The sequence below is a fragment of the Myxocyprinus asiaticus genome, chromosome 9 (assembly GCF_019703515.2).
Source record: "Myxocyprinus asiaticus isolate MX2 ecotype Aquarium Trade chromosome 9, UBuf_Myxa_2, whole genome shotgun sequence".
Lineage (NCBI taxonomy): Eukaryota > Metazoa > Chordata > Actinopteri > Cypriniformes > Catostomidae > Myxocyprinus > Myxocyprinus asiaticus.
This window is the reverse complement of record NC_059352.1, coordinates 17,194,467-17,310,647: the sequence shown is the minus strand read 5'-3', so window position 1 is coordinate 17,310,647 and position 116,181 is coordinate 17,194,467. Positions and strand designations below refer to the sequence as shown.

At 37.6% G+C, this 116,181-nt stretch overlaps 4 protein-coding genes and 1 non-coding gene across 14 annotated transcripts; 1 reads left to right on the top strand and 4 right to left on the bottom strand.

Moving 5' to 3' along the window:
- Positions 1-13,775: 13,775 nt before the first annotated feature.
- Positions 13,776-43,992, bottom strand: vdrb (vitamin D receptor b). Of its 2 annotated transcripts, none has more exons than XM_051707474.1 (9): positions 42,208-43,992; positions 31,527-31,671; positions 31,232-31,362; positions 23,855-24,039; positions 23,496-23,595; positions 18,495-18,681; positions 17,530-17,681; positions 15,789-15,905; positions 13,776-15,680 (listed from the first exon to the last, which is right to left on the bottom strand). In XM_051707474.1, the coding sequence occupies exons 2-9, from the start codon at positions 31,667-31,669 to the stop codon at positions 15,427-15,429; spliced, it is 1,269 nt and encodes a 422-aa protein (XP_051563434.1). In that variant the 5' UTR covers positions 31,670-31,671; positions 42,208-43,992; the 3' UTR covers positions 13,776-15,426. The 2 variants fall into 2 exon arrangements, with proteins under 2 accessions (XP_051563434.1, XP_051563433.1); XM_051707473.1 differs by having other exon boundaries at positions 42,204-43,990.
- Positions 43,993-47,362: 3,370 nt separating this feature from the next.
- trnaq-uug (transfer RNA glutamine (anticodon UUG)) lies at positions 47,363-47,434 on the top strand. The gene has a single exon. It is a non-coding gene; the product is annotated as a tRNA-Gln (tRNA).
- A 1,433-nt stretch (positions 47,435-48,867) lies between these two features.
- tns2b (tensin 2b) lies at positions 48,868-77,573 on the bottom strand. 6 transcript variants are annotated; one of them, XM_051707615.1, is made up of 26 exons: positions 77,145-77,573; positions 70,718-70,823; positions 69,284-69,321; positions 66,113-66,145; positions 65,697-65,731; positions 65,384-65,567; positions 64,074-64,124; positions 63,823-63,945; positions 63,585-63,649; positions 63,239-63,322; positions 62,293-62,405; positions 62,121-62,217; positions 61,904-61,979; positions 61,211-61,340; positions 61,020-61,085; positions 60,262-60,378; positions 58,332-59,621; positions 55,555-55,624; positions 54,505-55,379; positions 52,117-52,341; positions 51,932-52,009; positions 51,763-51,840; positions 51,355-51,523; positions 50,415-50,483; positions 50,080-50,109; positions 48,868-49,673 (listed from the first exon to the last, which is right to left on the bottom strand). In XM_051707615.1, exons 1-26 carry the CDS (start codon positions 77,256-77,258, stop codon positions 49,529-49,531), a joined length of 4,461 nt encoding a protein of 1,486 aa, XP_051563575.1. In that variant the 5' UTR covers positions 77,259-77,573; the 3' UTR covers positions 48,868-49,528. The 6 variants fall into 6 exon arrangements, with proteins under 6 accessions (XP_051563575.1, XP_051563577.1, XP_051563576.1 ...); XM_051707617.1 differs by having other exon boundaries at positions 62,121-62,181; positions 77,145-77,572; XM_051707616.1 differs by lacking the exon at positions 50,080-50,109 and having other exon boundaries at positions 77,145-77,572.
- A 5,151-nt stretch (positions 77,574-82,724) lies between these two features.
- Positions 82,725-102,195, bottom strand: eif4bb (eukaryotic translation initiation factor 4Bb). Of its 4 annotated transcripts, none has more exons than XM_051707139.1 (15): positions 102,143-102,195; positions 100,829-100,969; positions 99,451-99,656; positions 91,721-91,837; positions 91,585-91,639; positions 91,323-91,475; positions 89,298-89,432; positions 88,794-88,931; positions 87,893-88,148; positions 87,402-87,475; positions 86,869-87,091; positions 86,322-86,350; positions 86,072-86,234; positions 85,848-85,920; positions 82,725-83,122 (listed from the first exon to the last, which is right to left on the bottom strand). In XM_051707139.1, exons 1-15 carry the CDS (start codon positions 102,153-102,155, stop codon positions 83,045-83,047), a joined length of 1,854 nt encoding a protein of 617 aa, XP_051563099.1. In that variant the 5' UTR covers positions 102,156-102,195; the 3' UTR covers positions 82,725-83,044. The 4 variants fall into 4 exon arrangements, with proteins under 4 accessions (XP_051563099.1, XP_051563100.1, XP_051563102.1 ...); XM_051707140.1 differs by having other exon boundaries at positions 85,848-85,917; XM_051707142.1 differs by lacking the exons at positions 86,072-86,234; positions 86,322-86,350.
- A 9,162-nt stretch (positions 102,196-111,357) lies between these two features.
- On the bottom strand, positions 111,358-114,215 carry LOC127445758 (trypsin-like). Its single transcript, XM_051706036.1, has 8 exons — positions 114,137-114,215; positions 113,440-113,460; positions 113,172-113,340; positions 112,789-113,057; positions 112,551-112,696; positions 112,059-112,350; positions 111,850-111,965; positions 111,358-111,678 (listed from the first exon to the last, which is right to left on the bottom strand). Exons 1-7 carry the CDS (start codon positions 114,183-114,185, stop codon positions 111,850-111,852), a joined length of 1,062 nt encoding a protein of 353 aa, XP_051561996.1. The 5' UTR covers positions 114,186-114,215; the 3' UTR covers positions 111,358-111,678.
- Between the last annotated feature and the right edge of the window lie 1,966 nt (positions 114,216-116,181).

Sequence of the window (116,181 nt, the reverse complement as noted above, 5' to 3'; positions counted from 1 at the left end):
ATTTATACCCTCATGTTTTCCATTGTCCTTTGTCAAGTATTGTAAATGTGTTGTGTAACGTCGTGTTATTGTTCAAGCCAAGCTAAGCCAAGCCAAGCCAAGCCAAGCCAAGCCAAGCCAAGCCAGAGTTTCACATCATGGCCGCCAAGCCAGAGTTTCACGTCATGGCCACCAAGCCAGAGTTTCACGTCATGGCCGCCAAGCCAGAGTTCCTCATCATGGTCGCTGAGCTAGCGCCATCTTTTGTCACAGCAACACCTCAGCCTGCTTCATGCCATGTCACAACAATGCCTCAGCCTGCTCCATGCCATGTCACAGCAACGCCTCTGCCTGCTCCATGCCATGTCACAGCAACGCCACAGCCTGCTCCATGCCATGTCACAGCAACGCCTCAGCCTGCTCCATGCCATGTCACAGCAACGCCTCAGCTTGCTCCATGCCATGTCTCAGCCATGCCTGAGCCTGCTCCATGCCACGTCACAGCCACATCTGAGCCTGCTCCATGCCACATCACAGCCACACCTGAGCCTGCTCCATGCCACATCACAGCCACATCTGAGCCTGCTCCATGCCACATCATAGCCACACATGAGCCTGCTCCATGCCACATCACAGCCACATCTGGGCCTGCTCCATGCCACGTCACAGCCATGCCTGAGTCTGTTCCACGCCATGTCATGGCCACATCTGAGCAGTTGGACCTGGAGATGGTTCCCGCCCTTGTACCCACCCTTAGTTCTCCCGAGCAGGCAAGGGGAACTTTCAACCCTCTGACCCCGCCTGGACCCTCTGAGCCCTGGACTCTGCCTTGGTCTGTCGGTCCCTCGACATATTCTCAGCTCTGCGTTCCCTCGGCTCCACTGCGGTCCTTCAGCCTGTCAGATTTGCCGTGGTCCCTCGTCCCTCCGGCTCCTCCATGGTCTGTCGGTCACCTGGCTCCGCCTTGGCTCTCCAATCCTCTGGCTACGCCTCGTCCCTCCGATCTGTTAGCTCCACTGAAACCTCTTTCCCTACGGCTCCACTTTGGTCCTCAGTCCCACCGGCTCCGCCTCAGTCTTCCGATCCCACAGCTCCGCCTTGCTCCTCCGAGCCTGTGGCGCCGCCTTGGTCCTCCCTGTCTCTGGCTCCACCCTGGCCCTTCAAGTCTTCGGCTACTCTCCGGCTCCGCCCCTCGAGCCTCTTACGGCTCCACCTTCCATGGCTCCACCCCTCAAGCCTCTCATGGCTCCAACCCCCACGGGCTCTGCCCTAATCCCATACTCCATGCCCTGCCAAGCCATGCCTCAAGACCACCCCCCAGCTCCCTATTGAACTTTGAATATTATGTCATGTTTTATGTGTTTTGTTCATGTGTTGGGGCATCGGGAGCCACCCCTTAGTGGGGGGGATATGCCATGTGTATTTTGTTGATTCTTGTATTTCATGTCTTATTTTGAAAATTCTAGTTCCTGTTTCATGTCATGTGGTTCCCTTGTCATGTGATTTCATGTTTTCCCTCCATGTTCATATGTCTTGTTTTCATTGGTTGATTGTCTTGTTATCTTGTTTAGAGTTCTGTTTGTTCATTGGTTTGTTCTCCCATATCCATGTTTTTATACCCTCATGTTTTCCATTGTCCTTTGTCAAGTATTGTAGATGTGTTGTGTAACGTCGTGTTATTGTTCAAGCAAAGCCAAGACAAGTCAATTTCATGTTTATGTTTTGTTTTATAGTCAAGTCGTTTATGTTGGTTTTGTTTTGTACTCACGTTTGGATGACTGGACTTTGTAAATAAACTGCACCTGGGTTCTCTTTACTTCATCGTCATTGCCAGCACCAGCAAACATCACAATATATATATATATATATATATATATATATATATATACACACACAGTATATATGCCAGACGGGCTGGTTTGAGTATTTCTGTAACTGCTGATCTCTTGGGATTTTCACGCACAACAGTCTAAAAAACCATCCAGTGAGCGTCAGTTCTGCGGATGGAAATGCCTTGTGATGAGAAAGGTCAACGGAGAATGGCCAGACTGGTTTGAGTTGACAGAAAGGCTACGGTAACTCAGATAACCACTCTATACAATTGTAGTGAGCAGAATGGTATATCAGAATACAGCACGTCGAACCTTGAGGTGGATGTACTACAACAGCAGAAGACCATGTCGGGTTCCACTTCTGTTAGCCAAGAACAGAAAGCTGAGGCTGCAGTGGGCAAAGGCTCACCAAAACTGGACAGTTGAAGACTGGATAAACGTAGCTGGTCTGATAAAGCTCGATTTCTGCTGAGGCACACAGATGTTAGGGTCAGAATTTGGCACCAACAGCATAAATCCATGGACCCAACCTGCCTTGTGTCAACAGTCCAGGTTGGTGGCAGTGGTGTAATGGTGTGGGGAATGTTTCCTTGTCACACTATCATCGCTTGAATGCCACAGCCTATTTGAGTACAGTTGCTGGCTATGTGCATCCCTTCATTGCCAAAATTGACTCAACTTCATATACACATTTGTCTGATTCAGATTCATGCTGCTAATCCCCTGTTCTACCACATCCCAAAGGTGTTCTATTTGAGACAATTTTTGCTTTGTGACATGGTGCATTATCATGCTAGAAGTAGCCATTAGAAGTTGAGTAAATTTTGGTTGCTAGTAGCAGGTCTGTATGTGCAATTCTTTATTAAGTACTTGATTTTTGTAATCTGATTATGTAATCCAGACTACATGCAATCAATTGCTACCCATTTCAATATATAAAGTAATATTATGTAAATTCTCTCAACCAAACTAAAAAAGGCGAAATCATCTCCTTTGTTCTTCAGGTTTTATGCATTCTTGATGTGCGTGAGATCTAATGCAGCTTCAAAGGTCAAATGCAAAGATTGCTCTCATGCAATCTGTTCATAGGATTGATGGAAGTGGAGACACCCAGTATTGGGTAGTGTTGGGCTATATGTATTCTGCATACACAATTGTGTTAGAAAAATCATGTACTTGTTATAAGATTACATTTTTAAATGTGCATAATCAGATTACTGTTACTTTTGTATGGATAACGTGATTATATATTGAGAAATTCGATTTCCATCAAAACATGCAATAAGTAGAACAAAAGTAATCGAAAAATAATCAGATTGGAATATGTAATTTATAAGATTTAAGATGTCAGTACCAGATTACATTTCAAAAGAAATCTACCCAACCTGGAGACATCAAACCAAAGCATCAAGCTCTGTTGTGTGAAGGCCTCACATGTGACAGCAAGGCCGCTACAGAGATAGAAAGGAACTCTTTCTGATGTATTAACTTCTTATGCCCCACCTTCACCTCCTGGATTTGGGGTAACGGCCGACCATCTTGTCTGTGGCACAGGGCACCTCTTATCTCCTCTCCCCTGCGTGACATTGAAAATCACCCTGCGCTCAGCTAACGATTGTCCTGTGTCTGTGCACCCTGATAAACTCTATTCTCTTCTTAGCCTTTCACACACGCACTCTCACCACAATGATGCAAAGGTACACAAAAAACTGGAAAACATGTCTGTTCTGTATTAGATATCTGAGAGGTGCTCAATATAGGAAGAGATCTACCACTCGGACAAATGAAAATGCATCAGGTTGTTCAGACCAAACATGTAAAATTAAAGGGATAGTTCACCCAATAATGAAAATCATCTCATGATTTACTCATCCTCATGCTAAATGTTTACGACTTACTTTCTTCTGCTGAACACAAATAAAGTAACATTTTAGAAGAACATTTCAGCTCTGTAGGTTCTCACAATGCAAGTGAATGGGTACTAACATTGTGAAGCTCCAAGAAGCACATAAAGGCAGCATAAAAGTCATCCTTAATACTCCAGTGTTTAAATCTATATCTTCAGAAGTGAAATGATAGGTGTGTGTGAGAAACGGATCAATATTTAAGTCCTTGTTTACTATAAATTCTCCTCCCTGCCCAGTAGGTGGCGATATGCACGAAGAATGCAAATTGCCAAAAACAAAAGAAAGTGAAAGTGGAGATTGATAGTAAAAAAAGGTCTTAAATATTGATATGTTTCTCAACCAAACCTATCATATAGCTTCTGAAGATATGGATTTAACCACTGGAGTCTTATGGCTTACTTTAATGCTGCATTTATGTCCTTTTGGAGCTTCAAACTTTTGGTCACTATTCACTTGCATTGTAAGGACCTACAGAGTTGAAATTTTCTTCTAAAAATCTTTGTTTGTGTTCAGCAGAAGAAAGAAAGTCAAACACATCTGGTGAGGGTGAACAAGTCCAGCACATACTGGTTGAGTAGCTACACATCATCTAACAGATCTCCTCTTTTCAAAACAAGGATGCTTTTTGCTGTTGTGAGAAGCAACAGCTTTAGCTTTTTAGACCACAATGCCTCAGTGTGCAGACTTATTGCCTCAGTGTGTAGAATATCGCCATCTATTGACCATAGGAAAAAAAGGGACAACCTTTATTTTCTACGAACATAAACTCAATGATCATCTCACATACTTATGCATATTAATGCATTTACACATAGGACATATATTTGATTGGTCAACCTTATGTACTATATAATTTATTCATCTAATCTCTGATGATTTGTTGTCAATGTCAGTCTCAAAAATACACTTTTTATATAGTAAGAGCAGACATACAACTTTGCCATTAATTTCAATTCAGATATTTAGGATACATTAATGCACGGTTTGATATATAACCAAAATAGATCACATGTTAACAGTAAGGTCAAACCTGTGTTCTATTAAATATGACCTGATTTTCTTAAAAACACAATGAACCTTGACATATAGTCAGGGTTGGGAGGGTTATTTTTAAAATGTATTCCACTACAGATTACAGAGTACATGCTGTAAAATGTAAATTGTGACATATTCTGTTAGATAACTCAAGGTCAGTAACGTATTCTAAATACTTTGGATTACTTCTTCAGCACTTTCAGTTTTTGACTATAAACATGTGAATATTGTTCTAAAAATCTGCCAGTAGCACTAAGATTAAAAATACATCCTCAGAAAAAGCATAAATATCTAATGCAGCGTAGCTTCTCAAGTAAATTATTAGATGTTTTTACAGGAAAACAATACAAAAATTCTTATTAAGAATTGCCCTAATATCAAAGGTCTTACTAGAGAATGTTTTTTTTAATTATCTAACAAGGATGTTCCTAACAGAAAAAAATACAATCATGCCTGGTATAATTGTGCATGTAAATGAGTTAGAAATGGCATTTTAGCTTAGCATAAAACTTAATGTTTACACGACAATTAACACAGGGTTAACTATTTCTGCTACTCCAATGTTGTACACATCTTTTTCTGATCGTATGTGGATCCTGTTCATGTAGTGAGGCAGAAAATTTGTTATTTGTAGCTTTCTACATGATGCTAAAGGCAAAATTGGTTAGCATTTCTCACATAAGCATCCTTTAGTCTTGCAAAAATACCTAAGCAGCATAACATTGACAGACCATATATCCTTGTAATTGTGTATTTATTAGATGCATGTTTCATTTTCTACTATAGAAAATGTTTTTATTATCTAACAAAGATGATCCTAAAAGAAAAAATACAATCATGCCTGGTATAATTGTGCACATAAAAGGGTTAGAAATAGCATTTTAGCTTAGCATAAAGCTAAATTTTACATGACATTTTACACAAGGTTAACTATTTCTGCTGCTCCAAACTTACTTCAAAACCCCACAGTGTACACAACCACATCTATTCTGATCATATGTGGATTCTGTTCATGAAGTGAAGTAGAAAATATATTATTTGTAGCTTTCTATACGATGCTAAAGGCTACATTGGTTAGCATTAATCATATAAACATCCTTTATTCTTGCAACAATACCCAACCCGCATAACACTGACAAACTATATGTACTTGTAATTGTGTATTTATTGGATTGATGATTTATCTGTCTGAGCGGTTTTATGGATAGGCCTAAATGTTTTTTCAACTGAACAGGCTCATTATTAAATTAAACAAATGACAATAAAAATGCACAGTAACCAACCCAGTCTCATGAAAATTCATACATATTGTACGAGGGCTATTTCGTATGATTTCGTAAGAGTTCGTTCATATAAATGTATACGATTTCATCATGTGCAAATGCCCGGATATCTAATGCGGAAGTAAGCGCGAGTTTCGTGGACGAGGCTTTAAGGACATACTTATTAATATTATGCCCTTACCCAAACCCCTTATCTAAACCTAGCCGATCAGTAGAGTGTGTAAACATCATAGGAAGCTGTTGTGTGTGACAGAAGCGAGTAATTGTCACGTATTAGAAGGAAACGAAGTCCAGCAACGTCATTGGCTGTAGTGAAAGTCGCACAAATTCATACGAATTAGCCAAATTTAGAAAAGTCGTATGAATTTCACCGTGAGAGTGTGTAGAAAGTAACCTAAATACTCCTTGAATGTAACTGGATTTTGATTACCAACAACTAAAATTGTAACTGTTGTGGAGTACAGTTACCAATATTCTGTATTTTAAATACATAATCCTGTTTCATTTGTTTTCCATTACTCCCCAACCCTGCATATAGTCATGCAGTAAGCATTATCCCACCTAATTCATGGCCACTTACAAAAAAAAAAAAAAAAGAAAAAAGAAGGGGGGTATTAAATAGCCTTTTGCTTGGAGTTATTTTTAAGTTATCATGTGAAAAGAGACCGTTGAGTGATACGAGAAATGACACTAGCACAGTTATGTAGTAAATAGATTACTGCTACTGACTGAGAATCAAGTATTCCAGAGAGCCGTACAATTAACAGTAGACCTATATTTCATAAAAACAAGGCCAAAATGTGCATTATTATAGTCTTTTATTGATTTGTAAAACATCTGACAAATATTACATGAAATCATGAACATGAATTTACAATACTTTATGATGAAAAAAAGAGAGAGAAAAAAAGGCAATTTTTAACCATTGAGTTTCATGAATGGTATTATTCAACTGGTTTTGTCCTGGTGAGCAGGCTTACTACTGTTAGCCTGTAAACAGCTAGCATTTGTTTGACAGTTTTCTTATGGTAGCCATTCACTCAGAGACAGAAGTGCTTCCATTTAGTGCCACAAACTTTCTAATAAACTCCTGTCCAATGGCGCTCAGACAGAAGAGGAGAGGTAAAGAGCATGTCTCTAAAGGTGAATCGGTCATCAATTTTCTCGTAAATCATCAACTCTACATTTTAGGATTGACCCAGCATGAGGTATTGATTGTAGAGCATATGTGTTTTTGTATGAGGTAATGTTCGAGCAAGTGTGATTTGTAGAGTAGATGACACTTAAGAATAGCGATTTGACACAATATCACCATTAACAAATGGGAAAAGAGAGAGAAGGTCATGCTCGGTCATGTTTCATTTGTGTAATTATTTTTGCGGAGCAGCAAAACCCAACTGAGCAGTCAGAATGAAGAGGGGGGAGGGGCCTGAGGAATGCCAACCAATCCCAGCAGCAACTGAACACCATCAATCATGGAAATGACCACGCCTTAAACAGCTCTCAGCTTTCTTTGTGAATGCATATGTGTGTTTGTCTGTCTGTCTGTTTGTTTGTGTGTATGTTTGAACATGTTGAAGAAAGCCAAGGATACAAATACTGTACACAGAGAAAATAATAGTTTAAAAAAACATAAACAAAATAATAATCAGATAAACTGCTAAGGCGTCTTTGTTGTTAAGTGTAATTCATATATGAGGTACTGGGTTGTCCATGTGAGCCACTGCACAGCAATAAATACAAACATGAATCCTAAAAAAATACAAATCAAATGTGTCTGTTCCCCAGAGAGGTAGTTTGTTATGGTTACATTTTGGACTCAAAAAAGAGACCAACATAATTTTCATCGTCGTCTTATCTGTCACCATCATCATGCATAATGTATTTCTTGCAACGGTTTACACATGACATGTTATCTTGGTTTGTTTGATCTATGTGTATGCTAAGTGCTGCAGGGATATCATTCTTAATATATCGTCACTAAATCAGACCAAAACAAACAAATATGTTGCGTATGATTACAAAAATGCAACTGGAAGATTTCTTTGTTTTCCAGTTTAAAATTGCGTTAACACCCTCAAAGTACTGAGCAGCTTAGTATAGACAGAAGGCATGAAGACAACAAAATAGGCAGTCAAAGAGAGCAACAAGAGAAAAGTGAAAGAAAAAATAAAGTATATATTCACCTGCACTGGGCAGGAGGTTAGCATTCAACTGTCCGTTCCTATCTTTTGCATGCCTACCCACATACACACAACTCTCTTCCCTGTCTCCACATGTACACTAATATCAGAACATTAAAACTAGTCTACAAGAAAATATTTAACCTTTTACAATTTTAAAGTAATACTCAAAGATATATATATATATATATATATATATATATATATATATATATATATATATATATATATATATTACACACACACACACCTGTCAGCCACAACATTAAAACCACCTGCCTAATTTTGTGTAGGTCCCCCTCGTGCCGCCAAAATAGCGCCAATCCGCAACTCAGAATAGCATCCTGAGATGCTATTCTTCGCACCACAATTGTACAGAACAGTTATCTGAGTTACCATAGAATTTGTCAGTTCGAACCAGTCTGGCCATTCTCTGTTGACCTCTCTCATCAACAAGGCGTTTCCATCCGCAGAACTGCCACTCACTTATGATTTTTGTTTTTGGCACCATTCTGAGTAAATTCTAGAAACTGTTGTATGTGAAAATCCCAGGAGATCAGCAGTTACAGAAATACTCAAACCAGCCCATCTGCACCAACAATCATTCATGCGATGTCTAATCAGCCAATCGCGTGGCAGCAGTGCAGTTCATGAAATCATGCAGACACGGCTCAGAAGCTTCAGGTAATGTTCATCAACCATCAGAATGGGAAAAAAATGTGATCTCAGTGATTTGGATCATGGTATGGTTGTTGGTGCCAGATGGGCTGGTTTGAGTATTTCTGTAACTGCTGATCTCCTGGGACTTTCACACACAACAGCCTCTAGAATTTACTCAGAATGGTGCCAAAAACAAAACAAAAAAACATCCAGTGAGGGGCAGTTCTGCGGATGGAAACGCCTCGTTGATGATAGAGGTCAACAGAGAATGGCCAGACTGGTTCGAACTGACAAAGTCTATGGTAACTCAGATAACTGCAGGTGGTTTTAATGTTGTGGCTGATTGGTATATATATATATATATATATATATATATATATATATATATATACATACACACACACACACAGTTGAAGTCAGAAGTTTAAATACACCTTAGCCAAATACAATTAAACTCAGTTTTTCACAATTCCTGACATTTAATTGTAGAAAACATTCCCTGTCTTAGGTCAGTTAGAATCACTACTTTATTTTAAGAATGTGAAATGTCAGAATAATAGTAGAGAAAATGATTTCTTTCAGCTTGTATTTCTTTCATCACATTCCCAATGGGTCAGAAGTTTACGTACTCTTTGTTAGTATTTGGTAGCATTGCCTTTAAAGTCCGCATGTAATCAAAATTGACTATTTACTTTGTTAGCGCACATTACTTGTCTTGTGGTGAACAATTCATCCGTGCAAGTTAATCCACAGAAAAAAAAATGTGTCTTCGTAATCTTCAATCAGAATCTGAAAATTAGCTTCGCCTCTGGAATAACATTCCTTCTCTGATGACGTCACTTTGACGGCTTGAGTAGAACATCCTTTAACCACTCCCCTCCAACCGCCAGTCTGTTATGAGCTTTGACAGTGAGTAAAAAAAGATGGAGACATTGGGAGACATTGAGATGCTCTCGAGGATGAACTTGCTCCTGAGCCTCCACGTCCAGGTCACCTTTAGTACTCTCAGAATGTAATGGTTCAAACATATAAGGCTTGATTCCAGCGATAAAATGATCCTCTGTGTGCTCCTGCTCCTCGTCCTCCTCCGCCTGCTGCAAACAAACTTCTTCCCCATCGAAAGCGATTGCTGGCGATGTCTCAGGCGGTAAGTAGTCCTCCATAACTGACTGTAAACTTGCGTTCAGATCTGCCTCCATTTCTGTATAGAATGCCTACTTTTCTAGATCCAATCAATTCTCAGTGGATAAAATCAAGCACCGCTCTATATTTTTTCTCATTCAGTATTCCGTTTCACTCGGAAATACGTCACGATAATGAAGTCAGTCACAACTTCTGTTACATGCGGACTTTAAATTGTTTAACTCGGGTCAAATGTTTCTGGTAACCTTCCACAAGGTTCTCACAATAAGTTGCTGGAATTATGGCCCATTCCTCCAGACAGAAATGGTGTAAGTGAGTGGTGAGTCAGGTTTGTAGGCCTCCTTGCTTGCACATGCTTTTTCAGTTCTGCCCACAAATTTTCTATCGGACTGAGGTCAGGGCTTTGTGATGGCCACTCCAGTACCTTGACTTTGTTGTCCTTAAGTCATTTTGCCACAACTTTGGAGGTATGCTTGGGGTCATTGTCCATTTGGAAGACCCATTTGCGACCGAGCTTGAACTTCCTGGCTGGTGTCTTGAGATGTTGCTTCAATATATCCACATAATTTTCCTTCCTTATGATGCCAACTATTTTGTGAAGTGCACCAGTCCCTCCTGCAGCAAAGAACCCCCACAACATGATGCTGCCACCCCCATGCTTCATGGTTGAGATGGTGTTCTTCGGCTTGCAAGCCTCACCCTTTTTCCTCCGAACATAACAATGGTCATTATGGACAAACAGTTACAAATTTGTTTCATTAGACAAGAGGACATTTCTCCAAAAAGTAAGATCTTTGTCCCCATGTGCACTTGCAAACTGTAGTCTGGCTTTTTTATGGCAGTTTTGGAGCAGTGGCTACTTCCTTGCTGAGCAGCCTTTCAGGTTATGTCGATATAAGACTCTTTTTACTGTGGATATAGATACTTGTCTACCTGTTTCCTCCAGCATCTTCACAAGGTCCTTTGCTGTTGTTCTGGGATTGATTTGCACTTTTCGCACCAAACTACATTAATCTCTAGGAGACAGAATGCGTCTCCTTCCTGAGCGGTATGATGGCTGTGTGGTCCCATGGTGTTTATACATGCTTACTATTGTTTGTACAGATGAATGTGGTACTTTCAGGTGTTTGGAAATTGCTCCCAAGGATGAACCAGACTTGTGGAGGTCCACAATGTTTTTTCTTAGGCCGCGGCTGATTTCTTTTGATTTTCCCACTAAGTTTGAAGGTAGGCCTTAAAATACATCTACAGGTACACCTCCAATTCAGTACACCTCCTGTCAGAAGCTAATTGGCTAATTGTCTAAAGGCTTGACATCATTTTCTGGAATTTTCCAAGCTGCTTAAAGGCACAGTTAACTTAGTGTATGTAAACTTCTGACCCACTGGAATTGTGATATAGCCAATTAAAAGTGAAACAATCTGTCTGTAAACAATTTTTGGAAAAATTACTAGTTTCATGCACAAAATAGATGTCCTAAACGACTTGCCAAAACTATAGTTTGCTAATATTAAAGCTGTGGAGTGGTTAAAAAATTCGTTTTAATGACTTCAACCTAAATGTATGTAAACTTCTTCAACTGTATATATATTTATAGCAAACCTTCCATATCATTAAATCTTAAGTGCCATGACTAAATTATTTATTAGTAATAACAACTATGTACTGAGGAAACGATAACTTTCCTTCTAACACATACGCACACTACTCATCTAGATTGGGCCAAATATGCAATGCCCAGAAATATTATAATATACTTGGTGTATAGATAAATGCTATACATCGCCTCCCTTGCTTCATAAACACACAACAACACACACACACACTGCGCTTGCCCTACCGAGCGTACACAGTTTCCAGGTAGTTAAATTCAGCTTACATGATCATTAAATCACCGACCCAGTTCTGACACCACACTCTCACCTAAAGACAATCTTCATTAGCTAGGATTAACTTTCATAGTCATACCACAGAAAAGTTTATCTAATGACCCTGAGCCCTGACAGAGGAGAATCTTCATACTGTACAAATCAGACATGATTAAAGTTGAGTTTCTTGGAGAAACAGAGCGAATGAGATATACAAAGTAGCAGATATGGCTCTGTCACTTTAGCTCTGTGATAGCCCTTGACGAAAGTCTCACAAATATCACAAACACAGTGGAGAAAAGGACTTTGGCTGTAACGCCCCCTAGAATGACCCAAACCCAAGAATTTAGGACATTTAAAAAGCATAAGTTAAAGATAAATTAACATGCATAACTACGAACAGCTGAGGTCAAGCGAAGGCAGTCGTGTTTGGTTTAATGGACACAACACAGGCAGTGGCTAATGTTATTTTAGTACTGTGTCCATAGGCATGCATAAAATTCTATACCATGCCCAACATGGTAATCAGTGTCCCTAATTACTGTGTTTAGATAATAACAACCAGCATATGAAAATATTGTTCTAAACTGTGTTACAGTACGTTGAACGTAGATTATGCTTTGAAGAAACTTCCTATGCCAACAAATGACGAAAATACCCAGGTACCATGTACTGGTAACACTGTAGTAGTTAATGGTAAAAACATTACGATTGTAAATTATCAAGCACACTGCTATTAGAGACACCATAAAAAAGTGAGAGAACAATATAGGGTATTTTTACCCCGTGTGTCAATCCTTGAGAATTTGGCAGACAAAACTATTAAATGTGTGTAAACAAACAGTTATTGGGTGAATCTCATGAAACTTGTCAAGAACATAACCGGGTCATATTTCGCCCTAAATTCAAAAGAAAATGTACTATATTTTGCATAAATAAGAAGAAAATGAAAGAAAATGAAGCCTAAATATTGGACCATGTTTTGCACTTTGAGAATTAAGCAAATTTCCTTGACAAATTATCATTACTGTAATGATAATAATAAAAAAAAGACAATACATTTTCATTACTGTACTGCCAAAATAATCATAATTATTTTTATCTTTTTTACATTTGTGATTTTAATTACTGTATTATATTTATTGCAGTAATGGAAATAATAAAAAAAATTCAATTACATTTTGGGAAATACATTTTTTTAGAGCTGTCGAATTTAAAGGGTTAGTTCACCCAAAAATGAAAATTCTCTCATTATTTACTCACCCTCACGCCATCCCAGATGTGTATGACTTTCTTTCTTCTGCTGAACACAAACACAGATTTTTAGAAGAATATTTCAGCTCTGTAGATTCTCACAATGCAAGTGAATGGTGGCCAGAACTTTGACGCTCCAAAAAGCATATAAAGGCAGCATAAAAATAATCCATACGTCTCCAGTGGTTAAATCCATATCTTCAGAAGTGATATGATAGGTGTGGGTGAGAAACAGATCATTATTTAAGTCCTTTTTTACTATAAATTCTCCTCCCTGCTAGTAGGTAGCGATATGCACAAAGAATGTGAATCGCCAAAAATAAAAGAAGAATGTGGAAGTGAAAGTGGAGATTTATAATGAAAAAAACTTAAATATTGATCTGTTTCTCACCCATACCTATCGTATAGCTTCTGAAGACATGGATTTAACCACTGTTGTCATATGGATTAATTTTTATGTCTTTATGTGATTTTTGGACCTTTAAGTTTCTGGCCACAATTCACTTGTAAGGACCTACAGAGCTGAGATATTTTTCTAAAAATCTTTGTTTGTATTCAGCAGAAGAAAGTCATACACATCTGGGATGGCATGAGGATGAGTAAATGATGAGAGAATTTTCATTTTTGGGTGTACTATCCCTTTAACCCATTAACACATGCGATTAAACAAATATGATTTTCAAAAAGTGAAATATCATCCAAGAGAGAAATGCCACCATACTTAGAAATACAAAACCCAGTTGAGACATCCATAAAGTGCAGGAAATTGTTGCCGTTTTATTATTGAATTATTGCAGGCTTAAGTTCCGTGTTTGCATTTCCTGTCATTTGATGCAGTTTGAGAAACATAAAATCTGTTTAGCCTACTTTGGCAAGATGAGTAGTCACACAAATAAACATTACAAGTGTCATCCATATAAATTGACGAACCTAATATTTACACATAGGCCTACTTTTTTGGTAATGCGTTAACAAATTTTTTATTTTTATTAATTATTTTAATAATCTGAGAGCCCTAACTTTTTTCTTTTGATTTTGGGGTGCAATATGACCCAAATGTTTTATGTTCACCCTGTTACAGCTTTATAACTCCTACCTGTGTGAAACTTGCTTTAAATAACAAAAATGTATGATAAACAGCATTAAGCATTTTCTCAGCTGTGTGAGAACAAATGTGTTGACTAACAAAGAAAAAAAATGGTTATAAAAGGATAACAGTCTGATTAATCAGAAAGTACAACGTCAAAAACAAAAAAAAAAAAGAGAGAAAATGAATGGAATGCAAGAGTTGAGTAACACAGTAAAGAGAGACTAAAGAGAAATAACAAGGAAAGAGACATATGGAACCTATAGGGAAATACTCCTAAAGGATTTACAAAGATGAACTCACAACAATGTAAAGAACGGAGGTAAAGCTCTCAGTTTTTAAAAACAAATAATGGTTTCAATTCCTATATTTCAATAATCGCACAGTTTATGTTTACATATTCATTGTAACCAGCCAGGGCTGCAGGGTCTCCCTCTGCTATATTCTACCATATGCATCGAGTGAGCTTATATCAAACTTTATTTACACTGATTTAGGAAGGTAAGAATATAGATACGGAGTCTTATTTACAGATTAGCTTTGCAGTGAGTGCTAATGCAGCACTGGCTACTTTAAACAGGCGTCAGTTCATTGCCCAATCACAGCACAGGCGAATAACAGTAGAAAAGACAGCTATTGGGGTTTAGCAACCTTTCAAAGCTTTAGAGGCAGAGGAGAGGGGGGCGGAGCTGCCGTTTGATTGGTTAAGTGGCAAGGCGAGGGGTGAGTTAGAGCTATGTGCTTGCATTAGTATGGTCAACCCTGTGCATTTAAAGGCAGGAGGTGAAGAGACAGGATATCAGCAGTAGTGGACAGCGCTTTGGGGACCATGCAGAGGTTTAGAACAGGACCATACACACAAACACATTCATTCTGTAAATGAACTACACATGCAGTGTAATACTGGTGACTACTGAGGATACAGTAAAATTTACTGTATTTAGTCACCACAGTGAAAAACACCGTGACCATACTACATTCCTGTAAGAATGTCCTTACATAAAACAAGAAAACGGAAATATCTATGGCACTCTCTAGCCGATCTGTAAGCGATAAGGGGATAGACTTACATACACACACACACACACACCCTCAAGCACTCATAAACTTCGTCCTGGAAACTCTGTATGGTTTTTCACTCCACCTGCACCGCACCATCTGAACCACGCGTCTTGTCTCGACTCATGTGCAATTGCTAGGTGACCTGCCCACCGAACACTTCCAGCACGAGAGGTGTCAGCTGCATGCTGTGTTCGGGTTGGAAAGAGAGCGAGCGGTACTGCTTGGAGTGTTCTTCATTCAGGCTGCGGAGGTCGGCCAGCTTCTGAATCATCTTTGCGTATAGCAGACGACCCCCTGGGTGATTCGTACGGATGTATGCCTGCAGAACCTCAGATAACCTGTCCTGCAACACCTCCACTCGCTCGTGGTCCTGCACGCCAGGCCGGTCTATGATCACACAAAGACAGGTGAAATGCGATTCCTGTTTGCAAGCACGGGCATGTTTGTAAAGTCAATGTGTCTGTAATTTTTGGTGTATAGAGGGCAGATGCTGACCTGGAGACAGCAGGCAGATGGCCATCAGCAGCACATGTTCTTCCTCATGAAGGCTGAGCTTCTTTAACCCCACCTGAAACTTTACTAGAGGCTCCAACAGCTCCAAAGTGTGTCCAGCTGCACCGCCACACATACAAAATCAAGATGATTTCATTAGGCGTATAATTAACAGAGAAGTTGTCCATTTAGTTGTCTTAAAGGTAAAGTGTGTAATTTCTGCACAACTTGCGTCACCAAACCATATTGCAAAAATAATTACTGTTTTCAAACAGGTCTCCTGCACACTCCTCTTGTCTGCAGTAGTGATATAAATTAGAAACACATAGTCCTGCCCCAAATTCACAGCACTGGTTGATTAAATAGCCACTTTTCCACTATGAGGCCAGTGCGAGCTAGGGCAATCAACTGGTCAGCCAGGGCCAATAGCCTCAAGCCTCGGGCCGCAAGACCAAAATCGATCTGCATTTCCACCATTGGGCCGATAGCCCTGCAGTGTCGCCCCACAGCACCCCTTAATATGCCACCCCGTTGCCAACGTCATACACCATGCCAGTTTCACAAGCAAGAGGGTAGCTCAAGCTGAGGTATCAGACTCTGGAGACCAGCTAGACCTCGAAATGAACATGGTGGAGACTGAAGCTGCCATTTGTTTGCTGATTTTGGTCTTTACTTGGTGGAAAGCGAGACCTGACATTGACACACTAGCATGCCTTCATTTGGCCAGATAGTGGAAACACGGGTATTGTTGCTATGTTGGGATGGATGCGATGTTCCAACAAAAGCCTTGTTTACAACTGGTATTAAGATGCATTTTGGGTGATGTGATCACAAGTGGACAAGCTAAACACCATTTACACCTGGTTATAATATGCGTCTCTTTCGACCACTTGCGTTTGAGAGGAGGGTCTCTGATTTCATTAAAAAATACATCAGTCGTTACGTCAGTGTATAACTGCATGAAAATAACATGCAAAAGAGGAAAAACAGAGTGCAAAACAGAGTACCATTTCTCTTAATTATATTTGCATTTAATCTATGTGCAAACATGACGTTGGAGTTATTTATTGGAGTACCTGTATTAATTGAACTTCAGATGTGCATGATTTTCATCTGTGTCAATGCATGTTGATATCAGGCATACTTAAGATGTTCCATGAATATCTTGAGCATGTACATGTATTCACCTTTTTAAATTTCGTACTGTCAGACACTTAATTGCTTTTAAAGTCGCACATAACTTGCAAAGTGTAAACTCTTGTTTTAGTGCATCGGGTAATTGACAGGCGAGTAGGCAGTACTTCGCTGCTGTTCAAACGCATTCTAACGTATGAGCATTTACATTACAAGCCCAGTATGTTCGCTTCCCTTTTGTTCACTATTGACTACCCTCGAATGTGGTTGAAGTGGACAAATCTCAAAACATTTTGGAGATTTTGGAGATCTTTAGTGTCCCCCGTTTCAAATGGATCACCCACAATGCATCTCTGGGCCAAAAAGAACAATGTTTTGATAGCGCCCAAAGCGGGTTTCCCAAACACTATTACCGCTCTACTAAGAAAGCTACACGCTTCACCTTTACCCTGCTGTTCAATCTCACAAAGTGTATATCATCAGACCCACTGCTGACATGATATAAATGCAGTAAAACTTCCCCTGCCAAATATGTATCACGTAGACATTGACATAGCTGTTGTAACTATCTGTTTTGGAAACAATGCATGCCTTGTCTGCTTATGTGTACCTTTTGTGACGTCGTTGACACAGTATTTAAACTCTGGTCCTCCGCAGCTCCAGCTCATGTCTTCTAGACTGAAAGACTGGTTGGACCTCAGCATGATCACTTCTATAGCACTAGACTTCAACAAAGCAATCTGATCTTCAGCTGTTAGCTCCCTGAAATGTACACACGCACGCACACACACACACACACACACACACACAAACACACATCAATATTGGCGCATGATGGATTCTGTGAATGGCAGATGTAGAGGGAGTGGGCGCATTCAGTTCTGATAACATGACACTCCTATGGTTGCCACAGCAACACACGGGCTGTGATGCATATGCATGTACACGCATTCTGAGAGAGCTGGTAAATACATAGAAGTACACACACAGAGGCAGGCTAGAAACATGTATTGCGTGTGACAGTGTATAATGTCAAAGCTATTTTTATGTGCCTAAGAAATGAAATATATGCTTTTAATATTGTTGGAAAAAAGGAGGAACTTTCCACAAACTGGTACCTATTTGCCACTAAATAGATGAAAAGAATGGATAGCACACTTGCTCAGGCACTCATTAAAACTTTGTCTCGGGCCCTATGAATTTAACAGGTTTCCCACACTTTCACAATTTTCATGAGCTTTCCAGCTCAAAAAAAAAAAAAGACTGATTCTCCAATGAATCATTCAGACCATTTTGTGGACCGGTTCATTGGAAAGAACACTAGAGAGAGAGTCCACAAATCGAGCATTACTGTGACTTGCAAGCAAATTTTACTCTATACAAGGCAAATATCTAGTGCATGATCTAAAACACAGCATAACTAGAAAAAAAGTATATTCAAATAGAAATTTCCATGATTTTTCTAAGTCTGGAAAACACCATTTTAAACTTCCTTGATATTTTCAAGTTATCCATGACCTTGGGAACTCTTATTTAAGCGACTTCCCTGCCCTTGCTACACACATTAAATACTACCTGAATCCAGGTATCATCTTGGCAAAACCGATGACTTTCTGAATGCTGTAGGAAACCAGGTCAGCCAGGTGAGGAAGCATGGAGAGACCAGAGCCCTCATCCTCCTTTGAGTCCGGACTGGAGCCCATACCCTGCTCCTGGTACATCATCAAGAGATTACTCAGATTCATCTTACGATCTCCTGACTCTACACATGTGGAGAAAGAGGGAGAGAGGAAAAGAAAAAATTGTTAATGCTTTGCTTCGTTCTCATCAACATAACAAATTACAATCCAGGTTCATTGGAGCTCGAGTATTATCTGAATGGTGACTGAAGGGGTTTACACTCTGAACAGATGCTAACAAATCATAGGAAATGTATTCATTCTTTGAATGTAGTCATTTTGCATGGAAAATTCTAGGGCTGAGTGGTATAATTGTTCGTATATACCATGCAATAAAAGAAATGAGTGATAGACCATTATACTGTAAGCCAGACCATAACGCTTTAGCAAATATTGTACAAGAAAAATATCAAATTACTGTAAATGTAGTTTTTTTTAATACATTTAATTTTTCAGTATAAATTACCCATAAATGTTATATACACAACATAAGTGGTATTTCCAGAAACTAGATGGATATTATAAATAATCAATATTTGAAAAATTATTTAATTTATATATATTTCATTACATTATCTTTCATTTTATGGACCATGGTGATAGAACACTTTTTCTTCAAAATGAAGGCAAACAACATGAAGCAGGCTTATATATGTACAAGAACACCTAATTTGGGGTTTTAAAAAACTTGTCTAATTTTTTGAGAAAAGAAAATTATATACTGTATCAGAGAATAAATTGCCATAATTAGTCAAAATGAAAGATTAAGCATTTACACACTGCCACAAAACATGTACTGGAATTAAATAATGAAATTCCTCTTATGTGACTGTGTTGAATTTAGTTTTTTATTTCCTGTTAATTCAATTAAACATCCTGTGGGGTGTAGTCAATAGTATTCAAAGGCCGAGACATAAAATAAAGGGAGCCAATTCTTTACTTCTGAATTATGCCCAACCCTCTATTTTGTATTTATTACCATTATATTGACCATTCTTCTCTCCAGATATTCGGTATTGGCATCAGCCTTTGAAAAAACCCATAACGATCAACCACTAGTAGAAATGTTTTAATAGGTACATTTTCTGTATACCATTTCCACCACGGTAGTAGATATAGTTTCATAGCTATCAGAGCGCCGGACTGCTTTACATTATTTACATAAATGACACATTAATGAAGAAAAAAGCAGCATAAATGACGTGTTCCAAACAAGTCAAGAGGAAGAACTAAAAAGGAACCCAGGAAGGATTGAGACTTCTTTCTGGACAGGGATGGACTGGCCATGATGAAGTACTGGGATTTTCCTGGTGGGCTGGTCGGTCGAGAAGTGGGCTGATGTGACTAAATGGTCACATTTTGCAACTGTATTTTCAACCGTTGCGACCACAAAATTGCCCCACTCTTATTTATTAAGCGCTGCGCATGGGATGCACCAAAAGCCAAATACTCCAAAAGTGTGATGCACAGCGCATCTGCCGGCCGCAGAGCGGAACCGGTTTCTCTCAGTGCTGAAGACTCTGATCTGTGCTTGTGCCATGCAGTTTAGTGGTGAACACAATATATGGAAACCTTAAAGGCTCTGTGCTGAAGCTCGTTGAACCCAGTTTACACAGCCCAGACATTCTAAACCGCAGTGACGAGCTAAAGAGGAAAACATTGCGCAATGCACAACGGTAATTACAATTCTTTTCAATCCACACATCACCAACCTTATAGAAATTTACATTGCAGTTACTGTCGTAACACCAACTGCAGAAATTGTGTTGTTTTGGCAGAATTATTGTATACATTTATAATACTGTATATGTTACTTATATTATAATTATATTAAATATTGTATATTAGGGGAATACAAGTCACTTTTATCACACTGTTTTTTTAATAGTTTGTATATTGATACTGTTTTTCATTACGAATTCCATAGTTTGTTATTAGAAACCATAATTACATATAACCATGGTAATGAGGAGCATGGTTTTACCTGTGATTACCATAATCTTACTAATACCACAGTTAAACTCTGGATACTATGCAAGAACTGTGATACATTTTTATAAGGGCAAGTACAAAGGAGAAGTTAACAAAAAGGTAGTCTCAGCCTCAGACGGCGCTAACCGTCTGACGCACATAGCACACAAAACTGGAAAACGCTTTCTCGATCAACTCAGCACAAATCTGATTGGCTGGCTTAATGGAACTTCCACGAGTAGAAGCACACAGGACTTTATATCAGTCCGTCTGGAAACAGAATCGTGTTCACAAGTTTCCGAGTTGATACAGTGAGCATTTTTGAGGGTGAAATAATCACCGTTTTCCAGATTAGTGACATAAAATCATTTAAATATATTAAGAGTTTCGTTTGAGGCACGTAGCAAAAAGTAAAGCAGATATCCATGAGCAGATTCTACTTAGTTTTGTCTGTGAAATACTCTGTGATGAGGTTTTTTGTGTTTTACTTAGACGCGATTTTCCCATGTGTTTTCTGTGCAATCGCTCGTGGAGACTCGCATGCCATTACATTAATTATATACTTCCCCATGATGGTCTTTTATTATGGAATGGTATATCTCTGATTACCCCGTGCCTAAATGACACGTTATGACTAAACCAACTGTGATTGATCACTTTATATATTTTCCTGTCTAACTGGGCGGTTCTTGGCCAATTGAAGCTGCTATAGATCCCAGACCTTTGCTGTTTTAGTCAAAGGTCTGGCTATGCGAGAATAACAGGGCTTTAAAGGGGCCATGACATGCATATTTTTTTTTATTTTGATGATATATATATATATTTTTTTTTTTTTTTTTTTTTTTTTTTTTTGTACAAAAAACAGTCATATATTTGTAAATTTTCCACACTCATTCTGACCCTCTGTCAGAAACACTCGATTTTGGTGCTGCTTCTCCTTTAAAACTTGACAGTAAACACCCACTGTTATGATTGGCTCTCTGCTCTTGACTGACCTGCTCTCTTTACTTGCCATCTCACTGCTCACCACTACTGGACAGCCTACGGAAGTGATAAGTTAAAGTAGGCGTTGATACGTTGTTGTGGAGGCAGTCAGATGCAAATATCTACCACAGTGTGACATCACAATGTGGAGAAAGTAGAGAACGAGTCATTTTGGCAGCTTGGTTTCAACAAACCAAGAAAAGTTAATTAAATAATTAAAAGCCTGATGCAAGAAAAATATCAGTTATGGAATCCTACTTGCAGTATGCTGAAACATAGCCGTACATAAATTGTGTTAATTAACTGTTTATAGATTTTATTGTTGTTAACATCAGTAAATTCACATCTGCATCCAAACTCAATGCTTTACTGTCAAATACGCATTTCTATGAAAAAAAATAAATAATAATATTTATATTGTTAAATGCATTTGCGTGGACCGGTTGGTCTGAATTTTTCCAGGGCAGATTTTTAGTCTCATTCCAGGGCTGGACTGTGGATATGGTTTGGATTTTAAAAATCTGACCCTCAAGCTGAACACTACACTCTTTAAACTCTATAGGCAAAAACAGACAATACCACATAGGTTTTTTATATAAAAACGATTTTTTGCATTGAATTTCCAATCGCTAGATGTTTTCATGAGCATAATCACAACATAAAACGGTTAACCTGTATTGGAATAAAAAAGGCAGAAAGTTCCAGAAGAGGAGGGAATGCAGAGAAAAATGACTTCAACGAGTTTATTGGATGTATTGCTTGAAGTTTATGTCTCCTTTAGGCCTTAATGAGGACTTTGACCTTTCCTCTTTCCTTTAAGCATTCTTGAATATGCTCTAGCCCATTCTCTGAGAGAAAATGAAATATGCTTATACTTTATATTGCTGTATAGTTATATTCATTTGCATTTCATTCTGCTATTGATTTAATTTTATACTTAATTTTGTGTTGTGATTTGGATTTATGAACAGCATTGGTTGCTTGATGTGTCATTTTACCATATCCATATGCCAAAATGTATCAGTAGAAATAGAAATGTGTAGTGTTTCTGAATATGCTGTGATCCATACATTTGTGGGAAAAATGAACTGTGGGTTTATGCCTTGTATGATTGCATTGACTTGTATTTAATCCTGTTTGTGTAACTTTTTATTTGATTGTACAAGGTGATACGGACTTATGAACGGCACTAGCTGCCTGATGTGTCAGATCACCCTATACTTCTGCTAAGATGTTCTGGTTGATTAATGAGCTTGTTAAGTGATTTAATATGATTGTGCTTGTTGTGTGTTCTATTTACTTGTAATTGGAAGTCAACGCCCACACCAGGGGCACTAGTAAATCAGAAACACACTGAGGAAGGCTGTGAGGCTGAAACATCGGTGTCCCCTTATTTGTGAGAAAAAAAAAAAAAAGAAAAAAACAGTGCAGATAAATTTTCTCTTTAGATTGTTAATGCCCATGAATCTTTGCACTCAAAACTGGTAGAGTGCACAGTGACTTTATCTTTTTCATTTAATTTCTAGAAGAAGAAAAAAAATAATTATGATACCATTATCGTGAAAGTACTCATACCACGCAATATAAAGTCAATAACTTGCTGCCTTCAGGATGAGTAATACGTGCGTGTTTACATGTATAAATTTGTGTGAATTTGAGTCTGATTGTCATTAGAATGGCTCTCCTGTGACGTCAGGCATGGTGAGATGGACGGAGCCTGCTGTGCAGATAAGACACACAACCCCCTAACACACAAACACACAAGCATGCCCGCCCCTGCCTCACACTGGGCTGAAAAACATTTCTCAGAATAAACTTTACAGGTGATTTAATAACAGATGAGGTTAAGTGTGTGTGTGTGTGTGTGTGTGTGTGTGTGTGTGTGTGTGTGTGTGTGCACTTGTTTAGTTTCTAAATGTATGTGTGTGGGTGGGTGTGTCACCTGGAGAGTGGCTAAAGGAGTCTGAGGAGGCATCTGACAGTGAATGAAGAGATGCAGCACGGCTGGCACTACGTGTAACTGGACCCTCTCTAACTGGAGGCTGCAACACAACCCACACACAAACACATGCACACACACATACGGTGCAAACATTAGCAATGTAACAATGTCTAAGAAAGACATCAAAGAACATCTTATAATGATATCAGGGTACAGGTGACTTAATTATAGTTGTCTCCGCATATTAAGCTGGGATAGGAAGTATTTTAACATCAATAAAAGTACACACTTTACCTTCAAAACTGAATATTTTTTTTTTTCAAATAATAGAATAGAGAAAAATCTGATTAGTTGCTTACTCTGAAGCGTGAGAAGTCTGAGTAGGAATCATCGTAGGTTTTATGATGCGCCTCCACCAGTTTGTCGATAATGTTGCGCTGCTCCTCTGTGAGGCGGGGCTTCTGCGCCTCCCGCTGTGCCTCCTCGTCCTTTCTCCTCTGGATCAGATCCTTCTTCCTCTGAACTTCCTCATCCGTCAGAATAACTGAAGGAAAGAGAGACAATGGATTGCAATTGAAAGAAATTTCACCCTTCTCACTCTGGAGGATGCACGACATTACCGTCTCATTCATGTCTGTTTGGTACACACCATACCAGGGATTTTAAAAGTCTTAGACCTACTTAACCCTTTAAGCTCTGAGGGTGTTTTTAAAGATTTCCTGTTTCAGTGGAATATCCAAAAATAAAGGTTTATAATTAAAAAAAATAAATAAATAAAATAAAAAAAAATAAAAAAGATTATGATAAATTCTGAGACTCTCAGCCTAAGAAACTGCTGACAAATCACAAAAACGGTGAGCCAAAAAATTTCTTTTTTTAAAAGACGCTCCAAAAAACTGCTTTTGTTTTGTTCCCAATCATGTCACCTGAAACTGAGTACAATTTTGTGTTGATACGACAAAGCAATCAAAAGTTATATCATTACAAATATTATTTATCATAGTGTCCAAAAATGTCTCCATGTGTTCAAAAGCCTCTCCAAACAAATAAAACATAATAAGACTAAGAACTAATTACACATGCAAATGACTACATGAAACAATGACTAAAGGTATGCTCTCTCCCCAAAGCATGCAGGCATGAGTAAAGAGATCTCATTCAGTTCCATTCTGTGTCATTTGTGCCATCATTGAGTCTGTGTTATGTGCTTGGCGCCATCTCCTGGTGGCCATGTGTAATTAAAGGGAACAATCCTCTCTGTCCATATTTTGGATGACTTCCACCTAGGGCTGAACGATAAAATGAGAAATAATAATTTTCGATATCGATGATAAACTTTGGAGTAATTTTCAAAATTAAGCATATGTTCTACATCTAGACGATCGAATCAGGTACGTTTCACTAAAAACCCAAGCAGTTCGGCAAAGTTATACACACAAATAGCTAACTGAATCCCTGTCATGAAATCAGCCAGTTAGAATGTATTAGCAGGCAGCCCTGCTGTCATGGAAACCAACAATGAGGCTCAGTAGCCACTAGCTAGCAGCTAGCTATCCGGCTAATTTGATATCATTGTGTACCATACAAGACAGCACTGACAATAACAACAACACAACAACAACTCCGACATCAACACCATTGCTGTTTATTTATGTACTATTTAGTTAAACGTTTTATAAGTGATCCATAGTGCTGTCACATGCAAGAAAGTGTTTCTTATGGTGCGTTATGGTGCATTACCGCCACCTACAGAGCTGTAGTGTGGAGTGTCACAAGAAAATCTTTCAGTGGAGTCAAACGTCAGCTGAAGAGGATGAAATTGGCAAAAATTGTAACAAAAAGAGGTCACACACCTTATGTTGGATTAAATCCTAAATGGATTACACTTTAAAGGTAGCTTACAATCTGGAGCATATTTGTAAACAAACATGTTATGTTTAATTCATTCTTGAGGTCAAACAAACATGTGGAATTCAGTTCTGCATGTGGGCTATCAGGGTCGTGATTTGTATTGTATGTTAATTGTATGTATGTACTGTTAGCACCTGGTGATCTTTTAAGAACTAATTGATTCTATCTTGTGACAAATCATGATTGAAAATGTAAAGTGACGTGATGTTTCAACAGAGTTGTTTATTTAAAAAGAGGGTAAATTTGATGATTGTTATCCCCCAAAGAAGTTATATAATAAAAATAACAGTAATTTATTATCGGAGGGCGGATCATCCCTTCAATGTATTATGAATGCCAAATGGATTGACGCACCCTAAAAAATATAAAAGCAATAAAAGAGCACGGTGTAAAAATAACATTGTTGGACTGATCTATCAAAAATCTAAAATCAAATCACTTTTATTGTCACACAACCATATACACAAGTGCAATGGTGTGTGAAATTCTTGGGTGCAGTTCCGAGCAACATAGCAGTCGTGACAGTGATGAGACATATAAGCACCTATTAAGCACCTGCTGCCATCGCCACAACAAAACAAGATGTCATTTGACGAGATAAGTAAACTAACAAATGAGAAAGCCAACATATTTACTTATACAATGGGGGATATAGAAAAGATATTACTCCCAGGCCAAGTCATTGCCTCCTCTATATCAATGAAAGACACTATTGAACAAATGGAACAGAAATTGTGGAATCTCCAACAAATGGAAATCCATATGGAGTTACATGCACAAACACTCAGTGAATAGTACAGAAGCGGAAGAATCCCTCGAGGACTATGCATCCAGAAAGAACCAACAATCGGTCGAGGTGATCCTTTATTTTGTAAAAAATGGTGTGAAATACTCAGTCACTGTTCGATGCTTTTAGATCTGAAAGAAAGAAATGACAACTTTCACCAGCAGAATAGAGGAATGTAAAATTGAACTTCAACAAACTTACGATAAAAAGCACATAGATGATCTCCATAGCAAATTTAAGAAAAACTCCACAAGTTCAGAAATGAATTACTTAACATCAAGATTCAGAAATTCAAAAGGGATACCAAGGACTGCAAAGACTACAAGGTACTATATATAACTGGATAACGGAAAGGTCTAAGCAACATCTATGAGAACTTAGTACAGTATGTTTCACCAGTGCTTCAGAATCGGATGATTCTTACACTACTTAATCATTTTCAACATCTTATCGACCCAGAAAACCTTTTTTGGGCCCACTTCGTCGCTCCAAACGGAACCAATACGAAAGAAACCGACAAGAAGAGGACACCGGGCAAAGGGGTCTCAGGAGGTAATTTCACCCAATAATTATCCTTCACAAGAACAAGAGTACATTGTGTTTAACTTGTCTGAACAAATTAAAGTATTGTGTAAAGGTTTATCTTTTGTACCACGTGCTGTTACTAATCCATCCAACTTTTCAGAAATGTTAAATTGAAGAGTTACTTTAACCCATTAGCAAATACAACACTAAATATGCAGCAATTTAAACCAAAAAGTACTTTTACAGCAGTTACCAACAATCATTCGGTGAGTACCTTTTGAAGATTAGTAGAAGTCGATGTAGACGAATTGTAGCAGGAGCCTCGTGTCATAACACACAGAAAAACAGAATTTAATGAAGACACAGAGGGAAGCCTTGAAAATACTCACTGATGATTCATCTCTTACAATCCAATGAGCTGATAAAGGAGATGGAATTGGTGTTATGAATTATAATACATAAACTCAGCAAAAAAGAAATGTCCCTTTTTCAGGACACTGTATTTTAAAGATAATTTTGTAAAAATCCAAATAACTTTACAGATCTTCATTGCAAAGGGTTTAAACAGTGTTTTCCATGCTTGTTCAAGGAACCGTAAACAATTAATGAACATGCACCTGCTGAACGGTCATTAAGACACTAACAGCTTACAGACGGTAGGCAATTAAGGTCACAGTTATAAAAACTTAGGACACTAAAGAGACCTTTCTACTGACTCTGAAGAACACCAAAAGAAAGATGCCCAGGGTCCCTGCTCATCTGCGTGAAGGTGCATTAGGCATGCTGCATGGAGGGATGAGGACTGCAGATGTGGCCAGGGCAATAAATTGCAATGTCCGTACTGTGGGACGCCTAAGACAGCGCTACAGGGAGACAGGAAGGACAGCTGATCGTCCTTGTAGTGGCAGACCACGTGTAACAACACCTGCACAGGATCGATACATCCGAATATCACACCTGCGGGACAGGTACAGGATGGCAACAGCAACTGCCCGAGTTACACCAGGAACACACAATCCCTCCATCAGTGCTCAGACTGTCCGCAATAGGCTGAGAGAGGCTGGACTGAGGGCTTGTAGGCCTGTTGTAAGGCAGGTCCTTACCAGACATCACCGGCAACAACATAGCCTATGGGCACAAACCCACCTTCGCTGGACCAGACAGGACTGGCAAAAAGTGCTCTTCACTGACGAGTCGTGGTTTTGTTTCACCAGGGATGATGGTCGGACTCATGTTTATCGTCGAAGGAATGAGCGTTACACTGAGGCCTGTACTCTGGAGCAGGATCGATTTGGAGGTAGAGGGTCCGTCATGGTCTGGGGCGGTGTGTCACAGCATCATCGGACTGAGCTTGTTGTCATTGCAGGCAATATCAATGCTGTGCATTACAGGGAAGACATCCTCCTCCCTCATGTGGTACCCTTCCTGCAGGCTCATCCTGACATGACCCTCTAGCATGACAATGCCACCAGCCATACTGCTCATTCTGTGCATGATTTCCTGCAAGACAGGAATGTCAGTGTTCTGCCATGGCCAGCGAAGAGCCCGGATCTCAATCCCATTGAGCACGTCTGGGACCTGTTGGATTGGAGGGTGAGGGCTAGGGCCATTCCCCTCAGAAATGTCCAGGAACTTGCAAGTGCCCTGGTGGTAGAGTGGGGTGACATCTCACAGCAAAAACTGGCAAATCTGGTACAGTCCATGAGGAGGAGATGCACTGCAGTACTTAATGCAGCTGGTGGCCACACCAGATACTGACTGTTACTTTTGATTTCGACCCCTCCTTTGTTCAGGGACACATTATTCCATTTCTGTTAGTCACATGTCTGTGAAACTTGTTCAGTTTATGTCTTAGTTGATTAAACTTTTTATGTTCATACAAATATTTACACATGTTAAGTTTGCTGAAAATAAAAGCAATTGAAAGTGAGAAGACGTTTCTTTTTTTGATGAGTTTATATTGCTAAAATAAAAGGGATGTTACAAGATGAGTTATTTTATAAAAAAATAAAAAAATGTCTATTCAATCCAACTGATAACTACAAAAAACAAATGGATGGAATTTTACAAGTTGGTTTAAATATTAAATGGATAGAGAACAAGAATGGAAATAACTTTTAAATGAATATCCTAAAAATTTGGCTCTATATGCGGTGGTGGTGGTGTAGTGGACTAAAGCACTGAACTGGTAAGCAAAAGGTTTTTGGTTCAATTCCCACAGCCACCACCATTGTGTCCTTGAGCAAGGCACTTAACTCCAGGTTGCTCCAGGGGGACTGTCCCTGTAATAAGTGCACTGTAAGTTGCTTTGGGAAAAAAGCGTCTGCCAAATGCATAAATGTAAATATGCCCTGCCTAAAATACATAAACCTTTACAGGACCCTCTATTTTGACCAGTTGTACCAGGTATTGGTTCACTAAATGAATCAATTTCAAAATTCCTCGATTTCCATATTCAGCCGCTAGTTAAAAATTACCATCATATTTAAAAGATACAACTGCGTTTTTAAATAAATTGAATCAGACTTCAAATTTGAGTACAACGGATTGGCTGTGACACTTGATGTTACATCTCTTTACACCAATATACCTCACGATGCAGGCTGAAATGTTATTGCATAGATCAAGACATCAAGGTACCTATAGAATTTATAGTGGATCTCACTAAGATAGTTCTAACAAAAAACTACTACTTATTCGAAAAAGCTTTCTACGATGGGTACACCGCTAGCACCAAACTATGCTAAACTGTTCATGGGTAAATTTGAACTAGACTACATTTATCATAATAATCCTTTTAGTTCATATATTAAATATTGGCCATGATACATTGATGATTGTTTTATAATATGGACTGGTTCTGAACAAAAACTACAAGATTTTAGCACGTTCATTAACTCTAGAGTCTCTTCAATTAAGTTCACAATTGATAAGAGCCGTGAAACAATACACGTTTTAGATGTGAAGTTGACTAAGATGGATGAGTTGTTACATACAACTGTCTATCGGAAGCCAGCAGATAAAAATACAATACTGACAGTAGATAGTTACCATCCAACTCCCCTTAAAAAAAGTTTACCTATTAGTCAACTTCACAGACTTAAACGCATTTGCAGTACAGATAAAGAATTTAATGAACAAGCCAAACTACTTATCCAATGATTCCGATATAGAGGATATCCGGAAACTTGGTTAAGTAATGCTTTAGAAAAAGCTAAAAAATTTGATAGAAAACTCTCTTATTTGCACAAAAACCTACTACCAAACAGAAGAAGCCATTTTCAGTGAACGGCACATTAACATACAATGATAATAGCGATTTGATTAAATCTATTATTTATAAGCATTGGCATCATCAGACTTATCATTAAACAATGTATTTCAAAACACTCAATTGTTTACTTATAAAAGGGCACATCATTTTTCAGATTTGTTAGTTCAGATGTTCTAAAAAGAAAGAAAAATCAGCATTTATACAGAGCTGTTTCCCATGTAGAAATTGCACTGCCTGCCAAAACTGAATAAAATGTAGAGTTGGTATGTCCTCTGACCAAAAAAAAAAATACTATAGGATCAAGTCATTGATAACCTGTACAACTCAAAATGTAATTTATATGTTAAGATGTCCTGGTCAAAAAATATACATATCGGTAAATCATCGCGACAACTAAAACTTAGGATTAATGAACATAAGTCAACTATCAGAGGTCAAGATATAACATCTCCTGTAGCAAGACATTTTAATGAGATGGGTCATAGGGGCCTGGGTAGCTCAGTGAGTATTGACGCTGACTACCACCCCTCAATTATACTGGGTACTAAACAAAAATCCGTTTTAGATTTTATCTATTTAAAAAAAAAAAAGAAAATTCTTAACATTTATTATTTATTAACATTCTCCGCACCTTGCCCAACACTTTGAAAACTGCTGCCCTATACGAAGACTGCCAATTAATTGTGAAACGAACCTTGAGGACATTAAATTCATTTTTTAGCTCTTAATATTGTTGTTTACGGAGCCCCTTAGAGGACAGGGAGGGAATTATATTTTCTGAAATAGTTTTGCATTCTCTCACAAAAAGTCTTGCGTTCCCTCAAAATAAGCTTTGCGTTCCCTCACAATATCATCATCATCCATCTCTAACAACACTCCCCCCCCCCCCACCCCAGTAGTTTTAGTTTTGGCCAATAAAACGTTATGTGTCATTTTTAATTAAAAAAGCTTTCCGTGTTTTGGTGTTTGTTTATAAAAACAAACAATACATAAAGAATATTTCCCTTCTGATGGTCTTTTGGTAAACCAGAGCAATTCAATGATAAACTAACTGAAACACTACGAATAGCGTTACCTTCCCACAGATCAAATCAAAAGCATTAAACTGAATTTGTTGTGAGACTTAGCAGGGCTAAAATAAAATTTAAATTACAATTAAATAAAGAGTTATATAATGAAGGATATCTTGGCTTGCACTAATCAGTGGTGTGAGATGTGTTATGTTGGCTAGTAACTCACACTCTTTCATCATGCCAATATCCAGGCAACGCTTGAGTCTGCAGGCCTGGCAGTGCCGACGGTTATCTTTAGTGATGGTGCAGCTTCCATTAAATGGACAGGTAAAACTGGCCTTCCGCTTCATACTGCGCCTAATGAACACACGCACACATAAACATCACAGGAACTATAAATAGTCTGATAGTCTCACATTGGTCAAAAACAATATGTGTTAATGTGCTTAAAATGAACATCAGTTTAAATGTGTGAATACCAGATTGGATGAGAGAAAGTGTATGTGTGCACGTATGTGTACCTGAAGAAGCCTTTGCAGCCCTCACAGGTCATTGCGTTAAAATGAAAGCCAGTGGCTTTATCTCCACACACACCACAGATCCGTGGGACATTGCGGTCAAACTCATCTGGCACTTCAGTGGATGTACTAACGGCTGACTCCATCACTGTAGGAGACACAGGATGAGGCGAGACAGAGAAAGAGAGAGAGAGACAGATCGTGTCATATATACAGAGACATGCATTTGCCGGCACCAATGACGGGAAGGAGAAAAACTACAGACTGTAAAGCAGAGGGAAAAAAAGGAAATTCCCTAATACTTCAGCATTGACCGACAGCATAACAAAACCACAAATCATAACTGACGTTCTTTTGCAAGTGTTGAATAATTAACAGTCTTTTAATAGAACAGTAAATCATTCTGATTAAAGCCATAAGGGCCACTATCACAAACAGAATGGGGGGGTGGGGGGGTGGGCGGCTATCACTAATGTATGCACATCGATAAAGAGCGTCCGAGATTAAGGAGAATATTAATTAGCTATCAGGACTGGGCTGGACCACTCCGAAAGAAAAACAAGCAGGGTCTGAGTGCTTGTAGGTGACCATCCAAATCGCAACCAACAGCAAGTGGTGTGCCCATCAAGTTAAAGCTATTACAATACTTTTTGTGCATCTTGAAGTTTTTATTTTTTACAAATATAATTTTTTGAGTCACAAATATTAAGAAGTTGTCTTAGGGTTAGTCCATTTGACCTGAACAAAACATGCCTTTTCTAAAATATTAAAAAATGGCTGATTTATTTATTTATTTATTTATTTTTCCCTGAGGTCATTTCTGTTTTCTGTTTTGTTTTTGTTTTTTTGCATGTTGGTTACACCATCTGACTTTTACAAAGGTTTTACAAAGATTAATTATATTTTAAAACAAAATTGTTTTAATTTTTATATGCTTTTTTTTTATATTAATTATTCAAAACTACTATTGTTCCAACATTTCTTAATTTATTTATTGTTTCAGTCTCCAGGTAGTTACACCACTTCTTTTTATTTATTTATTTATTTTATTTTTTACTTTAAACTGCAGAAAATGTTTTTTAAAATGTATTTGAACTCAGAAAAACATGAAAACAAGTTCATCATAGTAGAAGAGAATTTGAGTAATAGTTTTGTATAAACCGCATTTGTTTTTTGTTTTTTTTACATATTTTTGAATAACTTAATACATATGAACAAAACAATGAGCATCACTGATCTATAAACATATAAAATCATTATAGACCCTCTGAATGGTCCAACGAGGAACAGCAGTCATGGAGTAATTAGTCCTGGGTCACAGTGACATACCAACTCACACAGCTAAAAGCATCAGCTGATAAGAATATTGTGACAATAAATGTAGTTATGAAGAACCAGATGAGCCTGATCACAGGATAACACATGAATAACCCCTTCACTAATGTACAAAATGTGATCAGCAATAAAGTGGTTAAAAAATAGGCCGAGAACATTTCGTTCTACGTGAATGGGCTTCCAAAAGGGACATCACGACATTGCACGCACAAACAGGAACAGCACAAACTAAATAAACACACCTCAGCACAGAGAGTGATATCACGGTGTCCTGTTTTCACTATTCAGAGTTACGAGGAAATTCCAACTTGGGGTAAAAACATCTTTTTGTGCACTCTTTAGAATAAATGTATAATCTGGAAAATATGCTGAAAGCTTCATATAGTGTGTTACCCTATGGAAAAACCAGTTCCGTTATTACACAAACACATGCACAAAGACGTGACCTCTTTGAGGGAAAGTTCTCAAATTACTGCACACAGAAACACTCGCACCATTAAAATTATTTCAAAACACTTCACCACATAATGATGCATTTATCTAAATTGGGCTGTTCATTTATTCATCTATTCAAATGTGAGAAACATTTGGAGTCCCCTGTTTTCCGAAGATTTGGTTGGCAGTCAGCCATAAACATGGCACTACTTATGTGCATATTTCTAAATGCAACCTGCAGATGGACGATGTTTTTTGATGGCTTTCATTTTTTCCCCGATCAATATTCATAGCCTTCAAAAAAATAAAGGGGAAAAAATTAAATCATATTAGATTATGCCCTTTTCAAATTAGAGATTCAAGATCCATCAAATCATTGTCAAAAGACCTCGGTACAATTGTTGGATAAACCATCCCTTTAAAGAAAAAATAGTACAAGCACACTTAAAAAAAAAAAAAAAAGAGAGAAATAAAACTAATACATTTTGGCTTTATAAGAGTCCATATACTTTTTGGGGCCAATGTACATTGATGAGCCAAAACATTATGACCACCTGCCTCCAAAACAGTGTCGACCTCTACAAGACCCCTGAATTTGTCCTGTGGTATCTGGCACCAAGACATTAGCAGCAGATCCTTCAAGTCCTGAAAGTTGCAGGGTGGAGCTGCTGTGGATCAGACTTGTTGGTCCAGCACATCCCACAGGTGCTCAATCAGATTGAGATCTGGGGAATTTGGAGGCCAGGGCAACACCTCTTCATCATGTTCCTCAAACTATTCCCAAACAATATGTGCAGTGTAGCAGGGTGCACTATCCTGCTGAAAGAGGCCACTGCCATCAGGGAATACCATTGCCATGAAGGGGTGTACCTGGTCTGATACGATGTTTAGGTAGGTGGCACGTGTCAAATTGACGTCCACAAGAATGGCTGGACCCAGGGTTTGCCAGCAGAACATTTCCCAGAGCATCACACTCCCTCCACCAGCTTGTTGTCTTCCCACAGTGCATCCTGGTGCCATCACTTCCCCAGGTAAACGGCGCACACGTACACGGCCGTCCATGTGATGTAAAAGAAAACGTGACTCATCGGACCAGATGAACTTCTTCCACTGTTCCAAGGTCCAGTTCTGACGCTCGCATCAGGTGCTTTCAACGGTGGACAGGGGTCATCATGGGCACTCTGACCGGTAATTATGGGTAATGGTACTGCAATGCTTGATTTCATTTTCGAGGTAGGATAGTGGAAAATGTGGAAATCTTTATGGGTCCGCAAACTACACCAAAAAAAAATAAATAAATAAATAAAAATAAAAATAAAAAATAGCTCTTTGGCTGAACTTGATTCAATTGTGGACAGTGGTTCCACGTATTCCAAATTAGTTTTCTTAATTTTAATTTTAAATTACTATGTAATCTCAACACAAGAACCTAGTTGAATTGGGTAAACTCAACAAAATTAGACATGTCAATGTAACTCAAATAAATCTCTTTTATTTCTTTATGTACTAACTAATGTAAGTTAATTTTAGTATGCTAAATACATGCTGGTTGGCAGCACTACAGAGTGTAGTTTAGTAACTATGCTATGGAGAGCACAGCAATTGCTCGACAAAGCGAGCGATCAATTTCCTGTGTGAGATCTACATGTCCACACAGTTAGCTCAAGCTCCACTCTTCACCACAATGGTACCCCCAAAACAAAATATTAAACACTAACAAGTATCCCCCTATATATTCATTTTGCAAAACAAAAACACTTTTTTTTTTTTTTTTTTTAACATTTAATCTCCCTATCGATTCCCATGCCAAACATGCTGGGAAATGGAAGTTCCCTGCCCAGTTTCATTAATGCTACATTAACCCCACAAAAAGTACTCATGTAGTCCCAACTCAAATGGATTAAGTAAACTTCCATTTTACAAATTTAAATGGATAGAAGCAATGAAATCAAGTTGTGGCAAAATGTTCTATAACTGTGTTGCTTTAGTTTTTTTTTTTTTTTTTATTAAGTAAACTGTACAAGCAGCAGATGAGGTATCGGCAGATGTTTTTCAGAAATAATCGGATCTCGGTATAGGTACACACATTTTGTATCGATGCATCCCTACTGCATGGATTTTTTTTAATACAAATTTTACTAGAGATTTCACTATATGAAATAGATAGATATATTTCTGGTCAATGAAATATTTTAGAACTGTGTATAACTAGAAACATTTTCAATACAGAAATATCTTTTTAAGATGGTTTTCATTTTCATTAATTTTCCAAACCTTGAAAACAAAATGTAAAATTTCCCAGATATTTCCAGGTTTTCCATGACCGTGGGAACCCTGTAGAAAATCTTAGACCTTGTGCTGAGAAAGAAGTTGCTTTCACAAGTCTCCAAAATCATTAACTCTGCATGCTGTGTGTTTTGTAGAGATTTTGGACTGTGCACATGACACAAGAGCCTACTCTCCGTTATTCTCACTTGCTTTAGTAGCTCTTCTTATCAACAAACACATAGCATGAAGGAGATAAGAGATTTTCAGAAATGCTGAATGTGTCTTAATTGGGTGCTTAGGTTAATGTTTCATCGGATGCCACATAGCATCTAAGGAAACCTGAGAACACCTGAGAGAACATGCTGGGATATTTTAGGTCTGGACATGTGAATAAAGCATGACTGACACTTTGTGGCCTCACTATATGTAAGATCGTGATGCCCTTTAAGGTAGTGCAAAGTTAATCATTGAACTGAATGAAGCATCACATAGCTCTAATGGGTATGTAGGACAAGGTGTATGACAAACCTTCTTGAGCAGAATGACCTGGTTGTGAGTGCAATGGCCTGTTTATTATACAGCTAGAAGAACAGGAGGTAAACTATGACTTAACTGGAGAAGATCAGAATCAGTTATCTTTTTACCATGAACAGTTTGAAAAGACGGTAAGAGAAGTGGCTTCAACCTCCTCTTTACTGTATAATGCATTAATATGAATTAGCATATTCCATAATATTTTCCAAGGTATAGCGTAACATATAATGTTAGTGCTACAGTTACTCTTTAATGAGTAGCTATGGTGATGCACAAATTGTCATATGTAACTATGGTATCTCTACAAAACATATTTCTAGTAACTGTACAAGGCGGTTCATTTCAACATCGTAACTAGTGTGGCATTTAGCCTAGGCATAGTTAAGCATCATAAATTTGAGTAAATAGAGAAATGTGCCCCAGTCCTGACAGCGAAAGGATGAGGGGCGTCTGCATGTGGGACAGGAAAGAGCTGCTGTCATAGTTTCATAAACCTTCATTAGCTATGACAACAGACAGAGACAGATTCACGCTGCAGGAATGCCAGGCCAGGCATAGAGACCATATGGAAAACACAGAAACACATACAACAACGCATACTAAAGTACCAGAGAATTGCTCATACTTTGAGAAACACAGCAAACTGGCTTTAATGGATATAATGCAAGAACGATCAGCAGACCCATAAAAAGCATAAAACAGACAGAGACTGAGACACACTGTCCTACACATTTCCTCCACACACAATAATCCACTGACCTGCACACACATACGCACACGCCAAGGAAATGTGTGCGTATGTGTAATACGTAGAGCCAGTTGGGTCAGTTTGGGTCCAGAACACACAGAAAATGCTGCTGTCCTCAAACGAACCCAACTAGAAACACACAGCCGGATTTTAACACTGCCACATACTCACACACAAACACACACACATAAAAATTCCACAAGTACACCACACAAATACAAATCCACAGCCATGCCAAGCAATGCACTAAGAGGACATGTTGAAATAATTTTTTTCTGTCAGATTCTTTGATTTAGATCAGAAATTACAATTTGCATAGCCTACAATTACAGGCATATTCATTTTACATTAACAAACGTAAAGTATTTATTTGTACTTGATGTTAGCCACAAGCAGGCTTTACATTATCATAATTCCCTGAAACCGGAATTGCACAGATACCCAAAGTAATCAAGATGGTTTTGATTTAAACTCAATACATTTTGTACATTTGTGGAACATTACATATCCAGTCCATGTAAGCCAACATCACAAGTCATATCATCCTCAATGGAAAAAAACAAAAGCATATTTTCTTAAAATAAACGCAGCTTAACAGACTTGAGAAAGTAGCAACTTCTCAGCTAGTATTTTATTTTAAAGACCCCATAAAATCTAAATTCAAGTTTTGCTGCTTTTAGTCACCATCTTTTTGCATTAAAGCATCTACACTCACTGAGCAATTTATTAGGAACACCTGTACACCTGATTATTCATGCAATTATATAGTCAGCCAATCGTGTAGAATCAGTGTAATGCATAAAATAATTCAGATACGGGTCAGGAGCATCAGTTAATGTTCACATCAACCATCAGAATAGGGGAAAAAATGTGATCTCAGTGATTTCAACTGTGGCATGATTGTTGGTGCCAGACGGGCTGGTTTGAGTATTTCTGTAACTGCTGATCTTCTGGGATTTTCATGCACAACAGTCTCAAGAGTTTACTCAGAATGGTGCCAAAAACAAAAAACATCCAGTGAGCAGCAACACCTTGTTGATGAGAGAGGTCAACGGAGAATGGCCAGACAGGTTTGAGCTGACAGAAAGGTTGCGGTAACTCAGATAACCACTCTGTACAATTGAAGTGAGCAGAATAGCATCTCAGAATGCACAACACGTCGAACCTTGAGGCGAATGGGCTACAACATCAGAAGACCATGTAGGACACGTTATTAGGACCAAAGTGTTCCCAATAAAGTGCTCAGTGAGTGCTAGTGTACTCCTAAAAGTTAAATTAAAAGTCAAAATGAATGCTAATCTCAAATAGTAGTGTTAGGTATGAGTCCACTAGTCGAGTCTGAGTCGAGTCCGAGTCCAAATGGGGCTGAGTCAGACTCAAGGCCAAGTCCATAACAGGCCGAGTAGGAGTCCAAATTAATTCGAATTAATATTGCACTCTCAAAGTGTAAACTCATCACTTAGCCATTACATCAGTATTTTAAGTTTATTTTAACATTAACAACTAAGAAAAACATGTGTCAATATAAATGTAACAAAAACATACCTCTGCTGTATTATATATGTCAATATCTCATAAATTGTATCCAGCTGAACAAACTTCAAAATGGATTCAGAACAAAAGGATATGCTATAAGTATGAAGACAAAACACGGATGCTAACATTATTAGGGGTATTTCACGTAAGACATGCCAGTCACAAGTGACAAGTTCATGTGCAGAAAGCAGATGAGCGCTCGTACACCCAAAATCCTGCTGCTTCCACGTACGTCTTACAGCAGGTGCCACCGAAGATAAAAATATTTGAGATTTTCTTGAGCGGCACTAGGGGCTGCGTCGGTCTGCAATCATTATGAAATCTTTGAAAACCAACCGAAGAACATTTCACTGAGCTCTTGCTGTACTGCAGAAAATATTAATTTAATTGTCCTTCAGTTAAATTTAAATGTAAAAAAAAAGCATGAATTGAATAAGTTTCTATAAATAACATATAGAAAAAACTTCATAACCAATAAAATTCAACTCGCTGCATGAAGTTTAGCTTCAGACACAAACTCTGTTATTGAATGATACATTTTATAGTCCTTTAAACTACAAACAAAAAATTTAACATCACAATGTGTTACAAATGCCACAGACTTGGCTGGACTCGGAAAGATTTTCCGAGTCCCAATGGCTTGAGTAAAAATTCATCCGAATCCATGACAAGTCCAAGTCCATTAAAAGTTGGACTCGAGACCGGACTCAAGTCCAAATCCGAACTTGAATACCCCAACTCTATCAAACAGACTGTAGATGCTAATCTCATTTAAAAAGCATTCTTGACATGAAGTACACACACTAAACCAAGATCAAAGTTTTGTTGAACTTATGATATAAGAATCTCAATTGAGCTCAGCATTGCCTGGCTCTCTGCTACATTTTGTGGGGGCAGTTAATTGTGCTTGACATTGAAAAATATCAATAGGATCTAACAGTAATCAATTAAATGGAATGAAATCAGTTTATTTTTTATGCTATTCCTGCCTATTTAATTCACAATGATGCCCATGTAGCTTTGATGTACAGCCACGAGAAGCGTTGAGCACTGGACAAATCCAGATATGCTGTGCAAAGACACACATTAATCATTTATCGTTCCATCATGCTGGAAACCGTCCTCACACTGAACATAAATTATTTCTGTCCTGTTAAATTCATCATAAGCAAACAAACATTATTTAAAAAGACGCAAATATGAAGACAGCATTATAACGATTTGCCACAATAAATAAATGAACTTCAGGGCATTACTGTTCATGTTAGTCTTAACAATTACATGAATTCAAAATCAAGCCATTTACTAATGATAAATCTTTCTCGGCTGTGTATAGTCTCTTTACGTGTTCGTCTTTGGTTCCCCTTTCCGTAATGCGACCACTCACTCCGTCCATGCAAAACATGGGGCAAGAACACACACATGACCAGAAAAGTGTAATTGACTCCTCCTTCCACTTTCTTCCCTTTTCCCTCCTTCTGTACAGGGGGTCTTTCTACCCTGTGTCCAATCCCAGTGGTCTGCATGCACACACACGCATAGACACACACAGAGCCAACTTCCCCTTCAATGGGCCTCTCTACAGGGCTACAGTCAAGGCCTCACAGCTTCTGCCTAGAGTTACAGAAACTACACACAGGCACACACATTCCAGCCTCTAAAATGAGCACAGCCACAATAACAACCAAAACATCACAATCCAGTCCCTTAAACAAAAGAAAAATATCATCAATGCAACCTCTACAAAGTGAGACATGTCCATAGACAGTCCGTCACTATACAGACTCAGAAATGATCATGTTTATGTACTTAATATACAGGTGCACAGGACGGTATTCTCAAGTTGGTATCCTTAACATATGAAGTTTCAGCATGGGACAGACAGTATAGATTTTGCAATCAGTGGAGCAATGATGATGTGGTATTTTCTAGAGCTCAGCGGAAAATAAATCCACATACTTTTTCAACCAGCACTGAAAATCAAATAAGCAAGACAGGAAAGACAAACAAAAATGAAGAGGGAGAGGGAAAAAATGGGATATGTATATCTTTATACATATACAGTATGTGGATGTATACATATGAAAGATGAGAGAGTGAGGCGAAAGAGAGAGAGACAGTTTTGGAAATCTGTCCAGGGTATCACGTCTAATCTTGTTACATGGTTGACTATCTCACACTATTTCCACTCAAATTAGCAAATAAGAGCCCTGAATTTCCACAATAGAGCATCGTTCACAAAACAACTACCGCTACCAATTGCATTTCAGCCACACACACACACACGCACACACACACACACACAATCGTTGACACAAATAGTCCTAAGCATGGCAAACCTTTCACCCTCTCCTATTACTTTGATTTGCAAGGTCTACCTTCTGACATTGTGTTAATTTAACTATTTGAAAATATGGGTGTTAATGTGGCCAATCATATCCTTTGGACCATGTTTGTCCGACATGTCCGAACTGGTTGTGCCTGCCCGCTAGAATCGCTGTAAAAAGTCCTAGCCCAGTTAAACTGACATGTTAAACAAACTATGCACACCACTACAGATTCTCAACATACCAACAGCACAATGTGCTTTCATGTCAACGAGTCACACGCTCTCTCTGCTATATGATCCACAAGAGCATTATGTTAAACAATACTATTAAGGTTACTACAACTGATATAACATTATTATTACCATTATTAAGATTTTTTTTTTAAGTGGTATTTTTATGTTTTATAAAATCATATAGGCCTACATTTTGTAAACGTTTGTGTAATGTTCTGATAAAACAACACTGACATGCACCATTTTTTTTTATCATATTGTGGAAAAGGTCAACAATGCATATTATTATGACAACATAAGATTAACAAGTAGAAGAGATAAGTAATAAAAGACTTAAATAAAACACTACTTATGATTCTTAAAAATAATGCTGAACAGATCAGTTGTTCATGTGCATTCTAATATGCATTTATGTATGAAAATATATGAATGAAAGTTTCATGACATGCCAACTATTTTAATGTACTTTAGCTAATGATCTATTAAGCATTATATAATTCAATAATTTGTATTAATATTACTAATTACAATTATTTTAAAGTGTTACCGAAAAATGCTGTCAAATAAACACCAATTTCCTTCTGTATTCTTAAGATCTGTTTCAGCACACTGAATTCTTCATCTTTTGTTTTAAGTACATTTCTTACACCACATCATTTGGTTAGAGAAGGGGGCTCAATTTGCAAAGCTGTAACTTTTAATCTCAGTTTAGTGAATAAAAAGTGCTGGTAAAACAGTCGATCCTCTTGCAGTGACTGTATTATGTCGCAGTTGGAAATTACTGCAACAGATGAGCCGATGCGCTGCTGTTACTATCTGTTATAATCATTCCCATAACTCGCTCTGAATATATTAATGGCTTCATTATTACGAATTTGGTGCTTTAGGTCATTCTTCAACAGTAGCTAGCTTTAATCGGAGGCATGTGCGAAGTTTTCCACGTATAACCTGCCAAGGTCGGTGTTTAAATTGCATTCAATCAGTGCTGCGAGTCTAAAGACAGATGCGTGAATCCAAACCCTAATGTATGAGAAATATATCGAAGAAATAAACAGGCATTGGACAATTGGGTTTGAGCAAAGCAGCTACCCACTTTAAAGCTCTCTCGTTCTCATGTGCTAAGTTCGTGCTGACAAAACAGTCAATTGAGTAGGTTACCTAACATTAGCAGACTAGCAGCTTTTGTTTTGAATTGCATTAGTGTGTGCACAACGTTCACTTTGAAAACAGTGTCTTTCAGAGTAAACTGCGAGCTTCATACCTGCCTGTAACTTTTCCGATCAAGCGTGATGTGACTTTTGCTGATTTACTCTAGCCCGTAACTTGTCCGTGATTTTTCTTCACGCGGAGAACTTGGCGCCAGCTCACATGCTAGCACGCCGAGACACGGAGAGAAAACACGCCCACCGCCTCGGCAGCGCAGCCCGCAGAGGGTCGCCTCGCTCCGCGTCCAGCCACACCGCAGTCCCGTACTCACGGACGAGCTTCTGGAAGAGCTACTTGACGAGATGCTAACGAATTACTCTGGCTATTGCAGCTGCTTCGCGATCCATCCCATGCAGATTAATCTGGAGTCTGTGGATTAACTAGATAAAAAGAAAAGACTGAACCTGAAAGCAATTCCTCTGCGCCCTGTGAGTGATTCGCCGTGATGGGTTTCCGGGTACAAAACAAACTTTGAACCCACGCCGGTTAGGACTGTAAAAATGTTGTACTTGACCCTAAATAGATGGGCTCAGTGTATTTACGCCCCGCCCCGACTCTACCCTGTTCGGCGGATTTTCCTCCAATAACGGATCAAAGACTTGCTGTGAACGTGCGTCCGATGTTTTGGTTGGTGTGGTATCCTCTGCCACGCGCGCACTGTTTGGACAGGTCGCTTGTTCGTAAAGCGCGTGGGGACAACTCCCACATTCCACAAGCGAAACAGTCACACACACACACGCACGCACGCACGAACCCCACCGCATTCAATGGCGAGCGACAGCGCGCGCACATACACATTGACACACACTCACGCGCTCGAGGGGTGTGTCGTGACGTCAGAGGTACCAAAGAGGTAAACAGTTTGTCCGCATGAGTCGAGCATCATATTCGTCTTTGAATGAGAAGAAATGTGTGTCAGGCACTTAATTCAGCATTGCTAGGCTGGTCCACCCTCACCCACTTAGAAATAGCGTTATAAATAAAAGACAAAACAAACGGAGCCAATAACCTACTTAACCTAATAGCAGTGGTAGGCGATTTCCGGTCGCTACAGTTACAGCAGCAAGTAATGGAAATGTTCAGTCGTCTATGACGGGCAGACTTTTTTTAAATATAATATTTGGGTTTGTGAGGAGATGAGTTCATGTTTTACTTGGGCGTGTCTGCCTGAGTAGTCAAGCAGAGGATTCTGTTTTTAGGTCTTAAACGCAGAACATAACATTGTTTGTGTGTGTATGCGTAAGCGAGAAAAAGAACATATAAGTTTGATTGTGTGACTCTTGATTGATCACATGGGGAATTCAGCCTTGTGGCACCCAGTGGGAGAAGAATTGCTCTGTGTAGTGTATGTGCATGCATGTGTGTATATATAGAGCGGCCTTGCAGTAATGGAAGTTGGATTGATGGTAAAATGATGAGGGAATGGAAAAGAATCATGATGGAGAAACATAGGGAGAGGAAGAGATCGTAGAGCCATGAACGGAAGTAAAAGATGCTGAGAGAGAGGGGCCTCTCTTGGATGTTCCCTGCCTGTTTCCGCCACCCTGTTGTTGCAATATATGGGCTATTGTCTGGAAATATGGAGGGACACATACAGGGTACTGAGAATGCTTTGCACATCCACTAGAAACACTGCAGAGAGAAAGACAAGAAAGATACACATGTTTAACACTGCATAGGTAAAATGTAATAACCATTAATGATAAAACAAAATAATGAGAGCAAAATAAAATGGCAATATGCTTGCTTGAGATGGATCAAGCTTGGAGATTTGGTCTTGTGACCTTCAAATGGCTCTGTCATGGTGTTCACCTCTTAAAGATCCCTCTCGTTATAGCGGTCTGCATTTGCCGAAGCCTTAGCCAAACTTAATGCTTACTTTCTTTTTCCACACCTTGTCCTCCTCATCTCCCTCCATTTCCCCTGTACAAAATGTACTGATGGTGGCAATGATGTAACAGGTCATGACCTCTCTGAGACTACAAAGATCACTGTGGAATGTAAGGGAATGTGAAGGAACATGAAATGTTACTTCATTGTAGGTCAAAGTTCAAGGGAAGCCAGCCAATGGGGATCATTTTTTGGACAGTAAAATTTACATATTCTATAAACATGTTTTTGTGGGATCTAAAAGCAATAAACAATAAAAGTTCATCAGCAATACAATACACTTTGTACACAGCAATAGAATGGCACATTATTAATAGAGTTACATACTGTATTGTTGTGCAATACACACACTGAGCACTTTATTAGGAACACTATGGTCCAAATAAAGTGCCAGACGTGGTATTCTGCTGTTGTAGACCATCCGCCTCAAGGTTTGACGTGTTGTGCATTCTGAGATGCTATTCTGCTCATTACAGATGTACAGATGATTATATGAGTTACCGTAGCCTTTCTGTCAGATCAAACCAGTCTGGCCATTCTCTTTTGTCCTCTCTCCTCAACTGCCACTCACTGGATGTTTTTTGTTTTTGGCACCATTCTGAGTAAACTCTAGAGACTGTGGTGCGTGAAAATCCCAGGAGATCAGCATTTACAGAAATACTCAAACCAGCCCGTCTGGCACCAACAATCATGCCAGGGTCAAAATCACTTATATCAAATTTTTTCCCCATTCTGATGGTTGATGTTGTGAACATTAACTGAGGCTCCTGACCCATATCAGAATCAGAATCAGTTTATTGCCAAGTATGCTTACACATACAAGGAATTTGTCTTGGTGACAGGAGCTTCCAGTGCACAAACAATACAGCAACAAGACAGAGATAATAATAAAAAAATTGAATAAAAATAAAAAGTTAATAGAAAATAAAGTGTATATAGAAATACACAATAGGACAATATATATATATATATATATATATATATATATATATATATATATATATATATATATATATAAACAATATACAAATACAATCTGTTATATACAGAAGCAAGGGAATGTAATGGCAGAAGAGGTATGGTATGTTAGATAAATATAAATAGACTAAGCTGTGTATTGCACATTAATTATTGCTCAATGGGGCAATTTTAACTGTTCATGAGATGGATAGCCTGAGGGAAAGACTGTTCCTGTGCCTGACGGTTCTGGGTTGGGTTGCACCAGCTGTGCATAAGGTCTCACGTAAGTTGGGATGTGTAAAGTTCACACTTAGAGCTTAGTAACTACTAGTTAGTTTGTAACTAAGTCAGTGCTTAATTTGGTTGCACCACCTGTTCTTAAGGCAAGACTTAGATAGTAGGTTGTAAGCTCTCCGTAAAGAAATGCGTAGTCACATAATATAACGTTTACCTGTATTTATCCAATATACAGCCTTGAAATTTGTATACAGAAGTGTTAAAAAGCCGTGAATTTCAATTTGATTTTGTTACGGTCGATGTTCAAACCTTGTTTGCTCGTAACAGTCAGCTGTAATAAATTATATCCCCATTAAAATTTGATACGTAATAAAAGTAGATTTGATAAACAGTATATTTGCCCTGTGTAAAGAACAATATATAGGAACTGGTATCTAAAATAAATAAGGGGTGATAAATCAATACTAATACAACAGGCTGGAAAAATAGACATTTATTAATTTTAATATCCTACTGTATATATTTTTTGAATGTGTTGAAACTTGACATCAGTTTCATGCTGAAGAGCCTCTTAAAAGTACGTTTTTTTCTCTCGTAAATGTAAACGAGTGTAAATGTCAACATCATAATGTATGTCCAAAGGATTGAAGCCTGTCACGCAAAACATGAGCTCATTGATGTCATAAAGTCTGCTTTTTTATTCCATCAGTTACTCCTGGTCAGAAGCTTCCATAAATATTTAGTTTATACGTAGGGTTACGTTCTACCTAAGTTTAATGGTGCAACACTCAAATATTTAGTAGTGCGTAAATTGTGACTTAGTGCCCATTTACACCACAACTAGGCTAAGTTGTAATTTAGGTATAGCTTGTGCAACCAGCCCCTGGTGCTCAGTGCTCTGTAGCGCCTGCCAGAAGGCAACAGTTCAAAAAGGTAGTGGGCAGGGTGGGGTATCTGCATGATTTATGCATTGCACTGCTGCCGCACTTGACTGATTAGATAATCACATGAATAAAGTAGGTGTATAGGTGTTCCTAATAAAGTGCCCAGTAAGTGTATATGAGTTGTTCTTAAGATTCAGATAAGAGTAGGCCTACTACAGTATATAAACATAATTAAGAGCTGTATAAAATTGGTTAGAATGTATTAGTCTAGTATACTGTATAATGCTGATAAGCCGGAAATGGAATTAAAAAGAAAAAACAGAATTAACTTGTCTTTCTTGCTACATATCTACTCAGGAAGTCATAAAATGAAAAGCATTTGATTTCCTGGAGACAAAATGAAAAAAGAAAACAAATAAACTGTGGAAAAATACGAAGAACAAAAATGCGTACTTCCATTTTGCCATACCTAAACACCCTTTGACTCTTGAAAACGTGATATAACTACCTGCTATTTGTTGCAGATGTAATTGTCACAAATAAATAAAGGAATACATAAATCAGTAAGCATCCAGATCGTGTACAGTACGTGAGGATTTGACGCATAATTGGAGCATAACATTTTCACAATAATCTGATGGGTTTGTTTTTCGGTATTAAAGTATAATACAATATGAAATAAATAAATTCCAACTTTTTAGGGGAGATTGTTCGTGTCAAAGAACTGCAGCCCTCAGTCCGTGACACTGACAGTATGGGGTGTGCTGAAATTAAGTGTAGCGCTCATGCTGCATGAATGTGGCCGTATGCAGGCAGTTAAGCACAACTAAATATGTTTTTGTTTTGGTATAAAAACTTTAAACATCAAAACATACCACCAATACTGTGAAATAAATAAAAGGAAAGCAAAGAAGCAACAAACAACCCAATAAGGAAAAGTCAATGCAAGATAATGATAGCGATTACATACACTTAAAAAAATAAAAGAAAAAAGATAAATACAGATTTGTACAATTTGTTTTTATGGTCAGAGCTGCACGATTACGCGGCTTTAGCAAGCTAACCAGGTTTTGTATTAGCTATACCTTAAATAAAGCATAGTGTATTCACATTACGCAAACAACTACACGCACACATTTTATATAAAGACCAATAAATACATTATAGTATGATATAATACATACAGCATTAATACCATATATGGAACGAATAATAACACTTATGATCGGACTTGCGGCAGCGTGGTCCCATGGTGTAATGGTTAGCACTCTGGACTTTGAATCCAGCGATCCGAGTTCAAATCTCGGTGGGACCTCGTCCTTTTTAAAATGCAGAAAAAGCCACCTTAATGAAATACAGAAAACGAATGGAACAAAATGATATGTTGTCTGTCGTTGTAAATAACGACATCAAGGACAAACCATTAACGAAAGCACATTCTCGCAATGCTAATAACTCAGCTGCGTGTAAACAAACGATGATGGTCGCTTATAGAAGCAATTACTCTTGGACATATTACTTAAAAAAAATGCTACCTTTTTATTGGTGAGACGAAGGGTTTGATTTGAAAACGGTGAAGTCATTCAGTTTGTGTCAGTAAAAGAGGTAGTAGTAACACATATGAGCACAATTAGCCGATGGCATAAATGTGATAGGCTATTTGATGTGCAGTTTTGTGTCCAAATCTCTCATGAATATAACAGTCCCTCCAGATCTTACAATTCACAATAAAATAAAGTACTTATCATGTCTTTTTTTTTTTTTTTTTTACAATTATACCAACTTTTTTAGCACTTATATCTACCTTATAACATTACAGCCATATCTGTGTAGGCTAATGTAAAACTGGTATCTATAGGAGCCAACGAAAAGTTTGTATTCAGCTGAATTAAATAGCTTTATTTATGATGAGTCAATTTAAGATGGTTGACCACGGCTATGCTAAATATACTTAAAGGGATAGTTCACCCCCAAAATGAAAATTCTCATAATTTATTAACCCTCATGCCATCCCAGGTGTGTATGACTTTTTTCTTCTGCAAAACACAATGATTTTTAAAAGAATAGCTCAGCTCTGTTGGTCCTTACAATGCAAGTGAATGGTGACCAGAACTTTGAAGCTCCAAAAAGCACATAAAGCCAGCATAAAGGTAGTACACATGACTCCAGTAGTTAAATCCATGTCTTCAAATCGATATAAGTGTGGGTGAAAAACATATCAATATTTAAGTCCTTTTTTTTACTATAATTTTTTTTTTTTTTTTTTTTTTTTGTACTTTATGTGGCCTTTATGTGATTTTTGGAGCTTCAAAGGTTTGGTCACCATTCACTTGCATTGTAAGGACCAACAAAGCTGAGATATTCTTCTAAAAATCTTTGTTTGTGTTCAGATGGCATGAGGGTGAATAAATGATTAGATAATTTTCATTTTTGGGTGAACTATCCCTTTAACCTGTAAGGAAAGACTAACAGTGGTTTTCTTGTCAGTGCACAACATAAAAAGGGAAGCATGAGGTGATTAACAAAACCTTAATCTAGAGACCTACACGTTTGTTTTCAACATGTTTGTTCAAGTAATCAGTTTCTTTTTGATGGACAGGTGATAATCCTCAGTGTGCAAAGGACACCCAAGGAAACAAAAGCTGGTGCATGATGTTAAAGATCAGCATATTACAATAACATTTTTCTTATTAAAAGGTCCTGAAACTTTCAGAAAAAAATATAGCCTTGAAGATATTTTCACTGCAAACTTTTATTAAATAACTAAATCAAGCACTCCATGTTAAAATGAGAGTCTAGAGTCTAGTTTTCCATTCAATTTGTATTAACATTTTATTTAAAATCCATAAAATAGTATGAATTAAAAAATGCATCAGTTGCTGAAATATGTCTTTACCTCATGTAAAGGCCATTTTAAATACAAAACAAACAACCAAAACAAACCAAAACATTCTGACCATTTATTTTAAAAGTAAACATGCAAGGAAAAAAATAAAAACAATGAAAATAAAAGTGGAACAATGTAATAACAGTCATACATCTTTGGCATCCTGAGTGATAGAATTAAGGCCCATTTTCTCAAGGTTTGACAAAAGGTCTCATTTATACTTTATATTTAAATAGCCTACTTAACCAGGAAAATTTCCATTTCAATGTTTTTTGTTCCCCTCATAAAGTCTCACTTTTGATTAATAAAAAGCATAAAATGTAACTTTTTTTCAACACCAACCTAATTCTGACTGAGCCTGAATACTGAGTTTTTGTAAAAGGTTAGTTTTTGTGTATTATAATGATAAAATGCTCCTTATTCTGTACATAAACCTAATACTGACATTATCCACTGCACTGCTCTCTATAAATGTTCTCCTTTCTTTCTGTTTTGTTCTTCTTCGCCTCCCTAATACTGTATTCATTTTCGCAGCTGTTGAGGTCCCAGCATGACTTTATTGATGAAGTTCACAATGGCCTTGGCTGGCTGCTCTGGGTCAAGCTCTGCAAACAGGTGACACACGTTTCCCATACCACCACTGCGCCGTGCTACAAATCCAAACATCCTAGAGAAAACAAGAATAAAAGGGAGATACCATAATAGATCAATAAATTAAGTGAGCCTATTATTAAAATACAGTATAGAGGTCCCCATACCCTTAGACCAATGAATTTAAATTATATATATATATATATATATATATATATATATATATATATATATATATATATATATATATATATATATATCCACTTTGACTTTTCCATTACTTTTTAATATTCTGACTTTTCCCAGCCTAATATTTAAGGCTTATGTTTGAAATCACTTGTTCTTTGAAATTTGCCCATTCTGACTGGCACTGAAACAAATGCACTTGTCTCGCTTTTGGATATAAAACATGCTTGGAAATGCACCACCAGAAAACAAACAGAAAAAGAATACAGGAGTGTACAAGTAGAAAAAACACTTACTTGCAGGAAGGGTTATCAGCATCAATCCACCTACACACACACACACACACACACACACAGGCACACACAAACACACATACAGAGGCTAAGCAACATGTACAAGCAGAGCAAAGCAAGAGAGGAACAGAAAAGTAGGACTGAAGAGCCTGTTTGTGTGTGCAAAAACAACAGACGACACGTTGACAGACTTGGATAAGTGTGAGTGGCAAACCCTCTCCTTTAGACATGTTCATGACACTAAAGACAGCAATACAAACATGCTGGCTTGGGCGCACAATGGCAGGTCTCATTTCATATTGTCTGGTTTAAATTGTTTGCATAATCATGAATTTCACCTTTGATCCATTGGATCTTCACTGCTGAAAGTCACACTATGAATAGGGTAATGTCGCCTGAAAAACAGTCTAAGAGAGAGAAAAAGAAGATATGGATTAGGTGTGTCTGTGCATGTATTTTTCTTTTAAAGAGATGGACAGAATAAGACTATAAGCACTGTTGGAATTACTTTCAAAGGGATAGTTTGCCCAGAAATGAAAATTCTCTCATCATTTACTCACCCTCATGCCATCCCAGATGTTTATGACTTTCTTTCTTCTGCTGAACACATACGAAGATTTTTAGAAAAATATCTCAGCTCTGTAGGTCCAGACAATGGAAGTGAATGGTGGCCAGAATTCTGAAGGCCCAAAAAGCTTATAAAGGCAGCATAAAAGTAATCCACACGACTCCAGTGGTCAAATCAATGTCTTCAGAAGTGATATGATAGGTGTGGGTGAGAAACAAATCAATATTTAAATAATGTATTACCATAAATCCCCACTTTCACTTTCAGATTCTTTTTTTTTTTTTTTTTTTTTTTTTGCCATTTGCATTCTTTGTGCATATTGCCACCTACTGAGAATTTATAGTAAAAAAGGATGTTTATGTGTTTTTTGGACCTTCAAAGATCTGTCCACCATTCACTTGCATTGAATGGACCTGCAGAGCTGAGATATTCTTCTAAAAATCTTCATTTGGGTTCAGCAGAAGAAAGAAAGTCATACACTTCTGGAATGGGGTGAGAGTGAGTAAATGAGAATTTTCCTTTTTGGGTGAACTATTCCTTTAAAAGATGTATGTCTTAAAGGCATGTCTAAAAAAAAGTAACTGAATTCACATATTAAGGATGATGCTGGAAATACACTCATAGAATGATACAAATAAAGCCCCAAGTTAACAATGCATGTTGATTTCATTATTCTATGTGTGTGTGTACTTGTTTTTGTGACCATGTACCTGCGCTGATTATCAGTGAGGGTGATGCCCTGTGTGGATACTTTGAAGTGGACAATTGTTGGCGAAGGACGAGGGTCTTGGGTCAAAGTGCACTTGGTTGCCTTGGAGACAGCTTGCGGGCCAGTCAAAGATTCCGTTTCCACAGAGTTTAGGTAGAGAACATTACAAGCTGACAATGAGCAAGAGCATAATGAAGAACATTAGATGGGAAATGAGGACAAGGAGTAGGTGCATGTAAGTTTTTATTTTTAATTAATGAACAATATTTAATACAACATAACATGAAGTCACATTATAATTACAAATTTCAACTCAACACATTTCATAATGCATTCTATCCACAGTCTAATCATCTCCAGAAAGACGAAAGAAAGAAAGAACGAAAGAAAGAAAGAAAAAGAAACTCACCTGCCCCCTGTTTCAACAGGTCCGCAGCTGTGCTAGTGTTTGTTCCACTTTGCAACGCATGCAAATCTCCAACAAGGTCTAAACACACACAATCAGACAATCATTATGACAAAAATATACCTTGGATGCATTGCCATATGGCAGACACAGGTTTAAGTGTGTGTATGACCTCTATCTGGGATGCGCAGAACACAAGGAAGAGACACGGGTGTTATGGAGTGCTGATACACCAAAGCAGACAAGGAACCTGGGAGTACAGAGAATAATAAAAATAAAATCAGTAGGGGGTGCTGTTTTTAACACAGAACCGTAGAGGCAAGCAAAGAAACCAGGCATCTTCTTTTTTTCTCTTACCAAAATATGTTTCATTTTGGCAGCCTTTGATCTTCACTCCTTTTGCTCCACTCTCAATCAGGAAGTGCCTAACGAGCTGCTCCTGAGGGCTGCCCATCTCACCATGGTTACTAGCGTGGGCTGGAGGTGTGGCGACTTTGAGGGCCAATCCATATGCGCCTTGGAATGAATTACTATCCCTAATGAGGAAGCAGCCAGGCTCCTTATCTTTCAATACAGCGATAGCTAAAGGAGAGAAATAGATTGTGTATTTCTGTTAACAGAGTGACAGTAATAAGTCTGTAATATACTGCACAATGGCGCTGAAAGAATGATTAGAGTAATTTAATTTGGAACTAGATTTTCTAAGAAAAAAGTGAGCTGTGCTTCCCTGTGCAAAACACGCTGCCATAATGCTAGGGTGTTGTGATTAGTTGCCAAGGCATTCATTTGCAGTTGTTAAGGTATTATGAGTGGTTTTTAGTGTGTTGCTATGCTGTGTTGGGGAGTAACTAACTTAAAGTTGCGACGCTACTAACTTTACATTTTTCAGTAGAGTGACAGTATTTAACCCTTGTGCGTCAATTTAAAAAAGTTACTCTGAGGTCCTTAGAGGACAAAAATGTCCATGTCAAAAAACTGCCATAATAATATTATATATTAATAATATTTTCCACTTTCAATGAGTTAATTTTTTTTAACCAACATCAGTCCTGATCATAACTACCAAATATTCATTCATTTTCAGGATTATAACCCTTTAAATGCCAGTTTGTTCACATAATGCCACGCTATTTTTATACACACACACACAAATTTCTCAATACACACAATTTTAGCTGCATCATTTATTCAGTTGGCCTGCAGTGCTCTATAATACAGCAAACAGAAAACAGGAAAAAAGCATGTATTTTCTCCATAGGCTAAACATGAGAAAATGTAGCCATCTGGTGGAAATATTAAAAATTAAAAATTTGAAGCCAGGGCTCTGGAATGAAAGCATAATATCCTAGAATTCACTATTTTAGGCTTTAATGGCACTGGGATCAAATATTGCAGTTTTAATGGGTTTCAATGGGGACATTTTTTCCTTATGGTCCGTGTATTATAGATGTATTATACCAACTGAGGTTGAAATATCAAAATTCCCCCAAAAATACACACCTTAGGTAAAAATTTATGCCATTATTTTAAAAAGTTATTTTCGCAACATGCTCGCCTCTCTCGTGTTTGGAAGTACAAAACATGTTGATGAATTGTTTCATCGGGACGGTTCACACCGGTTAAAGTAAACAATTCCAAGATTCACTTTATAGTGTGGGAAGTACAATTAATTGTAGTGAATCGGTTCGTTCAGATAATTCATTTGCATGAACCAGTTCAAATAAACGATTCACTTGAACAATAGTGCAGAAGTCACTGCATGTTTTTTCTTAAAGCGAAATATTTAGTTAATTGTTGCTGTTTGTCACGGTTTATCAACACTGTTTTAAAGGTGGACTCAGTAATTTATTCCTCATTAAAAAAGTTTAACTCCTAAAGACATGAATTTTAATTTTGCAATATATGTAGGAAATCATGACCACTCACAATAAAATGAAGACTCCAGTCATATCAGTAACATTATAAAATCTGATTTTTTCTACAGGGAGAGGATCCGCACATGGGGGCTGCCATTTTAGAATCACATGACCAGCCGAATACTACTCGCTTAATATTAATCTTATTATTTGACACTTTCACTCATTGATTAACGTAATCATGGCTGACTGTGGAAAAACTAAATTTCTACAATGGCATCTGAAACTGAAAACTACTGATTTTAAATGATTCTGCATCCAAGCCTCTAGGTGTCAGTGTAAGTCCAAGATGACACAAAGACAAATTTACTGAGAGCCTTTAGGCAGTAGCTTGTAGTGTAGCTGACTACTATTTCTAAAGGGTAGCTTGACTGTAGTTGAGCTACTTTAATGTACAAGTAGCTTGTTGCTTGAGAAGCTCCAGGTTTAATGTTGTTATGTGGTTGCTAGAGTGTTCTGGGAGGTTGCTAGAGCATTGCTAGGGTTTTCTGAGTTGTTGCTTACTGGCCAAGTCATAAGAGCCAAAGTCTCAATAATATTCAGATCCCTAGATATGGTTTGGGTTCCTTCTTCAATGCAAGTCTATGGGTTTTTTGCCCATTTATCATCTGTCAGGTAAAATCATTATTCCAATCACTTAGAAAAGTAATAGCATAACTCTTATCAAGAAGCCATACATATTAAAGTATCTTTCATATCTGTAGCACAAACGGTGCTGGACGAGATGCGCTCTTAATTTACTTAGCATTAATTGTTTGTTCAAATACTTAACCCTAAGTATGTGCAATAGTAATAGTAATAGCAGCATTAAATATGCATATGCTCTCACCCTGGTCTCTAGAGATGCCTGGTTTGTACCAGTACTTGGAGCTGTCTTGGACAAACTTGGAGCTGAGGCGGTTCTCCGTTTCCTCCACTCCACTAGAGGGCGTTGCTTTGCATCTAGCTGTTGCAGGCAATTCACTGGTAGCAGAGAAGAAGGACACATGGAACTGGGCAGAGGAAGTAGGAAGTTTTGCAGCTGATTTTAATGAGCTTCTGCCAGTGCAATCAGATACGTTCTGAAGGTGTGATGAGCGTTGTTTTTCTGGAAGAGGAGGTTGGGGTAAGGAGGCTGGGATGGTAACAGCAGTGTAGCCTGTATATGGTACATGAGGCACTGTCAGAAGGGGATAGCTATATGATACTATAGGGAATGAGGGTGTGACATAGCCATCAGGGTCAGGGGATGATGCTCTAAAGTCACTGTTACTGCTTTCCCCATTGGATGATGTGCAGTCGGTCAAGGGTGTCAGGCTTTGCCTTTCAGCACTGATGTTTAATGAAGAGAATTCAGAGGCGGAGCTTCTCTCTGAAGAGCAAATAGGAGGAATTGTTGAGGTTGATGTTGTAGTGTAGCACGAGCCTGGGCGCTCATCTTTATTCTGCTTTGATTCTGGAAAACTGTTGCTGAGAGGGCTTGGGTTGTACGTATGTACCTGCACTGACTCCACCCCTTTAGATGTGAGGGTGGAGTAAGGGCATGATGGAGCTGTGTTAGATGTAGATTCTATGAAGGGTGTTTTCTTAGCCTCTGAATGCTGTTGTTCTGTTTTTTCTGTGGTTTCTGCATTGACAACGGTGACAACAGTGATCAGAGATCCTGGCAGAGTCTCATCCTCTTGACCTGTGCTTTTCACTGGATCTTCAGCCTCCAATGGTCTGCTGTTAGAATACACAGAAGGATTTGAGTTGATAGTACACCAAATTCAACCTTTTCATTCAAAACATGCCCTCAGGTGACTTATAAGTTCAAAGTACCTTGCTTCACTTTTATCACAAGGATAAAATAAAAGGTCTGGCTGAGATGAAATTAATGTATATGAAGGAAGATAATTACCTGTCCTGGTTGGGAGAAGAAAAGGCCTTATTGTGACTTTTATCAGCTTCAAAAACCTTGATACCCCCATCTGTAAAACACATAAAGAGTGTAAGGAATGAAGAAGGGAGCTGAGAGTTATGTAAAGTCTGGTTAGAATAAAATGGCACTTAATTCATGTTTATAGTAGCTTAGTGGTCCATAACCCCCAAGGGGGTCCACAAGATCACTCAAAATGATTTAAAAATGACGAACTTCCAAATCTAACTTGATTAAAATGCAAAAACCTCTAAAACCTGAAGATGTAGGCCAACAACTTATAAACCGACAGTTTCTAAAATTTCTGGAATCAAGAAATTAATCGTGATTATTTTAATTTATTGACATTCCTAGGTTTGGGATGGAGGGGTCCTTAGAATATTGTTTTGGCCTTGGAGTCAAAAAGGTTGATAATCACTGGGATCTGGTATTTAAGCAGTGAAACATTACATATTAAAGCTCTAAAAATGCTCAAGTGTCCCGTATTTTCATGGAGAAAAGTTGGCAACCCTATTCATGTTACATTATAGCACAAAATATTTATGTTATATACACTGACAAAAAATTTTTTTTAGTAGAGCATTGTTTGTGATTATTTAAAGTCCCCATAATTGTAGATTCCCCAAAAATCATAATTGTAGATTTGTGGCTTTTAAATTCATATCTGTTATTTTAAGGCCATCAGTATACTAGTGTACTGTTTTAGCAGATATACACATTTAAAATGAAGAGTTTTTCTCTTTCAGGAAAATGGACAAAAAAGATTGCTGACTTTCATTGTTCGCAGAGGCATATAGGCTAAAACATTTTGCCCAATAAAATGCTCTCTAGAATGAGAATGTTCCCTCCCATTAAAGGAATGTTCCAGGTTCAATACAAGTTAAGCTCAATCGACAGCATTTGTGGCATAATGTTGATTACCACACAAATTAATTTCGACTTGTTCCTTCTTTAAAAAAAGCAAATATCTGGGCCTGGGTAGCTCAGCGAGTATTGACGCTGACTACCACCCCTGGAGTCACGAGTTCGAATTCAGGGTGTGCTGAGTGACTCCAGCCAGGTCTTCTAAGCAACCAAATTGGCCCAGTTGCTAGGGAGGGTAGAGTCACATGGGGTAACCTCCTTGTGGTCGCAATTAAGGGTTCTTACTCTCAATGGGGCGCGTGGTAAGTTGTGCGTGGATCGCAGAGAGTAGCATGAGCCTCCACATGTGGAGTCTTCGCGGTGTCATGCACGATGAGCCACATGATAAGATTCGCGGATTGACGGTCTCAGAAGCGGAGGCAACTGAGACTCGTCCTCCGCTACCTGGATTGAGGTGAGTAACCGCTCCACCACAACAACCTACTAAGTAGTGGGAATTGGCCATTCCAAATTGGGAGAAAAGGGGATAAAAAGAAAGAAGCAAATATCGAGGTTACAGTGTGGCACTTACAATGGATGTGAATGGGGACAATGAAAGTGAATGTGGCCAATTTTTGGAGGGTTTAAAACCAGAAATGTGAAGATTACAATTTTGTAAAAGCACTTACATTAATTCTTCTGTTAAAACTCATGTATTGGTTGAGCTGTAAAGCTGTTTAAATCGTCATTTTTACAGTCGTTTTAAGATTTTAGGTTTTGTTGACATTACATCGTCATGGCAATAAAGTTGTAAAATTGGCTATAACTTTACACAGAAAATGTTAGTAAGCAATTTTAGCACACTTCCATTGTAAGTGCCTCACTGTAACCCAGGTTTGTGCTTTTTTTAAAGAAAAGGAGGGATGAGTCCAAATTATTTTTTTGTAATGATCAATATTATGCTACAAATGCTGTCAATTAAGCTTAACTTATATTGAACCCAGAAAATTCTTTTCTTACCACCTGCTAAGGACTAGCAATAGCATAGCATTTTATGGCTACTGGCTATTTCAAAAGTGAAAAATCCAAAAGTCCCACTCCAAATTCCTGCTAAAATAGAGCCCAAAAGTCTGGTTCTGGAAGTATAAAATACCATTAATTTTCTCCATAGGTAAAATTTTTTTTAACGATAACTTCTAAACCTTGAAGCTGTGAGCTCCGAAGTTGTAAGTCGATGGTATATGCTTCTGTAGAAGCCATTAGTCGCCATTATTTAAACATCTTTTAATAGAAATCATGTTTAATAGTGGAATTCCTGGTTAAGAACTACTCTAAACATATTGCTGAAGAGCAAAGATCCACCAATCAGAGAATTCCGGCAAAAGAGCCCTGCAGCAACCTCCTACTTCCATGACGTACTGTGAATGACACAGTCGAGTCGGTCTACCTATACTCTATGCATTTGTATATCTGAATATTTCGCAATAAATTGTTTATATATTGTTCTATACTTAGAATCAACCATGTTTTTAATTCAATTACATTATTCGCAATGCTACATGGGATTACATGGGGTCTTGCCCTCATGAAAGATGCCAAGTACACAGTCTTGTGCATTTGTCTTTTTGTCTAATTTTGAAATACTTCTCTGCTTCAAATCAATGTTTGTAATGTTGTGATTCAGAGCTGGTTGATTTGGTTAACAGCTTAGAACTCTTCTATAAAGAATTTTATGAAACCCCTAAAGAAATATATGAATGGGGAAAATACATTTGGAACCAAGAAGACTGAAAAAGTGTACAGGCACTGTTGCGTTCAAGAGGATTAACATAACACAGGTAAGAAAACTGCGTTCGTCAGATGGGTTCTTGGGATCTGTAAAGACTATAGTACCATGAGGTGCGCCATATGATTACCATTTGTGCAGTGCTGACTATCTTCAGCTGAAGAATTGTTGTGACTGGCTCGTCTTGGGGATGGTGTGAAAGCAAGTGGCGAGGAGTTTGTGGAATGACTGATGGAGGCATATCCAGGACTCTCTTTAAACGGTTGTGGAGAACAGGGACAGGGTGGATGAGGGCTGTGGTAGCCACTGCTTTGTGGGCTTGGATATGGACTCACTGGGGTAATATGTTCAGGGATGGTGTCTGTGACATATACTGCGGGGTCTTGTTTTGGAACAGTGTGGCAATGTCCGTAAGATAATAACGTCACTGGTGACATCACTGTTTTGCGTCGCCAGTATTCCGAATTTTGAACTCCTTCCCAATGAGACTCCACCCTTCCATCCCTCCAGTGCACAGGCCCCTCCCTCCTAAACCCAAACTCCTCTTCTCTAGACCAAGGCAGACCCTCTGACTCTCTACCTCGTAAAGAATGGAGGGCAACATCCTCCCGTAAACGGGAACAGTCTTGGCAGAAGCACGATGTTGGTGGAGCAGAGCTATAACGTAACTCTCGGTAGGGACTGGAAATCAGTGACTGATTTGGGGATGGAGAAGGAGGGATGTGGGTGTGACCCTGAGGGAGGGCGGAGCAATGGATAAGAGGACATGCCTCCCCTGAAATGAATGAGCGTGTCTGTGGAGGAAGTGAGTGGGAATGGAAAGACTGTGAATGGGAAAGTGGCATTTCTGGAGTGGGGTATGAATACAGGTGTCTGACTGTTTCAGAGCAGGCATGCTGCAGACAGCGTCCTCTCTCCCATAAAAGATCTGGCTGGGATACACGCAGATCCCGGACTGGCAGTGAAGCGGTGCGGTTGCAGGGAAGTGTGTGGTGTTTGGGGTGGACCATTTGTGCCAGTGCATGTGGGCTGGTCAGATCTGGGCTGCAAAACAAATGAGTGTGGGAATACGGATGACTGTAACAGGGCTGAACAGAACGATCTGGTCTCAGAGGAGAGCAGTCGCCATCATCCAGTATTGCTGTTTCTCTGTGTTCATCCTTCACTCTTTTTTCACTTTCAACACAGGATGGAAGTAGAGAGCAGGACTTGGAGGGTGAAGAGGAGGGATTTGAGTCTGTGGTGAGCGAGAGAGGCTGGATGGAAAGATGAATGTGGGGAGTAGAGGAGGAATGACTGGTTGAGTGTGGGGAGGTATTGATGGAGGCCTGGCATCCACTGGGACTAGATTCTGGTGCATGACGCTTCTTCACCTGAGCATACAGACTGCCGTCCAAAGGCCCGCGTGTGTGACAGATATCTACACATCATAGAAATATACAGAGACAACAATATTATTCTAATTCTGCATTCCATTCAAAGTCAAATGTGGGATATCCCTACTAAATATCTCCAAACATCTGACCATTAAGGTGTTCCAATTTTAACTCGTTGCATTTGTATTTATTTATTTATTTTGTTTAAAAGTGAATGTATATCATTATCTGTGTATGCTTCCCTGGTTCTCCTTGCTGCCATGTTCTCATAAAGTTGTACACCTGCCTCTTTATGGGAAGTTAAAAATTCCAACTTTTTAAGATGAATTGAATGCATTAACTAATTGTTTTCTATTTTCTGTAAAGCTGCTTTGAAACAATATGTATTTTAAAGTGTACTTATTTAAATAAACTGAATTGAACTGAATGATTACACATACAGTATGTGTTTGGGGCAGGGGTGCAGTTAACCATTTATGGGGGTGTATGCAATATCAATATACATGCAATGCAATATGCAAAAGACCTTATTTGCTATGTTACATACCACATTTTTGCGCCACTGCTGCAAAGGGTATAAGCTGTGTTGAATGCTTGTATCTAATGAACTTGGAATTACTTGGTGTACAATGATATACCTGTATTTAGATGTGTGTGTTTAGTGTTTAAAGTGATTGCACATACCCTCAACACTATCCTGATGGTGAAGGTTAAAGTTCTCGTATGAGTCCCAGCGTACAACAGAATCTGTGGTGCTGTAATCGACATTTACTCCCGGTTCAATCCACTGCAACTCTCCACCTCAAAACACACACACCCATGCGGCATAAACACAAAGCTAATGGATGGAGTGATGGTGAAAAAGTGTGGGTAATTCACTCACTGAGCACTTTATTAGGACTAATAAAGTGCCCGACGTGGTCTTCTGCTGTTGTAGCTCATCTACATCAAGGTTCTACGTGTTGTGCATTCTGAGATGCTATTCTGCTCACTACAGTTGTACAGAGTGGTTATCTGAGTTACCGTTGCCTTTCTGTCAGTTCAAACCAGTCTGGCCATTCTCCGTTTACCTCTCTCATCAACAAGCTGTTTCCTTCTGCAGAACTGCTGCTCACTGGCTGTTTTTTTTTTTTTTTTTTTTGGGCACCATTCTGAGTAAACTCTAGAGATTGTTGTGTGTGAAAATCCTTGTAGATCAGCAGTTACAGAAATACTCAAACCAGCCCGTCTGGCACCAACACTCATGCCATGGTCAAAATCACTGAGATCACATTTTTCCCCATTCTGATGGTTGATGTGAATATTAACTGAAGCTCCAGACCTGTATCTGCATGATTTTATGCATTGCACTGCTGCCACACGATTGGCTGATTAGATAATTGCATGAATAAGGAGGTGTGCAGGTGTTCCTAATAAAGTTCTCAGTGATTGTAGGTATGTACCTCTTGCCCTTTGTGGACCAGAAGAGAACACTAACTCTACTTTGGCATCAGCAGGGAAACGGTCATCTATACACAAAAACAAATAAGCATCATAATGCGGAAAACGTATTTTCCTACTGTTTTTTTTTTTTTTTAAACAGAGGCAATGGAGAGGACAATCAAACAAACAGTGTTTAAATATACATGTTTACCTGTGCAGGCATGGTCAAGTTCCTCTTTGCCAAAGGTAAGCTGAGATCCATGAACACTACAGGTGTGAAACTGAACCCTAAACATACATTCTCTCTTACACACACCTGATTGGCAGTGATAACACTTCACCTAAAGAAAGACAGAAAGAGAGAGAAAAAAAAACATTCACTTGCATTCATTCAGGAGTCCTATGGTGATTGCTAAGGCAATTTGGCAATTTGAACAAATCCCTAACCCTATATTAAACTTGCATAACTTGTCCCTCGTTTGTGCTACAGACATGACTGAGACACCTCTGAAAAGAGGTGTACTATTACCTTTCTAAGCAAGCAGACTTATGATTTTAAAAACAGGTGATAAAATCCCAAAGTCTTAACTTAAAGGAGGGGCCCAGGCAATATCTAGGGACCAGAATAGAAGGGGTTGGGCTATTTTGATTTGGGAAAGTAAGTAAATGCCTAGCATCTACCCAGAACAACTATGCAGCGATGCGCTAAAAACAGTCTGAACACCTTGGCAACAGCATTAACACTTTGGCAACAACCCTCAACAAACATGGCAGTGAGTTTTGTCCAGGAAAGTACCTTTAGAAAATGTAACAATATAGTCTAAAATGTTTTCCACCCTAAAATAAATAATACAAAGAATACAAAGTATTTAATAAAACAATAAATAATGTGTGCGTTTCTTACCAGGATGTCTCCCTTTAGAAGTAGAGCTGGTTCAATATTCACACACAGCATCTTACTGTTGGGACCCTGAATATCACTGTAGCACACAAATATACACAACAAGAGTCAGCAGAGCACTTTTTTGGCCTTTTGATTATTTATAAGATAGTCAAGAGAGAAGAGGAATTGATTAGGAAAAGTTAGGGGGCGGAGAGACTGATTCAGTGGACCCACTTACTATTTGGCAGAAGAATATACCAGCTGCAAAGACTGATAAATCTTCAGGAAGGGAGAGTAACCTGTAAAATGCAATGGGATATATGAGGAAACAGATGCTGTGATCAAAGGATGCATACTATGTTCATAGATGTGTTCTGCATATACGTGTATGTGTGTATCTGATGGTTTACCTCCACCTGACTGATAGTTGAGCAAAGCTGGAATATGAATCTGATGCAGAAACAGAGATGAGCTGTTCATCTTTATGGCGCCAGAGAGAAGACTGGCAAAATAATATATATACCTGTGATGACAGAGATAAAGAGATCTTACTATAAATAAAAACATGTTTGTTTTCATTCCAGTTGACTCGTCACAATAATTTCTTGCATTTCGACTTGATTTTATGAGTTTTCTAAAATGTTTTGCTTAATCACAAGTAAATTCAGAGTGGTCGAATTAAGTGTAATAAACTCAATGGTGATTGGAAAATAAAAATAAAAAATAACAATGATTGTTTCCAAACAGGTTTTCCTCAAAAAGGAAGTCCCACCTCAGACTCACGCCACCGATTGAGCCGATGTTGGTGTGCTGGGCTGGTCGGGATGCTCAAAGAAACAGAGCAATTGTGATTTTTTTTTCACATACTGATACCATTAAAGAAATGCACAGTTTGTAGTCAGCCATGATTAATTGTTTCTAAAAGCAAAAGTGTCAAATAACACTAACAGCTGGTTACCAGGATAAAGAGAGCAGAAATCGGCTGTTCATGTGATCTTAATACAATATGTTGGCCCTCATGAGATGGATTAATATTGAATAAATGAGCTCATATTAGGCTACAGATTTTAGTCTTCATCTAAAGTGAGTACATGGTTTTAAACACATTTCTCAGAAGTGCTATACAATATTTTTTATAATAATAAGTGTAAAACATTTTTTAAAGATCAACTTTTAGAGAAACTGAAACAATGCAACATCAATGTGCTCTTTAAACCACTTTGATTATATGTAATTTTATGGCAGTATTAATTAAATCTGTTTTCAAGTTGAAGTGACTTGTTTTGATTGAAATGTCCCGTACATCGTGACAAAATTAGAACAAGTAATTCTGGAACAATTAAAAGTTGGTCATACCTGTTCTGAGAGGGCTGAAGAGAGGGAGTGATTTTATCCTCACAGAATTTCCTCATAGCAACTGTGGAGAGAGCCTGATCTGCTCTGCACACACACACACACACACACACACACACACACACACAAATAAGCACATCCATTAAACAACAAGCATGAAGTATTGGAATAAAATTACACAAAAGAGCTCTTGTAAGACACTTTATTATAATATTATTTCCTGAGAGGATCAATGTCTGTTGTAAATGTATTTTTTTAATTTGATTTTTTTAATGATAATTTCTGAACTATTTGCGGTGATGTACCCAATTTGAATATCCATAACTGGTAAATGTGTTTGTGTATGTACCCTGCTGATATTTTGCTATAGTGCATGTAAGCTGCTACAATCACTCCTGTTTTCCCTTTGTTTCCCTGAGGAAGAGACAGGTAAAAAGAAGGAAAAAGAAAAAAAAATGATTTATTTAAACAACAAATAATAATTCAGGATTCTGAGGTTGACTATTTTTCACACATTCAACTCCATTGATACTGTGATGACATTTAGTACCTTTACACTAAATATCAAATAATTTCTGACTCCTAACCTTGCAGTGCAATACAACTACATTTTGGGGGTCAGAGGTCAGCCAGCTCTCCATGGACTTGCACACAGCACATATTTTATCGAGGGGAGGGGCATGCAGATCGGGCCATCCAAACTCCTCAACCTGAGTCAGGGGAAAGAGGCATCCAGAAATATAGAAAGACATTTACATCAAAACAGTTAGCAATAGAGTGATTTCTGGAGTGTGGACTTACAAACAAAGATTATTTTAATAATAAAGGGTGAAGATACCTTTGGATTAAGCCTGCAGATATCATGCCGTTTCTCTGACAGATTTATAAGCTGTCAAAAAGTGAAATAGAGATAACTCAACAATGTACAAGGGTAGATCTCACAAAGCATGTCTATTAGATGTCTGGCACTGATTATTGAAACATGGGACAAAACATTTCCCACAACTTTACCTGCCATTAGTTTTAAAAATAGTAACATTTCCACTTTTAAATTAATCAGAGCTGGTTACTGGAATGTTCTTAACAAAAATGTATCATTTGATTTGATTTTATGTTTATTTTTATAAAAATTATGACAATACATTATCACTTTCTACCCCTAAAACCACATGTCCTCAGACAATAACTCAATACATCAGATATATTAAACTAAAGAAAAACAGAAATATAAATATGTATATTTAAAAGAAATGTTACTACTACGTCTTAACAATAGGAAGACGTTGATTTAATATATATATATATATATATATATATATATATATACCTCTTTAATAAGGTTTACATTTGAACATGTAGAACAGATTAGAGTAATACAAAATAATTCCTTGATATATAAACGTATATATTAAAAATATGTTGCATAAAATTGTTTTATGTAAATAAAATAATTCATTGTTATTACCATAACAAAAAACCTATATATATATATATATATATATATATATATATATATATATATATATATATATATATATATATATGTATGTATGTTAGGGCTGTCAACTGATTAATATTTCTAATCAAATTAATTACATGATATTGAATTGAATTAATCACAATTAATCGCATATACTGAATAAATATTTGCTGAGAAAGGCCCTCAAAAAACATTAATTCAACATATAATTTCAAATGGTTATATTTAAATAATAATAAATATAATATATAGTATATAAATATAATAATTAAGAAAGTTAAAAAGCATTACATTATTGTGGCAGATGAGTAAAGCATTGATAAAAAAAACAAAAAAAGCAGCTTTAGTCAATATATTATTTATTTTCATATTATTGAACATAAGCTTATTATTGGCCTACGGTCCACAGCAATTCATTTTGCAAACAAATTTGTGGTTTGACAGTTATAAATGAGAATAATCTTATGAGAATCATCATTGGGAAAAATGAAAATTCTATGTGCTTAATTGTAATCAAAATAATGTTCTAAAATAGGCTTCATTTTTTTAATGTAAATATAATTTTTTATTTGCATGTTTGTTTGTTTGTTAGACGTTGAAATAGGACTCTTACATGACATGATCTACCAGAATCAACCACTGAGATTTTAAACAACACTATAACTTACCAAGACCTTATTTTGATGTTTACATTTCAGCATGGCTGCTACTTCCTTCATATTGGCACTGTAATGTTGTTCTTCCAAGTCAGACAGAAAGAGGACAGAGATAATACGCTCAGTGATGTAGGTCAGGTCAAAATCATGCTGCCTGTCCATCAACCTCTCCATTACGCTGTCCACACTGTCTCTACTGTGATACATACAACATATAGAGAAAAGTGACTCAGTATGTCATATATCAACACATGCAAACTTAAATCATTACAATATTTCACTCTTTTCTCTGTGATTCAGGGTCAACCTCATGATTAGCTCTTACCTGGGAGGAATGTTCATCTGGTTTTGGAACTGGGGCTGAAAAAGATCAGATGTGGTACAAATGATATTTCACAATACTTAATTCAGTAAAAGGCATTCACCTTCATGTTCTTTCAAAACCTGTTTGACTTTCTTTCTTTTGTGGGCCACAATAAAATATGTTAGGCAGAATGTTAGCCTCAGTCATCATTTACTTTCATTGCACTTTTTCAAATACAAGGAAAATGAATGGTGACTGAGCCTAATATTCTGCCTAACATTTCCTTTGGTGTTCCACTGGGGGGAAAAAAGTAATATAGGTTTGGAACAGCACGTGGGTGAATAAATTATGACAGAATTTTCATTTTTGGAAAGTTCAATTATTCCTCATTCTCAAGTTAGTATGAAAATAAATATCTATAAACTGGCAAAACTCACTTTATTTGAGATAGCTTCACAGGGGACAGAGACCTGGAAGAAATGATAGAGGATTGTGTGAGAAGGTATAGCATATGCACATCATGCAAACAGAATCAAACATCTTTAATGCATTCAATGGTTTGGAGGGTTTAGACACCGGAGACCATAAAAGAGACCAGCCTCTTATAAAACATAAACATATACATACACACACTAAGCATACCTTGGGGCCACTTGGTGGCTCTCCTTTTAAAGACATCCTTTCTGTCCCCATTAGGCTATTACCACGTAAGGGGACATCTGGTACTGTTTAACTCCCTATGTGTGCATGTGTCTGTGCATGTATTCACACACGTGTTTACTTTGCTTCCTTCTCATCAATTAGCTCAGACTCACATTTAACTAACACACTCACCTAAATGCTTAACGCACAGTGACTTGCCTAAATTAGGTGCAGACACAAAGATATACTATAGCTTATTATATATCCTAAAAAAAAAACATTTTTAAAGAGTGTGATTCTGGTATGCATAACCCTGTTACACTGTTAAAGACATGTATATGTGCTGTTAAAGGGATAGTTCACCCAAAAATTCCTCCTTCCTGCCCAGTAGGTGGCAATATGCATGAAGAATGTGAATTGCCAAAAACAAACAAAGAAGAATGTGAAAGTGAAAGTGGAGATTTATTGATTTATTAATAAAAAAGGACTTATATATTGATCCACACCTATCATATCACTTCTGAAGATATGGATTTAACCACTGGAGTCATATGGATTACGTTTATACTGTCTTTATGTGCTTTTTGGACCGTCAGATTTCTGGCCACCATTCACTTGCACCATTACGGATCTGAGATATTTTTCTAAAAATCTTCATTTGTGTTCTGCAGAAGAAAGAATGTCATACACATCTGGGATGGCATGATGGCATAATTTTGGGCGAACTATCCCTTTAAGATTCTGTGTACAGTTCTGTGCAAAAGTTTTAGGCAGATATGAAAAATGTTGTATAGTGTGGATGTTTCCAAAAATAGTGTCATTACAAAAAAACCTGTGAAAAAACAATGATAAATATCAACTAGGATCAAAAACAAAACCTTTGATCTCACATTTAACATATACAGTTTTACTGCCCTTAGTAAAGAAATAGGTTGGATACGATACTTGGTAAACATAGTGTTAACATGGTACACATCCAAAAAAAAACCTTGGCATTTGCCATAGCACAAGTCCAAAAGCCATGGCATAACCATATTACCATGTTAAAAAAACCATTGTAATACCATTGTACTTTAGTTTTAATGCAGGCATGCAGACTCGTGGAAAAATTGTATTTCAGTCACAATCATTTTTTTATTTTTTTTTGTCTGCATATGTTAGGTACTAGAATCTGTTATAATAAATTGCAAAATGGTCTAATAGGAAAAGGAGAAGTAAAGGGGGACACTGCAAACATTAAGGCACAAAAATAGACATTAAAATATGTATAACATATTCAAACTAGTGTGTATTTATATCTGTGAAAACACGTATGTTTTTTCCATCCAAACTTATAGTATATTATACATATTATAAGAATAATGAGAACTGTAGGTGTAGGTGTGACGTGAGACATTCTGAAGGACTAAACAAGGTTGATATGGACAGACATATAGAGTGATGTATAAAGAGAAACAAAAGCAGCTGATCGCTCAATACAGGACGGGTTTAAAGCCTGCTGGCTTTATGATCTATTTCCACTACTCTATTTCAGATAATCAGCTGGCCTGTGTCCTCCTCTGTGTTTGTGTATTTTCACAAGTCACAAGTTTTCACCATACTAAACAACAGTTTAGCCTACTCCAAACTACTGTAGGTTGCTAAGAATCTTAAGATGACATTTGTAATAAATATAGATTCAATGTGTGTTTGCAGTGTTATGTGTAGACAAAACCAGGCTTCTATGTGTGATAAACACACAAGGTTTATTAACCACATCCTGTTTCAGCAGGTAGCAACTACTTGCCAGAGACATGGACACAATCAAGCTCACACACCCCACGTCACTCTCATATACTCTCAATGAATTAAAGATGATGATCTTTAATAATCCATAAAGATCTGGTTATATCTCACATCTGTCAGTATGTATATTAATTTTGTCCATACACAAAACCTACTTCTACGCCCTCTCAATTTTTATCTTCATAAATCTTTGTGTTTCTATTTCTCTTTGTGTCAAAAAACAAAAAATCTTTGTCATCATACAGTTCTACTGCCCTCTCTCTGCATTAATAACAGCTACAGACAGGCAGACAGACAGACAGATAGATAGATAGATATACAGACAGACAGACAGACATTACTTAGATTAAACTAAAATGGATCCTAATCCAAAATCAAAGGTACACTAAAAGTATACCAAAGTCTTCAAAATGAAACCTACCTTTGATACTTAAAAAAAAAAAAAATACCTTTCTGAGAGTCCAGTTTTCTAAGATCTGTGTAGCACACACAAGTGTTCTCCTCTCTTTCACTTCTTCACATTCAGTCTCTCTGACCCTCTCACTCTCACCCAACTCTTCCTCTCTCTCTTTCTTTTCCGCCCTGTGAAGGACGGTGAAAGAACTAGAGAGCACTGAACTACTGTTCCCCCCCAGGGATCACAGAATGAAAGGGAAAAAACAGAGAAAGAGTGGAAGATGGGGGAAGGCAGACAGAGAAAGAAGGAGAGAGAGAGAGAGAGGAACAGCTGTGGCGTGTAGCATGTGGATACGCTGTTATATATCTGTTTGATGGACACTGATGGCATCCAGTGACTGATTGCAATTTCTATTAATACCAGAGATAACCAGAGTTCATACCTCATCTGAATTAGACCTATTTGAACTATATTTGATGCTGTGTCTGAGAGTAACACACATGACAACACCAAAGGCATCTGAGATCTTAAACATGGAACATGGAAAGACACACGCACGCAGTCACAGACAATGAATATATTTTTCCACCACATGTCCTTTTTGGTTACAGCCAAATCCAGAGCTAACCAAAGTGCAGCCGAAAAGTAAAGTGGACACAGTACTTCATTTTACAGGCAAAGAGTAGTAACAGAGTTTCACAGAGAGAGAGAGAGAGAGAGAGAGAGAGAGAGAGAGAGAGAGAGAGAGAGAGAGAGAGAGAAACAGTATCATGCAATATCTTACCTTTGCCTCACATTTCTTATGTACTACTGTTTTACACTCTGCAACCAAAGAGAAAATGCATAGTATATGAATGAATAGAGATGGACCGATTTTTTCCAATACCGATAACTAAGTTGGTGGAAAAGATATATATATAAAAGATATATATATATATATATATATATATATATATATATATATATATATATATATATATATATATATAATTTTTCTTTTCCAAAATAAATCAAAACTGTGTTATATTTTAGCATCTTCAAAGTAGTCACCCTTTGCCTAGAATTTGCAGGCATGAACTCTTGACATTTTCTCAACCAACTTCTTGAGGTATCACCCTGGGATGCTTTTTAAACAGTATTGAGGCAGTTCCCATCTATGTTGGGCACTTATTGGCTGCTTTTCTTTATTATTTGGTCCAAGTCATCAATTTCAAAAACTATTTTTATTATATTTTAGTTTTATAATTAAATAAATGAATATGGTGGCACAATTATATTTTTGTCTACAAAACTAATTTCAAACATTTAAGCATACGCCTTCAGATCAAAAGATTTTTAAGATCATGAGAAACATTTCAATCAAGTGTTTCAAAAGTTTTGACTGGTAGTGTATATATATATATATATATATATATATATATATATATATATATATATATATATATATATATATATATATATAAGATGAGGTTTTGTATGATTATCCACAATATCTGAAGTTTGAGACACAATGTATGTGCTGATTTGGTGCATTTCAATATGGTCACATTTGTCTTTGCATGCAATCAGTTGCATGCTTCAATTTGGATCACCTGATTGATCTAATCAAAATAACAATGCATTGAAGTAAGGATACAAAATGGATGAATATTGTCAATGATGAAAGATTTATGCAGATTTATGCAGATTTAAGCAAATCACCACATCATTACAGTGATTGTTTTTATTTCACCTCAACAAGCCATTCTAACTGTAGAATCCTCTGGAGGAGGAACACGGAGGAATAATAATAATTAAAAAAAATATCTGCAACTATCGCCATAGATTTTTGCAGATAACTGATAGTTATTATTGGCACCGATTAATCAGTAAAACCGATAGCTATATTAGCTACATGTATATTTTGGGAATAAATTGAATCAGAAATAAAGAAAAAACATTATTATTATTATTTATGAAAAATGTTTTCTGTTATGGGTATGTTTAGGGTTAGTCTGCAGCAGACCAACATGGAATCAGCACATGCAGACCTCTGAAGATATTCCCTCAAAATCAGTGCAGAAAAGAGAAAATTGTCTGCACATTCAGTCTGGGCCTGTGTTGTCATAATAATAAGCATAATTTAAAGCAATAAAAGTCTATGGTATGTCCTTAACGCCTCATTTTGATAGCTAGGTAAACTTATGTATGTGTATGTGTGTGTGTGAATGTGTGTCACCTCTGCAGTACATGCCATTGCTGTTGAGGGTTTGTCTACAGACAGCACAGTGGTGTTTCTTCATGAAGTACCTCTCTTTAAAGGAGTGTGAACTCACTTTCCCCAGCTACTTATGTAAACACACAGAGAATAATATAGTTACAGCAGATGAATTCTCACACAGTGAAATATTTACCCAATGTCACCAACACTCATTATATTGAAAGTGTTCAGAGCTCTCTAAAACAATTTCTATAAAGTCCTAACCTTCCTAATCCCTTTGAAATCTGCAGAAATTTTATCTAAGCAGGAATGCAACATTTCGAGCAGAATTATCCGTTATTGTAGTGGATTTCCTGTATTAACCTGAGCTTCAGATGTTTGTGCTTCTCATCCGTCTCCCTGCATGCTGATATCAGACACACTAAAGATCCGTTGAGTTCTCGTGCTTGTGAATGTATCCCTTTTTTAAATTTCAGAGCAAAGTTTAAACTCTCGTTTTAGCGCAGCAGTTGATTGACAGGTGAGGTGTGGCGCTTTGCTGCTGTCCAGGACACATTCAGGATGGGTAGCGTTTACACCTCAAATGCGATGTGGTCACATGCTTTTGGACCACATTCGTACGTTGCTTTTGTGATCTGATCACAAAAAAGTTTACACCCCGTTTAGACCTGTATTTAGGGATGACCACATGTGATTGGATCACCTGAAACACATCTTAATACCAAGTGTAAACAGGGTCATAGTGAAAAAAAGGAGTTACATTTTGGTCTGTTCTCACCCAAAACCGATTGGATAGCTTCAGAAGACATGGATTAAGCCACTGAAGATTTATGGATAACTTTTATGTGGACTTTGTGCTTTTTGGAGCATCAAAGTTTTGGTTACCATTCACTTGCATTGTATGGACCTACTGAGCTGAGAAAAAAAATCTTCTTCTAAAAATCTTTGTGTTCTGCAGAAGAAAGAAAGTAATTTACATTTGGGATAAATAAGAGTAAGTAAATTATTTTGGGGTGAACTATTCCTTTAAATGCATTTAAACGTTTTTTTTTTTTTTTTTTATGATTACCCACCATTAGAACTATGGAGAGATTGACCCCTTGCTGTTTGAAAAAAAAAAAAGAAAAAAAAAAAACAGTTGATAAAATTATATTCATATTGTGGCACCCTATATGTAAAAAAAGATTTATATATTTAATTTAGCTATTATTAAGCCATTTTCTGTAAAACATATCTGCTTCAACCATGCATGTCCAGATATTAAAGAGCACTGACTGAGGATATATGTCCACACGCCCCCAGATACCGTGATATGAACACCATAAATCAATCACTCGTACATTTGAGGAGATTAATGAAAAGCATATTTGTATTGGGGAACAGCAGAATGATGAAAGACCTTGTTGCATCATCCAGATATTAGCTATTACCTTAGACAGCAGGATATTTGGTCAATGATAAAACAGCCTCTCTTTCTGTCTCTTTATAAATGTTGCGCAATTAAATTATATATATATATATACAGTGGCGGTTCTGGCTTACTTGGTGCCCTAGGCGAGATCCGACGTGGCGCCCCCGTTAATATCAACAACAACAACAACATGAGAAACAGATCAATATTAAAGCCCTTTTTATACTCTAAATTTCCACTTTCACATCTGAAAGTCACATTTGATGTCTGTTTAGTTTCACTTTCACGTCTGAAATTGTAAGTGGAGATTTAGAGTAAAAAGGGACTTAAATATTGATCTGTTTCTCACCCACATATATCATGTCACTTCTGAAGACATAGATTTAACCACTGGAGTCTTATGGATTACTTTTATGTTACCTTTATGTGCTTTTTGGAGCTTCAAAGTTCTGGCCAACATTCACTTGCATTTTATGGACCTACAGAGCTGAAATATTCTTCTAAAAATATTCATTTGTATTCTGCAAATGAAAGAAAGCCATATTTCTGGAACGGCATAAAGGTGAGTAAACGATGAGAGCATTTTTGGGTAAACTATCCCTTTAAATAAAAAAAAACTAGACAATGAACAAAGAAATGACATAACTATATATATATATATATATATATATATATATATATATATATATATAGCCAATCAGGAAAAAGTCGGGGCACCTTTCTCACATCAAGCTCTTGCAGCTTCCTGCTGGGGCACCTTTCTCACATCGCGAATCAGTGTTGCCAGATTGGGCTACTTTCAATAGATTTGTGCAGGAGAAAATGTGCTTGAGCGGGTGGTCAAAATTTGGGCTGCTTTGGAACGATTTTGGCGGGTTTTTTTAAATTATAAAATTAAGAATTTCCATTGCCCATGCAACTAAAATAAAGAAAACGTCTCCACACTCACTCATTCAATCAAATAGCCAAAACACTGTTAGACAGAAAATGTGTTTAATCCTGTTCAGAGGAGCTACGAGTTGCCACACCCACCAGTGAGTTCAGAATGTGTGAGATCTGCAGGTGTTGCTCTTTAATATTTGTGATAGAAATGAGACAATCTTAACAATGACAAAGTGTTAAAAATGTAAGAGAACATATCGAAAATGGGGAAATTATCCTGATATCAAGTGGTGGTTAATGCCAGGACTTGCACCTTTGAGTTTCTCTCATGACCAGACCACTGATGCCTTTTGGCTATAAATTTAATGCTGTTGAGTACACCGATCAGGTAATCTGTCGTGCCGCCCCAGAGAGCGTTGCCCCACTAGGCGGCTGCTTATACCGCCTATGCCAGGATCCGCTACTGTATATATACTCACGCCAAATCACCCAGCAGCACATTATGTTGAAAGTAATCTTACTGTGAATCATTCTTATCCTTATTGAGACATCCAAACTTTTGTTGCAATTTTCTATAATTACTTCATAGATTTATTCAGTCATTTTAAAGTATCTGACATATTATTATTGGCAAAATATTTACTTTCAGTTGTAGCCACAGTGTAACGTATTGTGAGATTTTTGTTTAACCTTACTCGTTACCGCCTGTGAAAAGAGATTGACAATGCTGCCATCTACAGACTGCTAATTGGAAGTAAGTAATTGTTGCGAAATGAGGACGATGGTTCATAAAATTAACCCATATCCTGTAAATTCACTAGTTTAAACACTGATTCGCTGAAATGTTTGAATCCTGTAGTCTAACGAAAGGCTTTTATACTCTACAGTCTATAAAAATGGCGGTAAAAAATGAATTTACTTGATGGAGTCTGTTAGTTGCTAATGTTTATAGGATAAATGTTATGGAAGACTGAGGTCTTCCACAGATTTTAGAGGAATTATATGTTTTATACAGATAATTATACAGATAATGGTTTCAAATCACACGTACAGCTTCTCACTCATCAAGTCCAAAAGTTTCTGTTATATAAATACTAAGAGCCTGTGAGATGAAATGTAGAGTGGAAATATGATGGAGACTTAAATTTTATTACAAGCATGGTTCTTGATAAAACACATTTGGTGTAATGCTGCTCTCCACCCTTCTCTTTCTCTCTCTCTCTCTCTCTCTAGCCAAAGTTTGACTCATGGATAAAGCATTTCCCTCTCCACGTATCCAACACACACACAGAAACTACTTTCTCCTCATGCTTTCCCACTAGTAACCCTTTGAAGACTGCAGAATGAACTGCTATTTAAGTTATTAGAGGTCTCCCAATGTGTATATGACAGAAATAAAGCAAGACAAAACTAGTTTCCGCTCTGTCGCAGTTGCTGCTGACATTTTGAAATAGAAGAGTCATGAGTTTTGGCCCTGGTAAATGGCATTCTCTTACACACTGCAACACACACACACACACACACACACACACACACACACACACACACACACACTTAAATTCCAGGCAGGAGCAGACGGGAGCAGGTGGGAAGGCCGAGGTATGCTTCCATCGTCCCAGAATTCCAGTCTATTTTTACCTAGCCTTTCTGACCACAGGATCCCTGGGAAATGTATGTTTGTGAGTATGCTTGCATTTAAATGTTAATTAGGCTATTTGTCAGTGATTACAGAATGTATTTTGCTTTTTTATGTCAAGAACACCACACACATACACCAGCGGCCAAAAGTTTGGAATAATGTACAGATTTTGCTGTTTTGGAAGGAAATTGGTTCTTTAATTCACCAAAGTGGCATTTAACTGATCACAAAGTATAGTCAGGACATTACTGATGTAAAAAAACAGCACCATCACTATTTAAAAAAAGACATTTATTATCAAATCTAGACCCATTTCCAGCAGCCATCACTCCAACACCTTATCCTTGAGTAATCATGCTAAATTACTAATATGGTACTAGAAAATCACTTGCCATTATATCAAACACAGTTGAAAGCTATTTGGTTTGTTAAATGAAGCTTAACATTGTCTTTGTGTTTGTTTTTGAGTTGCCACAGTATGCAATAGACTGGCACGTCTTAAGGTCAATATTAGGCCAAAAAAGAAACAGCTTTCTCTAGAAACTCGTCAGTTAATCATTGCTTTGAGGAATGAAGGCTATACAATGCTTGAAATTGCCAAAAAAAACTGAAGATTTCATACAAAGGTGTACACTACAGTCTTCAAAGACAAAGGACAACTGGCTCTAACAAGGACAGAAAGAGATGTGGAAGGCCAGATGTACAACTAAACAAGAGGATAAGCACATCACAGTCTCTAGTTTGAGAAATAGACGCCTCACATGTCCTGAGCTGACAGCTTCATTGAATTCTACCCGCTCAACACCAGTTTCATGTACAATAGTAAAGAGAAGTCTCAGGGGTGCAGGCCTTATGGGAAGAATTGCAAAGAAAAAGCCACTTTTGAAACCAAAAACAGAAAGAAAAGGTTAGAGTGGGCAAAGAAACACAGACATTGGACAACAGATAATTGGAAGAGTGTTATGGATCTTAATCCCATTGAGCTTTTGTGTGATCAGCTAGACTGTAAGGTGCGTGAGAAGTGCCCGACAAGACAACCACATCTATGGCAAGTGCTAACTGACAGCTAGAATACCGAGGATCTGCAAAGCTGTCATTGCTGCACGTGGAGGATTTTTTTGATGAGAACTCTTTGAAGTAGTTTAAGAAGTTCTGAATTTTTTTTGTTTTTTTTAAAAAAAATTGTAATAGTCATTTTTCACATTATTAATGTCCTGACTATACATTGTGATCAGTTGAATGCCACTTTGGTGAATAAAAGTACCAATTTCTTTCCATAAGAGCAAAATCTGTTCATTATTCCAAACTTTTGGCCGCCAGTGTACAACATGTGAGTGTTTGTCACTGATTGCAATGGGTAACTGTATGTTGATTGGAAATATACACTCATGCTATTTACATGCATGTAAATCTGTAAGGAATTTCATTTTCCATTCTATGGTTCTGTTAAGGCGCATAACATACTGAAGCTGTAAATCTCCCCAAAAAGCCAACCTGCAGCTTTATGACTGACAGTGACTGTATTATAGTCCTGTGTATTATTTACAGGACCTTGTCCTACACATCACATTAGTGAGGCAGGGATGCCATTTTAGCTTATATTAAACCTTAAAGTAAAGAATAGCATAGCACATTTTTCAGATTGTAACAACAAACATACATTTATACATTTGGCAGACGCTTTTATCCAAAGTGACTTACAGTGCACTTATTACAGGGACAATTCCCCTGGAGCAACCTGGAGTTAAGTGCCTTCCTCAAGGACACAATGGTGGTGGCTGTGGGAATCGAACCAGCAACCTTCTGATTACCAGTTATGTGCTCCATACCACTCTATAAACTGTATGTCATTTTATATTGCACCATGCATTAAGCCGCATTTTGGTAGTTGACATGAAATTTCAAGTAGTGATAAGCCGACAGCAATGTGACATGCTATACTCATAAAACTATTTTCTAAACAAACCACTTAAAACAACTGGTGACCAATAACAGACTTAAAATATATACTTTTCTTTATATACAGTATTCATTACTTGGTAACACTTTATAATAAGGTTGTATTTGTTTACATTAGTTAATGCAATAGTTAACATGAAGGAAAAATGATGAACAATACTTTTATAGCATTTATTAATCTTGGATAATCTTTTTCCATTAAAAGTTGCATTGACATTATTTTATGCATTATGAACTAAACTGAGCAAACAATGAACAAAAGATTTTTGACAAAATAACATTAAGATTCAGAAATGCTGTAAAGGATCATTATTCGTTGTTAGTTCATGATACCTAATGCTAAGGAATTAAACCTTATTGTAAAGTATTACCTGTTAATTTAACCTGACATCTAGTTGGAAAAAGAAAGTTCATGGACCATTTTTTTTATTAATTTTTAAATTCCTCTAAAGAGTGCAAATATGGAATAATTTACAGAAGACATAATACATGATGGTTGGGAGAGAGAGATTACTCTGTAACCTTTGCATGACCCCATGCAGACACACACGTACCTCCGTTAAGCTGAGAATTTCTGCATCCTCTGTGCAGTCTCGTGTTTTTGGGGGGTCAGGGGGCTGAGAATTTCTCTCTTCACCCCACTGCTGTTTACTGAAGACACAACCCATGAGTAACTCTTATTTTCCCTTCTTTTCTTGCAAATTCCTTCTCAGATGTCATCTCATTCTGCTCTCCCACATTCTTAGTTCTTGTTTCCTTCAATTATTGATTCCAGGTTGCACCAAATTAGCCTTGTTTTATGATTCCTGTCTTCCTCAAGGTGCTCTCCTTCTCGTCTCCCCTGTTCCTCAGTGTCTTAGCGTCCAGTTCCAGCACAGAACCATCTCTCTCTAACATCCATTCACACACATTCTCTCCTACTTCCAGTCTCGTCCTCTCAGTCTCTCCAGGGTGTTCACCCTCTGTGTGTCGCTTGCCCCCTCGCATGCACACTACACCATGTAACGCCCTTCCTATGTCTCTCGCAGCTGTTTTTGGTAACCTTACGTCAGACACTTCTCTGGCATTCAAGCTCTGCTTACCCACAGGGAGCCTTCTCTCTCTCTCTCTCTCACTCACTCACTCACACAGTAACACTTCAAATGTTCTAACAAGCAGTTTTTTTTTAAGTGAAGACATTTTTTTAAATCTTTCTTAAAAACCAAAATTTGAATTTTTGAATAATAATTAAAAAAAAGAGAATGAATTCATTTTCCAAAGGGACATTTTGTCATATTTAGCAAACTTTTGGCAAAAAATATATCCCCAAAGTATGAACACACACACACACACAATGACCTTAGAAACTCTATTAGTGAGGATGAAATGGTTTTCATACTAAAATAATTATATTTAATTCACTCAGTTGTTTTTTTTAGATTTATGCATTATTTCATAGCAAAATTCAATTCACATTTAATTGAGTAATCTTTGACAAAAAAAAAAAAAAAAATGTAATTCAATTTTGTTCATATAAACAATTCAATGGCATTTTGTTATGAAATTGAAATGCGTAACTCTGGAAAAAAAAAAAAAAAATCTAAAATATATATTTTTTAACCCTACCATTAACCCTAAACCTGACCTTCACAGAAACCTGTTGACATTATTCGATTTGAAAGAATTTTTTTTTGGCTGATTTATGAGCCTTTTCACACAGCAAGGAACACTTCAACTGTTCTAATAAGTAGTTTTGTTTTTTTTTAAGTGAAGAAACTTTTTAAAATTTAAAAGTGTACACCAAAATTTTTATTTTTGATAAATAATAATAATAATAATAATAAAACACTTTAACACAAACTTCTGGTGACAAATATATCCCCCAAGTATGAACACACATATACACACAAAATCTCAAGGCTTGTCTCCCAGGTCCAACACAATCCCTCAGTCACCTTGTTTTTTCTTTCTCTAGAAACAGCCCTGCATACACACAGTGTGAAGTATTAGGTGTTCTTCTGTTCCTCGTCTCCATCTTTCATTGACCGAATGAGACAAAGCATCTGTTCATTTCCTTTCACATCCGCTCCTAGCAGTGCATGTATTGCATCTGTGTGAGTGGGTGTATTGCAGAAAAACTCACTGTGGAGCACATGAGCTCAAGGGCAAAAACTCTGCCATGAATAAAATTCCATTCACAATCAAGTTTTTGTAATACACTGGCTGTTGTGAAGCTGCATTCCTCAAAATATCTATAGACAAGCGCCTGAGTGTCAAAATCATAGCAACAATTCACTAGAGTTTGAAGTTAGTTATTTGTATTGATCACTTTTTATCCAACATAGATGATGTTTTATGTTAATAGTATTTCTAGAATGATTATAGTATGTTGTTTGTTGACACAAATTTAAAGGAATGGCAGCAACAGGCTCGGCTCCACAGGGGGGCCAGGCCCACCCAATCACGAGCCTGCCCCCCGGCCAACCATGACAGTCACCTGGCCCACCTTACAACAGCCTCATTTACCTTCATCCCACAACTCCAACACTAATCCGATTTCATTTGAAATCTCCGTTTTCAGTTTCCTAACATCATCACTTTCCAAAGTATGTGGTAAAGTTGGGCGTTTTTGAAGGAAAACGCTGTTTGAATGTGGATGAGAGGCATAAACATAGCGAAAGAAAAGCATCTCCAAACAAAAATGTGTTAGTGTAGATGTGGCCTAAAACATTTGAAATTAAAAACACATTAAATGTAGCGAAAAATATGTTTTCAAACAAAAATGTATCCACACTTATACGTTTTCATTTGAAAACACATTAAACGTAGCTAATAAAACACTTTAAATTTCGCTACTTTTGCACCGCTCATCCACAGTGGAATGGGGTTTTCCTCCATCTGAGTGTTTTCGAAAACACTCCCCATTACCGCATACCTAAAAAAAAAAAATTAATTCATTCACTTTTTCACTAATCCATTAAACTTTGAAACCACACCGTTATACTGTGGATGAGAGGCGTAAATGTATAGCAAAATCAATGGGGTTTTAAATGAAAATGTATTAAGAGTAGGTCTTAATTACACAGTAGGTCTATTTAATGTGAAACATAAAAAAAGAAAAACACCAAAATGGTCAAGCTCAGAAACCTCAGAGAAATGCAGATCAATTGCCACACCTAAAACCCATTTTCCAATATATAGAGTATTTATATTAACTTTAACCTAAAATCATGTTTTTCATCAGCTAATCAGGTATAAATATTTTGGTTGTATTTAAAGTTCTCTCTAGTAGTTTCTGTGTTCAGAGACCACCAGTTAGCACCAACTGTCATTCTACAGACAACAGACACAACATAAAAAAATACACCTGACACAGCAGAATAGCGAACACACAAAGGATTGCATCTGTCACTAGAGGCTAAAAACTCACAGTGGTCTGCAGTAAATGCATGCTTTTTATCTCTTACAAGTTTTAACATGTTCTGCTGCTTAGTTTGCAGTTTAGATTATATATATTGAATATTAAAACACCAACAGAACAGAAAGAACTGTAAAAGTTAATTATTCCATTTGTATGCCGACTATCACTAACAATAGCAATAAAAAGTACCATGATATTCAATTGTTGGCAACTATTTTAAATATACAATGGTAATTTTAAGGTACTCTTTGAATGAAGTACATTGGTGTACCATGTAAAAACCATAATGTAATTAATGATATATTTCAAAGCACCATGGAATTAACATCCGATACCATTATTGTACCACCAGAGCCTTTTCTAAGGTTTGAAACAAACCTTTTTGTTACTTTCGTAATTTTAATATGTTCATACCTCAAACATATAGCTTAAGTCAAAAGCTTTTTATAAAAACAGCAAATTACACTTAAATTATTTAAAATATATCCTATGCATTTCCAAAGGAGCTCTCTTAAGATGAGGGTTTATCATTAGCTGTTAACTTGATGGTTAGCAAATAATATGTTAAGTTCCAAACAACATAGTGCCAGGCAACAAAGCCAACAGTGACATGTCTAGAGAGTATTTTAATTGATAACTGCAATATTTACAAGAGTGAACACATTTACAATATATTCATTAAAAGGTAATGCAGTCCATCTGAACAGGTGATAGTGTATAGTGAAAAATGTAGAATATTGAGAACTTCCCCATTAGATAACTGTTTTCTCTTTGAATCAATTATTTTCTTATACTGCCACACTGTAGTTGTTGTATGTACTGTATATAGAACAGACCTCACATTAGGTTACAGGTCTGAAAGGTTCAGTTAGGGCAGCTGGGAAAACATGGAACCAACAGCACAATATGACCACACAAAGAATGCAACAAGCATTGCAACACACAACAAATTCTCCTATGCCCTTTAAACCCTAAAGTTGTAATTACTGGACATATCAAGTTGTCTTCAGTGTTACTTGAAATGTCAGCTTTTGGGCTCATAACTCAAATATTTAAATTAATTGAACTTATGGTTAAACTTTATATTAGGTGTTTTTAACTACTATGTACTAACAAGAAAATACATACAATACAATGCATTTACTGTGTAACTACATGTTGTTCTGCAAAATTCTCACAAAGTTCAAATTTGCTGCTACTGAGGTTGAGGTACAGGTAGGTTTTGAAGTAGGGTTAGAGTTAGGTTTTAGGGTAAGGGTTAGAGGTAACGTTAACACTAACTACAAATGCATTTATATGCAGGTACTTTAAATGCAAGTACAATGCAACATGTACATAATAAGTGCATTGTATCAACTGCTTAAGAACATAGTAGATAGACACCTAATATAAAGTGGAATCAAACTTGTTAAAAATCCTTAGACTCAAGATTTAAAGTGTTAATAACTCAAACTTTTAAGTACAAAATTGCGACTATACCTATAATGATTTGCACTTTAATTACTTGTTTTCTTGGTCAAAGGAAAGTTATGGGGGCATTTAAATTGTTGTGATTAAGAATTTATAGAGGTTTTAGCTCTTTTGTAGTAGTATTTGTTTTGCTCTAACCTTTGCATGACCCCATGTTGTTTCATGTGATGTCACCATTAGTGTGATCAGTGACCCATTTGGTCAAGTTGGACCTGGTTGACACAATCTTTGTGCATGTGCAGTTAAATACAGTAGGCATTTCTTTGGATAATTAAGTATTTAATAACTGACCTAGAATCGGTTATGATCTTTATTTGAGCTGTGCTGTTGTTTGATCTAAAATTGAATCAATTCAATTAAAATTATTAACAGTAGAAACAACAATATTGAAATAGCAAACCTAAGTCTACTTGCATCTATTTACCTTAACTTATAGTTAAGTTCATACTATATGAACACCAAGTTAACAACTTTATTACATAAGTTTTGGAGACACCATTACTCAATTCAATTGAGGGAACGAGTTTACTCAATCAAATGAGTAGTCAACTTATTAGGGTTTTCAATGTAAGTAAGCCAAACATTTATCCAATAAAGCAGTTATGTGAAAGATCTTGAGAAATACAAAACACATGCATACATACGGCTAAGTTTTTCAATTGCAGAGTTTAAAACAGCTCATCTAAATGTATCCGAACAACAGCTTTCCTGTGGTACACATGCAGCCATCACAGTCAAAATGATGTAAGTTTTGTGACCATGCTGTCACAACGCCTTTCTAAAAACAATTAAAACATGATGTATTCCTCATGATCACAAAACCATTCAGGGCTTTGGACAGGTTAATCCTCGATCGACAAGGGAATGGGAGGGTCTGCATAGCCTCATACCATGACATAGGATTGAGAGCATTCTGAAGGATTTCCTAATCCTGCCATTTGAGAGAACTGTAAAGCTCTGCAGGTCTGAGATAAAGAGATTCAAAATAGTCTGAAATCAGATCCTGAAAACCTTTACTTTCACTGCAGTACTAGTTTGAGGCCACTGAGAGAATTCAATTAAAATTGACTAAATTCTGCTGCCAATGCCTGTTATTTTAAAGCAGAAATACTTGTGTTTATTAACCATGATCAGCTCTTAAGTGAGAGATTAGATGGTCCGTTTCAACAATACCTGTAAATGTGTCATGATTTAAGTCATGAATAGCGAATTAACAGAACTCAACCAAACAAGGAATTCAGACAAAGAACTCAGAGAGTAGAGATACAGTATCTCGCATACTTTTTATTTATAACAATGACTTTGAAATTAACAATGATTTTCAAATTTCTAGATGTATAGATGTATCTACTCACTGCACATATTTATTTGAATTAAAATGGGCCTGTTTTGGAAATACCTTTATAAATCTCCATAAACAACATGATACAGAACAGCACTGCGGGTACCCTTGCCAAGACCACCTTACACTTTGCCATTCCCTCAGTATGAAAGGGGATATTCATTTTATCCAATTTAAGCCTTCATTTGATCATTCAATTGCTCACACGTTCTATTTTTCTTGAGGTAACTGATTATTGTTGTTTATTCCTCCCCATCTTCATCTTCTCTCTGGTCTCCGTCCACCAGTAGGGCTGCATACTTACTGGCCAAACTGAATTGCTGAAAGGACCAAAAATAAATAGTTAGTTTATGAATGTTAAACAAATGTATGTATATAAAGGCTTTAGAGATGGTGATGAGCAAGCCAGTTGCAATATACCTAGTTCAGAGCTCAGATATAAGTGGTAGCTTTAAATATACTGCAAGTGAAACAGCAGTGGACTGATCTGTGTCTCTACATGGAACTTTTATTTTCCATTCTGCCCCTACAAGATTAATTTGGCGCATACACACGTTTCCACTCAATTTAGGTTCCATTCTTGCAGTCTAGCATTTTTCAAGCCTTTTATTCCTCACAATGTGATAAGAGAAAAAAAATACCAGTTACAGTTGTTTTTATTGTAGCCTTCATTTTTGCTATTACGCACCATATTTCTGCAAGCACAGATGACTACTTCTAATGTGTAGGAGACTAGGAGTCATCTTTGTTGCTCACAGGTAAACATAAAAGTTGGGTATGTAAACTGTAGTGCTGGAATATTAAATCGTCTGTAAACAGTATGCTGTTCAGGAAAATTTCAACACTGACCACCTCTGCTTTTAAATCCAGCCACAAATGCTGAACACTCTTTCAGAAAGAGAGCAGACATCCACATCACTGAATCATATTTTGAACTGACTTAAAGTAACAATTATATTAAAATAATTAAAATAACATAAATCGTAATTCACAGAAATGTATTTGACTTTCCACTAAAAGGAACAGAGAAGTGTGTTTCACATATCGGCAATTCCACTGAAATGTCAAACATACCATGGAAAATAAAGTTAAATTGTTAATTTAGGTCTATATTTTATTGTATTATAGTGCTATAATTATTTTAGGAAATTGTATTGATTATCCAGGGGTGCACTATTTCTAAAACAACATTTTCAATCAGCTATATTTCATGGTTGCAAAAAAGGATCCATCCAAGGACTCTTTATTTTTACCGTTATTAATAAAAAAAATTCAGTAACACACGGAAATGTCTGAGAAATATGTACACTTATCAAAACAGCAGCTCTTTTTGAAATAAGAACCACATTTATGAGGCCACAGAATTTCCGTAACATTTAATTTTATATCACTCAAACAACAGTCATTCAAATAATTTGATACTTTCTATTCAAAGCCAACTTATGTCAATGTTAACTATGCTGAACAAGTAGTCTATCTTCTTTCCTTTAAACACCCATAACAATGTGTTACCGAAACTTCATATCAAATCATATAAATCAAAACATCCACCACTCGTTTTTTACTACCATGATGATTCTGACAAATCGCTGACTATTGCTTTGATCTGTGATGTGCTCTATAGCCAAAAAGCTGTAGTTTCTGCATCTATATCCAACATTTGTGAAGAGACCATTTTGACAAACTTTGCGATATGAATTGTAATATAGACATCATCTCATACTGCTGCGCTGCTCAGCGTGTGCTGCATGTAACCGCTATAGGGCGCCAAGCTCTCACGCAGCATAAATACAGACTATATTTTAAAATGCATCCTTTTGCAGTTTAGTAATCGTGCAAGGCCATATGGCGATTTCAATCTTATTTCAATTTATAATGCAGACTTGATGGATGTCATGAGATGGATGTTTCATAGGTCTGCAGGGGTCAAGAAGTTTTGGATGGTTTTCCCTTATCATGTAAGTGCTGCTTTCACAACCATAACATCCATAACGAAGGGATGTCAAGCCCGTAACACCAGTTTTACGGAGTTTAAACAAAGTCTTTCTAGCAAGTCAGTCCACTGTCGGCCATCTTTGGAATGCTCCCTGGAAGCTATTTCCATTCATGACAGGGCAGCTCCTATCTTCTTGAATGGGGCAACACCGAAATCTCAAAAACTGTTTGCCAAGCTCACATTTAAACAACATATTTCAAATCAGCAGTAAAACCAAACAACACTGGTATCATAAATTGTGCTTCTTTACCTCAGATTATGCTGAAAAACTCTATTTTAGCTTGTTTTGCTAATACGCATGCTCGAGTTGATTGACAGGCAATGTCTGTATCTAAAAGGTGATTGGCTCTTTTACCAGTAAGGTGACTTCCTTTCTACATCCGTTGACCGTTGGGCGCGAGCTTCTTGGTTGGATGTTCCAATTTCACCCATTCATTTTAATAGAAGTGGCCCGTCTCTAAATAGTCTCTGGTTTAAACCATATTTGTATTTATGCGACTTTGTGAAAACGACAATTAATTAAAAATTGTATATTACATGCTCTTAGAAGTGCCAACCCTTCTATATTCTGTAGCTATTATTATTATTTTTGGATTGTGCAATTTTATACACAGGATTTTAAAGTGTGTGGTCTCCCAAAAACTTGTCCATTTTAACTTGTCCATCCAGTAACGCAAGTTCTGGGGTCTATGATTACACATACAAATGGTTTGATATACTGGCAATGAGTACTTTCACTGCAAATTTCACATCTATAAAGCTGGAATTGCCCATATGCATAAAAAAAATAAAAATAAAAAAATTTAAAAAAAAAATTACTGACAAACTGCCTCCCTCCCAGGTACAAGTTAGAAATTTAGTCACCCACCCTGACAAACCAAACCAGGTCCTGCAAGAAAGCACATCTCTAGACTGAACCGCAATATTCTTAGTGTAGGTAATTTTGTGTCTTATGCTGCTTTCATTGAGGACTATTGAGGAAGTGTGCCTGAAAAGCTAATTTCTTATTAAGTATGAGATGTGGCATCAGGAGCAGGTTAAGTACTCACAGGAGGAGCAGACTCTTCATATTTCTTTGGTTCTTGGCCTATCCTGGGCTCTCCCTCCTGTCTGCCCTCCTTGCTGTCATTTAAAACACATGAAAAATGTAACAGTTAAGAAGTCATGATACATTTAACCATTTTAGAAGCTAATCTCAAGTTAGTAGCATGATGGTATGTTTATGCAGTCATTTGAATATAAAATTAGACCACATTAGTGAAGTCCACCTTACCTGTCTGCAGGTTCTCTTCGTTTGTCTCTGTTTGGGCCCCCAACTCCTCGACCCCTCCCCCCTCCTCTCCCGGCTACTACTCCTCCTCCTCCTCCTCCTCCTCCTCCTCCTCTTCCCTGAGGTAAACCTTTATCCCTTCGAAACCCATCAACCCGGTTTTCATCTACCAAATAGAAAGACAGCAGTCTTTCATATAGAATATTCAGCTTGCTACTCTATTTACTGTTAATGTGGAGACTTTGCCTGATACCTTTGCCTGATACTCTCTCCTTTGTTGCTCTGGAGAAGCCAATGGTGGAGCCAATGGTGGAGAAGACAGAAAGAACAGAAGACAAAAAGTTCATAAAATGTTACCTGTTCTTAGGGCATTTTGACTACAAGTACGAGTATTTGTAGTGGGACTGAGAGCACTGTGTTTTAGCGTTTTGTGCCATGTATTTAAAACCTGTCAAGGTGTCTAAAAACTTTCTTAAATACTTCTCAAAACCCCTGCGTTCTGTTCCATTTCCATTCTATCAGCTGCAGCCCATTTAGCAATTTAAAAGCATGTCCTGTGGGTATGACCCCTAATCTTCTCCCAACATCCAATTGGACAGCAAGATACCACCCAATATTCAACTGCAACTAGCACACAATTAAAAAAAAAAAAAAAAAAGTTGAAAAGGCATTTTCTGTGTTTTGATCATTGCTGTCATGTACTCGTGCCTATTATTACACGTACTTTTACATTGTGTGTTTGTGTTTGCATTTGCATTGATATTCTCCTTTCTCAATAAATTTGTGAGAAAGAATCTTACCTGCTGAGTTTGGGGGCGCTTTTGTTGGTAGGGGAAACTGAAGTGCCACCCTCTGAACTGCGTTTGGCCCAGGCATTTTCTTTAGGGGGAGGGGCTGGCATTACTTTTAGTGGGAGTCCTCCCTGATCGGAAGAGGGTGATGGAGATGAGGGAAAGACTGGCTCATCCTCCTGGCCACTGAAGATTTCATTCTCTGAATGTTCACCATCTCTACACCTAGATCCTAAACAAAGATATATAAATATTTACTGTTAAAGCTGTTAACTTTTGGCAGAAACAATATTTAGAGGAATTTTGGCATTGAATTTATTGTGGCATTTTTACATGACATTTGATTAAAACTAGTATCGAACAACAAACTAGGAAAGGTCGAAAATGATTTTTTTTTTTTTTTTTTTTTAATCTTCCAACATATTTGCATAAATTGAGGGTTTCTTCTTGGCTTCTGATGCCTAGCTTAGAATGAAATGCAAACTCTCAGATTCCTGTACCGATATTTACATGCACTGATGTGAAGAATGTACATGTACTACCTTTAGGATTTGAGGTTTCACTTCCTGTGCGTTCACGTTCCTTAGGTGGCTCCTCACTCCTCCAACTCGGGTCTCTGAAGAAGACAAAACACAGCATCTTAAAACATACTGTGTCTCTTATTGACTGCTTTACCATGTAAACTAATTTTTTCCTTAGACTTAGGATATTTATGAGATGTATTGTATTCTAAGGCCCAGGTATACTTCGTTTTCTGCGTTCCATATCTGAGCACACCCTGTAGACCATGTTGCCATTAAACAGTTTTGACCATGAGCAAATATGAACACGTTCAACAAATGCGCACTACGACTGCTGGGTGATAGTCTTTAAGTACAATCATCGACAGACGCATGCAGCAGCTATGCGCACAGACAGTCCACGCAAACTGTGCTCATGACAGTTAGCAACGCAAACAACCAAAGTATACTTCGGCCTACGGAAATCTTGGTTCTTCTTCCCCTTAGTAAAATTGTACATCCACCCCTCTCACCGGTCACGTGGCCGTCTCTCTGAGGCCCTGTTCTTTTCCTCCTCCAACTGCCGTTGCAGTCGTTCTTGTTCTTTCTTCAGCCTCTCTTCCACCTCTCGCTCCTTGGCGGCTGTGTCCACAGGTTTGGCTGCCCCAAATATAGAGGAAGCCCTGCTGGGATTTGCAGTGCTGCTCTGGGGAGACACGCTTCCACTCTGTTCTTCCTCTTTTGGGATGCTTCGTGGCTTCAAGTTTAGCTTGGGTCTCTGGGGAGGGCCTGGAACCGAAAATGCAGAGAAATTATTGGTAGTGCATTCACAGAAATATTGTACAATTAGTCTCTAAGGAAGGAAAGACAACACTACTGAAGTAAAATTCTGATCCTTTAAGCCTAGCCCGCACTATAAGACTGACTATTTTGTCTTTGACAAAAAGCTCCAGATGGTGGCCAACAAGTTCTTCTGGTGTGTGCACTTGTGAGACACGCAATGAACAGTTGCACATTCTACAATAAATTTCAAGTTTTTCTAAATCTGGCCAGCACGACTAGCGAAAGAGCAGCAATGAACACCACCTAATGAAATTGAGAGAGTGAGAAAGAATGCAAGAGAGAATTATCACCTATATTTTTGGTCTCTTTTACTCTTTCTGTGCATATTTCTCCATTTGTTGCCATCTTGTTGCCAAATGTGAGTTTTTGTGAGAAGATATTTCGGGACTGGAGATTTATCTAATAATTGATGCACCTAGTCTGTGATTAGTTGTGTAAAGTGCAAACCAATACAGCACCAAACAACAAATTTGGAGTCTTTAAATGTACATAGGGTGGCAAGCTTCAATCATTTAATCCACTTGGCATTAAAAAAAAACAATGTCTTATCATAATGCCAGGGCTTATGGTTAGCACCCTCCCCTAAAGTACCTCTCTCTTCTCGTCTGTCATCCCTCCTGTCAAGACGGTCTTCCCGGTCTCCAAAGCGATCTCCATCTCTTCGGTCATCAAAGTCACGTCTGAAGCCAGTACCAAATCCTCGTCGTCCTCCACCACGTGAGTCAAAACCTAAGGCAATTACATGACCACAGCATTATTACAAAGCAGACTGCTATAAAATTAATGCACTCAAAACAAAAGATTTTTTTAACAATGTATTGGGTTTCAAATGAGATGTGTAAATAAGAGAACTAGTTCCCCCAATAATTAAAATCGTCATCAGTCTCAGTCCCCATTCACTTTCATTGCAGACAATTTTTCCGTAAATTTTTTCACACACTTAAAGTCCATGGGGACTAAAGCATTCAGCTTAACATGTCCTTTTGTGTTTCACAGACAAAAGAGAGTCATATTGCAACAAACAAATGTGAATTATGACAATTTTCATTTGGGTAAACTATCCCTTTAAGACCACAGCTGAACAAAAACTCCAACCTCCACGATCGTAGTCTCTGCCACCTCTGTCATCATAACGATCTCTACCACCGAATCGATCTCGACCACTATCATACCGATCATCACGCCTGGGAGCATCTCTGAATCGATCGGACTCATAGCGATCACGTGACCCTGCAAAAGAGACACACCAATGTTTTACACAAAATGTGCATGCACAAGTTCAACCAATAGTGTGTTAACATGGTCAAGTCAGAGAGATTTGAGTTAATCTACATTTAACCTTGATTACCGCAGCATTATTATTTGCACCAAACTGTTTAAAATATCTCTATCACAGCAAAAAGTCTGGCAAATCACTCTCATTCATGTAACTAATTGCAAATTACAGTACATACCTCAGCAAGGACAAATTAGAATACAACTTCATAAATTATTCTATTGAAGCACCGTATTCTTTGGTCTAAAGCAAAGCACATTTGAAAATATTTCACAGTATTTGAGGGATTTGCATCAATAGATGCTAAAGGGTTCCCACTCTTTTCAAGGCACAATTTTCCAGGACATTTTATGTGCCCAACAAGTGTAATATTTAAGCGAAAACACATGCGTCCATTTAAATCGTGCTTTTATTTTGGCATTTCTGTGTTTTTGACAGTAGTTTCTCACCTCTAGATAAGCAGTTCGCTACATGGCCCAGTGTGATTATTAATCCCTGTATAGCTGTGATTTAAATAAATACGTAGTTTGCATGTGCTGCACACTTCACTGCTCTGTCATCTCACACACACTCACTCACGCACACACGAGTGCGAGTGATGATCATGATGAGAAGTTTTCTGTGTATAAACGGCCGGTTTTACACATTCATTCTGAAGTACGCATCATTTGCAGATTATATATTTATTTAATTAAATCAGACTTTTGCAGTTTAATTATCAAACTAGGACTATGCATGTAATAATACAAAAATTTCACGATACGATATGATGCAGAAGCCTCACGATATGATTATATATAAAAAAAGACAGCCACAAAATTGTCACTTAAACTTTTTGAAGGATTCGACATAAATGTTTTTTAAATCTTAAGTGACACAACAGTGTCTGACATTGGCAACATAAAGCAGAGCTCTACAATAAAGTAACTTTAACAACAACACTGCATTTATCAGCAGAATGTTATGAGAAAAACTCACAATTTTCACATTTTTCTTGAGAAAAATTAGTTTGTCTACATCTCAACGGCGCCTCTCTGGGGAGGAGACTCTTATGCAGCTCTCAATGTTGCATTGCTTAGTTTTAATCACACTTGTGTATTTATTTATGTATCGTACGGTACATATGATATAAAATCGAGAGCGTCATATTGTACGATACAATACATTTTTACACCCCTAATTAGGACATATGGCAATTTTAATTTGATTAATTGTGCATTCAAACATTAATTTTTGTTCAAATATGTCGTATTTCATGACATTCTGCTAATGCCATTTTTATGACTAGGTTCCATGATTCAGTCTGTGTTTTCTGAATACTACATGTGGTAACCACAGTATAAGCAGACTACGATCATTGAATTATTGAACATTAATTCACATCTTGAGGTGTGAAGGCCGAATCACCACACTACAAACTCAGGGTGTGTTTTCATTTTCAAAAAAATCAGTGGTCCAACCGTCAAATGTTGGAACAAAAAAAATCTTATTTTGTACTTTATCAATACTTAAAATACTTTGTCGGAGCAAAGCAGAGATGACAGCAGATGAGCAGTCAATTAGTTCTATTATACTAAAATATTTTCCAGGACAAATAATTTTTTCCCAGGACATTTAAGCATTTTTCTAATTTTCCATGACTTTTCCATGACTGGAAAACTGCATCGCAAAAATTCCAGGTTTTTCAGGACGCGTGGGAACCCTGGCTAATGAGCACAGCAGGGACATCTTCAAAACAATACATAAAACACAAGCCATTCCATTTGAGGAAAGTGACAGTTTTCAGTTATACTTTTCAAAACTTCATCCACTGCACATTTTCAGAGCATATCTGTATAACTTACTGTCCCCAAAACCCTCATCTCTGCGTGGGCCGTCATCCTGTTCCCCACTCGGCCGTGCCCTCCAATCAGAATCAGTCTTATCAGGGCCACTGTCCATCATACGACCACGATCACGATCCCTGTCCCTCCCTGACATTGATCCATTATCCCTCTCTGGAGGAAATGGGAGATACAATTTTAGGATAATTAGGAACACTTAATACTTTCACAGAGGCCTAGTATGGACAATGTGAAGGAGTATGTATGTATGTCATCCATTTACCTTTGTCATTGGATTGGTCTGCAATATCCACCCGGATGCGCCTGTTTCCTAGATTCTACACAAATGCATTTAATAAAATGTTAATTGACTAGAGAGTGAAAAAGACTATTTGTTCAGTACTTCAGTGATGACCCACCTCTTCATTTAGACTGAGCGCACTAAAGAATGATTCAACATTGTCAAATTCAGCATAACCAAAGCCCTTAAGCCTCTCTGGGTTACTAGGTTCCCTTGGCAAACGCACAGCGCTGATCTGTAAAACAGACAAAACACACAGTTACACACAACCCTTAAAAGGCCAAATTTATTTCCAACCAACCAAGATTAAACTGTTGGGCAAAATACAGAATTTAAGAATTGGCTGCCTGGCAAATAATGAGTTGGAATTTGAAATTACCACACCCGAAAGGGCGTTGAACTGGATTTTGAATTGGAAATACAAATGGAGGAATTCACTGAATTGCAGTTCAAAGAAATGCAACAGCCATACAAGAATTTCATTAGTCCAACTGTTTTGAAACAATATTTATATAATAATTTTTAGGCCTGTCACAATAACTATTTTTGTTGGATGATATATTGTCCCAGAAATAATTGCAATAAACGATATTATTGTCATTTTAAGACCATTTTATGCCACTGATATAATGATAATATAATAGCATAATAATGCAAGTACAACCTTTCAAAGAGCAATGAACTTTTAATTCTTAAAAATATTCAGACATTGTAATCAGAATGTTAAAAAAAAAAAAAGTCGGGAAGGCCCTTCTCCATCTGCGGTTTTTGTTTCCAGCTCGGAAAACTGGATGGGAATGTTATGTTTTAGATGAGCTTTCAAGTTAGTTGTATTGCCGCTGTTTTTAAACAAAGTCGACATACCGGCTCGTTCACGTTAATGGACTCTCCTCTCTCATTCGGCTTGAAGCCAAAATGTTCCCACACTGGAGCTGTGGAATGCGGCTTTGAAACCAAGTCCACTTGGACTTATTCTTCCGAACTTTCTGGCTGGAATTATGCTGTCGTTGGGAAAAATACCTATTAAAACACCTATACGCCTTGAGTAACACGTAATCTTCACCTGTCGCTGTCCACTCTGTGTGTGTGGAGGAGCTGCCTGAGCCATGCCTTCAAAAAAAAAAAAAAAGCAGACGAGAGGACAGAAGCAGCGCGACTGGCTAAAATTTGGGTAACATTCATTCTTATGTAAACAAGCACGCATGTAAACACAATGGGCAATATCAAGGTCAGCAAAAATTATCGATGTCATGTCCATATATCGTACGATAAGTCGATAACGTAATTATCGTGACGGGCCTATTCATTTTGACCACATACACTGCCTAGCCAAAAAAATGGCATTCTCTAATATTTCGTTGGACCGCCTTTAGCTTTGATTAACACGGACATTTGTCGTGGCATTGTTTTGACAACCTTATGCAATGTCACAATAACTACTTTTGTTGTACGATTTATAGACCTAGCGCACATAGAGGTTTCACGCTATTCTCTGCGGCATCCACACACAACTCACCACGCGCCCCACCAAGAGCGAGAACCACACATTACAGCGTCCACAAGGAGGTTACCCCAAGTAACTCTACCCTCCCTAGCAACCGGGCCAATTTGGTTGCTTAGGAGACCTGGCTGGAGTCACTCAGCATGCCCTGGATTTGAACTCACGACTCCAGGGGTGGTAGTCAGCGTCTTTACTCGCTGAGCTAACCAGGCCCCCCTCACAGTCCAATCTTTATGCTCCCTAGCAAATTAAAGTAATTTTTTCAGATTAGCCTCACTAACAAGTGGCTTTCTTGTGGCCACACAGCTGTTTAGTCCCAATCCTGTAAGTTCTAGTCGCATTGTGCATGTGGATATGCTCTTACTTTCACTATTAAACATAGCCGTGAGTTCAACTGTCAATTTTTTACGATGTGACTTCAAGCATTTTAGTGATCTCCGCTCACGATCATTCAATATATTTTTCCGACCACATTTCTTCGCGAAGCTGACGGTTCACCACTATCCTTCCATGTTTTAATAATGTGTTGGACAGTTCTTAACCCAGTTCCAGTGATTTCAGCAATCTCCTTGTTTTCTTTGCTTGATGCTTGCCAGTAATTTGCCCCTTCTGAAACACAGTAACATCTTTTTCATGACCACAAGATATATCTTCAGACATGGTTGTTTAAGAAATGAGAGGATACACACTGCATCAGTTAGGGTTAAAAGAATTGTTGTCAGCTGAATCATATTAATCACTGCAATAATGATCCACTCATAAGCTCTTAAGTATCTGCTTATTTAAATCCAAACAGTGACTTTTTTTTTTTTTGGCCAGGCAGTGTATTATGCATATTTATTCACTGACACGTAGAATAGATGTTGCTCAACTGATTAAACATCTCTGTAAACTGAGTTTAACACGGTCCAAATGAACACATACAGCCATAGGGGCTGTTCAGACTGAACAAGCTGTGCAACAGAATGCAGTCTCAATACACACTTTTAACAGTTTAAAGCATTTGTAGCATAATTGATCGGCATCGGCTCTGATACTGACATTTTTAGACGGATCGGGTATCGATCCGATGAGCTCAATCCAAATCCGATACTCTGTTTTAGTCATGTTTGTTACTGTCACGCTCCAAAAAATGACATAAAAGACCCATAAAAGCACCATTAAATAAGTCCATATGACCATTATTCAAAGCCACTTGAAGATATGCAATAGCTTTGTGAATTGCAAAAGGCTGTTTAATAAGTAAATATACAGTATGTATGCGCAGTGCATTTTAGTGAATGGTGCTGTTCTGTTGGCCCACACACATAAGCACGGGCAGGCTTGTGAGGCAGTCACGCCTCTTTTAAGCCCTCAGAGCTTGCAGATATTTTCATATGTGAGCACTACTCAAACAACATATCAGATGTAGAAGCTCAATAGTTCGGTTCACTTATCATTATGCATTTAGAATGGCACCGGAGGACCATCTTACCAGAATTTGAATAAGAAACGAATTAAACTACTGTGAACTAGTCCAAAATACAGTCACTTAAGCCCCGTACACACATGCAGTGACCTCCAGCGACAAAGTTACCTCATCTTATTAATTTTCAATGAGAGCTGGCGACTTCCAGCAACACGAGCGACCTCTGGCGACCAGATGTGGGCGTGGCGAGTGACACAACAAAAATTGAGAAAAGTTTAACTTGATGCAAATTAGGAGCCACTTTTAGCAGCGACAACCAATAGGAGACATGTCAGTGGAGCTCACGTCATCTATAGTCGAGTGCAGGCAATACAGAGGATAAGATCATGTTTTTCAAACTGTCGGCAGTCTGAGTGAGTAATTCATACATTTATAGATCGTTAATCATCGGGTTAATGATTTAATGCCCTGAGCACTGCTGTAGTTTATAGAACAACACTCTGCACAGCATAATGTTTATTTTTAGTGACAAAAAAAAATTCCATGTCACAGAGTTATCTTACTTTTTACTGGCAACATAACTGTTATATTTTCAAAAGATATGGCGAGATGTGAAGTCCACCAATAACGTTAGAGAGACAGCAGTAGGAATGCCCACTGGCGATTTCACAGTACAGAGACTAGCAACATCAAGAGATAAAGTCGCTGCATGTGTGTACGGGGTTAACAGGACTATACAAAATAAAAGCTTGAGGGTTTTAAAATTAAAGGCGCATGACTGAAATATATTACTCCATAAGTCCAGATACAAGTTGAAAAAAATTGTGCAAAGAAAACTGGCTTATTTTCTACTGAAGACTTATAATGGAATTATTGTTAATTTTGCTGCTACATTATCCAGAAGACTAGTTAACAAAGCTACTCTTAATTTATCCATTTATATTGAAATAATGTGTGGTTAGAGGTTTGTTTCTTTACATATAAAAGAGAACTTCCAATTAGTTCCACACAGTGAGGTATAGATATTCTAAACTGATTATGAAAAAAACAACATTGGTATCGGGTGTGAATCGGTATCGGACGATACTCAAGATTTCAGATAGCAGAATCAGATCGGAAGAGAAAAAGTGGTAGCGGTGCATCCCTAGTCTCCAACTCCAACATGTAAACATGATAACAATAATTATAATAATAATAATATTATATTATATATATATATATATATATATATATATATATATATATATATATATATATATATATATATATACACACACACACACACACACACACACACACACACACAAAAAAAACCTAACCTATAGAAAGTTCACCATACTAGTTTCATATTAGGTGTAACCCTAAGGCCCCGTTTCCACCTGGTATTAAGATGCATTTCAGGTGATCCGATCACGTGGTCAGGTGAGACACATTGCGGTTTACACCTGGTCGTTTAAATGCATCTCCTGTGACCACTTGTGTTTGGATTTGGAGGGATGGGTCTCTGTTTCATGACGACATACATCAATCACTATGCCAGTGTTACTGCATGATATTAAAGCACAACAAATTCAGAAATGACATAGCGGGAAAAAACGGCACGCTGTTTCTCCCAGATGCGGTTGAAATGTAATCTAAGCACAAACGCAAAATGTCAAGCAGAATTATCCATTATTTTAGTGGATTATCTGTATTAAAGGAGCTTGGTGTTCAGGCATGACATCTGTGTTGATATCAGACACACAAAAAAAGATCCGTGAAGCTCTCATGATTGTGTATGTATCCGCTTTTTTAAATTTTCCAATTGGGCGGTTATTTCCTTTTAAAGCCGCTCGTAAACGGCAAAGTTTAAACTCTTGTTTTAGCGCAGTGGTTGATTGACAGGTGAGGGGTGGCACTTCACTGCAGCCAGGATGCATACAGGACGTATTAGCATTTACACCTCAGATGCGATGTGGACACACGCGTTTTTGACCACATTCGTATGTGGTTTCTGTGATCCAATCACAAAACGTTTTAGATGTCGTTTAGACCTGTATTTAGGGCTGACAACATGTGATCGGATCACCCAAATGCATCAATACCAGGTGGAAACGGTGCCTAATAAAAACCCTTGTGTTTCCAAAATATTGCTGCAAAATGTGTGTTCTTATCGAATTTGTGTTTGTATTGCGCTCCGTTAATACAGTTAATGCTGCCTAAAGAAAATAAAATAGAACTCAATTTTAGGTTCAAGGTGAACATGGTCTTGTATTATTTTATGATTTAATCACTTTCGTCTTTATTTCTTTAATACAAAGATATATTTGAGCAGAGTTGCCTTCACAATGTTAATCGCGAACTTCTCCGTGGAAATTAAGTGAACTAAAACTCGAGCGCCTCCTGAGATGATTTTGGGTCATTCTCATACACAACACTATTCTTGCAAACAGTTTTCAGATGACTGAAACGGAGAACAAAGAGTGATAACTCTTTACATGCATGTGTTCCACGAGATACACTACCGCTGCATGCCTCTGAACAAACAACGCATCAGACACGGGCATTGACAGCTTTTCTTTTATCTGTTCTTAAAAATATAATAAAGTGTTTCTTCAAGCGCGTTTCTTTGTGTTTAACAGCATTTCTTGTCTTGTAAACGTAGATCAACCATTGTTGCCGGTAGATGAGTAAACTTTCCCGCTCATGAAATACCTACATATGGACGAGGAGCTTGCGAATAAGGAGCTGGATTCAGCCTAGTCCCATTTGGCAGACAGCAGGTGCAAATTTCACACCCTGGGCTACTGTTTAATATATCTGGCGACTTCCCAGATCCATGGTTTTACAATTTCCCGATACTGTCGATCATTGTCTGTCAATGAGTGTCAAAAACGGCAACGGGAGATTTGCAAGACATCGTCGATATCCGATTACATCGTAATTCATCATTACATCATACCTAATCGCCCAGCCCTAACTGCTCATTTGAAAAATTATCTTTGATTGTAATCTTGACCAACTGTTTAGGATATTTCGGTCCTTCCCCATTCAAGTAGTTAGGAGCTGTACTTTCATGCTGCTTGTTTACATTGAAAACAACTGCCCAGCCTGCGCAGGAGCATTCCAAAGATGGCCACTAAGTGGACTGAATTGCCTTGAAAGGGACTTTGACTTTTTAAGAAAAGGAGGGACAAGTCTAAATTAATTTAGGTGGTAATCAACCACCCCATTAAACTGATCATCATTTTTACACATTTACGTTTGGCTTTATATTTTTACAGAGGTTGCACTAAAATTACTGTCATATTAATGTCACATATTTAAAATAGAATAATACAAATATTATTTTAAAAAGAGGATATCTGGAACAGATACAAAGTTTCATTTCACCTCAGGCTGCACGTGCTTCTTCCCTCTCTCACTCGCGGCACGTGCAGGAAAATGTCCTCTTGCTAGACAAGCAAACCCAGCAAAGTAGTTATGGTGCGGGAATCAGATTTCCAAATGTTTGAAAGTCCCTAAGGATGTTTTCACATTTGAGTCTTCTTTACATCTGTGCATGCTTGTACGTTATTTTTCCGCTGTGCAGACTTTTTCAAGCACAGGATAGCCGCCTCAGGTGAGTCAAGTTCTGTCTTTCACTGGACCATGTCGACATGTTAATTTTGCTCATCAAAAAATGTATGCTTTTAAGTAGCCTAAAAAATTACTATTTATTTTCAACGAGGTGCCGACTGTTTAACAGGTTAAACTATCTTTTATTCTGTGTGCACTTCATGTTTAGAATACATTAGGTTTTTTGTAGGCCACTTCACAGGCCTATTCTTTTGTATCGTATGGTTACCTTTTTTTCTTTTACATCACAGCTGTTATTGGTTAACTTTCTTTACTGAACAGCTGTCTTATTAGATCAATGGCTAATGCACGACTGCACGTCGTGAAATACGTGCAACTTTTCAGCGCATTTTTTTCTCTCTCGTAGATTTGGCTTAGTCTACCAGTTAATTATTTTATACAATATCCTGACTGTTTTAATAAGTTATTTAACTTTTACGTGGTGAATTCTGTTTAGAATAGGCTGGGTTGCTCTATTGGTCCTGCACTATTCATTCAATTGTTTTCAATAAATATGTCTGTTAAATATTCGCTAATGTTGATTCAGTGAATGCGTGTCTTGTTCTATATTTAATGTACAATGATCATAATGCAAGGCAAACACGTTGCAGATAAAAGCCCCTTTTCAGTGGAATTTAGCTTCGGATTTGGAAAAGATTAAATATTTTAAATGGATCGCATACATTTTTTTTTGTTTTTCTGATGGTTGGTTTCTTTTTAGACTAGTCGACTTCAAAATTTCCATTTAAATGTCAGTGGAATTAGTCATTCAGCACATCCCTAGTTTACACAGAAAAACTGTGCAGAAAGATGCAAAAATGCATTCAGTATGAATGGCCCCACACAACCACACTGATCACAGAAAACTTAAAAAAATATTGACATGAACATTTGAATCTATTGATTATATATTGATGTTTGCCATCAAATGCTTTTAAGACTTCAGGATAGATTAGAGCATTCTGGGAAATGAAGTTCTTGTCCACCATAAATTGAAAATGTATATAAATGGATTTTTTTTTATTTTTTATAAAGTACAAATTCCAATAGGTGGCATTTCAAACATTGTTTAATGCCATCTAATGTTTCTGCCAATACCCTATTTGTTTGTATAACATGTTTATGGTAATTTATACAAAAAAACACATATATTATTAAAAACTACACTCTTGCTCTTAGAATTGTATTCCTTAAATTGAACTTACAATTACAATTCTGCATACTGTTTGCAAATTAAGTGAATTGAATTGGAATTTAAAAGGCATTCTTAATTAAATTCTAAATGGTGCACAACCCTGTTATCCACATATCTATTTATTAAAAAAAAGAAACCACAACTGACCGCAAGTCCCCTGAAGAAATCTTTGATAGAATCCTCGCTGACATCGTACGGTAGGTTACCAAGGAAGGCTGTGTATGGTGGGCCACGTGGTAACCGAGAGCGGTCGATGTTTGGCTCCCGCGCTGCACGGGGTGCAGTTGGCAGTATAGAGCGGTCAACAGGAGGAGCTCGATACGCATCCTCCACAGTATGCCAGGAGGTCGAAACTACAGAAGTGAGAAAGAACAAGAGATGTAGAAGACAGAATGCGAAAGCAGGCTGGACAACCATTTATTTTTAGGGACTATATTTGCTTGGCATACAAATAAAAAAATCTGAGATCTGTCTTTTATGAAATACGTCAATTGCGGAGGATGTCCGAATATGCAGGATTCATAATACAGTATGCCAACAATACCCAGATGACCTACTGTATCCACTGAGAATCTGAAGTGTAATGCTGTAAGGCCAGAGGAGCTCAGTAAAAAAAAAAAAAAAAAAAAAAGTGGCTCTTTTCAAGTGTAAGCGCTTTCGATACCAAAAATTTTATTTTTAAAGCATACATCTTCAAAAAACCTGAATCGACTATTTCAATTTTTCAAATATTTTTTTTTATTTTTAGGTTTACTGCACTTTGTATGAAATTAATTGATAAAAAAAAAAGAATGGTAAATGGTCTGCATTTATATGGTGCCTTTTTTAACCTTAGCGGTTCCAAAGCGCTTTACACTGTGTCTCATTCACCCAATCACACACACACTCACACACCAATGTTGGCAGAGCTGCCATGCAAGGCGCTAGCCTGCCATTGGGAGCAACTTGGGGTTCAGTGTCTTGCCCAAGGACACTTCGGCATGTGGAGTCATGTGGGCCGGGAATCGAACCGCTAACTCTGCGATTAGTGGCCAACCCGCTCTACCACCTGAGCCACAGCCGCCTAAAAAAAAATTATTAATGCCATTATTTTTAAAAACATACTCAGTCTATGTTTTTCACAACTGCCTAAACTTTTGCACATTACTGTATGTCATAGGTCCAAGAACATGTGCGTCACAGGACAACGCCCACATTCCCTGATGTAGTATGTCATGTAATGTGAATTTATTTATACTACAAATATGTGCACTTAAAGAATGTACTTTAACTTTCAGAGACGTGTCCATTATGGCAGCTTAAAGCTTAACAGGTCTGCTCTGATAGGCTCTGTTTACACCTGGATGACATTATAAATATGATGTAGCAACTTGTTTACCTTACCACATCAGAATAATGCATCACAAAATGCTTTGGATCACATTTACACCCGTCCACTTATGATTGGCTCACCTGAGATGTTAATACCAGGTATACAATCGGCAATAGTGCAACACCGAACATCGCATTTTGTCCTCTTACTCACCATCTCCATCCAAGTCATCAGTTTCATCTGCCCAGCTGGTGGCCTTTGCAGTGGGGTAACTGGGGGGTGCATTGCTACTGCTATCATTCGCAAGGAAGTCATTCAAGGTCAGGGTCTTTCCCTTCTTCTTATTCTTCTTAGCTAAAGTATATAATAAATATAAAATGCATGATGTGTGACTGTTTTAATGTTCCCACTCTGTAAAAGTCGCATCCAGTATGACTGTGCAAAAATCGATATGGTTATTCAAGAGTCGTCTTAAAAACTTGATCAACAATTTGTTTATCGACCATGTACAGTCTGTTTGTTTTGAGAGTAGGGCAAATGATATCGCACATGAAATTCATCCAGGGGTGTAGATTCGGGGGGGATAGGGGGTAGGTAACCCCCAATAATCAAAACAAGCAAGTACAAGCCAAATCTACGCCCTTGAATTCAAATACACTGAGTGTAGAGGAAAGGCCTCTCATCACCCTCCATTATTAGATTTCATAACACCCAGAAAGTTACTAACAGCTTGCCTTTGACACCACTGGATGCATAAACAACTACAGACGGGGGTGAAAAATGTCACCTGGTGTGCAAAAGGGGCGTTGATGACACTATGCATTTATAATACTTGACTAGCTGAAGAAAACCCCCAAGCTAAAACTAGTCCCCCAAACCCCTCTAAAACCAGCCAACTGATTTGACCAGGCTGGACTACCATGCTGGTTTCACTGTTTATCTTTCTTAGTAGGTTAATCACGATAAATAATCTTTTTGAAACGCAGATACTTAGTTATACAAGCTAGAAATATTGCTCTCGTTCTTTCAAAGGCTTTCGAGAATGCCTGATCCACTTTCATGTCCACACACGTGGTGTTCCACCAGCCCTCCTCTAGATCATACTGCGCATGCGTATCAAGCACGGGTTAGTTGCGCTGCCCTGAACTTCATGTACTAATATTTACGATAACACCAAAACGTCTCGTACATTAACCGTATGAGTTATCGAATATACTTATTCACTCGAAGCCCCGTTAACGAAAGTCCGCCCCGTCTTAAAACTCGGAACAAAACAGAAGAGCCACATAATTTGATAGCTAGCAAACCGGCTAATTCATTTGAGCACAACGCATTCACCGTCCAGCTAATCCTTCCTGCTTTTAATGTGTTTACCCAATATATTTAGCAGATAAATTTTTGAAAATAGTCCGTCGTAAATGCGACAATCGTTAAGGTTGAGCGCAAGAGTGTTTTACAACTTGTTTTGAGCTGTTTCGCAAAGAAGCGTACAAATGAAGGCAGAGCGCGAGAGCGCATTATTCTCACCTGACGCCGCCATGTTGGAGAGTGGTAGAGTCCCGGATGAGGGCGTCAGAGATTTGCCCAGTAGAATCCAGCTGCAGCCCCACAGCGCCAGCAGTCTCAGGGCAGAAGCTACAGGGCAGAAGTCTCAGGGCGGGAATGATAGCAGAGCTGTTACATGCTATATTCACGTTAATGTTTTATTTGATTGCAATATTGCAATTTTACTAAGATATTGCACGATTTGTTTATCATCAAGCCTTTATTTATATATTGTAACATGATTATTCAAGTGTTTTATTTACCACGTATTTAAGGGATAGTTCATCGAAAAATGAAAATTCTCTCATAATTTACTCACCCTCATGCCATCCCAAATGTTTATGACTTTCTTTCTTCTGCTGAACACAAATGAAGATTTTTAGAGGAATATTTCAGCTCTGTAGGTCCTTTCGATGCAAGTGAATGTGTACCAAAATTTTGAAGCTCCAAAAAGCACATAAGGGCTGCATTAAAGTAATCTATAAGACTCCAGTGGTTAAATCTATATCTTCAGAAGAGATATGATAAATGTGGGTAAGAAACTGATCAATATTTAAGTCCTTTTTTTTTTTTTACTGTAAATTCTCCTCCCTGCCCAGTAGGTGGCAGAAGAATGTGAATTGCCAAAAACAAAAGAATAAGAATGTGAAAGTGAAAGTGGAGATTGATATGAACATAATTAACTATTAACTATACAATGACAAAGTGGCACCCTGTTTTTTTTTTTTTTTTTTTTTTTTTTTTTGCTGCAATACCCTTTTTAAAGTTCCAGGCTCCTCTCTCTAGCTAAGGCTACACACAAATAAACATTTTCTCACTTTTGGCATAATTGTAGTAAATTAAAAAGCTTGGAAATGACTCACTATCAAATTATTTGGTTCCCAAGTGAGATTTACTTCAATTTTTCTTTTATTTCTTTTTAGATCACACTGTAGATAAAATAAATAAATTAAAAAAAACTTTATTAGGGGCAAAATTGTTAATTGTGTTGTAAAAGAGTTTTTGAAAAACTGACCAATCATTTTCACACAATAAATGCTTTATGTTTATTTTACTCTTTGTTAAGAACATGATAGTTTTCATAATTCATGAAATATGGGTTTGGGACAATGTAACAGGTTTGGTGGCTTTTGGTGTACGTCTTTTGTCTTGTTGTTTTTGAGTAAACAAATAAATGTTGCATGGGCCTATATATTGAAGAACAAACAGAAATCACCTGAAACCAATAAGGAAAGGAAACAGGAACAAGAGGAACAGGAAACCCAAAGTGCTCGCTCGCTCACCCACTCACCTGTAGGGAAGTGTAAGAGGAATATCCAAATGAATATATTGTGCTGGGAATCTGTGAGTCTTTACCCTCGCCAATTTATTTAGTTATCTAAATCATTCAACAAATAATTTGTACTATTAGCTAAATTAAATGGCTTCCTCTAGAAATATAAATAAGCTTCTAAACACCTTTTCACCTGCACACAGATATTTCCCATCAGTTCAGTTCTACATAAATATGTCCAATTTGTTTATACATTCTGCCCAACATTTGCATGTACATCAAGTGCAGCTTGTACACGCAGACACACAAAGCTTTAAATTAGCACATTCTCATTCATTAAGAAAGTTCGGACTAATAATGCATTTCAAATTCATGTTTTATGTTAAGTTACATTTGTTGTTATCTTATAATACACAAAATATCCAAAATATTTTAATTGTTTATTACATGCGATATAACCCACATAACGGGTTGATTGTGTTGCAATGTTTGAAGATGGCTTCTATCAACCTAAATAAATACTTGGCATCATCTAGCTTGTAAGGTCTTGTGCAGGGGACGATTTCACACCTAAATGGTGTTTATTCCTGTTCATCTCAAAGGCAGTTGCTCGGTTGGTGCAGGACCAAAAAATGGATTGTAGGTCTTTTCTGATCGGGTCTGTGACAAGGAGGGCGTGGCCGGGCCGTGATGGTGCACTGCCGGCACTGAATCAGCTGATCAGCGGGAGAGCGAGATAAAGGAGAGCCGGAGACACCAGTTAGAGAGAGAGAGTGACACATGCGGCCGTGTTGCATGTGTGTCTGTGTTTATGTTGTTTTAAGTTTGAACATTAAACTTATGTTTACTGTTCAGCTGGTTCCCGCCTCCTCCTTGCCCATCCTTATACTTTTACAGTGGTGCCGAAACTCGGGAGGGAGGAGGGATGCGCTGTCGTGGAGTCCTCTCCGCTGGCATCCACCAGGGGAGCAGCCACGGCCGTCTGCCTGGGGACGGAGGGGTCGCTGCCGGCCGCCGAGAGCCGGAGGAACCGCTGCCATCTGCTGAAGATGTGGAGGAGTGGTTCCATCTGCCAGGGGCTGGAGGACTCGCTGGCATCCGCCGAGGGAGGAGCGAGCTGGCATCTGCCAGAGGGGGGAGGAGCGGTTGAGGACCGGGCGACAGCGTGTCCGGGAGCCAGCAAGCAAGTTCTTCTCTCTCTCTTCTCTCTCTCTCTCTGTGTCTCTGCTCACTTTTTCCTTCTCCCCATGCCTCCCATCGTCTCTCCCCTAGGTTCACAGGAGGCGGGGTGGATCACCGGCTGACAGAACGGCCGGAAGGGCAGCGTCTCCCCTCCAGAGTTGGGGGGGCGGGGGTTAGTCAGACCGGTGTCGCCTTGGCCTGAATCGGGTGGGGGAGGAGTGTAACAAGGAGGGTGTGGCCGGGCCGTCTTAAATAATTTTCGCACAAAAATTTAATCTACATAATGAAAAAAATGTAGGAACAACCACACATACGTACATGGCTAAAATCATTCTAAATTGTAATGTTGTACTGTGCTGTTTTATAGTGTGTATCTTATGTGTATGTTTTTTGACCTTTTGCTTCTTTGGCATCTTTTTCTTCACATTTGAAACTGCACAGGTGCAGTAGTGAAAGCCCTTATATGGAGATGATTTGGGCATGTTTTATGCAAATTACTAAATCTGGGCATGCACTTCTTCATTTAGAATAGTCTGGATTCATTGACATAAGAACAAGTATAGAACAAATTCATGTGATTTGAACCTGTTGTGAATCAGGAGAAAATTTTTTGTGAAAACTTTTCCTGTGCGTATATGTGCGAAAAATCCATGCAATTATTAATGAAAGAGGCCCATTGTTCTTAAGGGGTCATCTTCCCCCATCTTTTTCTAATGTGTATGACATCACTACATGTTCGGCCTCAAAATAAGAGTCATAGAAAACACAATAATGTAAAATGTACAATGAATAAATATAAACAACATAAATGAAATCTTATATTTAAAAAATGCAATCAAGGAAAATAGATCATTTTACACTAGAAATTATAGACTTCATTGCAAACAACAAAAACCAGAACCACACACAGCCTCATTCACGCGGCGAGGACTCTGCAGCTTGTTGAAATACACAACTCACATTTACACAGAATATTGATTATTCCTATTTTTGAGTAAATTTATTTATAGATAATGATGTGATTCTATTTCCATGTCTTATGACTCCCTGCATCCTTCTGTTCAGCTTCATGTTTTTGTCACTACACCACATACACAAGTGTAACAGTGAGAGAAATTCTTTATTACTCGTAGCTTACCTTTGAAATCTAGAGTGCAAAAATCAAATGGTATTCCAGAGCTGTAATGGAAATTACATTCTGGTGTGGTATTTGCCTTTCTTTCTTTCTGTCTGTCTTTATGTTGGTTCACATTAAATTAGACGAGTCTTCTTTGCTTTTATTGTTTGGAGAACATACAGGATCCCTTGAATCAGATGTAATGGAAAAGCACACAAAAACAACACCACATGCTCAGTAGTATTTAAACAAGTGCACAGAGACAAAACTGATCAAATACCCATTTTGTATTCAGCATTTTTTAACAAACTAATTATTAACTGATCCAAAATATAAATTTACAAGTAGATTGTTGTAGATTGTTGATCTGCTTGATTGTTGGTAGATTGTTGATTCATTATCAGATATAATAATAGGTTACAGAGCAACAGGTCAAAGAATGTAAGGTGATTATTTGGTAATGGTGGCAGCCCCTGTACTAAATTTAAATTAATAATTGTCATTAAAATATGGGTGCCAGACAGGTTTGGGCCTATCAAAATGAATACCTTTGTCCCAGATAGCTCTCAAAGCCACCAGTTACCAAAAAAAAAAAAAAACAAAAAAAAAACAAATGTAAATAAATGTAATTAAGTTCAATAGATGTATTTTAAATAAATTCACAAAATAAGAGCATTTTCAAAGCATAAGTATATTGTTCAGTTAGCATGAGGAAAACAGTAAACAAAAGGCAAGAACAGCACTAGTGTCTGGTTTTAATTGGGAGCTTTCAAAATTTTTACAATGTCATTGTAAAAGTGTCACACAGAGCAAGTGTTTCAGTGAGTGTTGCAACAACTTGCATTCCAACATAAAGTTTCGTCTTCATACACACCAGAAACCCAGAACTGAAAAGGAAATAAATGACCATACATAAAAAAGTACACTGTAACAAAAAATTAGAAGTAGAGAAAACTTAAAAAATTAAAGAAAACAACTTTGATTTTTCTCAACTTATGGTCAAACAAGATAAATTAAGTTCAACAAACTCAGGAATAAAAGTGATTTCTACACGAATACCCAAGTTTGTTAGCTGAGCAAAAATAAAGTGTTTCCAGGTGTAGAAAATAGTGTTTAGAACTAATTATTTTTTGTTGCCCAGACTTCTATTTCCACTAAAGATTATGAGTCAGACCCACTAACCTATCAATTAGTTGGGCTGATAGTGTAAGTGACCACCACTAAATCGTACAAAAAGTTAAGTCAATTTAAAAACTGAAGAACTTCACCAAAGCGAACACATAATCACCCTGATGGTGACTTCAAACAAAACAGCTTTTAACAGCAAGACATCAGTAAAAATCACTAAATAAAGCAAAAACCATCTATCAATTCTAAACAACAGTCCTCATGTGTAACTATGCCTTGGCCAAACACATATAAATAAATTCAAGCGCAAGGGATTATGGTTATTGCCTCCAGACAAATTGCTTTCCAGTGGGCATGCTGAGTTGCAGATAAAACAACATGAAATGTATAGTACTTAGCCTGTCAGGGTTCTCACATCTTTTGAGACATTAATTGTTTAAGACCTTTCCATGACTTTAATGGATGTTCATGACTGGAGAAGATCATTAAGATGCCTGGCTTTAATAGACTTACAGCAGTCAAATTTTTACTAAAAGGTTTCCACAGGAAATCCAATAACTGGAGAATCCTATGCAGCTATTGTGCATTATCTTGTCATCTAAGGCAAATAGAGCGATCAAACATCCAGACAAAAATATTACTCAACAATATTTACATACCATAAACTGATTATATTAACTAACAAAATAGTCCTTGTCAAATCAAGCCAAACTAGCTGTGATAGCATACTAGTGACAATTATAAGCAAGGGGAACAACTAGCTTCCTCAGTGAACAAACTAAACATGCTCAAAAGCCTATAAGTTCTACCTTCAAATCCAAACTTTACATTGTATGTTCTCACTATTTAGAATTTTAAGTTGGCCATACTGAATGGCATAAAAGTTAACCTTATAACTTTTTTAAGTAATCGCAACTTTTTCTACATTAGATAGTTCAATCAACTTTTAAAATTGAGTTTGTCTGACAAAATGTAAGTTGAATTTTTTACAGTGAGAAAAAAAAAAGAACACTATGGGGCAAATGATCTAAACTGTAATGCCAACTTAGCACACTGTATCTCACTGTGAAACTCTGCATTAACAATAAAAAATAACAAATAAAAAAAACACAGCCCAACTTAACTAGGTGCTATGTGCGCTTGAAATGTCTTGTAAAGATGGTGGAAGTGAGAAGTGTTTCTATCTTATCATGTGTGACATCAAAAGCAAAAAAAATATTGATATATTTTGCCATTTGTTCCAGAAATTTTGAAACAAATATGTCAAATAAAACTTGTTCCTCTAGGATATTTATCTGATGCAAAATGAGTCACACAAAAATAATCTTTGATTTTACCAAGATCCTAATGATAGTGAATCATTTTTCTCAGAAAGATTAGCTGAAACGGCAATCAATTATGCACACCCTGCACAAATGATACTAAGGGTTAAGAAAACACTTAAGCTCTAAATGTTTAATGCATACTTATAGAATACATGTTTTAGAGGACCGAATTGTGAAAAAGAGGGCGAGGAGTAAAAACTTATCATTAAAAATGAATTAGTGTGACATAATAGTGATTAGATCAGTGACAGTAAGAAACTAGCAAAGTGATTATAAAAGGGATGGATTGAGGCAAAGAGGACCAAATCAACCATCAACATTCATTCTGCTAGCGAAGATACAGTTTGTTTGAAGATGTGGGGGTTAACGTGCTTCACTTTGGTCCTGCTCCTATGTATTACAGGTAAGGTCTTAGTCTCATGATTTCTGGGGTAGAAAATTGTATGTAAATGATCTTCTCTACTCTAAAAGTTTTAACCATAGTACCCATGGTTCTGTGTCTTGCGTGATCATTAAAATGTATTTTGTTGGAGTGTCATGCAGCTGTTTAAAATCACATTTTTACCATGAGGCTGAATGATGTATCATCACACTGTCTTCCTTTGAGTTTGAAGCTTCTCTGAAAAATTCACAAGCTGCACTGTGTGACCTTTTCATTATATGGTAGTAACAGAACTTAATCTAAGTGCAACATTTAATAAAGTTCCAAATATAAGTTCGGAATGAGCTTGTTCATATAATTCTGTCACTCATATCTCAAGAATAAATTAGCAGCTGCTTACCTAACTCCAGTAACAATTCTTCCAGCATCCTTCTTCCTCCTTATCCCCACCTTTATGTCTTAACACCGATATAAATAATCATTTTCTATTTATTTACTGTATAATTCTTGCTTAGCGCTCGACCCCAGTTCAGTGGTCTGTGAAATTAAAGGGAAGAAAAAGAGCTCTAAATATATATATTTTTTTAACTACATTTTTTTTAACATTTTTATATGTATGTGTATATTTATGTATCACAAAGATTATTTATTTATTTATTACTTCTAATGTGTATATTTCAAGTCCCTCTCATTCTTGAAATGTTGATCTGAAGTCACATAGTTTGTCTGTAGAAATGCTTATGTAAATAATCTCTTGGTCTTTTTTTCTCTCAGTCTGTGGACGTGCCCCTTTAAACTCTCATACTGTGGGTGGTGTAGATGCCCCTGAGGGGGCATGGCCGTGGCAGGTCAGTCTGCAGAGCTCCACCTATGGAGGTCATTTTTGTGGAGGATCCCTGATCAACAGTGAATGGGTGATGACGGCAGCTCACTGTATGCCTGGGTTAAAACCACTTTAACACACATATGCACAAATTTTGTTTTGATTGGTCAGATGTTCTTGTTATACTATTGTTGTTATTTTGTCAATCTCACTTTGTCATCCTGTATTTAGTGTCAGCACATCCAATCTGCTAGTGTACTTAGGAAAGAGGACACTGCAGGGAGTTAATACATATGAAATCAAAAGAAATGTTGATGTTGGTGCGGCTCTCCTTATGAGGACTCTTCATAGACATAATGATTTTTATACTGTACGAACTATAGATTCTATCCCCTAACCCTCACAAAAAACTTTCTGCATTTGTACATTTTCAAAAAAACATAGTTTAGTATGTTTTTTAAACGATTTGAATTATAGGGACACTAGAAATGTCCTCATAAACCATATTTATTGCATAATACCTTTGTAATTACTAGTTTGTAATCTAAAAAAATGTCCTCATAAACCACCCAAACCTGTACACACACACACACACACACACACACACACACACACACACACACACACACACACTTTAACATTTTCTAGCAACCTACTATTTGGGGGCACGATGCCCCAGAGGCCTTTTGCCCCATTCTGAAGGGTCCACTTACAGAAACACAGTGCTTACAGTTTTCGAGAATATTAACCTATGAATGGCTTGCTAATAGTTTTCTCTGCATATTAAGATGGGATAGAAGAAAGTATTTTTACACAAAAAAAAGTTACATACTTCAGCTTTAAGTCCACCATGAACAAATATACATACAAACATTTCATATTCAACGTAGTATAAAGACACAGTTTACTATTTTCAAATATCAGAAAATTAGATCAATCTACCTCAAAACTGTTCTGTTGGGATGACTCTCACAAATACCAATATTCAGATGAAATGTCAACATGCGTCTTTCCCCATCTTCCCCCATTTGTATTTATTTTTGCAATAGGTTTTATTTTTGTGGTTTGTCAAGAATGTAAACACATTCAATATTTTTGAAAACCTCAGTTGAGGAGTTGACCATCAATTCATCTGGGCTTCCAACTCCTGGAGAAACCCATTTAGATTTAAGATTCTGTTAATGAAATGGATGAAGTAATATAGTGTGGTCAATCCTATGGAGATTTTGTCAGGAAAAATGTGACAGGCTAATAAAAATTAAGTGTACCCTGTGTTTTAATGCATTCCAATTTTATAAGCCAATTCAAAACCATCTTAGTGTATTATTGTTATTTGGATTGTAATAACTTTATCCTTTGTACGACATCGCCCTAGTGATACCAGAGACTATTTAGTCCTGAGTCAGAGCACTTGTATTAAAATGAATGGGAGAAATTGGAACACCCAATGTGATGGATGTAGAAAGTGAAGTCCCACCTTACAAGTAAAAGAGCCAATCACCTTTTAGATACAGACATTGCCTGTCAGTCAACTCGAGAACGCATATGCTAATACAGGACCAGCCTGATGTTTTTTTTAGCATCATCTGAGCTAAAGAAGCACAATTTATGATACCATTGATGTCAGATTTTACTGCTGATATGAAAAAGGCCTATGTGATTTGAATGAATATCATAATCTTTGACAAATTTGATGAATATCATAATCTTGACCAATGGATTTGGAGATTTCGGCCTTTCCCCATTCAAGTATTTTCATGCCACTTGTATTCATAGCTGCCCAGGAACATTCCCAAGATGGCCGCCTTTGTGGCCTTGAAAGGGACTTTGATGATCCACAAGCATGTGGTTTGACCCGCGATGGCACAGCAGTTTAAATACCTTTTTAGATGTGAAAACACCCCACACTGGTGTTGTTGATTAAGACAAAACACCTTAGAAGCTAGATAATGCTAAGTATTTATTTAGTTTGATAAAAGCCTTCTTTACACACTGCAACTTAATCAAACCAGCATGGTGTGAGATATATAATTCTAATTGCATATAAGAAACAAATTACATATCATTTTGTTAGCTTTGTGGTTTACATATACAGTAATTAAATTTGAGTTATTCTGTGCTGATTTAAAGAAATATTTTGCTGTAAGAGCTGTACTTGGTGTATAATATGTTGGGCGGAATTTATAAACAAACTGGACACATTTATGTAGAAATGAACTGATGAGAAATGTCTGTGGGCAGGTGAGAAGGTGTTTAGAAGCCTGTGCAGACCAAGAGTTATTACTAATCTGTAGAGACATAAAAAACAATCAGACCAAAGAATCAATAAGTAAAAGTCAGAATTAAAGAACTTCTGGTCTTGTAAGATATTGTTGGACCAGTTTACTGAACTGAATTTTGTCACAACCATGAACACCATAAACAGCTGTGTCTTTATTTGTGTGTGTGTTTGGACTCACTCAAAAGCACTGCTTTTTATAATCTCTGCAGCAGTTAATGCGGCAACGAATATTGCAATTGCAGCGGTTGTGGATGTCAGCCATCTTACCACATCTGCCACGACAGGAGTTTGAGGCTACAAAAACACACAAACAAAATTTTAAAAAGAAGTGTGTGTTGTTAAGGTAGCATAAATGTGTATGTGTGTGTAGTTGTGTGAGAGAGATACATTCAAAGGGTGGAGGTGGTAAGGTAGTTGTAGTAGGAGCCGTAGTTGAAGCAGATGTGGTAGTTGTAGCAGGTGATGTAGTAGAAGCAGGTTGGCATGAGCTTGTAGGGCTGAATGTGATGAATCCTGGAAGGTTCTGGTTGATGGAGTTCATGATCCAGCTCTGGTACTGTGACACGCGTGTGTACACACCAGGTGTGTTGGGGTCAGCACAACCATAACCCCAGCTGGTGATACCAGACTGAACCCACACTGAACAATACTGGCTCACCATTGGCCCTCCAGAGTCCCCCTAAAGAAAGAGTAAGTGAGTCAGAGAAAATAGTTTTTGTTTACAGGACTGTCATTTCACATTGAACTTGGGCTGAAAGTAAATGGAAAATACACATACATATTTAAAAAGGCAATATAGATGTTTGTTTGTAAATATATATTACTGTAAAGTGTGCACACTTTATTATTAGATTAATAATAATTATCTGGTTGTTGTACCTGACAGGTGTCTTTGCCTCCCTGCAGTAAACCAGCACATATCATGTTGTTGGTGACAGATCCAGCACCAAGAAGATTATTACATTGAGAATTACCCACTACTGGAACCATAGTCTCCTGCAGAGTCCCAGGAGCAGATAAGCTCACTATGCAAGTAAACATACACAAATACGCACTTAATCATCAATTTGTGATGTTCAGAGTAGACGTATTTATGTGAAAGAATGAGTGTGTGTACCTCCAGATGCAACATCTCCCCAGCCTGTGATCCAGCTGCTGGTGCCAGAAGGGAAGCTGCTGTTCTGGGCTGCCAGACACACGGGTCTAATGTAGTCATTAAAGGTGACTGGGGAGGATAGGTGCAGCAGAGCGATGTCATTGTCATTTGTGTTGCTGTTGTAGGAGGGGTGAACGATGAATTTGGCAACATTTCTTTTGATTTCATATGTATTAACTCCCTGCAGTGTCCTCTTTCCTAAGTACACTAGCAGATTGGATGTGCTGACACTAAATACAGGACGACAAAGTGAGATTGAGAAAACAACAACAACAACAGTATAACAAGAACTTCTGACCAATCAAAACAAAATCTGTACATATGTGTGTTAAAGTGGTTTTTACCCAGGCATACAGTGAGCTGCCGTCATCACCCATTCACTGTTGATAAGGGATCCTCCGCAAAAATGACCTCCATAGGTGGAGCTCTGCAGACTGACCTGCCACGGCCATGCCCCCTCAGGGGCATCTACACCACCCACAATACGGGAGTTTAAAGGGGCACGTCCACAAACTGCGAGAAAGAAGGTGTGAGAGATTGTTTACGTAAGCATTTCTACAGACAAACTATGTGACTTTAAATCAATATTTAAAGAATGAGAAGGACTCTTACCATTCAACTGAGAAAGTGAACCTGCAATGGAAGAAACATAGTACACATTAGTAAAAAAATAAAATAAAATAATTTTTGTGATATATAAATCTACATACGTTTAAAAATTGTAAGTTCTGTTTTGTAGTTAAATAAAAAACTATTAAGAGTTTTTTCTGTCAATTTTCCTTTAATTTCACAGACCAATGAACTTGGGTCGAGCGCTAAGCAAGAATTATACAGTAAATAAATAGAAAATGATTATTTATATCGGTGTTAAGACATAAAGGTGGGGATAAGGAGGAAGAAGGATGCTGGAAGAATTGTTACTGGAGTTAGGTAAGCAGCTGCTAATTTATTCTTGAGATATGAGTGACAGAATTATATGAACAAGCTCATTCCGAACTTATATTTGGAACTTTATTAAATGTTGCACTTAGATTAAGTACTGTTACTACCATATAATGAAAAGGTCACACAGTGCAGCTTGTGAATTTTTCAGAGAAGCTTCAAACTCAAAGGAAGACAGTGTGATGATACATCATTCAGCCTCATGGTAAAAATGTGATTTTAAACAGCTGCATGACACTCCAACAAAATACATTTTAATGATCACACAAGACACAGAACCATGGGTACTATGGTTAAAACTTTTAGAGTAGAGAAGATCATTTACATACAATTTTCTACCCCAGAAATCATGAGACTAAGACCTTACCTGTAATACATAGGAGCAGGACCAAAGTGAAGCACGTTAACCCCCACATCTTCAAACAAACTGTATCTTCGCTAGCAGAATGAATGTTGATGGTTGATTTGGTCCTCTTTGCCTCAATCCATCCCTTTTATAATCACTTTGCTAGTCTCTTACGGTCACTGATCTAATCACTATTATGTCACACTAATTCATTTTTAATAAGTTTTTACTCACCCTCTTTTTCACAATTCAGTCCTGTAAAACATGTATTCTAAAAGTATGCACTAAACATATATTTTAAATGCAAGCTTTGTTTTAGAGCTTAAGAGTTTTCTTAACTCTTAGTATCATTTATGCAGGGTGTGCATGTTAATAATTGATGGCAGTTTCAACTAATCTTTCAGAGAATAATTACACTGTAAATGATTTGTTGTTTTGACAGTATTATTGCTGCATTTCCAACTGCAACTTATTGTAGATGCTGTTTACAGTATTATTGCTGTATTTTCCACCGTGCCTTACTGTACAAACTGTTTACAGTAGGTTACTGTAGCTTTATTCTTTAGGAATTTTTTTTAATTTTAAATTAAAATTAATTTACTGTTAAATTGCATGAGATCTGGCCCAATCTCAAACCTGTACATGCACAATTTAGATGGGAAATTAGTGGTATCATTCAATGATCTATTATCAAAAAGACGAAACCCAGGAGATGTCTTCTCTGCATTGCATTTACTTATACAATCGTATAAAGTAGAACTGTATAGAATGCACTTGGCAACCTCTGAACGCTGAGCATGCACTCGACTCCTCGTCACCTCAGCCTTGAGAGGAGCAGAAGCAAAGCGACCTCTTTTCGACTTGAACCAGGTGAGCACCAAAATTGCACAAAACATATTTCAGCAGTTTTCATTATTTTTTAAGCATTCATTTGACAATGAAGATCTGCAGTGAGTGAATGTATTGTGTAAAACATTCGTTGGCAGCTCGTAGGTTGTTCAGCTGGTCTTGGTAACCCCTTAATACCTCGCACTGGTGCGTGAATGCGGCCTAGAGCTGTGAAACTTCCGCTGGATCCATGTTTGGCGAAGTATTCTGTAATGAACTGGCCATGGAGACGGTGTTAGGATCCATGTGCAGGAAGTTTATTAAAGTACACAAGCAAACAATCCAAATCGGCAGGCAAATAGAGGTAGTTGTTAAGCAGGCGGTATAATCCAATAAACCAAAAAGACAGTCCAACAAGGCAAACAAAACAAAGGGGTATCCAAAGGCAGTAAATCCAGGAAAACAGGCAGTGGTCATAAGAGAACAATCAGCAATGGCAATCCTCAGCAATTCCTCGAGTGCCGCTTTCATGGAAAGTAATCCCTTATTCCCCACATCATAGTTACGTTCAGCGGAGTTCAACTTCCTGGAGAAAAAGGCACAAAGGTAAAGCTTGCCTGGTGGATATTTTATGTTGACAGAGTTCAGGCCTCGATAGTTGATACAGGGACGTAGACCTCCATCCCTCTTCTCTACAAAAAAGAAACCTGCTGCAGCTGGGGAGGTGCAGGGTCGGATGTAACCGGAGGCAAGGGCTTCCTCAATGTAATTCTCCATGGCAAGGGTTTCTGTGCGTGAAAATGCATAGGCCTTGCTTCTCGTGGAACTGTATTGGATAGAAGTTCAATAGCACAGTCCCATGGACGAGGAGGAGGAAGTTGTATAGCTTTAATCTTACTAAACACTTCACTGAACTCTGCATACTCCTTGGGAATCGTGGTCTTCTTCTGTGATTCAGGACTCTCAATACTGGTGATAAGGCAAGGCCTGGAAACAGCAACATGGAGACAATATTTATGACAGAATCTTGACCAATGTGTGAGCTCACCTTGGTTCCAGGATATTGATGGGTTGTGGATGGCCAGCCAGGGATGACCCAGGATAAAAGCATGTTTGGCTGAGTTGATGACATATAGTGAGATATTCTCTACATGGAAAAAGTCCAATCTTGATGGTTATAGGAACAGTCTGTTGTGTTATGCCAGTACCAATAGGTGCGTTGTCAACAGTGGTGATGT

Excerpts from the sequence above, each read along its gene's own strand:
- vdrb (XM_051707474.1), bottom strand. The coding sequence starts at position 31,669 with ATGGAGTCAGCCGTTAGTACATCCACTGAAGTGCCAGATGAGTTTGAC. Across the intron at positions 23,596-23,854 it reads CAGACTTCTCACGCTTCAGA|CCTCCAGTTAGAGAGGGTCC; the intron begins GTAAGCAACTAA and ends GTTGTGTTGCAG. Across the intron at positions 15,906-17,529 it reads TGTCAACGACGTCACAAAAG|CTGGACACACTTTGGAGCTG; the intron begins GTACACATAAGC and ends GTGGCGGTGCAG.
- tns2b (XM_051707615.1), bottom strand. The coding sequence starts at position 77,258 with ATGGGTTGTGTCTTCAGTAAACAGCAGTGGGGTGAAGAGAGAAATTCT. Across the intron at positions 62,406-63,238 it reads CTTCAGCCCTCTCAGAACAG|GTATATATATTATTTTGCCA; the intron begins GTATGACCAACT and ends CTGTCATCACAG. Across the intron at positions 61,086-61,210 it reads ACTTGACCATGCCTGCACAG|ATGACCGTTTCCCTGCTGAT; the intron begins GTAAACATGTAT and ends TTTTGTGTATAG.
- eif4bb (XM_051707139.1), bottom strand. Across the intron at positions 88,149-88,793 it reads TGACAGACGAGAAGAGAGAG|GCCCTCCCCAGAGACCCAAG; the intron begins GTACTTTAGGGG and ends TTTCGGTTCCAG. Across the intron at positions 87,092-87,401 it reads TGAAACCTCAAATCCTAAAG|GATCTAGGTGTAGAGATGGT; the intron begins GTAGTACATGTA and ends ATCTTTGTTTAG.
- LOC127445758 (XM_051706036.1), bottom strand. The coding sequence starts at position 114,185 with ATGTGGGGGTTAACGTGCTTCACTTTGGTCCTGCTCCTATGTATTACA. Across the intron at positions 112,351-112,550 it reads GAGGCAAAGACACCTGTCAG|GGGGACTCTGGAGGGCCAAT; the intron begins GTACAACAACCA and ends CTCTTTCTTTAG. Across the intron at positions 111,966-112,058 it reads ACCACCTCCACCCTTTGAAT|CCTCAAACTCCTGTCGTGGC; the intron begins GTATCTCTCTCA and ends GTGTTTTTGTAG.